The 144,179-nt window shown below is 35.2% G+C and overlaps 9 protein-coding genes, 1 non-coding gene and 1 pseudogene across 12 annotated transcripts; 7 read left to right on the top strand and 4 right to left on the bottom strand.

Annotated features, from left to right (window-relative positions):
• The first annotated feature begins 12,114 nt into the window (after positions 1–12,114).
• Positions 12,115–13,724, top strand: LOC116141694 (U-box domain-containing protein 27). Its single transcript, XM_031427166.1, has one exon. It carries the CDS (start codon positions 12,254–12,256, stop codon positions 13,493–13,495), a length of 1,242 nt encoding a protein of 413 aa, XP_031283026.1. The 5' UTR covers positions 12,115–12,253; the 3' UTR covers positions 13,496–13,724.
• A 22,264-nt stretch (positions 13,725–35,988) lies between these two features.
• LOC116141724 (WD repeat-containing protein 44) lies at positions 35,989–45,237 on the top strand. 3 transcript variants are annotated; one of them, XM_031427208.1, is made up of 9 exons: positions 36,002–36,074; positions 41,107–41,487; positions 41,756–42,825; positions 42,914–43,004; positions 43,092–43,249; positions 43,347–43,398; positions 43,503–43,582; positions 43,677–43,770; positions 44,438–45,237. In XM_031427208.1, exons 3-9 carry the CDS (start codon positions 41,893–41,895, stop codon positions 45,001–45,003), a joined length of 1,974 nt encoding a protein of 657 aa, XP_031283068.1. In that variant the 5' UTR covers positions 36,002–36,074; positions 41,107–41,487; positions 41,756–41,892; the 3' UTR covers positions 45,004–45,237. The 3 variants fall into 3 exon arrangements, with proteins under 3 accessions (XP_031283070.1, XP_031283068.1, XP_031283069.1); XM_031427210.1 differs by lacking the exon at positions 41,107–41,487 and having other exon boundaries at positions 35,989–36,074; XM_031427209.1 differs by lacking the exon at positions 36,002–36,074 and having other exon boundaries at positions 40,722–41,487.
• Positions 45,238–46,810: 1,573 nt separating this feature from the next.
• Positions 46,811–46,882, top strand: TRNAD-GUC. The gene has a single exon. It is a non-coding gene; the product is annotated as a tRNA-Asp (tRNA).
• A 1,313-nt stretch (positions 46,883–48,195) lies between these two features.
• Positions 48,196–53,103, top strand: LOC116141717 (uridylate kinase). Its single transcript, XM_031427201.1, has 7 exons — positions 48,196–48,514; positions 50,297–50,444; positions 50,529–50,582; positions 51,107–51,198; positions 51,887–52,113; positions 52,340–52,516; positions 52,615–53,103. The coding sequence occupies exons 1-7, from the start codon at positions 48,285–48,287 to the stop codon at positions 52,722–52,724; spliced, it is 1,038 nt and encodes a 345-aa protein (XP_031283061.1). The 5' UTR covers positions 48,196–48,284; the 3' UTR covers positions 52,725–53,103.
• A 1,156-nt stretch (positions 53,104–54,259) lies between these two features.
• On the bottom strand, positions 54,260–55,183 carry LOC116141740 (protein MKS1). Its single transcript, XM_031427226.1, has one exon. It carries the CDS (start codon positions 55,095–55,097, stop codon positions 54,531–54,533), a length of 567 nt encoding a protein of 188 aa, XP_031283086.1. The 5' UTR covers positions 55,098–55,183; the 3' UTR covers positions 54,260–54,530.
• Positions 55,184–69,282: 14,099 nt separating this feature from the next.
• On the bottom strand, positions 69,283–72,402 carry LOC116141657 (brassinosteroid LRR receptor kinase-like). Its single transcript, XM_031427142.1, has 4 exons — positions 71,898–72,402; positions 70,995–71,182; positions 70,262–70,758; positions 69,283–69,493 (listed from the first exon to the last, which is right to left on the bottom strand). The coding sequence occupies exons 1-4, from the start codon at positions 72,400–72,402 to the stop codon at positions 69,283–69,285; spliced, it is 1,401 nt and encodes a 466-aa protein (XP_031283002.1).
• A 14,841-nt stretch (positions 72,403–87,243) lies between these two features.
• Positions 87,244–89,069, bottom strand: LOC116141721 (cytochrome P450 710A1-like). The gene has a single exon (XM_031427204.1). It carries the CDS (start codon positions 88,968–88,970, stop codon positions 87,435–87,437), a length of 1,536 nt encoding a protein of 511 aa, XP_031283064.1. The 5' UTR covers positions 88,971–89,069; the 3' UTR covers positions 87,244–87,434.
• Positions 89,070–90,933: 1,864 nt separating this feature from the next.
• Positions 90,934–94,688, top strand: LOC116141620. The gene is made up of 7 exons (XM_031427094.1): positions 90,934–91,021; positions 91,457–91,942; positions 92,418–92,567; positions 92,767–92,868; positions 93,013–93,060; positions 93,179–93,615; positions 94,065–94,688. The coding sequence occupies exons 1-7, from the start codon at positions 90,934–90,936 to the stop codon at positions 94,686–94,688; spliced, it is 1,935 nt and encodes a 644-aa protein (XP_031282954.1).
• Positions 94,689–107,129: 12,441 nt separating this feature from the next.
• LOC116141618 (G-type lectin S-receptor-like serine/threonine-protein kinase LECRK4) lies at positions 107,130–109,436 on the top strand. The gene has a single exon (XM_031427093.1). The coding sequence runs from the start codon at positions 107,130–107,132 to the stop codon at positions 109,434–109,436; it is 2,307 nt and encodes a 768-aa protein (XP_031282953.1).
• A 2,480-nt stretch (positions 109,437–111,916) lies between these two features.
• On the top strand, positions 111,917–124,257 carry LOC116141617 (annotated as a pseudogene).
• Positions 124,258–124,415: 158 nt separating this feature from the next.
• Positions 124,416–126,767, bottom strand: LOC116141616 (G-type lectin S-receptor-like serine/threonine-protein kinase LECRK3). Its single transcript, XM_031427092.1, is given in 1 exon segment — positions 124,416–126,767. A coding segment is annotated over 1 exon segment (2,352 nt).
• Between the last annotated feature and the right edge of the window lie 17,412 nt (positions 126,768–144,179).

The raw sequence follows: 144,179 nt of genomic DNA, 5'->3' as shown, positions 1-144,179 counted from the left end.
CATCTCCATCGTTCAAGGAGACTAGAAAGCTTTAATGGGTTTGTATTAGCAAGTTAATTATATTTTATGTATTTTCTCTTATTGTTATTCTTATTATCTTCATTAAATTTTAATAAATTCATAATTAGTAATTGATATGTTTAAATTAAGAGAAAAATGTCAAGTTATTATAATTTGATTCATATGTAACTGTGAGAATCTCCAATATTGGATGATTTTTGTTACATAAATTATATTGACACTATCAAAATTTATCATTTGGAAAATAAGTTTCCAAATTGATCTCACCAAGAAACCATAAATGACAATGAATGAAAAATTTGACAAATCTAATCAAAATTTCTTTTTAAGTTTCCCACCTGCAAACACAAGAAAACTAAACTAAATGCATGGACTCTCAGATAGACTCATGCCTCTTCCTACTGTAAATTAAATAATCTCAAAACAGGAGAAGTTCATTAAATAATCAGAACCGTCCCAGATTTCATAGACTTGACTGCAGGCCCCCCCATGCCCGTGGCCCCCCCGCTCGCTAATTCTTGTACAAAAAGGATTCTGAAATTCACAGTCGCCACCCAATTCTTGTACCTGGACTTACATTAACACTCAACCCATTCCTGGCAAATTCAAAGATAAACTTTACGAGAGTTTTTTTAATATTTGAACTGGAATTGTAAATAATGCATGCCACCCTGGTTTCATTTTTCATTGTTTAGCCCTTTTTGGTATTCAGGTTTCACTGATAGCTGTTAAGATGAATAAAGCTTAATTGAATCTATCACGTTTATAGAATTCATTAAGACACTATAAATAGTGGTTCAAATATCACCTACTATTACATTATTGTTTGAATTTGTTAGAAAAGAGATAGTGCATGTGAAATTAAGGTTTGATTATTAGGTAAATTAAGAGAAAAAGTAGAATTTAAAACATAAATATCCTTTAAGTTTAGAGTAAATGACATTTAGAATAACATGAGAAAATAAAAATATTTTCATTCTTTCACATTTTATATTTATCATGAGAAAATGATAACAAATAGGTTTTCGCTATTCAAATAATAACTTCCAGAAATGATAATGAACATATTTCTAAATTTATGAACATAAAACTTCTTTTCATTTCCGAATTCATTTTAATTATTCACGTTCATCTTTACTATAATACAACAAAATTGCATTAACCATAATTTTTATGTTACTTCTAAAGTTTCTCACATCCATCTTTACTATAATACAACAAAATTGCATGACCTTATGGTACCACAAAAATAATATAGGGATAAATCTATCCTTACAAAGAAGTTTACAAAGTAGCTTATAAAGTGAAGGAAAAAACAAAAGAAAAACGGAAAAAGAGAAAGAGAGAGAGAGAAATGATAAAGATGAAGGGTGGAAATTAACTTTGTATGCCTCCTTTATAGGCTTCTTTGTAAGAATAGCAACTCCCATAATATAATTACACAGTGATACCATAAACTTTCTCGCGATTTTAATATTCTTGACAAACAGTTCGAACTCCTTACCCACATAAGATTTTTGGGGATTTAGCAATGCAAAATGGAGACAAAGTTGATCATCGGATTTGAACTACATTGAATATTTGATAGGTTAATATATATATATATATATATATTATAAGATCCGTAAAGCATGCAAAAGATTGTCCCATTGATTTGAAAGTAAGCTTAAATTAGACCCCATTCTATGTCTTTAGTAAAGTTAGAAACATACAACAACAACACGGATGTTTCTATCACATGTTTCTCTTCTTTTTTTTTTGTGCTTTGATGATCTGTAAAATTCGCTTCATTCATTATGATCAAATATTTTGCGGCCCCTCGTCTTCTTACCAAATTTGATGAAAAGATAAATGAATAAGTTGGGAGTTGTCACCAAGGTAAATGTATTCATAGAAAGAGTAAGGAATTTTAACTATCTATAATAATGTAAAAGCTTTTTAGTTTGGTATATTTAGGTGATGTTACTACATTTCTTAGCATAATTTTAATTTCTTATTCTTATCTATTTTAGAGTATAAAACTAATTAAATTCTCACCTACGTATATGGGTAGCTAGATGAAATGCGAAGTTTGAATGTATTTAATCAAATGATCAAGAACTGAGAATGATAAGAATGTTTCGTCATTTAGTTCTCTTAAAATCTCTTAATGTTTATTTCTACTCCCGCCTTTTTTTAGAGGGTCTACGGCCATTATGTGGCATATGGGTTACATCCTATACGAAACTTAAAAGTAAACCACTTTTACGAATAGCTCGTAATGATGCATCTCTTTTAAAACCTAAACCTTTTACCATGACTTCTACTTGTTGCATACCTTGATCCACTACTGCTCGAATAGCATTTCCTGTTGTGGTTTAAGCAGCAAAGGGTGTCCCTCTTCTTGTACCCTTGAATCCACAAGTCCCAGCAGAGGACCAAAAAATCACTCACCTCGTACGTCTGCAACAGTCATAGTGGTGTTGTTGAAACTTGCTTGCTTGAACATGAATAATGTCTTTTGGTATTTGATGTGCATTTTTATGTAACGTGTATATATATATATATATATATGAAATAGATTTTTGGTAATATTGAAATGTTTGAGACTTAACGATCTCTTTTATCAACACATGAAATTAACCTTTTGGTTATTAAGAATTAATTTTACTTTTTAACATAAATGACAAAATATTTTAAAATTTGTCATATTCACCCTAAAACTGAAAAAATGGTACTTGAACAACAATTAATTAACTTAAAAATAATTAAAATCATGCCCTAATAAATCAATTATCTTTTGGATCCAAGAGTGCTGTCTTCTAAACTTGAGGTGACATTACAGAAAAAATATATTCTTCATTTTAATAAACAAACACCTACAAAGGCTAACCATGATATTGTTTTGTGAGATTAGGAAATCTTTCTTCTTCTTTTTTTCACTAAATTAGTTTATATGATAAAGTATTTACTTAACTCAGTCCATACAAAAAAATTAATCTGATGTTCATCTCCTCATTAATAAATGATTAACTGTAATTACTTTATAATTAATTGAAATTAATTTTGTAGTCATGTATCTTGCATGGGTTGCTTGTGAAATATCATGAAGAGATTTCGAAAATATATCAATTTTAATTCAAAAGATTTATGCAATTACTAAATACTGTACGTCTGTACGTGTCACGAAATAAATACTTTTTTATCCGTGAACACGTACAGTATTGAAAATACTTTGCTGAAGTCTTTGCTAATATCAAATAGTGACAATTTATAACATTAAATGCAAGACTTTATTGTAAGAACAGGAGATGAATCTCGTAATACTTGATTGTTAAATGAATAGTAAGTTGGTCATATATAGAATCCATATAAATTATATTGAATTCCATAGAATAATAATTAATTTTATTTGCATATTTTGGGATTATTAAACCTATTCGTTACAACCATTTTCAATAAATATTACATATTATTTAACTCGTAATAGTTAGCACATACTTGAATTTTAAATGAATAGTTTCCTTTCTTTTATGTAAAATTTTGACAGTTTTTTATTTTATTTTATCATAATTACAAAGTGGCGGAGACATACGAGAGGCGTCGTATTGATTGATCAAAACAAAAGAAAAGGGTAATAAAATTATTTGAGATGATGCAAAGAAGAAGTGCACATTGAAAAGTGTGGCCTTTGCAGTTGCAGGCTTTTTCAGATGATTAGATTGTGAAAACATTTGTCTTACCAAATCAACTATTCTACCCTGCAAATCTAATCTGAATTTTTCAGCTGCTTTTTCCAACGTAAAAAGGCCCCTCCTAAAAATCCTGCAGTAAACTCATGGAGTTTTCTAATGGAGTCAATTGACCTTAAAAAAATACAAGTTGAAAATGTAATATTAAAAAGAAAATATTTAATCGAATTTCTTAAATCCTTTCCGTCTCATTTTCCATTTTTTCCTTCTTTTCTCACAAAATATGCGACTACATTTTTTTTTAAGTGTAAAATAGGATACACTTCAACAAAAATGAGTCAATTCAAACACCATAATGTTTGAAGCTTAGTTCGTGAAATGTACTAAACTCAAGCTCAACAAACTTTAATAAATAGAACTCGAGCTTAAACTTGATAAGAGACGTTGGACTCGTGAACGGTGATCATTTATAGAACTCATTCACATAAAATCTCAGCTTGCAAAACTCATTATCATTAGCTAAAAATTGGACAAATTATTGTCCAATAGTCGATTTGCCTACAACTTAACAAATCCACCACCAAAATACTTCTAATGGCATTAAACACAACAGCATCTAAAACACCAATAATTTTAACAAATAAACACCAATAACTTCAACAAAATCGAAAATCAAGTCAAAACCTAACATTTTACGTAGTTGGTGCCTTGGTGGTAATATAGGTATAAGGATTAGATTTTTGGTTAATTACTAAAAGTCCCCAAAAATATGTTTTTTTAATTAAAAGCTTTTTAAAAAATGGATGACAGCTATCAACATATTTATGAGAATCATTTCAAAAGCTGTAAAAATAATTCTCATAATAATCCTTTAAAAATTTCTGTTCATTTTTTTTTATATAAAAATTAATAACATAAATTTTCAATATTTTTAAGAATAATATATAACTATTTAAAATAATTTTATCATAAAAAACACGTAGATACTGATATTTAATTTATTATGGAAAAAAAGTAATTTATTTTAATCTCTTGATTTGACTATTTATATAAAATGGTCATAATATGAAGTATGAACGATGATATTGTACGGCCAGGTACAACCAATCTAAGCATTTACAGCCCTGCAAATCCAATTGCTGGGTTTGAATCAGTTTGATCGTTGACCAAGACTCCGAAGTGCGAACACCTTTTACCTTTTTCTCTTTTTTTACTTTATCTAAATCTTATTATTTAACCAAAGGTATTTATTTTCTATGTACTTTTATTTTATTTTTGAACGAATGATTCCAACATATGTTTTAAATATACAAAAAATAAATTACAAAACTTTTACGATATTAATAAATAATTTTTTTAGCTCATTTTATTTTATTAATTAAAATTTTATTGCATAATGCTCTTAATATCACAATCCTTTAAAAATTTATTCTGGATCGAGAAAACATACTTTATTTACTTAAATTTTTTAAATGATTATAATTTCAAAAAATTTATAAGAGATACACTTATAATTAAAAGGATAAAAGAACAACAATAGTGTACGATTTGTTTGTTTCAAGGCATAAAAGATAATACGCAGTCATTTATGTTTCAAGGCATAAAAGATAATACAGTAATTTATCTTATTTTCTGACAATTATGATGTTCGTATGTCAAGTAACGAAAAATTACGATAAACTTTTAATGTCAATAGTAATTAGTAATTACTGTAGATAAAAACAAAGGTAATTCGATTATCGTCTAAGAGGGTATTACTTTTCCATTACTAAAGTAATCAATTTTTCATACTAATTTTACCCTTAATTAATAAACATTTTGGACATAAATGCTCTTATATTTCTACTAAATAACAATTAACCTAAATGTGCGAAATGACTTCTTTAACCTCGTATATTATTTTTTTGGATAAAAATACCCTCACTGTTTCATGGATAATACCCAAAATACTCCTAACCACCCAAGACAACTGTCAATCGTTGACCATCACCGTCGATTGCCGAGAGTCGTCGAACGGTGCATGACCGGTTGGATCTGACAAATCATGTGATAATCTATTAGTTTTCAACCAGATCGAAGGTCGAAAATGGTCAGATGACTGTGGATCTAGCCATAAATGACCAGATCCATTATGGCCCTTTCCGACTGGATTCATGGCTGTAAATGGCCACAAATTTGGTTGTTAATGGCCAGAATGGATCTGATCGGCCATTTGGCCGTACCCGGCCTTTCTAGCCAGATCGACGCATGGTTGGCTAAATCTAGTTGATCGTGCACCGTTCCAGTGACTGTCAGGGACGACTGGTGGTGGTGGTTAACGACCAACAATTGTCTTGGGTGGCTAGGTGTTTTTTGTTAAATTTTAAACTTTTGTTGCTAGGGTGTTTTAGCTAAATTCCCAAATGTAGGGGGTTAAAATTATGTCCTAAATAATAATATTATTATTATTAACAATGAAGAGCAATTCAGTAAAAACCCCTTCGATAATATTTTATTCCTCTCAACCAAACATTTTAATTATTTATGCTTACCAATCTAACCAAACATATTGATATAATATTCTTCGATTAATTTTCAAGGTAATCTATCTTTGTGATAATCCTATCTTTTCAGTAATAAAAAATTCCCCAAATGAAACGCTACGTATATGTTTTAAACAAATATTGATTGATGGTATCTGAATAATTTTTTTTTTTTTATGTTTTAATTTTAATTTCCAAACAAAGAAATAGATTTATACTAACCCACAATGATTTCAAGCACCCAACATGTTGGTGCAATACACAAAAATATATATATTTACATTTATACGTATAATTTATTATCACTTATTTTATTTTATTGGTAGTGTCTTGCAAGTTACATATTAATCATATGTTTAATATTTACGACTGCTTTCAATTAGAGGCCGTGTAAGCAAAGCTCTCGTTCCAAATTGGTTTCCTTGAAATACAAGGAAGTACATTTTTTTTATTTTTTTTTATTTATAAGATGTTATGATACTTGAATATTAATAATCATGTGCATTTCAGAGATTTAAACTTATGGAAATTATGGAAAATACTTTACAAACTTTATGAAAATTTGTTTTTACGATAATGCTACACTTCCCCAATCAAAACTCAGATTTTCATTTCAAGTAATGTATCATCTTATGTGGTGTTAATATACCTCTTACCACATTAGTTTTTCATTTCCGCATTGTAGAATGGTGTTCTTTTTTAGTAAAAAATAATGACGATCAAATATATTATCAAATGTAAAAAACAGCGTAAATAGATTCTTGCTTTTCATTTTGAAAATTCATTTATAAACTAAACCCCGAATCTAATTACCTACTTTATACAAAATGATGGACTACCTAACTCTTTTACAAGTCAATGAAGTGGGTATATATTATAACATGATAATATAATCCATGGTCAAACTTTTATCATCATAAACACATTGAAAAATTGAATATAATCCATGGTCAAACTTTTATTCAATTAAGTGTGACATTTAAGTGGAAACATAGCTACAAAAAAAAAAAACATGAATTTCCTTTTAGAATATAGTATGAGAAGGAAGAATTTAAGTCAACAATGTTTGTATGAAACTCTCTTCAAATTGATTTTGTAATCCTCTTTTTGAATATTAAATTGGAATATTATTAGTATAATATCTGTCAAGGAATAAGAGAATAACATCCATAATAGATTGTATTTTGCACCCAAAATCTATTTTTAACATCAATCTTTCATAAAAACAAAGTTAATTCAATCAAATAAATTAGTGCTCAATTTTTTAAATTTGTGGACAAAATTATTATTGATATTGCGACAATTAAAAAGAATTCATAAACTATTTTAAACTAGTCAAATTAGTAAAAGGTGAAAGTTACATTTCTAAAGAATAATAATATTTTTGACCTAAAATTGGAAGAAAATAACCCACAAAGTGCAATTAAGTCAACAAATGAGGCAAACATTGTTCATTAAATTGCCACTTTCAACAATTTAATAGTAATATTAACTCATATTTTAATGGGATGGTTGAATAAATTATCACCCCACCAAACTTTTACTTATGTTCTTCTCTACATGTTCCACATAATTTAGATTTAGCTAGTTTCTTTATTATCATGTAATTTTAAGTGATTTTAAATAAATTTAAAAAAAAAATTATATAAGAGAAAACCGTCGTTATACTAATAAGTTGTAAGTATTAAAATAAACGGTAAGATGATAGTTAAATAAATAGAAATTCTCTAATTAGGACATCTTGATATAATTTTGTTAAGACCGTGCATATATACTATTCAATCTAAGTTTTAAAATATCATTTTAATCAAATAAGATAAATCTAACAGTAACATCCAATCAAAGCAATATTATTTTAACTCATGATTGTATTAAGTTCTCACGGCAATAGAATTCGTGTTAGTTTTCTAAGCCTCTGATAAATTTTGGAGACGATATCATTGACTTGTAGGTTGGGAAACCAAAACAATTGAACTTGATAATGCTTGAAATAGGAGTAATTGAAACTTGGAAGATGAATTTTAAGAAATATAAGGCTAAGATTTTCTAAAAATTGACTTTGAACAAAAGAAGTGAAGTAAGCAACTGGAATTAATTAATTGCCGTATAGAACATAAGAAAGAAACCCACCAAATTGGACTTTAGTGTTAGGTTGGTAAGTTAATTGACTTCGAGCATAGTTGTTGCAATCACAATCATAAACACGACGCCGTAAGGTACACTCGTGTCTTTATCATTGCTTCGTTTTTCTACGTACGTGCTTCATGCCCTGGTCCATTACATTGCTTTACACACTCGTGTCTTTATAAATGTATTATTCAACAATACAAAATGTTTTTTCTAATAAGACTAGACTAGATTTGTTATTTCTTTTTTAAAAATTCGAACTAAATTTCCTTAACAAACTACTATGCAAATTTCTAGCACTACAAAATTTTGCTTTTTAACATTTTTTTTGACGTGAAAAAATTTAGTCTAAATTTTAAAATTTTTGAGACGTTAATAAAATAAAATGTTCATGGGTTTGTTTGGTATGACTTTTTTAAGTAGAGCTTATGGAAGATGAATTTATATGAGTAAAGTTTTTATGAAAATTTTGATAGTTGCTTGGTTAGAAAAATGTAAAAGAGCTTTATATTATTAATTTACCAAAAAGGATAGATCAAGTCAAATTTATAAAACTGAATAGTGATAATTTTTTTAATGTTGTTTGGTTGCATTTAAAAAATGTTTATACAATTATAAAACAGTTATTTTATAACTTATGGGAGAAGCTCAAAATTTGACCTTTCCCATAAGCTCTTTTTCGGACTTATTTAAATTGTTGAAATTTAAAAAATATTCCTATTATATTTAATAAATTTGACTTGAACTATACTTATATATTAAAGGTCTTGTTGGTAAATTAATACTTGAAACCGCATTTACATTTTTTCTAGCTAAACAAGTAAAAAAAAGTTTCACAAAAACTCTACTTTTATAAGCTCTATTCAAGAAGTCAAACCAAACAACTCTAAATAAGCTCAAAAGCTATAAAATAGTTTATTTTAAATCTAAAAACATCTTTAAAATGCAACAAACAACGTAATAAAATTTCAAAAGTGCTTATAACTTTAAATAACCCCTTTTGAGTTTTTACCTGTAAATAAGTTTAACCAAACAAGCTCATATCTATAACTATGTTCATTATCTACATTTCTCAAGAAAATTACCGTTCTTTTATGGCTCTCTTTAAATTTTAATTGAAAAATGATTATTCATGGCTCAAAGATTATCCCCAATCTAAAACTATTTTTTGTTTTCACTTCAACTTAAAAAAAAAAAACCTCCATTCATTCTCCATCAATTAATTAACTCGTAACTCATTCCACGATGATATCAATAAAAATAAAGTAAAACATAAATATAATTTTCGTTTATCCATAAATAACGACAATAAGTCGAACGGTTTTAAGGTAACGAGATTCCTTATTGAGTAAACTTCGACCCACATGAAAAAACGTAATGATCAGGGTATTGTCTCGTAGGGTGAAAGAAAGGGAAATCGATTACGGATATAAAGATAGAAGGTGAAAAATGATGGCGAAAACCTTTATAGAATATCAAGGCATGGATATAAAGCAAAAGAAAGGAAGAAAAATGGTAGAGGAAGAGCAGAAATAATAAAAATAAATGGTGAAAACTTTCGGTGGAAATGCAATGATCGATGATGTTTGGAAGATAAAAATAAAGGTAAATTGCATTGAATGGAATCATCCATTAATGCTTTAGATTCAGCTGCCAGTTGCAGTGTTGCACGCTTCAATTAATTCTCTTTAAATCCATCAATTATGGGATGGGGGGAAGCTTTTATTTTTCATTATTATTCACTTGTCTCTTTCTTTTTATCATAATTTATGGAATCTTCTATAGTGCTCCGACGACCCATCGAATGAAGATCAATAATTTTACAAATTTTTTTTTTTTTTTTTAAGTTTTATACTTCTAATTTCAGTTAATTTCATCTATTTTTAAGAGATTATTAGATTATTTTCTCGAAAATTATAATATATTCTCTTTAAATTATTGAAAACTTTTAAGAGTATTCGGATTTCGGAATCCTTTTGAAACCATAAAGAAAAACCCAAGTAAAAGTATTAAAAACCTACTTCTTATGGGTATTTAATAGTGGCTGATATAACATATCACATAAAAAATGGATGATAATGTCAGTATATATTTCACAGTTGAAATAAATAAAACATTTTGCAGAAATAAATTATAAATTTTTATTATAAAGAAATTCAATTAATTTGATAAGAAATAATACCCTCTTCTTCATTGATCATTTCTTCATCAAAACCATTTTTCTCCAACAAAATAGAAGTTTTTTTATGATTAAATGTAGTATCTCCACTCTCAAAAACAATCTTTAACTTTTTAAAGACTTTATATCTCTGTAAAAGAGATGAAATTATATTTTCTTGTAATGATTTTAATTTATTTGGCATAAAATTATGGGTTCCACACGTGCTTTATAATTATTTGAAAATCTTTCATCATGGTGCTAACTGCTAAGAATTAGTGGGGAAGCACTCAACAAGTTATCTACTTTTTTTTTATGAAATTAATTCTTGTAACTCAAGTTATGCTTAATGACAAATTATACTTTAAGTCATAATTATTTTTTTGGTAATATATATGGGTATTATAAAAAAGAAATTATATGTATATGTATATCATAACAAAGTAAATAAATTTTCCAAATTTATAAAAAGAGATTTATTTTATAAAATAAATTGAAAACTACTCTTTTAATAAAATTAAAGAACATAAATTAAGAAATTTTAATATACATTTTATTTATCTTAAAACTAATCGATTATACTATGGCCATTTATTATTACAGTTCTTCTTATACAATTGCTTAATTTTATCAACTCTATTGATTCAAAAAAAAAAAAAAGAATTAAATATACTTTATTTAATTTTTTTTATACTTTAATAGGAGATTTTAATAATTATAAGAGATTATTTGATAATTAAATTTATTTATTAATGCAAATTTAAAATACTTTCTGAAAACATTATAAAATTAAGAAATCCGACGAGACCAAATCAATAATAAATAATTTATATTCATTTTTTTAAAAAGAATTGTATTTAAATAACCTAATTGTTAGGCACATTCACTAAATCAAAAGTAAATGCAAGAATAGTGTGGTGATAATTTTTTTTATTTAATTTATAAAAGAAATATGGATACTACAAAATTAATAAAGAATAGGGAATTCTTTTGCACAAGAAATTAAAACGAAAAGGTAGGGAAGGAAACAGACAGAAGTGGAGCGGCATTATAAAAAAGCAAAACCCCGAATAAGGCTAGTTGGTCCACTCCCAATCAATAATTAAAAATACTTTTATTTATTTTTTTACCTAAACTCAACAAAAATAAAATAAAATAATAATCCCCCCCACCCCCCACCCACAAATCAAAAGTCTCCCCTTTCTCTACAGTTCTGTATCTTCAACGTACAAGTGATGTAACCGGACCGACCAACAGAACCCTCCGCGGGTCCCACCTCTCATTGCTCCCTGGACCCCACCCCCACGTTCCCCTCCTTATTATGCGCATTTATTATCAATCATCTACTCTCACTTTGCTCCACGTGTACTTCTCTCCCCCATCCCTCCCCTCCTAGCCGTCTATCAGGTTTTGTCTTACCATCGGACGGACCTGATTCGGTTACGTAAAATGAAAAAGTGCATGATACCCGGACGGAAGTAAAAGGGAAATATATTTGAAAAATAAAATGATAGTTTGACCAAAGACCAAAGTGCGAGAGAATATTATAAATGAAAATAAAGAAAATGATGACGTCAGTATACCTTTGACTATGTTTCTCTTTCTTCTTTAAACCCACCTCCACTGGCTTCTCTTCTCCTCCACCACCTTTCACTCCAATTTTAATCTTAATTTTTTTTCATTTTTCCGTGGATTTTCCCTAACTTTCTCGCTGAATTTTCCGCCCTGCCAAACAGGCCAAAACGAGAGGAAAAATGGTCAGGGATGATTTGTACATTACGGTTCCGAGTTTCTTCAGGTGTCCGATTTCACTTGACGTGATGAAATCACCTGTCAGTCTCTGTACGGGCGTAACCTACGACCGAGCCAGCATCCAACGTTGGTTGGACAGCGGCAACAACACGTGTCCGGCGACGATGCAGGTCCTTCACAGCAAGGAGATTGTTCCTAACCGTACGTTACAACGTCTCATCCAGATCTGGTCAGACTCCGTGCAGCAGCACCGAGTCGACTCAACCGAGTTGGCGAACGTAGTCATCTCTCAAGATCAAGTGAAGGACATCATCAAAGAGACGGATATTAAAAATGAAGATTTCCTGGAGAATTTCTCCAAGATAATCTCCTTCGCGCGAGAATCTGACGAGAACAAGAAATTCCTCGCGAAATTGGACGGCTTCGTCATCATGCTGGTTGAGATTTTGAGTAAGGTTAAAGATAAGGATATTTTGGAGCAAGTAGTTAGGGTTTTGGCGTTGATTTTGAACAAAATTGAAGATCAAGAACATTTGATGAACTTAATGTTGAAGAAACATCAAGATAGCTTGACTTCGCTCCTTCTCGTTTTGAAACAAGAACAAAACGTAGATTCAAAAATCGAATCGCTCAAAATCCTTGAATTCATCGCCGTTGACGCCGAGTCGAAGCTTTTAATCGCCGAAAGTGAAGGATTATTATCGGAGCTCAAACACATATTAAGTTCGAACAACGCCGATCAACCTCTAATCGGCTCGTGTTTATCTTGTTTAGTTTCAATTTCAGTATCCAAACGGCTGAAGTCAAAGTTAATAACAAACTACAAACTCATCCCGGAGCTGAAGAAACTCATAACAGACAAAAACGTCTCCGTTTCGACGACGGAGAAGGTGTTGAAATTGTTAGAAACTTTGTGTTATAGCAAGCAAGGGAGGGCAGAAATTTGTAACGATTCAAATCTGGTGCAAGCGATCGTACAGAAAATGTTGAAAGTATCGGGTGTAGCGACAGAGCACGCGGTGACGATAGTGTGGAGCGTGTGCTATTTGTTTAGAGATCAAAGGGCGCAGGAAGCGGTGACGATGGGGAACGGATTGACGAAGATTTTGATGGTGATGCAGAGCAATTGCTCACCGGGAGTGAGGCAAATGAGCTCCGATTTGTTGAAGATATTTCGGGTGAATTATAAGGCGAGTTGTTTGTCTAGTTATGATACGAAAACTACTCATATTATGCCGTTCTGACTTCTGAGTACATGAATGAATGAATGAATGTGTTTGGACAGTGGGAAAATTGGGTGCTTAGATGGTAGTTTAAAGGGGAAGAAAAATTATAAATGTTTGTAAATCAAAGGAAAATTTTGTTAGTGAATACAAGCACAGAATTCAGAATTAATTCAATTTCTTTTTTAAATCCCTCTGTTTTTGTTGTTCATTTCTTTCATTTTGTGTGTAGTTTCAGAACCCAGAATTCAGTGCAAACCATAGTGGCCAATCTCACTAACTTCCATAACGCATATCGAAAAATGCATATAGAAAGTAATTGTGACTCTAATGAACTCAATTTTTTTTTTTTTAACCACAATGTGTAGGGAATAGGGACTATGAAATTACCAAATGAACTCAAATTTCCTGCCAATGAATTGGCGACTAATGACTAAAGTTTTTGTCGTGTCCGGGAATGAATTGTCCTCAATGACTAGTTATTGGTTTAAGCAACGGTTGTATGGCTAGTTATTGGTATAAGCGACTGTTTTCAATGACTAATTATTGGTTTAGGCGACTATTGCCCAAGTTAATGACTAACCCGTCTGTCGTCAACAACACTAATTATTAGTGTAAACGAATCGGAGCCCACGATTTATAGATTTTGATCTATACATTGAAAATTCAGGACATAGAATTGAAAAAGATGTGCTTGAGGCTGAACCCATGAATTGGGATATGAATGGAATGAAAAGGAGAAGAGATTACAACATAGTTTAGTGGTTATATTGACCAAAGAGATTCCTTAAGAGGTACAGAAGTAAGGAAGAGAAAGTTTGACAAGAGAGAACCTACTTTTTTGTTTCGGCCTTGAATTTGATTAATTAAAGCAAAACAAGGGTTTAGAGTAAGACAGAGAGACAAAGGAATGGGCTTGCTTTGTTCATAATATTAACCTTTCTTTATCAATTAAAAATTTCTTGGAATGAAAGGGATGGGGAATCACAATCCCAAAAGCTAAGCTTGACCAATTCCAATCCCTATGAAATCACATAAAATAAACCACAAAGATTAGCCCTAGAGAAAGCACATACAAATTAAAGGAAGAGAGACAATAGATTTATGAGCTTAATTACAAAATTAATCATATTTTATGTTATGGTTTTGTTTTGTTTTGTTTTTTAGATCTTGGAAAGAAAAAGGTTTGGGGATTGGTTGCAAGAGCCAAGATGCATATTAAAAGTGTGAGAGAAATGGGTTCCCCAAAGCACTCTAATTCTGAAGTCCCTTTTACCTTTTCTTTTTATTGTTCTCATTCTTTTTTTCGTTATACACTACATATTACAAGGTGGGTTATATATATATTTGGTAATTGAATCTTGTGCGGTTCATAATCACTAGAGTATTATAATAGTTTTTAATTACTTGATCAATATCTTAAGAGCATATGTTCAAAAAGATTCTTCACGTTAAAGTCTTAAATTAATCAATATCTAACCTATTTAAAATCTTTTCAAAACAACTCATTTGACCCACCTATGGGTAACCCAACGAGAAAGGCAAACCAATGAAAATATGTATAGCTTCAACCTACAGTCTTAAGTTAATATTTATGTCCATGCTTTACTTAAGAGGTTACGACAATGAGTTATTGTTAGATAATTTTCCCTAAGGATTAGATTAAGTGTAAAATTGTCAATTGTTTTGTAGTGGAAGTGTGTTATTATTCGATGGGGGGTGAGAATGGACACATCTCACGTGACCTTTATTTTAATTTGATGTATTGTAATTGAAACAAAATAGGTATTAGATTTGGGTGTGGGGACTCCTACATCTACATCTCTACATCATGATCATTGATTTGATGAAATTGAATGATATAAACAAGAAAAATCAAAATTGAAGTTGATGGAATGGACTTGGGTGAGAAGCTACTCCAATGGTTAAAGAGGAATGGAAGATGGTGATTGTAATGTAATGGCCTTTGTGGCTTGGTTTGTTGTTTTGCTTTTTTTCTTTTCTGTAATTTATGTCTAATCCAACAGAAAAGAAATGTGTACCAAGTTATCCTTTAGTAATGTAGACAAATAATACACTTTATCACTCGTGACTCTTTCGTTTGAAGAAAATTAGGGATGTGGCGGGGTCAAGAGACCTCCCTTATTATGCACCCACTTTTCGATTTTGGTTGGATTTGTATGTTACGATGTGGTGCGTTTTTTATTTCTCAATTGCATATATGATTAGTGATTCTTAGAGAAAGTTTTCAATTATATTTGAAGATAAATATTTTAAATAGTGAGTTGAAGAAGCATTATTATCAAAAAATCATTCTCTTTGAATAGTAATTATAAGAGAAGCAAAGTGGGATCTAGATGGCCCATTTTCTTTTATTTTTATTTGTTTTGAAACAAGTCAAAGTGGAATTAGGTGCTTTCTTTGTGTGAAATGACTGGTTGTCTAATCTTGGAATTAAGTTACAAAAAGAAGATACAATCCTACCATTCTTTTTACCTTTCAAACCCACCTCACAATCCCCCGTTTTATTCTCTCCTTTACTTTAATTCAACATAATCCTCTTTCATTACCTAATTAATTACTTGATTACATCATCACTTGATTAGACTAATTCATGGTTTGGAATAACATCATTATGTCCTTTGATTACTTGTCCTTTGCATTTGGAATTTTTTTGAATTTACCACATTTTTTTTTTTTGACAATGACTAAAGGAGACATCATGCAAACAATAGTTGCCCTACTTGCATCAAATGCTATGGCCTTTGCTTTCTTATTGATATGATAACACAATGAATAGTAAAAAACTAAATTGACGAGACCTTCTGACAAAGACTCATGAGATAGCTTCTCGGCAACCCAAGAGGGAGAACTACATACGCTATACCTAAAGTGAACAATATCATACTATGTTAACTATCTTTGCATGATTGAGTGAATAATATCATACTATGTTAACTATCTTTGCATGGTCGAATGATTCTATAGAGACTCTTGAGTGTATTACTCAAGAGGGGGTAGTCACTGAAACTCTTACTTGATCAATAGTTTCAAGATCTTTAGAGATTAATTAAAGTGTATATAAACTGGCCTGGACACTCTCGATCATAAAAATATATATATTTGTATGTGTGTGAAGCAAGTTTATTACATTAACATTATGGGGTAAAAAAAAAAGAACAAAATCCTCATTTATATTAGTATTTATATTTTTGAAAAAGTATTGACTAAAATTTTTATGCAAAGAATGACAGAGAAATTCTTTTTACAAAATTCAGTGACCCCTAAAATAATTGGGCCTTAGCCAATCTTTAAATTCTTTTCATTTTAGGGCCTGGGAGCTAACCAAGATTTGAAACCAGTGCATGCCAATGTAAGCCCATCGGGCTCTTAAAATGGCTTAATAAATAATAATTTTGTAGTCTTCTTTGATCACTCCATGATTTGGTGGGCTTTCTTTGTGATGGGTTTATGTAATTTTATAGAATTAATGTAAAAGATTTGGTTACATAATTAGTAGTATAAAATTTTGCAAAATGCTATGTCTATTATTTTTTATAATATATCTTTGGTAAAGAAGGGCTATTATGGACATTTTATTTTTGTGTTTTCGAATTTGGGACTTTCTATAATCTATATCATATTTTGAAACGAATGACCCATAAATGATAATACCCCTTATAAGTTGTTTTGTTAGGAAAATATAAAAGGACTTTCCAATATTAATCTATCAAAAAGTTTTAACACACAAAAACAAATCAAAGTCAATTTTATATAATATATAAGGTCTTTTTAAAATTTTAAACTTTAAATAGTTTAAAAGATCTTATAGAGAAGCTGTAAATAGTTTATTTTAAATTTATAAACACTTTTGAAATACAACCAACAATCTAATTTTTTTTTTTTTTTTTTTCAAAATGCTTATAACTTTAAATAGCTCTTTTTGTGAGTAAATAAGTCTAACTAAAAGATTTTTAAAGGAAGCTTGAATGGATACCTTATTGAATTTTAAATGTATTAATGACATAGTCATTTATTGTGCAAATGATCCCTTTAGCTAACCATAATCAATTGATATTCTTCCTTAATCACTATCATTTCTTTACTTACTTTTTTTTTTTTTTTTTTTGGGGGATAACTTAAATTAATCAAGACTTCCAACCAAATTCATAAAAAATCTAAAAGTGATTTTACTTCAATATACTAGTTTTGACAAAAATTGTACATTTTAATTCAAGTCAACTTTACATTTTTTTTTTGGATTCAATAATATTAAATGAAAACAAATCCATCAAAAATCTCTACTAAAGTAAATTAAAAGATAAAGATAAATTGACGTGAAAGCACCAATATTTTATCTATGCATTTGAGTGATCTTATGAAAAGATTTTTGAGCTACAAATCTATTGTACCTTATTATTCAATCTCTATGGAATCCAACATTTCTACATCGCACTATCCACAAAAATCACACCCATTTTAGTCATGATATGACTATTATGCATGCTTCACTAATGTTTGCCCATCAATTTGTATGAAATAATGGAGGAATTAATACCCATCTCTTCAAGAACATACACAAACACAAAAGGCATATTACACTTTCATCCTTTCCTTTCATCCCTACTACTACGGTATACCAACACTTTAGACTTTTAGTTTAACATTAGTATTTTTTACCTACTTCTTAACACGGTAGGGGTTTTTGAAGAGTACTGCCATCTCTATGTTATTGCCTTAGTGCTAAAAAGTGGGTCACACATACAATCGTCAGGCATCTAAAAAGACTAAATGGTCTGTACCCATAGTATTGGCAAGTGAACAACTCAAAACCTAGGGATACATTTGATTTTCCCGCACAAAACACTTTCTTGCACTGCAGAAGCACTTTTTGAGTCAACCAACCACTAGTTACATGGAATCATTGAAATGTTTGTAGTTTTCTCCGACAATTAAGGTTATCGTGAATAGATATGCTATTGACTATATATTCATTTTAATTATTCTATGTTATTAACTATTAGCTTATGAACATAAATGATTAAATATTTTTTCTTTTATAAAAGTAGTTTGGTGCCTTCGTTTTATCATGATAAGATTATGTAATTCTAAAGTTAAAAAAGATATTTTACATTTTAGAATGTAAAAAGTTTAAAGATAACTTAATTGACTTCAATTTTTTTATATACGAAAAACCTATATAGATGTACATAAAATGTAGGGATGGGCGCAGGCTGGGTTGGGGCCGGGACCCCATGCCTCGTCCCGTTACCCCCTCTCATGACCGTCCTCGGCATGTCCTCGCAGGTGGGGATTTTTCTCAGACCATCCTTGGCCCGTGGGGACAAAATCTCCCATCCCTCCCGGCCCGATGAACGGGGCTTCGTAGGGGATTTCTCCTGCGGGGATTTTTACCGTTTGTAAATCAAAACTTTCTGTAACAATAATTTTAATTATTTTATTGTAAAACTAGCACTTGATAAGTATTATATTTGACTTTGACTGTTTATTTATGAGTTATTCATTAAAATGACTAATTTAAGGTAAGAAAATATAATTCTAACAATTTCTTGTAAAATTTAATTAAATTTAAAAAGCATACATAACTACTACCTAAACTGAATTAATTGTTATTAAGTTGTAACACGTTTCTATAATAATTAAATGAGGAATTCAGATTCTATATTCTGATGCTTTATGTTGCTGAGGCATTGACGCATTGTAATGTTTCACTGAAATAGTCTCATCTCCTAAATTCATAAAATAAATACTTGAAAAAAATTCGCTGAAATTGATTAGAATAATTGAATATGGTGAATAACACAATTCTTGCAAAAATTGGAACATGCTCATGGATTTCAAGTAATAAAATATAACCATCTTTAGGCGCATTGTAATAATCCATCCTTCAGTTGCATTGTAATATATAAACATCCTTCAGCTGCATTTTAAATTTATTTTTGGGCCATGTCCCATGTATTATTATTTTGTGAAATTCACAAGTATAAATACATATATTTAATTATTAGACTCCCTCGTTTAAATATTTTTCTATAAATTTATACAAACATTAGAATATTATAAAAAATATAATAAATTTAGTACATTCTTAAAATCATGATTTAAACTTTACTTTATTACAATCTCGTAAGGGAACAAAAAAAAAAAAACATAAAATTCTCAAAAAGCGGCGAGTGGGGCTCCACAGCCGGGCCGGATTGCACTATCCCCTTCCCCGCCCATCCCGGATGCAGATCTTACTAGGACCATCCCCGGCCCTATCCCCCTTTTTTGGGGTTTCCCTAGCCCATTTGGGTCGGGTCGGGACGTATCCCCCGAGGCCGGGGCAAACGCCCATCTCTATAAAATGTGTCTTTGTGTCGGTGTAAAATTCTTGGTTGCAACCATATGAAATTTTGATATGTATTTAAATTCACAACTCGCATCAAAAATTGATTATAACGTATGGATGTCCTGAAGTATTTAGAGAGTAAAAACAAAGGCTAGTAACTAATAGTCGATTTCACAATATGTGGATCAAGTTAAACATCCATCAACGATCTTTGATTCTAGGTTGAAATTTCATGATGTTTTGGAATAAAAATCAACCATATATATATTTGAAAAATATTAAATTAAAAAAAAAAAAAATTCTCTTAGATTAATAGAAACTAATGCACACTAAATATTAGCACACCCACTTTATTACACTAGCTGGATTCAGATACTGATATGTGCTTTCCAGAATTATTGTCGTTTTAGGTCGAATCCAACTATAGTAGATGAGTCTCGAAAGGTATTTCGCTGTGACCATGGGACTTTCACAATTTTATCCTAAAAGACAAAATTGTACAATAAGAGACCAAAGTTATCATCTTAATCCTGTGAGATTTTGATACCAATACACTTAAATATAATCTTATAAATAATAAAATAAATAAAATTCTAAGTGTACTGAAACTGTTACAAAAACAATACTAGTGGCAATGATTTGTTGACAGAAGTATGAACGCAGGTGTGCCACGCCCACTACATTGAATTTGGTATTGTAATATAATTTAGAAGTTGGCAACAAATCTTCAAATGGGGACAATGATTTTGATCGAACCATTATCAGCATGACACGTCTCAATCACAATGTTACTTTTCAACTACAATGCTTCAATTTTTTTTATTATTGTTATGTCCAAAAGTTGTAGCCCACAGGAGGAGGAATTGTACATTCCAAGCAAGTGTTTTAACGAACTTAATCTTAAATTACATTACACTGGATTTGGCTTTAGTTAGGGCCTCATTTCTAACGTGGGATTTCTATTATTTAATTGCATAATGTAGATTTGCCAGGGAGAACATTTGAAATGAAATCAATGTATGGTGGGATTGGTAATTCAATTATTTGGGTTGTATATGTTTCATTATTCTAAATACTGTTCTATCCAATCCTATTCAAAATACATATTTGTTTCAATATTTTCAAATTCCAATCTTATTCTATTCAACTAAAAATATTTGGATTTTCTTAATCCCTTAGGTTTGTTAATTTAACTAAACACCCATAACAACAAAAGTTTATAAATTGACAAAAGCACTCTTATCCACCCACATATTCCCGGTAGCTAACCATCACCGTTGGAAGGTGGTCAGAATCTGTCGAAATAGCACACAACCAGTTATATGTGGCCGGTCGTGCTCCGATTTGACATTTTTTGGCCAGGTCCATCATTGATTTGGCTAAAAAATGCTAGATAAACGGCCAAAGATCTGGCCTTTGACAACCAGATCAGGTAGTCAATGATGGCTGAGATTTGGCCGTCAACGACCAGATCTTTAGCCGTAGATCTAGTTGTTTCTGAACAGATCTATGGTGGATCCAGCTAGAAACGACCAGATCAGCACTCTACTGGACAGATCCAATCGGTTGTGCACCATTTCAGCCACTTCGGCCACCGTCTGACGGTGGTGGTCGGTTGTCAACATTTAATAGGTGAGTGGGGATATTTTTGTTAATTTTAAAAATTTTATTGTAGGGGGTATTTAGTTAAATTAACAAATGTAGGAGATTAAAAAATAGTCTAAATATTATCAGAAAATGTTTTCCAAAAATTTACCAAACACATTTTCAAATTAAAATTCTATTCTCATAATAACAATTTAACTCAACTTTTTCATTTAAAAAATATTATTCTAAATATTCTACCAAACACAGGCTTATCTTCCAAGTTGCATTTTCGTGTTACAAATCTTAAATAACTATGGATTTTGTCTATAAAACATTAATATTTAAGTCTAATAAATCTTCTAGTATGACCGAGAACCAAATAGCAACAGATTAGAATGAATAGAACGTAATTTGCGAGGACAAAAAAAAAAAAAAAAGTCAGACTATGACTTTGGTTTCATTATATGATATTAAATAAAATATATTTCATATTATATATTAATATTTTAACGCTTGTTGATGCTCGGTTTAAGCACCAACGAATTGTCACGTGCGTAACGTTGATTGGCTGTTAAATACACGTGAAAATAGAATGTATAAAGCGAAATAAATGCAAAGGGAGTTTTTTAAGTGGTTCGGATGCTAAGGTAGCAAGTCCTACGTCCACTGATTTGTATTGATATTAGTGTGGGTCAGGTCGCAACTGCGGACTGACTTACAAAAGAGTTGGAAAAAATAAATGTGTTTACAGGAGAGAGAGAGTTTTTTTCTCTGTATGAAAATGGCCGAATCCCCTTGATGAAGGGGTCTTCTTCATTTTATATCAAACTGAAGCGTGTAATCATCATTAAATCCATGGTTTGGTGTGATTGTCAGGATATAATCCGGCTTTACGTCCCATTTTCCCTTTCCCAAGCTGACTTCGCACGACTTATTGCAGGGAAATGGACGCGTGTGAGCTCCATATCATTTGGCAGGTCTGACGTGTGCGTGTTGCTCTGACGGGAGCAGGTCACCCTTCACGTGACTTTCCCACGTCAGCCCTTTATTTTCCCGGGCATAACAGAAGCCCCCTAGTTTTTAAGGTTTGAGGATCGGACCTTGGAAACTAAGTCACATTGGAGTTTTTGATCGCTCCGACCTGAATGGGATGAGCTCGGCACAGAACTCTTGGCGAACACGATCTCGCGCAATTCCTTGCCAGAGCGACCTGACAATCTTCATCTTAGCGACCTGGATCTGAGGGACGCTCCTCTCTGTACCTTAGAGATTCAATGAACCTGGTTCTGCGCGGTCAGGCGCTTTGCACGCGTTAAAGCGTTTGTCAGGCACATTAAATGCATCGTGTGCTGACCCGACGCCATTTTGACAGCATTAGTTGCGTAGCGCGTTCGAAACGACTATTATCACGGCATTTAATGCGACGTGGGGCGCATTTAATGCGGGGAGAGAGAGTGGGCTATCGTTTCGATTCCGAGGGGTGGTAACCGTCGATTCGCAATCCATATAAAAACTCGCATTTTTCAGATGAGGTCACCGAAATTTCTTTTGTTTCGAGTGACGAACCTTTGCAAACCAGAAACCACTCTTTTCCGATCGACACCTCTCAGGCAACTGAAACGAGCTTCGGTCTCGGTTACCCATCGCAGAAGGTAAGATTCTCTTCTTCCTCTTTTTCTTTGCATTTGTTTGGTTAGGCGATGGCGTTGGGTCTCCTGGTGAGACGTGACGCCGTCATTGGATTCGAGCCATGGACGGCAGCTCGACTTACTGCTAGGGTTTAAGAATTTGTCCCCTGTCGCCGCTCGGGACAAACACGAAGGCCTAAATGACCGTGTCTGTCGATGTTGCAGACTAGAATGGAACCGTCAACATCCAGACCCGAGGAAGGAGCCAGCTCGTCCTCGCGGGAAGTTCCCGAGGACACGTTCCTTGACGTCTTTTCGGTCCTCACCTCGGAGGAATTTGATAGGATTAAACAGCAGTTTGACGTCCGTGCGGAGGTGTTCCTCGACCATACCAGATCGTCACAGCGCCCTGCCAATGGCCTTGCCGCGATCTCTGAAGAGATCTTCAAGGGTGGGGGGAGGATTCCCTTCCATCCTTTTATCAGGTCTGTCCTGGATCACTTCGGGATCGCGCCGATGCAGTTGACGCCAAACGCGTACGTCATCGCTGTCGCGATGTACATCACGTGCTGCGAAAGCGGCCTAGGCGAGCCAACTGCAGTGGAGCTCGGCATCGCCTACTATCTCAAAAAGAGCAGGGACAAGGACTCTTATTATTTGTCTCGGCGACCTACCATTGCTGCGGGGATACACAGCTATCCCAGCAACGCGGGGGCCTACGAGACAAAGTTCTTCTTCTTTGGCTACGACGGCTACTGCCGCTTTCAGGATCCAAGTAGGTTTTTCTTCGCGGGGTCTGTTATCTGCTTGCGCGATCTATAGTAACGACCTACTTTCTTTTGCAGTTAACAGAACGACCAGCCAAAACTTACTCGTCGACCCAAATAGGCTCGTATCCTTTGGAGTACTGGACGAGGAGAGCCGGGATGCGAGGAAGCTTGTGACGACCGCGAACTTGCGGAAGTACGGGTTTTTCAGCGACAAGGCGTCTTTAGAACCCCCAGAAGGTAAGTTATACTGGTTCCCTTCTGGTCATAGAACGATTTCGTTTACTAACGAACTTAAATGCAGAAACGATGCCCCCAAAGGAGTCCGGACAGCCCCGCCGAGCACCATTCGTCTTCCCTCGATCGAGGAGTGAGAGGGCGGCCGAAGCTGCTCGTCCTATCCCGACACAGCCGATGCGAACAGTCCAGGCTTCCCAGCCCCGTCCTGTGCAAGGAGCGACCAGGACGGAACAGGACGTTCAGGAGCCAACTGCTCGCCCAAAGCGGAAGGCTTCGGCCCAGAGGTCGAAGATGAGGAAGCAGATTCAGCCCGAAGAGTCGGAGACTGAATCTAAGGGAGAGCCTCTGAGGTCGCGCCAGGAATCCCGGAGGTCGGGCAAGGAGCCCGCGAGTGAGGCGGTTACCGGTGACAAGGCGAAGGACGCACCTGTTCTAGACTCATTGAGGAGTCTGCCCGAGTACCTGCAGCCGATTGTCTATGGCCTGCTCGAGTACGAGCTATCGGAGTCCTACGACGAGTTTGCCGACACGGGCGATGACCTGATGACCAGGTCGTTCCAGCATCTGAGCAAGGTAAATGAGCTGTATTTGAAACTTCATTCTGATTTATTTCTAACTCATATCTTGCTCGCAGGCGTTGCTTGCGATGAGGATGGCCATGGAAAACACGCGGCTAGGGGCCGCAAAGGGGACAAGCGACCTAGAAGAGGAGGTCGCGAAGCTAAAGCAGAGCTTGGAGTTCGTCGAAGCTGAAAGAACACAAGCGTTCAAAGCGGCGAACAGGTATCTGAACCAAAAGGACGCCGCTTTACGAACGGTGGATTTCCAAAAGACGGAGCTCGACCGACGTGTGGAGGAAATTAAAGAGCTTCAAAGGACAACCGCCCGGCTCTCCAGGGAGGTCGGAGAAAAGGACCAGGAGATGTGGGCGACCTTCAAACGGGCTCAGCGAGCTGAAGAAGACAGGGGGGCCTCCGAACAGGAAAGGCTAGCTCTTGAGGCCGAGCTTCAGGAGAGTCGGGAGAGAGTCGCATAACTGTAGGGATGGGCGCAGGCTGGGTTGGGGCCGGACCCCATGCCTCGTCCCTGTTACCCCCTCTCTGACCGTCCTCGGCATGTCCTCGCAGGTGGGGATTTTTCTCATGACCATCCCTTGGCCTGGGGACAAAATCCCTCCCATCCCCGTCCCGGCCCGATGAACGGGGCTTCGTAGGGATTTCTCCCTGCGGGGATTTTTACCCTGTGTAAATCAAAACTTTCTGTACAATAAGATTTAATTTTTTAATTGTAAAACTAAGTGTGATAAGTATTATATTGACAATTTGACGTTTAATTTAAGTAGTTTAATTCATTAAAATGCATAATTTAAGGTAAGAAAATATAAAGTCTACATTTCTTGTAAATTTAAATTAAGATTTAAAAAGCAATACTAACTACTACCATAAACTGAATTATTGTTATTAGTTAGTACAACCGTTTCTATATAGTATTAAATAGAGGAATCAAATTCTATATTCTGTGCTTTATGTGCTGAGGCATTGACGCATTGTAGGTTTCACTGACATAGGCTCATCTCAAAATTCATAAATACATACTTGAAAGAAAATTTCGCTGAAAAATTGATATATAATTGATTGGTGAATACAACAATTTCTTGGCAAAAATTGAACAGCTCATGGATTTCAAAGTAATAAAATATAAACACCTTTAGGCTGCATTGTAATAATACCATCCTTCGGTTGCATTGAATAATATAAACATCCTTCAGGCTGCATTTTAATTTATTTGGGCCATGTCCCATGTATTATTTTTGTGAATTCACAAGTAATATACTTATTTATTATAGACTCCCTCGTTTAAATTATTTTCTATAATTTAATACAAACATTAGAAAAATATTAAAAGTAATATATAAATTTACGATACATATCTTAAAATCTGATTTAAACTTAACGTTTATATACAATCTCGTAAGGGAACAAAAAAAAAAAAAAACATAAAATTCTCAAAAAGCGGGGCGTGGGGCTCCACAGGCGGGCGGGATTGCACTATCCCCTTCCCCGGACCCTTCCCCGAGTCAGGGATCTTACTAAGGACAGCACCCCCCCTATCCCCTTTTTTTGGGGTTTCCGCAGCCATTTGGGTCGGTGTCGGGACGTATCCCCGCGAGGCCGGGGCAACGCCCATCTCTATTAAATGTGTCTTTGGGTCGTGTGAAATTCTTTTTTGCAACCAATATTGAAATTTGAATAAGTCGTATGCTATCTATTAAACAATTTCACAACATTCGCATCAAAATTGATTATAACGTATGGATCCTGAATTATTAGACGGTAAACAAAGCTAGTACTAATAGTCGATTCACATATGTGGAATCAAGTTAAACAATCCATCAACGATCTTTGATTCATAGGTTGAAAATTTCATGATGTCTTGGAAAATCCCCATATTATTAGTTGAAAAATTTTTAAAATTAAAAAATTCTTTTTCATTAGATTAATAGAAACAATGCACCTAAATATTAGCAAACCCACTTTATTACACTACTGGATTCATGGATATGTGGATTTCCAAATTATTGTTTCGTTGTGGTCGGATCCAACATATATAGATGAGTTCGATAGTTTCTGTGAATGGGTTCAATTTGATAAAAGACCATGGAGATTACTAATACAGACCAAAGTTATCATCTTTAATCGATGAGAGTTTGAATACCAAACACTTAAATATATATCTTAATAAATAATAATAATAAATAAATAAAGATTCTAAGTGTACTAGAACTGTTACAAACAATACAGTGGCAATGATTTGTTGACAGAAGTATGAACAGGTGTGCCACGCCCACTACATTGAATTTGGTATTGTATAATAATTTGAAGTTGGCACAAATCTTCAAATGGGGACAATGATTGATCGAACCATTATCAGCATGACACGTCTCAATCACAAGTTTACTTTCACTACAATGCTTCATTTTTTATTATTGTTATGTCCAAAAGTTGTGCCCACTGAGGAGATGGTACATTCGACAAGTTTTAACGAACTTAATCTTAAATTAAATTAAACATGGATTGGCTTTAAGTAGGCCCTCATTTCTAACGTGGGATTTCTATTATTTAATTGCTAATGTAGATTTGCAGGGAGAACATTTGAAATGAATCAATGTATGTGGGATTGGTAATTCAATTATTGGTTGTATATGTTTCATATTCTAATACTGTTCTATACTCAATCCTATTCAAAATACATATTTGTTTCATATTTCAATCCAATCTTATTCATTCAACTAAAAATATTTGGATTTTCTGTAATCCTTAGGTTTTTAATTTAACTAAACACCCATAACAACAAAAGTTTATAAATGTGACAAAAGCACTCTTATCCACCCACAATCATCCCGTAGTCTAACCATCACCGGTGAAATGTGGTCAGAATCTGTCGAAATAGCACACAACCAGTTTTATGTGGCGCTCGTGCTCGATTTGACATTTTTTGGCCAGGTCCATCATTGATTTGCTAAAATGCTAGATACACGCCCAAAGATCTGGCCTGTACAACAGATCGGTACGTCAATGATGCTAGATTTGGCCGTCAACAGCCAGATCTTTAGCCGGAGAATCTAGTTGTTTCTGAACATCTATGTGTGTCCAGCTAGAAACGACCCAGATCAGCACTCTACTGGACAGATCCCATCGGTTTTGCACATTTTCAGCCACTTCGGCCCCAGTCTGCGGTGGTGGTCGGTTGTCAAGATTTAATAGGTGATGGGGAGATTTTTGGTGAATTTTATAAAAATTTTTTGATGGGTATTTAGTTAATTAACAAATGTAGGAGATTAAAAATAGTCTAAATATTATCAGAAAATGTTTTCCACAAAATTTACCAAACACATTTCAAATTAAAATTCTATTCTCATAATAACAAATTTAATCTCACTTTTTCATTTAAAAAATATTTCTAATATTCTACCAAACACGGCTTATCTTCCAAGTTGCATTTTCGTGTTACAAATCTTAAATAACTATGGATTTTGTCTATAAAACATATATTTAGTCTAAATAAATCTTCTAGTATGACCGAGAACCAATAGCAACAGATTGAATGAATAGAACGTATTTGCGAGGGACAAAAAAAAAAAAAAAAGTCAGACTTGACTTTGGTTCATTATATGATATTAAATAATATATTTCATATTATATATTAATATTTTTAAACGCTTTTGTTGATGCTCGGTTTAAGCACCAACGAATGTCACGTGCGTAACGTTGATTGTCTGTTAAATCACACGTGAAAATAGAATGTATAGCGAAATAAATGCAAAGGGTTTTTAAGTGGTTCGGATGCCGAGTAGCAGTCCTACGTCCACTGATTTGTATTGATATTAGTGTGGGTCAGGTCGCACTGCGGACTGACTTACAAAGAGTTGGAAATAATAAATGTGTTTACAGGAGAGAGAAGGTTTTTCCTGTAGAAAATGGCGAATCCCCTTGATGAGGGGTCTTCTTCTTTTATTCAAACTGAAGCGGTAATCATCATTAAATCCTGGTTTGGTGTGAGTGTCAGGATATAATCCGGCTTACGTCCCATTTTCCCTTTCCCAACTGCCTTCGCACGACTTATTGCAGGGAATGGACGCGTGTGAGCTCCATATCATTTGGCAGGTCTACGCGGTGCGTGTTGCTCTGACGGGAGCAGGTCACCCTTCACGTGACTTTCCCACGTCAGCCCTTTATTTTCCCGGCATAACAGAAGCCGCCCTATGTTTTAAGGTTTGAGGATCGGACTTGGAACTAAGTCACATTGGAGTTTTTGATCGCTCCGCACCTGAAGGGATGACCTCAGCTACGGAACCTTTGAAAAGCACCAATATTTTATTCTATGACATTTGAGGTGATCTTATGAAAAGATTTTTGAGCTACTTATAAATCCAATCTATATTGTACCTTATTATTCAATCTCTATGGAATCCAACATTTCTACATCGCACTATCCACAAAAAATACACACCCATTTTAGTCATGATATGACTATTAATGCATGCTTCACTATGAATGTTTGCCCATCAATTTGTATGAAATAATGGAGGAATTAATTACCCATCTCTTCAAGACAATAAGCACAAACACAAAAGAGCATATTTACACTTTCATCCTTGAGGTTTAAGGTATCCTTTTCCATGCCCTACTACTACGGTATACCAACACTTTAGCACTTTTAGATTATTAACATTAGTATTTTTGACCTACTTTCTTAACACCGTAAGGGGTTTTTGAAGAGTACATGCCATCTCTATGTTACATTTACCCTTATGGTGCTAAAAAAGTGGGTCAACAATACAATCGTCAGGCATCTAAAAAGACTAAAGTGTCTGTAACCCATAGTATTAGGGCAAAGTGAACAAACTCAAAACCGTAGGGATTACATTGTGATTTTCCCGCACAAAAGCACTTTCGTTGCACTGCAGAAGCACTTTTTGAGTCAACCAACCACTAGTTTACATGGAAATCATTGAAATAGTTTGTAGTTTTCTCCGACAATTTAAAGGTCATCGTGAATAGATAATGCTATTGACCTAATTCTCAAGTATAATATTCAATTTTATATTATTCTATGGAATAGCTTATGAACATAAAATGATTAAATATAATTTTTCTTATTATAAAAGATAGTTTGGTGCCTTCGTTTTATCATGATGAAATGATTATGTCAATTCTAAAGTTAAAATAAGATATTTTTCACATTTTAGAACTGTAAAAAAGTTTAAAGATAACTTAATTGACTTCAATTTTTTTTAATATACGGAAAAACCTATATAGATGTACATAAAATACGTCTTTGTGTCGAGTGAAAATTCTTTGTTGTAACTGATATTGAAATTTTGATATGCATATTAAAAATTTCACGACATTCGCATCAAAAATTGATTATAACGTATGGATGCCCTGAAGTATTTAGACAGTAAAACAAATGCTAGTAACTAATAGTCGATTTCACATATGTGGAATCAAGTTAAACAATCCATCAACGATCTTTGATTCATAGGTTGAAAATTTCATGATGTCTTGGAATAAAAATCGACCATATATATATATTAGTTGAAAAATATTTTAAAATTAAAAAATTCTTTTTCTCATTAGATTAATAGAAACAAATGCACACTAAATATTAAGCATAACCCACTTTATTACACTCTATCGGATTCAGGTACATGGTAAGTGAGTTTTCAGAATTATTATTCGCTTTGGGTCGGATCCAGACATATAATAGATGAGTTTCGATATGTATTTTCTGCTTTGAGTTATGGGGTTTTCATAATTTTGTCATAAGAAGACGCCTCATGTGGTGAGGATGTTTTTATACTAATAAGCGACCAAGATTATCATCTTTTAATCGATGCGAGAGTTTGATATCAACACACTTAAAATATAATCTTATAAATTATAATAATAATAATAAATAAATAAATAAAGATTCTAAGTGTACTAGAACTGTTACAAAAACAATACGAGTGGCAATGATTTGTTGACAGAAGTATGAACGAAGGTGTGCCACGCCCACTACATTGAATTTGGTATTGTATAATAATTTAGAAGTTGGCAACAAATCTTCAAATGGGGACAATGATTTTGATCGAACCATTATCAGCATGACACGTCTCAATCACAATGTTACTTTTCAACTACAATGCTTCAATTTTTTATTTATTGTTATGTCCAAAAGTTGTAGCCCACATGAGGAGGAATTGTACATTCGAAGACAAGTTTTTAACGAACTTAATCTTAAATTAAATTAAACATGGATTTGGCTTTAGTTAGGGCCTCATTTCTAACGTGGGATTTCTATTATTTAATTGCATAATGTAGATTTGCAAGGGAGAACATTTGAAATGAAATCAGTGTACGGTGGGATTAGAGATGGCAATGGGCCCGACATTTTCGGATACCCGACCCAACCTGGCCCGAAAGGGGCGGGCTTTACCCAAGGTTGGCGGGCTTGGGCTTGGGTCTGGGCTTGATTTTAAGGCCCGACCTCGGGTACGGGCCGGGCATGGGTACATCTTTAGGCCTGGCCCAGCCCGGCCCATCCCAAAAATTTTAGTATTAATTTTACTAATTTACCCTTATACTATATATTTAATTACAATATTATCCTATATATATCTATTTTTCCCAAACCCTAACCTCAATTTTTATCCCATATTGAAGGTTTAACATGTTAAAATTGCCTTTAAATGAGTTAGATGAGTTTGGTTCAACTTATAAAAGTGGATTTCACCATAACATATTATGCACAACTGAAAAGTTAGTATAATCAAATATTATGGAGTTTTAATTGCTCAATTATTGCTTAAAATATTTTGCGGAAATAGCTCAATTAATATTTAAAAACTATTTCTAAAATTAAAAATAAAAAAAATTGAAATTTATTAATATTTAAAAATAAACATTATTAAAAAAGGCGGGCTTGGGCCGGGCCTATGGTTATAAAAAAACCCGTCGGGCCGGGCTTGGGCTTTGCCTATCATACCCGTTGCGGGCTCGGGCCGGGCTTGGGCCTGTGTCATGAGGTCGGGCTTGGGCCTGGGCCAAGGGGTACCCGGTCCCGGCTCGGCCCATTGCCATCACTAGGTGGGATAGGTAATTCAATTATTTGGGTTGTGTATGTTTCATTATTCTAAATATTATTCTATCAAATCTTATTCAAAATACACATTTGTTTCAATATTATCAACTTCTAATCTTATTCTATTCAACTCAAAATATTTGAATTTTTTTAACTCCTTAAATTTGTTAATTTAACTAAACACCCGTAACAACAAAAGTTTATAATTGACAAAAACACTCCTATCTACCCACATATTCCCGGCAGCCAACCAACACCGAAGGTAGCCAAAATCTGTCGAAATGGCACACAACCGGTTGTATGTGGTCGATCGTGCCCCGATTTGACATTTTTCGCCCAAGGCCACCATGGATTTGGCTGAAAAAGGCTAGATGAACGGCCAAAGATCTGGCCTTTGATGGCCAGATCTAGTAGTCAATGATGGCCGAGATTTGGCCGTCGTCAATGGCCAGATTTGGCAGTAAATCTAGTTGTTTCTAGACAGATCTATGGTAGATCCAACTGGAAACAGCCAGATCGACACACTACGGGCCATATCCAGTCGATTGTGCACCATTTCGGCCACTTCCGGCCACAGTCCGACGGTGGTGACCGGTTGCCAACATTTAATAGGTTCTTCATTTCTGTACATGTTCTTCATTTATATTCATGTTCTCCATTTATGTTATGGTTTAATATTCACTAGCCCTTTTAGATGATGTTAGAAGCTATGTGGGTGTACGTATGTGTGGGATAAAAGGAGGGCCTTGACCATTATTTCGATCGATCGTTGTGTTGATTGGTTCCTCTTAGGTCAGCTATCATAATTTCCCACATGCATAAACTCCATGATTTTCTGACAGCAACTCTAAGGCCTAGTAATGTAGATAAATTAACAAATGTAGGAGATTAAAAAATAATCTTAATATAATCATAAAATGTTTTCAAAAAATTTACTAAACATATTTTCAAATTAAAATCCTATCCTTGTAATAACAACTCAAGTCAACTTTAAAAAAAATATTATTCTAAATACTTTACTAAACACAACCTTATCTTCCAAGTTACATTTTTGTGTTACAAATCTTAAATAACTATGGATTTTGTCTATAAAACATTAATATTTAAGTCTAATAAATCTTCTAGTATGACCGAGATCCAAATAGAGACAGATTAGAATGAATAGAACGTAATTTGCGAGGACAACAAAAAAACGTTAGACTATGACTTTGGTTTCATTAAATGATATTAAATAAAATATATTTCATATTATATATTAAGATTTTAACGCTAATTAATTTAGGTTAGTTTTATCTATCATGAGAAATACAAAGCATCTGGTATCAAGCGGCATAACAATTATTGAAAACTATAAAAACACCCTTATTGTTATAATATCCTGCCCTTTAACTTAACTGATATCAAATCAAAGAAGGGCATAAGTATAACTGAACTAAACAAAAATTCTCTCATGAACTGGAGTGGGTCTTACACTCTATATTATAGTCCATCAATGTTGGGAAAATTCGTAACCTCATTTTATATACATTTGCCTTTTAATTAATTGTTATTACGCAAAAATGCAACAACCATAGGTGTCCAATCAACCTTGGCGGGATTGGGCATGATGTGTATGTGGTTACAAATAACCAGTAAGAGACTGATTAGCAAATCCACCACGGAAGAACAAAGAAGGTTTTTAAAGTGGTTCGACTAGTTAGAATCAAGCCTACGTTCATTGTTATATTATTGCTTTGTATTTACTTTACACATAATGGTACTTGCAAGGAAAAACATGTAAAAACAAGGTCAAACTTTCTCTCTATGTGGGTTTTCTGTTCCAATGTGAATCATCGATCCCCTAAAACAGAGGTGGTTTCTCCCTTTTATACACTGTCTGACAGTGGTTGGGAGTTGTTATTATGAGGTGGATTACATATATAATCCCCTTTAATCCGGATTTGAGCCAGACGCTCCCATGCTTAAATTTGAGCGCCTATGCTTAAGATTGATAATCTTGTTGGCGAAATAATTTGTTGTGAGAGCGACACGTGGGGCGAGTTTGACTGTTGGATCTCGACATGGTATAAGGGACAGGTGGCACAAATCCGGTTGATGAAAAGACTGCACAACATTAATCATGTGGCATATTTATTTTCATCATCTTTAAATTGTTTGATGAATGAAGATTCAAAGAAATTGAGAAACACAAAAAGTTAGGTCAGCATTCCATTATGTATAGTGGAGATTATAATATTTAATGACTTTTGATTCATTTAACTAATTAATAATAATATTTAATGAGTTTTGATTCATTTAACTAATTAATAATAATCCAAGTACAATATTGGATATTTTTGGAAAAGAATTAATTAATTAATCATCTAACAAATGTTAAATTAAGAAAATGTAATTGGTGAATTTGGCCTGGCAATTAGGTAGACTAAATATATGGTCACATGCCATCACTGATCTTCTCTTTAATTACATACTTATAATTTAATAATTGAAGGATCTTCATATCTCTCTCTAATAATAAACTAATTAACAGAATTAAATCTCTTAATTAATTAATAATTAAGCCATGCATGAGCAGTGACAAGTATATCCCACCAAGAGCAAGAGGCCAGTGGGTTGTTGATCATAAGAGGGTTGAAGAATGTGCATTCCAAGTCAAAATTCCAAGGAGAGGTCAGCTGGGTCTCTAAAGAAAACTAGCATGTGAGTGGGGTCTTTTTTATTTTATTTTATTCAATAAATATTTATTTAACCCTAGACTTGGTAAGCTATCCATTCAAGAATTATATATCTACTGTATATAGTTTTAGTGTCCCTATGCTTTGGTGTGTTGTTACTAATTACCTTTATTTTATTATTGAGTTTTCACTCATTTTTACAGAGATTTAGATTATAAGTACCAAGAAATTTGATGTATTACTGATTTAATAATGTTATTAAGTCAATTTAAAAGTTATATTATATAATTTAAATCAAAATCCATATTGTTGCAATACCATATCCGATAGAAATAGGTTGGATTTTGGGTTCATAAGTGTGGATGCGTTCCTTAAACTAACAAAAGGGATAGCTCAGATCAGCAAAAGATAATGACAAACTTGACGAAAGCATCATGTGATTGAGTCGGGGAAAATGTTGCAATCCCACATCCAATAGAAGAAGTATCACTAAGCATGCTAATATTTTGGGTAACCCCCAACCCATGACAATATCCGAGGGTCATTCTAAGGTAACATCACACTCTACTCTTCAATAAATTGCATATATTAGCCTATATATAGGGTAAGGAAATTATAATATTTTGTTTTTAAATTTTTATAAATTGCTACATTTCAAGAATCTTGAATGTCAACTTTACTTTTATTGGCATATAATTTCCAACTTTAGTAAACCCTTATGTCCTTCATTTATCATCAGGAAAAATAAATTTGTCAAACTTGTAAGTTCAGCAATTTTTTAGATTTGTATATGAATATTATATATATATATTTTTAATTTCCTTTAATTATTTTTAAACATGATTAATTTGTAGATTGAAGGAAAGCCCTTGAAAGATTTTCGAGTATCTTTTTCCTTGTTTTAATTTATTAAATAATATAGAATGAGTTGGGAAAGAAATCAAAGAACACCTTTTTGGTTTGCATGGAGAGAAATCAATAAAAGATTTTGTGGATATTTCCTTAACTACTAGATAACTGTAAAGATGCTTCCGAGCAATTGCATGTCTTCAATGGTGAGAAAAGGGAAAGAAAATAAAAAATAAAAATAAAAGAAAAAAAGAAAAAGTACTTAAACTTATATAGTCTGAACTTTTATAAGAACCCCTTTTTTTTTTTTTTTGTCTCTCATAAAATGTCCTTTTTACAACCTCATCTCAAATTTCTCTTTTTGACCGTTTGAATTTACCAAAGAAGAATATCTTCCCAAGACAAAAAAATAACACCACCAAATTCACTAGACAATTACATAAACAATACAAAAAAGGGAAGGATGAGTGTAATAATAAGCACATAGTATTTAATTATTGAATGGGAAAATAAGCATCAACCTTTTGGCTTTAAATGAGAGCAAATCGAGAGAAGATCGAGCGGAGATATGCCCCTATACCATTTCTTGCTTAGGTGTCTCTCTATCTAATACTATAAAGTATTAACCCTTCTCTTAATTATTTATGCGGCTTCAAAATACTCCCATAAATAAATAAATACTTTCATTTTGATTTGCCAATTACCAAACATGCCTCGACCATATACACGCATATATGCCATCTCTCTTCTTCTTCTTTCTTCTCTCTCTCACTTTATATAAACATTTACAAGTTTTTCAGAGCTTTATCATTGTGGGGATTTCCTCTTTTTCTGCTAAAGCCTACACAAAGAGAGATTGAGCCGTTTCTGGTTGAGGTTAGCTAGCTCTATAACTTCTCTTGTTTTAGATTTCGCTCATGTTTTTTGGTTTCTTTGTTGTTTTTCTTGCTCATTGTGCCTTTTGTTGTGAGTTGTTTTGTGATAGAAAGAAAGTGTGCTGTATCTATATCTATATCTATATATCTCTCTCGCTCTAGCCAGCTAGCTTTCTTTCTTCTGCTTGTTTGCCGAGAAAAAGTATTGGATAGGGAAGAAATCACTGAGGAAAAAAAAAAGAGTTCTTTTCGCACAAACTTATTTGATAGATAGCAAAATGGGGCTGCGGCAGCCGGCCTGCCCTAGCTTGAGGACCAGTCTTTTGGTCTATACTACTTGATATAATGTCATATTATTTTCCCATTCAATATTTTTCACATGATTAATTTTCTTTCATTTTGAAGAAAAAATCTTCCCATTTTTATACAATAATTTGATACCCTTTTCATGATTTAGGTTATTGATCATGTTTATGAAAAAACACATTGGTTTTGGGAACTCCTTTCTTTAAATGGATAGTTTTTTAGTTTGCATTTTAGCCCTAACAAGTTATTGGTATTGGTAAATCTCATACCCCCATGTCTTGAAATTGCCATTCACCATATGGGCATTTAATAGTTCTCATTTTCCTCCAAGTTCCCCGGCACTAAGCTTGAGATAACACTCACTCAAATTCATTAAAAATACAAAAACACAAAAATTCATAAAAATAACTAGTAATTATTGAAGTAATTTAATTAACATAAGTTTTATGTGGGTATTTTTTTAAATATTGGTATGGGTATTTTTTTTTTACTATATATATATAATTTTTTACATTAGGTCTTGATAGTTTAACATGTAACTTAGTGCATATACACCAAGATGAACTTTATATGAAAAAAATAGATAAAAATAAATAAAATAAAAAAGACACATTTTGCCATAAAAGAATAATACACAAAGTGCTTAATATTAGATCTCACACACCCCACTAATGCACGTGTGGATCATAATCTCTTGGACAGAGAAATTTGATGCCATTGCCAGATGGGTATAGATATTAGATAGCTTCATCAATTTTTATTTATTTATATTTTGGAATGAATAAACAAATTATTATTATTATTATTATTAATGGAAAATTTAATTAATTAAATGAAGAGAGATCACATCACATTGGCAGACAAAAACAGCCGTTCATGGTCCATTTCATTTAGTTTTTCTTCACTTTACCCCAACATTGTGATCCAAACATCCAATGTGACTTGCTAAAGTTTCAATTATTTTGAAAGAGAAATTATTGTGCAAAAAATACCAAGATATTCAACTTTCTTTCCCATTTCCTTAGACAATTATCCATTATCCATGGTTCATGTCTAAATACTAGTAAAAAAATATCATTATTAGAATAATTTTTCGTTATAAAAAGAATATGAATTGTAAATTTTATAATGATAATGCTTTAATACAAAAATATTGAACCTAAACTTAGAATATTTTCTCGTTTAAAAAAAATTATTAACAGTGAATATCATGTATGGCCTTATTATAGTTTTGCCGACTTAACATTTTGCTTTGATTGATCATAAGGTCGTGTCATTTTGAAAAAAAATTGATGATTTAAAAAAATAATGTTACATTTTTATTAGTAATATAGTTTTAAGTTTTGTGGTAACTCTTTGACGTTAACAAATAAATGAAAACGAAACACTTATAACATCAAACGTTCAAAATAAAAAATAAAAAATAAAAAATTATTAATTCAGAAAAATATTAATACATACACATTAGGTTAAGTGATAATATTTTTTCCTTGAAATACATACACAGGGCGTTTGGTTCGGGGAATGTTAGATTACTGAAAATGTTGGATTACTGGAAAGATAGATTACTAGGAATCTTTAGGAAAATATGTTTGGTTAGTTAGTGGGTATGTTATATTAATATGTTTGGTTATGGGAAATAAATTGGTTGGTATGTTATTTAAATTACTAAATTGTCCCCTTTTTAAATATTAATATAATATTATTTTTATTATTAATTTTTGAATATTTTTTTTTAACCCTCAATATTTCAGATTTAGCTAAAACACCCTGCTTATATAAAACTTTAATTTATGACAAAATCACCGCCACCTCTTGCCGCCCCCTGCCGCCATTGCAAACCACCGTCAGAAGTCTTCGAAAGTCCATGTGAGTAGCTCACCGTGACCAAGAGGCTCCGAAAACGGTCTTATCAGGCCGGAAATGGCCAAATCTATTCTGGCCATTTCCAACCAGATCGATGGATCTGGCCGTTAATGGCCAGATCTGTTAGCTAACGACCATGTCTATGGCCGTTAACGACCAGATCTTGTCTAGATCTGGCCGTTAACGGCCAGTTCCATCAATTTGGCCTGATATGGTCGTTTTCAGCCATCAATATGGCTGAAAACTGCCATATCGAAGCCTCCCAGAGCCTCCCACCGAATCTCGTTCTTTTCTAGGGACTCCAATGACTTTCCGACGGTGGTCCGTGGTGGTTGGCCCGTTGTCGACGGTGGTGGCTAGGTGGCAGTGGTGGTGATGGCTGGGTGGCAATGGTGGTTTGTAAATTGTTTTAAATATAAGGGTATTACTGTCCAAAATTTTAATTAAACAAGGGTAAAATTAAAATAGGATATTAATGTAAATTTCTTTTAAAATAGGGGTATTATTGTCCAAAACATTTATTAATAAGGGATAAAATTATAACACAAAAATATAATTTTGATAATCTTAAAATACCTAAAAAAATGGAGGTAATCAGATTACCTCCAATATTACCAATAGTAACCATTATTGATATTTAAAGATTACTCCAAACATGGTTATTAAGTAATATAAGATCACTTACCCGTAGTAATGTCAAATACCCTCTCACCAAACGACTCCCAAAAGGTCACTCAGAAACAACCAATCATGATTCTGTCAAAATCAACGGTTGAAAATTAAGTGGAAGCAGTGTGGTCACAAGCATCAATAGGTCCCACTCTCAGACACAGAGAGTGACACTTATTTTTGGACCCATCTCACCATTCTTATAATAAGCCATGTTCCATCTTATCACTTCCGCCCCGCCCCCCCCCCCCCCCCCTTCTGTCCGTACATCCTGTATCTCTCTGCTTTCAACCTCGTCCGTACAAAATCTTTCTCTCTATCTCTACCATGAAAAATTAGGTTATTACATTCACTCCTTCGAGAACCCTTTAATTAAAAATCTCTTCGATAAATTAGTTATCTACAATAGCCCTTTATATAATTTCATGAATAATGGAGGGCTCGTAATAAATCTTAATTTAGTAAAAGATAAATTCGAAAAATTTAACAATACCACATAGGTGACATATGCTATGCCATAATTGTTATATTTGGATTTTTTAATCTTTTTATTTTGATTAAATGTGATCTATATTATTAAATTTAATTCTTTACAATGATGCTGAATTACTTTATGGATATTATACTATTGTGATATTTAACTTTATCTAATTTCAACAAGATTATTACTTTTCATACACCCAAAATCTTATAATACTTAAAAAGAGGGTTTATTTTTTTTATTTGTGTGAATCAATAGTATTAACTGTTCGTTTTATTATGAAATAATAAATACTTCTATTAGATGGTTTTATTTTGAAGTGATTTTTGATATATTTAGAGAGTTTTTTTGATTTATAGTGAATAAGTTTAATTCTAAAACTACATCTAGTAGTTTAAAGGTTCGTTTGAAATTTTAGAATATTACTCAAAAGGTTTAAGTTTGAATCTTCATGACTACTATAAGGGGTACCACTAAAATTATCTAACTGTTAACTTTAGAGCTTAGAGAATAGTCGAGTACGCACAAACTAGTTTGAACACCCTCGATACCAAAAGAAAAAAAAAAAATTAAATTCTAATCATCTCTAAGAAAAATGAAATAAACTCATAATTAAGATTTTGGAACAATATTATAAACCCTTCTGACCTCGTTAAATTACTTAAAATCTTTCAAAAAATTAGTTATTTTTATCAATAAAACGAAAGCTGGGTGCTAATAAAATTATTCTATTTCTTTGAGGTGATTTCCTTGGAAAAAATGCAAACCCTTTTAGTGGAGATCTTCAAAGATACTCTGTTTGTGGTGAAATTTTGATTCCCACCTTCATTAATATAGGCTCACGTGAGTGAGATTTTTTTTTTTTTTTTTTTGAAGCAGAAAAATGAGTATTTATCAGCAATGAAATCACCATCATCGTGCATACACAACATAACATACCCACATGCAAGAGAGAGATGGAGTTAGAGTTGGTACTTGTTAACTTGTCTGAAACAAAATCATAAATTCATACAAAAGAGACAAAACCCTTTTGTTTCATTACAAGTTATTTCGGTTTCCTTTTCCGTGAATCACCTCCTTAAATCCTTTACCGTAGAAAAGAGAAAAACAATGGCGTTTGATTTTGGAGGTGGTGGATTTCCCTTTTACAAATGAAAGCTCTACCTCATCACATATGGCAACAAAGAAAAACAAAAATTGCTTTTCCTTTTCAGAACAAGAGTGCAAGAAATCCGGAATTCTGTTTTCTGAAAATATGAAAAACAAAAGCAAAAAGCACTGCAACTTTCTATTACTCTCCTCCTCCTCCTCCTCCTCCTCCTACTACATTACTACTACTCTATATATAGCATTGTTTTCCTACACTTTCTAGCTTTCATTAATGGTCTCAAAACATTACTCTGCAACACATAACCCAAGAACCTTTATGTGTCTGCCTGTGTTTTGTTGTTTCTCTTATACAAAATTTATTGTCTAGAGTAGTAGCTGCTCTAATGGTGGTTGAAATTTGCTCATTGAATGTCTTTTTAGAAACTCTCAAAAGAAAGTTCTCTTCTTTTACCTTTAATCTCTGCATAATATAGCCAACTTGTTCAGAGCTTTAATGGCTGCTTCAGTTTCCTTATTTGGGATTCTTTTAGTTTTTTAAAAATGGCATGAAACTTGCCAAATTAAGTGTGGCTTTTTTTTTTTTTAAATGAAAATTTTGCAGGGATTTGTAGAGTAGGTTCTTGTTTCACGGGCCGCGCCGCTTGTGTTTGTTGCTCGTGCGCCGCGAAATCCAGATCTCGAGATAGGCTCATTTGAAGATAATGCCATCTGTGTTTTTTGTTATATAAAGTTTTGTTTGTTTTAACTTTACTTTGTCCGCCATTTTCGGTTGTGTTTGGTTAACCTGCCAAGTGCCATTCTTTGGAGACCTCTCTCTATTGTGTTGAATGCAAAGCACTTGAGGGGGTTTTGTGATTGATAAGGTTGTTTTTAATGCGCTCAAAGGTGTGAAAATTGATTTCTAAGGTGTTAAAGAAGCCATAATCTCAGGAGGGTCGGTGCTGGTTTTGGCTTTTGTTTGTTGCTTTGCATTGAAACCAAGGTAATAGTCCTCAGAACCTTGTGGCTTTGATTCGTGTGTGTATCTTTCATTTGAATATTGTTTCGTTTCCATGATTTGGGGTTTATTTTATTCATTTTTGTATTGGGATTTATCCATATGGGAAGTTTAGAACATGCTAGCCAGAGTTTGTCAACTTGTTATTGGTGTTTTTGGGGTTAGAATTTGGTTCCTAGTACTTGCCCATGTTTGTAAATTGTTTATTGTGTTGAATTTGTGGGAATTGATCTTGTTATTTTATACCATTCAGGGAGAAAAACTCGGTCCGTGAATTGAGGCTTTGGTGGGTTATATAAGTGAGATTTGAGCATGCGTGATTGGTTGTAATAGAGGAAGTGTTTAGAAGAAGTGGTTTTTGATGTGGAATATTGGATCTAAGTACAAGACATGCTAGGCTCTGATGAGGAAGTGGATGATGTGTTCTTTGACTCAGCTGATTGTTTGTCGTCCAACGAGTCAGCTGTAGTGAAAGATGAATCGAGATATGGGAGATCTGAGTATGAAATTTGGATGAATGAACCGCGAAGTGTCAAGGAAAGACGCAGAAATTTTTTAAGAGAAATAGGTCTAGTTGAGTTTGCTCCTGTGAATGAGATGATTGGGTTGGATAGAATTACAGAACGCAGTGGAGCTGTTTTGAGATCTACTCAGGTAACTGAGGAAAATTTGGATTGTGAAAGAGAAATGAATCGTGAAGCCAATTGTATGGTAGATGATATGACTGAAAAAAGTGTGGTTCTTGAAGGCGAAAGCACTGAACTTTCGCTGTCTGTTGATGAATGTGGAGGAAGGAACTACGAGTCTCATTTGGAAGAATGCAAGGATGCCAATGAGAAGAAGGTAAAGAAATGGTGGAAACGTCTTGTTAGTATGAGGAGGAGAAGAGAAGATACAACTATACCTGATGTAACAAGATCAAATTCTGAAAAACCGAAAACGAATAGGATGAAGGTGAAGCAGAACAAGAAGAAGTGCACAGAGTTCACAGCTCTTTACATGGGACAAGAAATTCAAGCTCACAAGGGTTATATCTGGACAATGAAGTTTAGTCCAGATGGGCAGTATCTGGCAAGTGGTGGTGAAGATGGAGTCGTGCGCATTTGGCATGTTACATCAGAGGATGGCTCTTGCAAATCGTTTATTGATGAAGACAATTTCGGTAGCATAGTCAAAGAAGGAAAGACCATGTTTGGTAAAAAAAAGTATAGCCATGTGCCCGTTGTTGTACCTAATAAGATATTCCAGATAGAAGAGTCCCCACTGCAAGAATTCCATGGCCACACGGGTGATGTTTTAGACCTAGCGTGGTCCGATTCTAATGTGAGTACATCCCCTGCAAAATCTTTATTTGGTTTCTTCTATTGCATTTGCTGTTGATGTTAAACTAAATTGGACTTTCTATTTGCAGTATCTTCTTTCATGTTCAATGGATAAAACTGTTCGTTTATGGCAAGTGGGATGCGATAAATGCCTCGGTGTTTTCCATCACAGTAATTATGGTAAATATCACTGCAACAATCTTCTACGCTGCTCTTTTCCAGTTTCACAGTGATGCAAATTTAATCATCTGCTCTTTATGGAAACAGTGACATGCATTCAGTTCAATCCCATTGATGATAATTACTTCATCAGTGGCTCCATAGATGGAAAAGTTCGGATTTGGGGGGTCTTTGAGGAGCGAGTTGTTGATTGGGTTTATGTGAGGGACGCAATATCTGCAATATGCTACCAGCCAGATGGAAAGGTATGATTCTGGTTACCTTGCTTAAGAGTGTCTGTGAAAACGTTAGAAGATAAATGACTTCGTATGATAATTAACTTTAATTCTCTACTGCAAGCAGGGCTTTGTAGTTGGTACAGTTACAGGCACTATCCGCTTCTACGAAGCCTCTGGTAAATTCTTGTTCCAAATTTTAGAAGGTGTTATTAGTTCATTTGGAGGATCTAAGTTGATCCGTATTTTGGACGAATCCTAAATAGATTTTGTGATGGTACAGGCAATGATCTCCAGTTGGAAGCAGAGGTTCATTTTCCAGATAGAAAGAAATCCTCTGGCAACAAGATTACTGGGATTCAGGTATTTGCCCTTAAAGCTCCACCTAGCTACAATCAACTTAGCCTTAACCATAATCCTCCTTGTTATTAACATCGTCTTTCATCTCTTGTTGCAGTTTTCAAAGGAAGAATCTCAAAAAATTATGATAACTTCTGAAGACTCCAAACTTCGAATATTGGACGGGCTTGATGTCATTCATAAATTCAAAGGTAGATATTCGATATCTAAAACGTTTTGAAATGTTTCCACTTTGATTTGCATTTCCATTATGTCATATTCTTATTATTTTTACTACAGCCTAAAGGTAGAATCAATTCAATCCTTTGACAAACTTAATGTTGTTCTGCAAAATTTTAGTTCTAGATCTTGTTACAGCTGTTAATAAACCTTATACTACCAATTAAGCAAAGTTTCTAACATTCAATTCACTGAAAGAAGACTTGAACTTTCCTCTCTGAATTACCATTTTTTTACTCGAGAAATCTCAAAGACAAGTCAAACAGTAGTTTTGAATAATATTAATATTTACCCCATTCATACATACATTGCATCTAAAACTTTCTTGATCTGAAGAAAGAAAGGGAATCAGATCAGCTTGACTAGATAAAAAATATTTGCATTTACGCGCTTTCCCATCAGCCTTTACAGCTGGACTTATTGCTTGTATACAGCCAGCTTTTACCTTCATGGATGGTGCAGTCATTCTTGGTTTTCTAGTTTGCACCTTTTTCAATGGCAAACACTTTACATAGGCTCACATCTTAAGGTTTTAATCTTATGATGATCTGTGCCATGTAGTTGAAGCTTAAATATTTTACTTTCTATTGAATCAACGTGGGGCAATCTTCCTAAAGTAAAATATATTTTATATTCCAGGTCTTTCAAAGTCTGGAAGTCAGATGTCGGCTTCGTTTAGTACAACTGGGAAACACATAATTTCAGTCGGACAGGATTGTCGCGTTTATGTCTGGAGCTATGACGACTTGTGTTTCCCATCGTCCAAACACGCGAAATCTATTCGTTCTTGCGAGCATTTCGTTGCCGAAGGTGTATCTGTTGCAGTGCAATGGTCAGGCATGGGGACAGAACACGGTATTCTGTGTAGTGGTAGTAGTTGTAATAGTCTTCAGCGTTGCTCACAGAGATGGGATAACCTGGAGAGTTCATCCTGGAATAGAGAATCTGAGCGATTCTCCCTCGGAAGTTGGTTCTCCATTGACGGCGCGTGCAGGGGCTCAGCGACATGGCCTGAGGAGAAACTTCCGCTGTGGGAAACAGCAGAAGGTCTATATTCTCAACATCAACATCAACATCAACAATGCCAGAGTAATATGTACGATATCGCGGCAATGTCGGAAACTTGGGGGCTTGTCATTGTAACAGCAGGATGTGATGGAATGATCAAGACCTTCCACAACTATGGATTACCTGTGAGACTGTAAATGTTGCTGCCCATATCGAGTTCTTCGTATCTTAACAATCTTCCTGTATCTATTTAGCATGGTAAAAATTTTCACTAGCTCAAGTCTTTTGACATGCTTTGTAATTGTTTTATTCATGTCATAGGGCTTAATTTTGGTCTTGCTCTTTTTGAGATGGACCAATTGATTTTTCATCTAGGCCAGTTTCATTTTTCTTGTGAATACTACTTAAGAGTTATATATGACAACAAAAAAGAAGAAATACAATTATATTTTAGACTCATTTTATTTGTTTATTGAGCGTTTATATATATTCAAAAGAAAAAAAGAGAAGCAAATATAAAGTAATAAATATTTAATTTAATACTTTTAATCTCAATATCATTAAAGAATAAATTGTTGCGATATTTGTGGCTCCCTCTCCTATTTGTTCTCATGTGAAATTGAAAACTGTTTAATAAAGAATACAATTGTAAATATGAATATAATTTAAGAGTCTATTAGGAATTGAAACATGAATCATATTAGGCAAAAAATATCCCATATGATACCTATAAATATAGGGGTAAGAACCAATTCAAAGTTGTAAGAGAATATGAGAACACAAGGTATTTGATGTAAGGGTTATTAAACATCATGGGGAGAGCGTTTAAGAAATTGGGATCATTTCCACTCTAGGTATTAGGTTGAGTGTGGTTAGAAAATATGATTGTTTCTGCTTTGTTTTATTTATTAGGTTTATGGTGTTGTGTACTCTTGTATATTGTGTTCATAAACTATAACGAATTTCTCTCATCCATGAATATAAGCAGGTTATGCCGAATCACATAAGTATCAATGTTTTAAAACTCAACCTGGGGTGAAACCTGGCAAAGTTGTCGGATCCCAGGTTGACCGGTTGACAAAAACTTCTAAAATTCAACAAAAACACCCCTAAAAATTTGTTAAGTCCATATAGGTTTGAAATTTAGCAAATATACCCCAAATACAAATCGGCCGACGACTAGTTGGCGGTGGCGACACCCCAGATGCAACCCCAATTGTCCCTTGAGCCCATTCCCCTTAAAATATACCCAAGATCTGGCCGAAATATGATCGGTTTCAGCCAGATCTCACCGACGCCAACGTCAGCATTCCAGGCCAGATCTCATTGACGTCGGCATCGACAACCCTCCCCATCACCCATAAATCTCTCCCCTTTTCCTCCCAACCAAAACCCACCCCACCCCACCCCTATTAGCCTCGCCAATCGCCAGTTGTTGCCACTACCAGTTTTGTTAGATTTTCGGTCGATTTATTCACCGGAAATCAACTCTGTCACCACCATTGCATTCACTGACACTTTCTCTTCAAAAGCCCCAACATTCCAATCGTTAATTGTTCACCGATAATCCTCCAAAATCATCAAAGGCTGGGTTTTAAAACATTGGTAAATATTGTGTCTCTTTTTATAGTGCGATTGTATTCTCACCTTATTAATCTCGAATGTATTTTTTCCGCTTTGGGATCTCCTAACATAAATCTATTATAATTTTCGTTTAGGATGTCAAATGTTTGGATATATTGTTAATAACATTTTATTATAAATTTATAATCTCTAAATAAGAACAAAATCTACCATATAAATGATATAATGATATACCTAAAACTAATAAAATTTTATCAGTAAATAATTATTTTAAAAATTAAAAATTATATAGATCGTTAAATATACATAAATTTTGGGTGCGTAGTATATTTCATTATCTGTTAAGGGGTGTGTAGAAAATAATCTAGTGAATTTCATTTAAGATATGAATACTTAATGTTATATCATACTTATTAAGAAGTCGTGGTAGTATAGTGGTGAGTATTCCCGCCTGTCACGCGGGTGACCCGGGTTCGATCCCCGGCAGCGGCGTTTAATTTAATTTTTAAAATTTTAAATCAAAAGGCCCAATCATTTAAAAGCCAAAGGCCCATGGAAAGCCCAAGCCCACAGTTATTTGAAGGAAGGGGATTTATTCTGTGGTTCTTATGGTTTTATTGTGTTGCATAGACAGCCACACATCATGCTACTTTAGAGTGCAGAGCTCTAATTTAATTATACATTTTAACTAAACACAAAAACTCCATCCTAAAATTGGGTTTACCGTTTGATGCCTACAAATTTATAATAGCAATGGTATGATTCACATTCCTTTAATATTAGTGAGAGTAAATAATACCACTTTCGAAAAATTATCCCGAATTTTATATCTTAAATGATTTGTTACTTTACGCGACATTGACATATCATTTATTATATCATCATTTTATGTACCAGTTAATAACATTTTTATTCTTGAGGTTTGAAGAAAGTGTCACTTTAGTCTAGTGAAATCCGAAAAAGTCATTACCGTCTTTAACGAAATACTATAATTGGATAAAATTAAATAGTATAAGGGTATAGTTGTCATTTAACACTTTTAAGAATAATAAAATGCAATTTTTTTTAATTTACAAAATTATTTATGAAGAAAAAGAAAAACAATAAAGGACAGTAAAATTATAAATAACATTTTGATATGAGTTTGGTTATGTTTTTGAAGGTACGGATTTTAAAATGTTATTAATTTCTTATAAATTCTATTCAATTATATATATATATATATATTAAACTGTGTTTAGCATTTTAGTGAGCCCCCTTAGTTTTGAAAATACCTTCTAACCCATGTGTATTTGCATTGCCCTGCTAGTTTTGAAAAGATGACTCTAACCCCTATATTTGAGTTTTTGACTGATTGTTATTTTTACTATTCATCCAATTCAATCAAATCTAACACCTAAAATCTATCAACAATATTGAGAAGTTAATACATTTTATAGAGATTAAATAGATGAAATTATTGATAAATTTGAAGGTTAAATTGATGACATTTATGAAATTAGCGAATACTCACTACAAAAAAATACTAAACACACGAGAGTTAAGGATTATATTTTAGAAAACAATGACTTTACAAAAAAGGTTAAATAATCGGGGTTTACCATAAAAAGAGCTCTAATTCTTTTTTTTTTTCAATTAAATTTTCGTACTAAAATTCTGGAAATAAAAAAGAAAAAAATTTGAAAAGGAGGGACCATGTAGATATTTTTCTAGTAATTTGAGCATGATATATTTTTACAAAAAATAAAAATAAAAAAGGTCATTTTCTCATTAAAAAAAAAAAAAAAAAAAACATTATCCAAGAGAACACAAAACCAAACCAGCACAAAACTTGCATATTTTTGGCGGCAGCATTTGCAAAGTTACAAACTTTGAGTGTTTTTTGAGTTTGCTAATGGCAATTTCAACACCCTTCATCTCTTCTTCTTCATTCAACTTGTTTTCCTTTTCGTTATCTTCTTCTTTGGGTTGTTTCAGCACCCATCAAGTTACTTTTTTGAGGACTAATCCTCATCATAATCATAATCATTATAGTCATAATCATGGAACCTCAAATGGACGGTTGTTGATCAACTGTTGCTCCTCTTCTGAAATGGGTTCCTCTCAGAAACCCATAAATATGAGGTAAAGTGTGTGTGTTTGTGTGTTTTTTTTTTTTTTATATTTAATTTTTTAAGTCTGTGGCTTGTAATGCTATATGCATGTTTGGTGTTTGTGAAAATGTCTGTGTGAATTTTATGACGCGGGGTTTTGATTTTGAGATAGCTTTTGATGTTAGGTGTTACTGGTTTTGCTTTATGTTTTACTTTGATGAAGTTTTGTTGATGGAAAAGACTTGCAGAGAAGAACATGGGAATTGATTTTGTGAACATTAGTGGCTTTTCGAGTTTTGTTTTATGCTAAGATAGTTGATTAAGTTAAGTTTGTTATCGTAGTTCTAAGACTGAAGGTTTTAGATTTTTGGGAATCTTAGCTTCAGCTGGCTTTGATGAAACAGAGAGAAAAATAAGTGGAGAAAATCTATTGAGGCTAGTGAAAGATATTGTGATTGAGCTGAAGTGAGAACACTAAAGCTACTCTATTATGTTTTTGTTGGAAATTGGGATGATGAGAAGTTTAAAAAACAAGTGTTGCACTTAAACAAGAGGAGGTAAATGCAAATCTTTTGATATAATTATTGTTCTACTTGTTGCAGGCCATTGAAATAAATAAATTCTTTATGATTATTGGGTTTTTTAAGCTTGTATTGGGTTGTGATAGGAGGGCAAATGATTTAATCTTCATAAGGTTCTTGGAAAATTGGATCAATGAACTTTAAATATGCATAATAGTCTGTCAGCCATCTATAATTGGGTCCAATATATTTTTTTTTATGATATCTAGAGTTCAAAAGCTCTGTACTACAGTTATTAGATTAATGATAATACTTCTTAGTGAAAAAAGGTTGGATTCAATGAGGATCAAATTGAGTTGGAAGTCGAAGAAAGAAGTTTTCTGTGCAAAGAAGCTGTAATGCAGGGGATATTTGCACTTTCGATTAGGATATTATTTTCCATGAGGAAGACTGTACTTAACATTAAAGGTCTTACTAATTTAATGCTTTATAAACTTTAGTGACTTTTGAGTTAGTTATGTGAAGGTAGTGGACTAATTTAAGTGGTTCTTTTAGTATTTGCGATTTGTGGATGTTATTACTGGTCAAGGCGCTCAGAATGAAGGTTTTATGTTTTTGGGAATCTTGGCTTCAGTTGGCTTTGATGAAATTTTAATAATTTAAAAAAAAAAAAAAAATTAATCATACACCTTCAGTTAACTTCCATGTTCTTCATTATTTCAATTTTTGTAGCGGATTATAATATTAGGTGCTGTCTGAGATTAACCAGAACTAGTTAATAGTTGCTGTACATCCAAAGTATTTTCTCCCTTTCTTCTATACAATTTCTGGCTTTACCCAAAAAAAAGAGAGGCTTGGAAGATAGGGAGTCTTTCCAATAGTTGTGCTTGCTCTTGGATGGAATGATTGTTTTTTTATTTTTTTAATATATACGATATATTACATTTACATAATATGAACATCTTGTTGTATAGAATGTCCTTTGTTAAACAAATTGTTAGGTCATTCTCCTGTGGGTGATTTTTTGTTGTTCAAACTTTGTCTTCCATATTCTTTTGGACTCAGGGTAATGCATTAAAATTATTGATTTTTCTTATTGTAGTTGTTCTGTTGTGAAGGTATTTGGTGATTCTTCTTTTTTATGATACCCTGATTGTGAGTGTAATTTGAAGTCAGTGTATTACAAACTCAGATAAGGAATTTCACCTGTTTCTTTTTTTTTTTTTTAAACTTTTGGAATTTAAACATTAGTCCTGGGTTATCAACTTTGTTAACTTCATTGTTTTTAACAGGCAGCCTCAAATGTCATCTATGTCTCCATTTGGAGTGACATTCAATGAAGCTGGCATGTCTAAGTCATCCTTTAAATGGCAAAGGGTGTTGCTTAAAGTGAGCGGAGAAGCACTTGCGGGAGATCATACCCAAAATATTGACCCAAAGGTTGAATTTGTTATGTTACTTTGTGGATTTCTGTCCTCTTTCTTCTTATGGTTTTTGAAGGCTCTAATTTGTCTTTAAATATAGATTACGATGGCCATTGCCAGAGAGGTTGCATCAGTGACTCGTCTTGGCATTGAGGTACTTTAGATTTATTTGCTTGACAATATATTTTTTTTAATTTATTCTTTTTTCCTTGTAAGTTAGTGGGTATCTAGACAGTTTTCTTTTATTTAGTTTAGAAACATTGCCAGTTCTTATATTTTCAATTTCATGTCATAGTACTGATTTTTTCTTGAACTATAATGTAATCATAAGCTCAATGAGTTGTTTTTCGCTTTAGAGTATGTTACTTTGAGTAGTGCAATTTAATTTGAGTTTTATACAGATAGAAATTGTAGAATATTGATACAACTGTTTAACTATTTGGGCAAGGGAAGCTTGTGATGTTATGTAGTAAAGAAGCATAAGTTTTTGTTCTTGAACTGTTTGGAGCAGTCAATTATTTGTTTGAATGATTTGGGTAGCAGCTTCCCATTTTCTATTCTTTTTATTATTTATAGCTTGGGAGTTTGCCTCTAATAGGTTGTGAACTCCAATATTGGTAGTTAAATTGTCAGCTTTCAGTGCATTGTGTCTAAAACATTTTTTGGAAAATGTTTCAGGTTGCAATTGTGGTTGGTGGGGGAAACATCTTCCGTGGATCCTCTTGGGCAGGATGTAGTGGTCTTGATCGCTCATCTGCAGATTATATTGGGTAATTTTTTAATCTGGATTCACTGAATGCATATTTGTTTAACCTAGAAAGGTATTTCTTTAGTTAAACAAAGAACGACTGAAGTTTAATTTCCATTTTGAACTGTTTTCATTTCTTGCAAATTAACTTGGAATTGATCCCTTTAATGAAAAGATAATCATAAGTGCCTGTGCCACCCTTACTTGGATGAAAATCTGAAGTGGGGTTTAGGTAATATGGTAATTGAGCTTTTTATGTATGGATCTGTCAAAGCCACTTACAGTTTTGAGGATGGAAGAACTGTGTCACTGTAGATGAACAGCATTAGTTGAAGTTTTATGGCTGGAAGTACTTCTTAGTTTAGAACTTGTTGAACAAGTATGGAAGGTCAATAGATTTGTAGGTATTTAAAAAAAAAAAAAAAAAAAAAAAGACTAGTTGAAGTCTTGCATGATGACCCCTTGTTGCTGCTTGGATCTGCTCTATACAATTCTTTATGGCTTTCCTACTTTCTGAGATCGCATTTATAATCTCTAATGTTTAGTACTATGAGACAAACCTGTTATGCCGAACCTTTTTCTGTTTCATTAAACATATGGGTGTTTAGTTTCATCTCTAGACGGCAAATGAAATTTTATTCAAGGATGAGAGTCTTACTCAAGTTGCATCTTGTCAATTAACTTGCCTTAGTCTCTATTGAATTTCATAGGATGTTGGCTACAGTCATGAATGCTATATTTCTTCAAGCAACAATGGAGAGTATTGGAATTCCCACCAGGGTACAGACGGCATTTCGCATGTCTGAGGTTGCAGAACCATATATACGTCGAAGAGCTGTGAGACATTTGGAGAAAGGAAGAGTTGTGATTTTTGCAGCTGGAACCGGGAACCCATTCTTCACCACAGACACCGCTGCAGCCCTTCGCTGTGCAGAAAGTAAGTCTTGATATTTTGGCATATTGAAACTTGAGGGTAATATTATAATCAAGGACAAAAGTACTGCAAGGCATCTTGACACTAGGGACCTTATGAACTTGATCACAAATTAATCCTGAGTTACTGCTGGATTTTGTATCTGTCTCTTAACACCAAATGATTTCTCAGCACAAAGGTAATTTCATTATTTCAAGAATTTAATGTCAAAATTCAATTGTTGATCCAGTTAATGCAGAGGTGGTTCTGAAAGCTACAAATGTTGATGGGGTGTATGAGGATGATCCCAGGCATAACCCAAATGCTCGACTTCTTGATACTCTAACATACCACGAGGTGACTTCTAAAGATCTTTCAGTAATGGACATGACTGCCATTACTTTGTGCCAAGAAAATAACATTCCCGGTAAGTCTGGATGATCTGTTATTAGTAAATGTTGGTTGTCTATTTCATAACCAAATAGAAATGACACTTATTGCTCTGAGCTTGTTTCCTTGTTGCAGTTGTTGTCTTCAACCTAAGCCAAGCAGGCAACATCTCAAAAGCAATAAAGGGAGAGAAGGTTGGTACATTGATTTGTGGGACATGGAATTCAACAGTGGCAAGGACATGAGCCAGAATGTCATTGCTTTTTGATTTGAAGGTCATTTATTACTGAAGCAAAAGTGTGTTTGGGTGATTACAGTGGCCTAGAGTAAGAGTTAATACCTTAAAAACAATCGATACACCATGATCCCAGTTGACTAGGTAATGCAATTATAATGTGATTTTGTACATAATTTGTTGATGCAGAACCACGGAACTGCCGAGAGTTTTTGTAGCACAATAGTTATAAGTTCATTCGTTTCAATTCGATGTGATTAAAAAAACTGGTTCTGACTCTGTTTATCATTACTGTTACTGTTACTGTTATTATTGTTTTTCATTTTTACTATAATGTTTATATTGCCGTTTGTAATATTTTTGCAAGAAATCTGTATCCGCAACTTCAACTTCAATCGACACGACTTTGGCAGGTGATTCTTATTTGAATACAATCATTTTGTTCATGAAATTGTTTGATTTTACAGTACTTTACAGGCAGAAAACGACCCAGAAACCAGCAGCTGCAAAATTGTTTAAATTGTTTGGGAGGTATCTAGATCTTCTTCTTCTTGTTGATTCTTTGTTCTATTTAGCTAAACCAAGGTGGGTCATGGTGCAATAGATAATATGATGAATGGTTCAAAATGAAACTAGCCGCAGATGAGGACTTATATTGCCTAACAAACTTAAATTGACCAATAATTTAGGCTATGAAAGCTAGCTGTTAAACCATTTTACATGTGGTGATGTGCATATTTTGTCTGTGAATCCTTGACATTTCAAATGCTGAAGATTTACATAGCACATGGTTGGAATTCGAATTGCTGGATTTCTGTCATTCAAAATTCATTGAATAATTTAAGATTTTTTTCATATGATATATCCTGACCCTTGTGCATTAATAATTTTCTACTTGTGCATTGACGTGACATACTCTTATTGGTTTGTATTGTAAGAGAGTGCACGAAAAATGTTCTCACAAATCTAACCCATGTTTGGTGGCATTGGCTAAAGATAATACATGTTTAAAACGTCGCAAAAATATTTAAATCGGACTATATTTATATTTATATATATATATATATATACAGTCGGAATTTCCGTCATTTTGAGATATTAACGAAATGATGATTTAATAAATAATATTTTAATGTCAAATAAAATAACTTACTTTTTTAAATGAGAATTTTAGGATGTTTTTATGATGTAATATTAAAAAAGAAGAAGAAAATAACCTGTTTGTGTTCCTTTTACTGTGGATGAAGCCTGAAGGGGCTACGCGACTTTGAATCTTTGACCATGCCAGCTAGGTGGAACGGATTTTAATCATTTGATTCAGAATAAAATAATTATTTATTTTATCTTAAATAATATGAAATAATTTATTCATAAATATATAAATTGAAAGAATGCATATCTAATGAATTCCATCATGCTAATATATGATTTTATTTTAATGATTTCTAAACAAGAAATTATTAATTTTTTTTTTATGCCAAATTATAAAAATTTGTATCTAATTAGCCATGGTCCACAAAAGAATTAATTTTGGAACTACCCCAATAAATAATGTAAACAAAATAGAATAACATAATTAATTAATTACAAAAACATCTCTAATTATTTTGCTAATTAGAGAATTAGCCTCCACTAATCTTGTTTAATCACAAATCTAATCGACCTCTTCCCTCTCTTTACAATTACAACATCTCAACTATAATTACAAAAAGGAAAAAGAAAAATATAAATCTAACGCAACAAAATCTAGCAAAAATTTCCAAATCTAACATAAAAAAAAAAAAAATTAAAATTAACCAAAATTGAAAAAGAAAAGCTAAAAATTCCAAATTTGACCAAAAATTTCAGGTGAAAAAATGGGAGAGCCCATAGAACCTGGAAACAACCCCGACCCGGGGCTCGCCAAGAACGAAGGAAACGAATACGGGTCACCCGCCGGAGAAAAGTACCGTTCTGGGATCAGCGGCGGCAGCATCGACGGCGAAAGTATCCCTGGAATCTGACCCACATCAATCCCTTCCTCTACCATCTCTTCAGAAGCCTCTACACTCAAAGCCTTCTCCTTTGGACTTATCACTTTCTCAGTGGAAGCCAGCCTGGCAGCGGGGGACACATCTCCTCCGGTGCAGAAGTCGTCGGAGGAGACCCCCGTGAGGCGTTGGACGGTGGTCATGAAGTCGGAAACGGCGACGTTGATGATCTTGGGAGAGACCGAGTAGATTATGATGGGCTGCTGAGGGAGGGGTGGCTTGGGTGGTTTCTTGATTTTGTGAGAGTTTTTGTTGATGCTGAGAGGCGGAGGACGTGGGCCCTGGATGGGTGACGGGGGCTTCTTGGCGTCGGAGGGGGGCTGAGGAGGAGCATGGTGTGATGGGTCGTTCATGGAGGAGAAATGAATGAATAATAATAAAAAGTTTTTGGTGTTGAGAAAATGAATAGTTTTGTGAGAGTTTGGTCATTGGTGTTGTAGTTGAGAGACTGCCTGTGGTGGACCTTTGACTTGGACTTGGAGGTGTTTTTGGGAAGACCATTAAAATTACATATGTATACTTTCAAAAAAAAAAAAAAAAAAATTAAATTTAGATGCCAAAATTAGATGAAAAATCTTAGTAAGGGACGTTGACACGTGGCTATAGAATATACGATATGGTTAATTTATATTAAGCTTTCTATTTATCAGTGATTCAGTGTACAATCTTGGGTGAAATTTTATGTCGTATAATGTCACACACATTGCTTGTAATACTAGAAACCTAGTTAAACCCTCTAGAAATTAAAAAAAAAAAAAAAAGGGTTATTTCCACTAGGCCTAACCAATTTATGATAAAATTTTATTAAAAAGTGTTATCTCGTCTTTTAAGAGATTCGTTTTTTTTGTTCCTAAGGAAAAAAAAAAAAACTCTTAAAACCAACATGTTGGTCTTACATTTTATCTTCTCGATGATCATATATTATTATTGTCGCCAACACTAGCCGATTTCCATTACATTTGTTTGTCGAAGGTACAATCTTGATCGAATTTGAACCCTATACAAGGACATATATAATATGGCTTATAATCATAGGTTGATGTGTACTGAGGTCTTTAATATTGTAAAGTTTTCGTTGAATGAGCTATTTGTAAGTTCACCAGAGTTATGTGTAACAAGAGTTGCATTAGGGGTTAGTGTGTAATTATGTTGATTTAAAGGCAAAATGATAATTTGAGGAAATCAGTCACATTTTCTCGTTAATTAAGTTAATGACATTAATTTCCGTAAGGTTTGATTAAATAATAAAATCTTTTTGAGGTTTTTAAAATAACAAAAATCCCCTTATTGTGAAGTTTTAGGTGTTAAAATAAACGGTAGGAAGACAATTTGATAAATATTTATCAACTTATGATAGTTTAAGTTCTAACAACTCACTAATGATTTACTAACAGAAGAGATGCTTTTTATTTTATTTTAGACATCACAGGAGGATTTTGATATGATATTAAACCTTAGGGGATCAATGTTTCAACTCTATTAATTGATTAAAACCAAGGGAGGTGGCTTTTAATTGTAAATTTTTTTTTCCCAATATGTTAACACGTAAAACTAACAAAACCACCCTTATTTTCATATTGAACAATTAAATTTTTATAAATTTTGTTCATAAACTTTTGTATACTGTTGTGTGTGATTTTTCAATTAAGCTCGAAGAAGTCGGAATTTCTTGAGGATGTAGTTCGACTCGAAATCAGCCCGGCTCAATATTTGTCCGACCTAGCATAAGCTCATCGAGATACAGCTTGACCCAACATAAGCTAGTCGCGACTAATCCTGATAGTTGTTAGAGCAGATCACATATAAGCTTTGATCCTAGATATTTAAGAAGAGATTAGATTAACAGTAATGATAGCGTGATCTTAGTGCTTAATCACAAGAATATCAGAGTTGCACTTTCATTTTGATTGTAATTCATTTAATTAAGCTCTTTTCTTTGTAAGAAACTTGTATATAAACCACCACCCCCCCACCCCCCAAATGATGGGAGAAGGGTTAGCAAATTGTTTTAGTTATTATAATATTTCTTCTAAGCTCTCTAAGCAATAAGAAATACAGTGGATGTAGGCTCAAGATTCAAACTTGCCGAACCACTTTAAAAATCCTTTGTGTTTCTTTACTTTCTCTGCATTTAAATTCATTACATTGCTGATTTTAATTAATCACGCACAAATTGGTTCCGGTTCCACCAAGGTCAATCAAATCACTCTAATTAGTGTAAATCTTGCATCAGCATTTTGACACTAGAAGGAGGGCCTCCGCCTACTTTCAATATTTCTAGCAAAAAACAAGCAATTTCAGTGAATTGATCACCTAAGAAGAGGGTGGGAGTCGGGCTCCTGCTTGAAGGTCCTGAAGGGAACCCAATCCAAGCTGTAGTTAGATTTGGGCTTACTGCCTCAAACAATGAGGCAGAATATGAGGCTATGCTCACGGGGATTCGCCTTACCAAAGAAATAGGGGCAGAGTCAATTAAGATATACGGTGACTTCTAGCTCGTGGTCCACCAAATCTCCATAGAATATCAAGCCAAAGAGGACATAATGACATCCTATCTCCGGTAAGTAAAAATTGAGCTTGAGCATTTCAAGAGTTTTTCAGTCCTGTAGATCCCGAGGGAGTAGAATTCAGTGGCCGATGCCTTAGCTAGCCTGGCTTTAGCGATGAGCAAAGAAACAACTGATTCTATCCTTGTCAAATTCCTCCCATGTCTAAGCATCCTCGCATCACAAGAATAAGTTTTGGTAACAGGGCAAAGGTATAGTTGGATAGATTCAATAACCGCGTACCTGAAAGATGGGACAGTGCCTGAAGGAAGAAAGGAAGCTAAGATCCTTCGAGCAAAATTAGCTCGATATACGCTTATTAACGACAAGTTGCATAAGTGAGGCTATAACTCCCCGCTCTTGTGATGTGTTGATCATGAGGATGCTGAGTACATCCTGAAGGAAATTGATGTGTTTTTTCACAACATGCAAAGTGTAGCAAGTGCACTAGTCGCAAAAAGTAATAATGTGATGAATAGAGTATCGTTCCCACGAGAATTGCGTGTCAAGTACTAATTTTCCTAATCCGTATCAAGTTGGAGCAAACAAACAATGTTTGGATTTGCGGGAGACAATCAAGCTGAAGTTTAAAACAAAATCCACAACGTAATTTAAAAGCTAACTAATGAAGGCAAAATCAATTCAAGAAAAATATCAATTAAGACAAAGCGGTTAGGGTTTTGACTTCACTAGGATTTTCTGGTTTAATCTACGATTTCTGTTGCTTCTAAGTTCACATGCAAGGATTATAAATGGGACACCCTAAGTTGTAAAACATACATTCTCAGGCTATATTTTCCTACTTATCCCTATTAAGCTTCCGCACCCACAAAATGAAGGTTAATAGTTCCAAGTCTGTTAAGCTAAGTGGAATCCTAAATTGATTTCATGGATCTCCGAACTTATCTCTAGCGTTTAATCAATCAATGGTATATACCCTAAGAGGCTAATACATGAATCACTTCTCAGTCTCATCATGCTCAATAATTGGTTGCAATTAGAACAAGAGTAAACACATAATCCAAGCAATAGAATGTAAAAGCAACATCAATTTATAGATTAGACATTAAAATCCCAATTACATCAAAACCCTAACCCAAAGTGAGTTAGTTCATACTAAAAATAAAGCAAATCAAAAGAAAAACTATAGAAACAAAGTTCAACATACTGGAAAAACAAAAAGAGAATAAAATCTTCCCTATTTGATGAACCCAAAGGCTTCCAATCTCCAATTTTTCTCCTCCCTTTCCAAAAAAGTGTCAAACCCCCTTTTAAAATAAACAAGTCCCACTTATATAGTCAACCCCAAAACCCTAAGACTCCTCCAATACAATTAAAACGCATAGTTTTAATAATTGAAAAATTACAGACTTCGTCGTGACGAACTTTTTTGAAATTACGAAACTGCCCTCCACTTGCTTCCTTGCTTGAATCTTCAATCTTAGTGATCTCTAATAGGAACAAGCTTCATAATGCTTCGAATCCGCATCAGAACTTTCCCGAATCCTGAAATTCACTTGATTCTGGGTCCAGAAACTCAATTCTGCTTAGTTTTGCTCTAATTGCACGTTTTGGCCTGAAACGTGAAATATATGAAACTAAGTAGCAATTCAAGCACAAACTTAAGAAGAAGTATCCAAAATCCAACCAAAAAGCATAAATAAAACAGTATAATCCTAGGATTATCAAATACCCCCAAACTTAAGGTATGCTTGTCCTCGAGCATCAGGCATAAGACTCGACTAAAGAATAACAACTAACCAACATAAAAAGACAACAAAATTGAAAATGAAAATTTGAAATCAAAATCAAACACAAAGATATGCCTAGAATTGATGTAAGTCTCAAAAGTTGTTGAAACATTATTACGAGAAAATGCTTAACACTCCAAGAAGTTATAAGTTGATTAACTATCTTTCTCTATCGGCCTCCTGAGCAGGTGATCCCCACTTCAGTCCACCTTTCGACTTCTCGGATTATTTTATGCAGAAATGCAAAGTTTATCAAATGGTGGTAGACTCCATAAGCTTAAGTATCGAACTACTCTCCACTAATGTGGACTAGACATCACTAAGGATCAAAAGATCTTTGCAAGCTTGTAACATTAGGCTCGGTTAGTGGGTTCCAAGGAAAAGGATAGAATAACAAAGTAAGAAAACTCGGTTTTCCTAATACAAACACTAGGAGCTACATCAATCTCCGCTTTCTTTCTTAACCAGCAATCAACGTGTCAACCATTTTATAACCCTCAAACAAATGCATTTCTTAATTTTGATTCTGAATTGAAACTCTCAAATTTCTATTTTTTTTTTTTTTTAAAAACAACATCAATTTATTGAGGTCAATTACCCCTTCTTCTTGCCCTTTTTGCGACCCCCAAACTTATGATTTTGGTTCATCAAATTCTCACACAACTCTCAAAGCTCTTTTGTGTCCTACATTAGGTCCATAATTCTCTTAAAGGGTGTGAAATGTGTTTAGGGTGAAAGGTATTTTTGGTTGCACAAGAAGAATAGGGTAGTGATGAGCTTAGAAGACTCGAATGGGTGACTAGGAAAAAAAATTATTCATGGTCGGCCGGACAGGCTCAAACATTTCGAAAAAAAAAATGCCTAAATCATTTCCTCAATAATGTCTATTCCTAGAATTTCGCTTCAAGCATTTCTCAACTAGGTTCTAGAGTCCATCAACATTATTAAGACTTCACCTAACCACATAAAATGTTTCTAAGCATGCCGAAAGAATGAAAATGGTGGTTGAACCTGACACGACCCTCCTTACCCCATAAGCCCTGGGCGCACCTATGAGACTCGGGCGGCCGAGACGTGCCGTGTAGGAATTTAAAAACCTGTATTCTAAATACGTTTTTCATAAAAACAATGTCACACACATTGCTTGTAATACTAGAAACCTAGTTAAACCCTCTAGAAATTAAAAAAAAAAAAAAAAGGGTTATTTCCACTAGGCCTAACCAATTTATGATAAAATTTTATTAAAAAGTGTTATCTCGTCTTTTAAGAGATTCGTTTTTTTTGTTCCTAAGGAAAAAAAAAAAAACTCTTAAAACCAACATGTTGGTCTTACATTTTATCTTCTCGATCATCATATATTATTATTATCGCCAACACTAGCCGATTTCCATTACATTTGTTTGTCGAAGGTACAATCTTGATCGAATTTGAACCCTATACAAGGACATATATAATATGGCTTATAATCATAGGTTGATGTGTAGTGAGGTCTTTAATATTGTGAAGTTTTCGTTGAATGAGCTATTTGTAAGTTCATTGGAGTTATGTGTGACAAGAGTTGCATTAAGGGTTAGTGTGTAATTATGTTGATTGAAGGGCAAAATGATAATTTGAAGAAATCAGTTACATTTTCTCGTTAATTAAGTTAATGACATTAATTTCCGTAAGGTTTGATTAAATAATAAAATCTTTTTGAGGTTTTTAAAATAACAAAAATCCCCTTATTGTGAAGTTTTAGGTGTTAAAATAAACGGTAGGAAGACAATTTGATAAATATTTATCAACTTATGATAGTTTAAGTTCTAACAACTCACTAATGATTTACTAACAGAAGAGATGCTTTTTATTTTATTTTAGACATCGTAGGAGGATTTTGATATGATATTAAACCTTAGGGGAACAATGTTTTAACTCATTAATTGATTAAAACCAAGGGAGGTGGCTTTTAATTGTAATTTTTTTTCCCACTATGTTAACACGTAAAACTAACAAAACCACCCTCATTTTGATATTGAACAATTAAATTTTTATAAATTTTGTTCATAAACTTTTGTATACTGTTGTGTGTGATTTTTCCATAAGCTCGAAGAATTCAGAATTTCTTGAGGATGTAGTTTGACTCGAAATCAGCTCGGCTCAACATTTGTCCAACCCAGCATTAGCTTGTCGAGATACAGCTCAACCCAGCATAAGCTAGTCGCAACCAATCCTGACAGTTGCTATAGCAGATCACATATAAGCTTTGATCCTAGATATTTAAGAAGAGATTAGATTAACAGTAATGATAGCGTGATCTTAGTGCTCAATCGTAAGAATATCAGAGTTGCACTTTCATTTTGATTGTAATTCATTTAATTTCGCTCTTTTTTTTTTTGTAAGAAACACCCCGCCCCCCGCGCCGCACCACCACCCCCCCCCCCCCCCCCCCCCCCCCGATGGGAGAGGGGTTAGCAAATTATTTTAGCTATTATAATATTTCTTGTAAGCTCTCTAAGCAATAAGAAGTACAGTGGATGTAGGCTCAAGATTCAAACTTGCCGAACCACTGTAAAAATCCTTTGTGTTTCTTTACTTTCTTTGCATTTAAATTCATTACATTGCTGATTTTAATTAATCACGCACAAATTGGTTCCAGTTTCACCAAAGTCAATCGAATTACTCTAATTAGTGTAAATCTTGTATCAGCATTTTGGCGCTAGAAAGAGGGCCTCCGCTTACTTTCAATATTTCCGCCCAAAAACAAGCAATTTCGGTGAATTGATCACTTGAGAAGGGGGTGGGAGCCGGGCTCCTGCTTGAAGGTCCTGAAGGGAACCCAATCCAAGCTATAGTTAGATTTGGGCTTATTGCCTCAAACAATGAGGCAGAATATGAGGCTATGCTCATGGGGATTTGCCTCACCAAAGAAATAGGGGCAGAGTCAATCAAGATATACGGTGACATCTAGCTCATGGTCCACCAAATCTCCAGAGAATATTAGGCCAAAGAGGACAGAATGACATCCTATCTCTAGCAGGTAAAAATTGAGCTTGAGCATTTCAAGAGTTTTTCAGTTCTGTAGATCCTAAGGGAAAAGAATTCAGTGGCTGATGCCTTAGCTCGCCTGACTTTAGCGATGAGCAAAGAAACAACTGATTCTATCCTTGTCAAATTCCTCCCATGTCTAAGCATCCTCGCATCACAAGAATAAGTTTTGGTAACAGGGCAAAGGTATAGCTGGATAGATTCAATAACCGCATACCTGAAAGATGGGACAGTGCCTGAAGGAAGAAAGGAAGCTAAGATCCTTCGAGCAAAATTAGCTCGATATACGCTTATTAACGGCAAGTTGTATAAGTGAGGCTATAACTCCCCGCTCTTGTGATGTGTTGATCATGAGAATACGGAGTACATCCTAAAGGAAATCCACGAGGGTATCTGTGGAAATCACGCCGAGGTAGATCTTTGACATACAAGGTACTCCGCTAAGGATATTATTGGCAGACAATCTTTAACGATTTGGCCGTTTTCATACGAAAGTGTGATAAATGTCAGAGGTTCGCAGATATTTCGCGAGCTCCATCCTAAGAGTTAACCACCCTGACAAGCCCATAGCCATTCACAATCTGGGGGGATCGATCTAATAGGCCCTTTATCTTAAGGAAAAGGAGGTGTCAAGTTCGCTGTGGTCACAATCGACTACTTCACCAAGTGGGCAGAAGCCCAGCCTTTAGCTACCATCACTTCAAACAAGCTAGATGATTTTGTCTACAAAATCATCATTTTTAGATTAAGAATTCCACATACAATCATAACCGACAATGGAAAGTAGTTCGATTGCAAAGACTTCCAATTGTTCTATGAAAGACTCGGCATCAGGAAAAGCTTCTCCGCTATCTACTGGCCCCAAGCTAATAGGTAGGTAGAAGCTGTCAATAAAGTGACCAAGCACACCATCAAAAAGAAGCTCGACTCACTTAAAGGAAGATGGGTAGACAAATTGCTCGAGGCCCTATGGTCATACGTAACGACTGTCAGAAGCTTGATAGGAGAAACCTTGTTCTTGCTTTCTTACGGATGCGAGGCAATGGCCCCAGTTGAAGTTGAGATTAGTTCATTTTGGAGAGAGGTCTTCAATAAGGAAACAAACGGAGATCTTCTTCGTCTGAGGCTAAATTTAATCGAAGAACATCGGGCTAAGTCTTAGTTAAGGGTTGTTTCTTAGCAACAATGAACCAAAAGATACTTCAATTCTAAAGTAAAAAACGAGACTTCGGGGTGGGCAACCTAGTTCTCAAAAGGTTGTCCCGAGTACACAAAATCCAAACTTGGAGGCACTTGGGTCTGAATGAGAAAGTCTTTTTAGGATCTTTGAAAAGCTCGCACCAAAAACTTTTCACCTGAAATACTTCAATGGTGAAGCTGTACTGCGAGCACGGAATGCTGAGCATCTACGAAGGTACTACCAATAAGCAGCTCGGGTTTCAATTTATTCTCTCTCTTTTCTCTTCAAAATCAAGTGTAAGGTCTTTTATGGCCATTTCAATTATCAATAAAGAGGTATTATTCAAAACTTTCTTTTTGTTCATTATTATTTATCTGTTATTTCAAAATCATGGCCTAAGCGATAACATTTAAAAACTCTGAGTTAAGAGTCCAAAAAAAGGCAACTTAGTTTTGTAAGCCACGCCACAATTCAACTCATCAAGGGAGATATTCCTTGACGCGACGAAGTTAAAACTCAAGTAAAACACGTTGAAAGAAAATCGATCATGAATCAGTGACCAAAACGTGAGACGGGCAACCAGCCCAAACTCAGCGTTGTCGCAAGAAAAATTTTATTGTTTGTTTGAAAAGCTCTTAAAGAAGCGAGCTACACATAACTTGAAGCAAATTTGAAATTTCTATGCGAAGTTCGATCAGAACAATTAAAATGACACTGCAAAAATAAAATTAGTGCTCGACAAAAAAATAGGAAAAACTAAATTTCCATTGATTGATAAAAGTTTAGTTACAAAACTAAACTAAAAAACAATACACACACTCACACTCACACACAAACACACACACACACACAAAAGTCTAAGCCCCAGGGGCTAGAGCATTTTTGGCAGTAGGAGCTTGAACAACGTCTTCGAGAATAGGAGTAGAAGCATCTTTTGATGGATCGCTCGGGGGAAGGTCGCCGACATCAGTTGAAAGTGGGGCTAGCAAGGTTGAGTCTTAAACCTCTTGCTTGACCGCGACTTCTTTCTCTTCATTGGCTTTTTCTTCATCCTCACTCTCGTCGGACTCGGAGTTGTCTGAGTAAACAAACTCCAAGCCCTCTACTTCAACCTTCATCCTTTTAATTTCTTTCTGATAAACAGTAGGAAGAAAGGAGAAGTCTAGTGAGGGATGAACCTCCCATAGCTGCTAGACCAAGTAGACCGACGTCTTTTAAACATGGCTTTTGACCTCCGACTTCAGCCCCTTAACCTCTTTTTTTAGGCTAACAACCTCTGATTATTTGACATCCTTGCGGTCCACCCTCTCTTGGAAGAGCTGGCTCGAGGCATCTATATATTTGGCTTCCCAATCTAACGCAGCTTTTTGAGTCACGGCAAGCTCGGAAGCCAGCTTATTGTTGGCACCTCGCTGTTGTGCTAGGTCCCTTTCGGCCTTTGTCAGGTTCTTCTTAACTTTTGCCGCACGACCTCGCTTGCTGAGAGTTTGTTGAGAAACTCTCTCTCTTTGTCCTCGAGGGCCTCAGCCTGCACCTTTAGTCGCTCACGCTTGGCTCGTAACGACTCTCTTTCTTTCTCTGCCACCTTGGCCCTCACCGAGGCTTCTTCCTTGAGCTTTTCCGCTTCTTGCCAGCCTAGGTGATTGCCCTCCAAGGTTAGATAGCTCTCATATAAAAAGGAGCTTAGTCACCATGCAAGCTTGAAAAGAAAAAAATAAATCAGCAAAAAGGAAAGGGAAAGACCTCGGAACAATTTGAGAAATACAAACTACCAATACCTTGGAGGCATAGTTACAGAGGTGAGCAAGCTGCTCGTGAGGAGAAGTAGCCTTGAGCATCTGGTAAGTCTGCTTTGAAACGCCTATATGCTTGGAAAGCTTGCCGATCCGTTCATCAAGGTCGGCCTGAGCTGCCTCATCCGCTTTCCCTTTACCGCGTCGCGGGGGCGGGCTATCCCTACTTTCAATAAGGATGGCGGCCTTGGTCGCCAGAACAAACTTCTTCTTGGTCATGCTCTTGACTAAGATGTTCTTCGGGACACTAGTAAGCCCGATAGTCCTTTTTCCGAGCCTCCCTACCGCTCAGTCAACTTCTACTTTCCTGAGTCGCCCTACTGCTTGGCTGATTTCTTCTTTCCCGAGCCCTCCTGCTGCTCAGTCACTTTCTTCTTCCTTGTGCCTCTCATCTGCTCGGATATTTTCTTCGTCGAGCCCTTGGGGGACTTGGGAGTTCCTTTTTGCCTGACTACCTTGGAAGTAGTTGTAGGCTTCTTTGCACTTGGGCCTTCTAAAGTTTACCGCCGGTGCGTTTGAGGGCTGGTCGCGAGGTACCTGGCTTGATCACCCCGACAATGTCCACAGGCTGTGTCTTCACCGAGATGATCGGATGCTTCTTAGTAGCCTCGTGGGTTGGGGCCTTCTTCTTTAGGTTTTTTGGCTTATCAGCCCACATATCTGCAAAGAAAGCAGAACTGTTAGTGAACTATCAAGATGGAGACATAAATAGCAAGCTACTGAACACTTAGCTGTACGCTAAGCGTGATGAGCTGGGTAACATTGCGCTTGCCGTTGGGAAGATTGCTAAAACGTTGAAGCAGCTCTTGGTTTGCTTCAAAAAACAAATTTTTGCTTGACATTTACTACAAAACAAAGAAAGTGTAGGGTTAGTTCGCTTACAAAATTAGAAAACCCTTTTGATTCGTGCAGAGATCGAAGTTCTTACTAGCTTTTGAGGCAGGCTTCATAGAAGAAATATTGGGAGTCCCAATTTACTTCCTCACCATAAAGAGGTAGTACATCTGGTCTTGACTCTTCTTTAACCTATATAGGTGGACGATTCACCGATAGCTCGCTAGCTATCTGGTACGCTATATATATTCCTACAATTATTATGTATGAATTCCCCTTCAATTGGAGGGGAGCAATACCGAACCTTTTTAGCACGTTAACAATAAAATAATGAGAGGGAATGGACATCCCAAACCTCAGGAGGGTGTCTGAAATCGTCACCCTACCTCTAGGGGGATTTTCCTGAAAGATATCTCCTGAAGCCCTCAACGGAAGTCGAGTCGCATAAATATTCTTTATGCACTCGAGATCGTCGACCCCAATCGAGAAACTTGGTTCCTTCCTAAGTCTGGGGGTTGTTGAGCTCTTTGGCGAGGGAAGCTTGGCAGAAGCATTGTTTGAGGAGCTCATAGCATTATTGTCCGAGCTCCTCATAATGAAGTCCTTAGAAACTTCTAGGACTACTTCCCTACGAACAACTGAAGTTGTCGGGGACTCGAATAGGCGATCTATACTATGGTTGCTAGACAAAGACATGGTGGAAGCACATGTCTAGATACTTGAAACAGAAGCAACCAAGTGTTAGAACTCGAAATATCGGCGACCTATTCACACTTTGCTTTTAGTTCAGACATTTGGGATAACTTGCATTGATCAAAAGATACAAGTGAGCTACCAAGATTTCGGCGGCCACCTCCTAAAACCCAAATTGGTGGGTCTACTAAAAAAACCCTAAAAAAAGCTAACGTGGCCACGACAATGGCTACCCTCAACAGCAAAGAAAACTTGAAATAAAGAAGGGTGAAGACAAGAGCCTTACCGAAGTGATAAACGTGGTGGGAATTCATAGAAAAGTCACTGTAAGTTTGAGAGAGCAACGACAGAATAAGAAGCAAAGGCTTTGAGATATTGCAAATGTGTAATTCTGACGAAGAGTGCATGCTTTTATAGTGGTGAGCATGAGAGACAAAAGGGTGGGATCTGGCCTCGACGGTTGATCTGCGACGAATCTGAGCCCTCCATTTATCGAGCAATCTTGACCACTCAATGTGTCCACGTGTCAATCATCCACAACGGGAAACCAACCGTTAGAATTCTGCAATCATAACTGTTGTCGCATGTTGACTCGACTTCGCACATGGACAGCTATAGTCGCTCGCGTGTGACAAAAAGTAACTGTAAAAGCCAGCTGCATTTAATGCGACACGACTGCGTGAAAATTACTCGCATGCCCCTCGTTTAAAATTCTAGGAACATTGTGAATATCGCTGCGGAAAAAAGGCCAAGTTTTGTTCACGTTGATTGAAACTAAGACCGACTCATGAAGCTCGGCCAAATCTGCATTCAACATACAACTTGTGAAGATTGAACTAAATGTTAAATCAAGTAATTAGTCTTAGAAGCTCGAAATGAGCACCGAACACTAGGGAGCAGATGTTGTGTGTAATTTTTCCATTAAGCTTGGAGAAGTCAGAATCTCGCGAGGATGTAGTTTGACTCAAAATCAGCTCGACTCAACATTTGTCTGACCTAGCATAAGCTCGTCGAGATACAACTCGACCCAGCATAAGCTAGTCACGACCAATCCTGACAGTTGTTCAAGCAGATCACAGATAAGCTCAGATCCCAGATATTTCGGAAGAGATCAAATCAACAATAATGGTAGGACGATCTTAGTGCTCAATCGTGAGAATATCGAAGTTGCACTTTCATCTTGATTATAATTCCTTTAATTTCGCTCTTTCCTTTATAAGAAACTTGTATATACACCTCCAACGATGGAAGAGGGTTTAGCAAATTGTTCTAGGTATTATAATATTTCTTGTAAGCTCTCTAAGCAATAAAAAATACAGTGGACGTAAGCTTAAAATGCAAACTTGCCAAACCACTTTAAAAATCCTCTGTGTTCTTTACTTTCTTTGCATTTAAATTCATTATATTGCTGATTTTAATTAATTACGCACACATCAGTTCTGGTTCCATCTTAAAATCCTTTAGTGTAAATCTTGCATTGACATATACAAATTGATATATTAAATAATAGAGTTATGAAAGTTAAAAGTGAACGGCAAAATATGATGCACCGAACTATTTTTCCGCATGCATCTATTAATATCATACAACCAAATAAATATAGTTTTTTTTTTTAATAAATTATTTACACAAATATTTAAAATTATAAATTATTATTTTCTATCTCGAGTCAATTTTGTTGATGACTTGATGTTCAAGTTGTTGCTTTCAAATGTTTATAATATAAGCCGACTGTTAAATATTTTAGAAAAAAAGAGTATAAAGATGAAATTCCAAGTTTGCCCTTCAAAATACATTATTGTGTAATTACCTATTTGCCCTTGATACTTGATCAGTTTCGTTGATGATCTTGTTATAGGATATATCATCTTGATTTGCATATCATTGTATTGGAGATTCAAAGGTGAAGGCTACGGTAACGGCAACGATAATTGATGTTTGAACAACGGTGAACCGAGTTTCTTCAAATTTGTCATGTTGTTTTTAGCTAGAACTTTGAACCTAAGAAAAGATCCACGATAATAATCCTGAATGTTAAATGATAATATTTCTTTTAGATATTTTTAATGAATCATTATATTATTAGAATTTCAATAAATAATAAATTCACTAAATTTTTATATCAAGTAAAAAAAATCATTAAAAAAAATGTTATTTCTTAAAAACTTTTTTATTTATTATTTTTGTTTAAAAAAAAAAGAAAGGTAGCCTGAAGTTTCTTATCTAGTATAGAGATATTTAATTTGTAAGATACTATTTTTAGAAACTCACTATAAAAAGACATAAATACCTCTCTGATTTCTATTTATAACCGAAGCTCGTAGAGTGTACTAAACATATTTGCTCAAATATTATAGAAACCAGCCAATATATTTTAGATTTTTTTGGCCAGTAGTAATGTTTCAAAGACAAGCTTCATCCTATTATTACAAAATCCTTTTGCATAAATATGTTTCTTTGAAAAAAATCAGGTTTTTTTTTCATATAATTAAATTTAACAAAATTTTCTCTTTTAAAAAAATATTTACTTATAGATTTTTTTATTTGCAATCGGTTTAGCAAGAAAGATAGAAGAGGCAAAGAAAGGAACACCACACGTGCGCAAACAATTAAAATATGGAGAAATCTCAGGATCGATGATGACATAATAGTTCAACGATAAGATTACCTTAATTGAGATATAAATATACTCAATCGGTTTTGAAAATTGTATAAAATCATACAATTAGGGAGGGGGAGATCAACAATCCCATTGCAATGCTTCGCACAATAGCAGCTGCTCTCCTATCAGACTTCTTCTGCTGAGAATTCGCGCTTAACGCCGCATCTTTCCCACATGGTGGAAGAGGCAATCCACAAAGGCCTGAATTGTTGACAAACTTCGTAGGTGGAAAAGTTTCGAGCTGTCCACCTTCAGGAATCATTCCACTGAGATGGTTGTTCAACAGATCATCGAAAACTTACAGCAGCTTGCCAAACAAAGGCTAAGAGAAAAAAGAAAAGAGGTATTACTGGCATAACATCTACAATTGGGTTCAAAAAAGCGTAGGCCTCGGGCAATTTGGTGAATAAAAAACTACTGAAATAGATGATAGAATTAAAATAGATATAAATCAAACTAAAGATATTAGGCATAACAAATATTTTTTTCTTGGAGATAGTTGTATTTTGATTAAGGGGAAGAGTATCATACAATACAAGATACTTAAATGAAATATTGTACTGTGAGTAGAAATATAGTTAGAAATTTTTGTATTACTTACTATTTACTATATGGATTGCAACAAAATCTTTATTTCAGAATTGGATTTTGAGTTGTTAGCAACTTCTATTTTTTTTGGTTCCTTTCTTCTTATTCGCTTTGGATCGGAAAATAGAAAAGTTGGGTGAATCAAAACCCGAAAGGAGGTTCATGGCCAAGGGTAAAGATGTCCGAGTAAGGGTTATTTTGAATACAAATAAAATAACAAATCAAAGAAAAAGAAATAGGTAAATAGAAGATTCAGACGCCTGTAACGAGCAACATAAGACAAGGGAGTCGACTTGATTTTTGGCATTCTAATTATAACCACAAAGAAGAGCTTTTTGATTTTGACTCTTTTGTATCTTTAGAACTAATCGAATTGGCTTTCTTTTTGAAATCCATGTTGTTAAATGTGGGCTGGGTGAGACTTTTATACACTCCAGTGAAGTTACAGGGATTCCTGATGAAATTCTGTTCGACTGCTCCTGTCTAATTCCTCCAAACTCAAACAAATTTCCTGCTCCATGGCACTCTTTACTACCATCATTCTTAATGTACACATAGTCTTCCCCGCGATGAAATTCACCGCGATTTTACCAGATTGTTTGAACAATGCAGGAGGGATGGATCCATTTAAGTTATTGGGATTAAGATCCAACCAAATCAAGTTCCTGCAATCACCAAGCTCCGGCGGGATGCTACCATAAAAGGAGTTGTTATTGAGCTTGGGAATCGCGAGGTTGGAAAGCTTGCCAAGCCATCGAGGAATCTCACCACTCAGCTGGTTATTCGACAATGAGATCCAAGTTAAATTGGTGCAGTTGCTTAAACTAGAAGGCACTGGTCCCGACAACTGGTTGAAGTCAAGAATCAATGTCTGCAATGTTTGAATGTTACCAAGCTCCTGTGGGATCTCCCCATGGAGATTATTCAACCACAGGTTCAAATCCTGAAGCTCGGACAGAGCCCTCAAGCTTGAAGGGATACTTCCAGAGAGAAAATTGTGTAAGAATTATAAGCAGAGGAAGTAAAATAGAGACGAGAGAGTTTGAACTGATTGGCTTACTTGGCGTTTGTATTTCATTCCATTGTATTTATAGCAGATTACATATAACAAACTACAGAAAATTAAGGAGTTCAAAATACATTTTACAGCTAACTTTATCCTATTGTTTGAATCAAAACAGAATGAGGAAAGTCTAGAGATGGATCATTTGCTGCACCACTTCTGATCTGATCCGATATTTTCTCCCTTGATTCTCTTAATTGCTCTTCAGCTGCAGCACAGTTGCTTGAGTGATCTGATTTCCTTGATTCTCTCAACTGATCATCGAATGCTCTAACAAATTGAAGCTCAAATGGAGTGAAACAAGCTGTGAACAGTAAATAAGAGTTGGAGGAATGGAACCAGTAAGCAAATTGTTAGCAAGATACAACTTGTTGTAAATAATCGTAAACAAATCAAGCAAACATCAACCAACAAACACACAATCAACACAAACCAAACAGATTCAACACACAGTATTTATCGTGGTTCACTTGTTCAATATTGAACAAGCTACGTCCACGTTAAGCTCTAGAATATGGATGCTCGCTACACTTTCTATTTCGATCAAGAACGATTACAACCCTCAATCTCTCTCTCTTACAAGATTTCAACCAAGATCAAACAGGATTTGAACCAACAACAGTAAACCTACAATCTGAGATAAGAACACTACACCAAGTTCCCTCCCCACCAAGAAACACAACTCAATGGACAGATTTCCCGCAGATTTACACCCACATGAACAAACCCTAATCTTGAACCCTAATTTGTAACTCAGAGAGATATTCAACATAGAAGAAAAACGCGTTAATGAAAAACTGAAGAGTCATCAGCTTTTATAGGTTTGACTCAGCCTTAGTCTTTAGCCGTTAGATCTGGATTCAAACCAACGATCAGGATTGAGCGTCGGTTTAAGTCACAACGGTGTCGTTTTGGAACTTCTTGGCTTAAGTTAAACGGTGTCGTAATGAGGCTTCACATTTAACACAACTCTTTCAAAGAGTTTCCAGGATGCTCACACAAATTAGTAGGAATTAAACCTGAGAAATTATTTGAACTCAGATCTAAAGTCTCCAAATTGGTGAGTTCTGACAAAGAATGAGGAAGAACTCCAGTGAAATCATTAAAGGATAAAACAAGCTCCTTCAAGCTACTCATTTGCAAGAAAGTGTCCACAGGCAATTCGCCTGAGAATTTGTTATAAGAAATATCAAGAAAGGCCAATGAAGAGCAAGAACTGAAGCTATTGGGAACCGTACCCGACAAATTATTCGAAGAAAGATCAATCTTGACAAGACTTGGACAAGAATCAGCTAGTTGCAGAGGAATCTCCCCTTGAAAAAGATTGTTTCCCAGGAGGAAATACTGCAAATTTGCAGCTAAAGAAAGCATAGGAACTTGACCTCCAAATTGGTTGCTTGAAATGTTCAAGAAAGTGAGCTTTTCACAAGGTGAGATTGCATGAACAATATCAAAACTGAACTTATTAGCTAAGATATCAAGATGCTCCAACGCTAAACAGTCACCAAAAGGAGGCACGGACATTGAGATGTTGTTCACGGAAACATCCAAGAACTTTAGATTCTTGCACTTTGACACATTAACTCTCCTGTAAATTTGTTACCCTTCAAAGCTAGCAAAGTCCTCACAACCATTGTAGATAATCCATGGAACAACTTTGGGGCCTAAAATCTGATTATTGTAAGAAAGATCAAGAGACTCCAAACTGAGCTTCAACACACCAGACTCTTCCCCTGAAAAAGCAACAAGATTACTTGAAAGATTGAGACTTTTCAAGCTTGAACAAGAACCCAATTTGGACAAAATGGAGAGAGGCCCGAATAAGCTGTTGTGAGACAGATCTATGGAGGTCAAATATGAGCTGCACTTAGATCCAAGAGTGAGAGAAATGGTGCCTGAAAGATTGGTGTTTTGCAAAGAGAGAGTTTGGAGATTTTCAAGAGTCAAAAGATGAGAAGCAACAAGATGAAAATCAGTGTTTATTGTGATGTGGCAATTGACATATGCCCACGTGTATAGTCAAAATAGAACTTGGGTAGTCAAAGTTATATTGCTAAAGACTAAGGGGCAATTCTGTCATATCTAATCTTCAATAAACCTAATCCAAATTAGGTTTTGCTCATTCTGTTTCTCTCGACCTTTCTCTCTTGGTTAACAGAGAGAGAAAGTTTGTTACGAATCTCTAGATGCGCTGGAAATCTGAAGAGCGTTGATGGAATCAAATGTGGTGGTAGGTCTTAGCTGGATTCTTTTTTTTTTTTTTTTTGTTACACTTCTGTATAAATTTGTCACTAATATTGGTTATTGTGTGTGGTGTATGAGAGGTGAGGAGATCTGGGTTTTTACAGAAGGGTTTTGTGCACTATGTAAAGGGTGAGCATAAATCTCTGTAAAGTTCTCTATTCTCGTAGTAAAATCTGCTTATTGCCCTAGAGAGTGGATGTAAGTAATATGTAAGATTACCAAACCACTATAAATCATTGTGTCTTTTACTTTCAGTTTATTATCTGTTTTATTACTTGTGATTTTATCTGCTGTGTTGGATGTTGGATTGTTTTGGATTGTCGTTTTGGTCTCTTTAAATTGCAGCAAGTGGTATCGGAGCTAGGTTCTCATTCTAGCACCTAGGTTTTATTCTAAGTTAAGAGATCTTTTGCGAATCTGAAGCATCTAGGCTTAGTACTGGTTTTCTGTTTATAGCTGCAATTTTAGGGTTTCTATTTAGTCTCGGGTAAATTGGGGCTTTTATACACTGGGCATCTGTAAAGGGTAGGAACCTAGAAAATGTCTAAGTTTGACGTGGAGAAATTCACAGGGGATAATGATTACGGATTGTGGAAGATGAAAATGGGGGCTATCTTAGTTAAGGATGGATTGTCTGATACTTTAGAGGGTAAGGATAGTTTACCAGACTCCTATCTTAGAAGGAGAAGAAAGACCTGTTAGATAAAGCCTACAGTACTTTAATCCTAGGTTTAGGGGATATGGCCTTAAGAGGAGTTAAGAAAATGACCACACCAGCTGAAATTTGGGAAAAACTAGACTCTCTATACCTATCAAAGTCTTCTCCTAATATGTTAGTTTTAAAACAGAAACTGTTCAGTTTTAAAATGGATGAAAACAAAATATTAGGAGAAAATATGAATGACTTTATGAAACTTGTACAGGATTTAGAAGGACTTAGTGTTAAGGTTGAGGATGAAGATCAAGCAGTGATTCTTATTAACTCCCTTCCTAAAATCTTTTCAAATTTTGTGGACACCCTTAAGTATGGCAGACAAACCCTTAAACTAGATGAAGTAGTGGTAGCAATTACTGCTAAGGATGCTAAATTTAAAAAGGAAGGTAAACTAGATGGTGAGGGGTTTTATGTGAGAGGAAGATCTGAAAAGAAAGGCCACAAGAAGGGGAATTTCAGGGGTAGATCAAAATCTAAGTCCAAATTCATTAGAAAATGTTTTCATTATCATAAGGAAGGTCATTTTAAGAGGGACTATCCTGATAGGAAGAAGAAGTCAGGGGAAAAGGATGCTAGTGCGAATGTAGGTATAGCTTCTAATGGTTATGAGAGTTTTGATGTGTTAGTAGTTTTTGAAAATGAAACTGATGCTGAATGGGTACTTGATTTTGGCTGTTCTTTCCACATGACTCCAAATAGGAGTTTTCTGTCAAACTTTAAGAAACTAGAGTCTGGAAAGGTGTTGATGGAAAATAATGCAGTTTGTAAAGTCTTAGGAAGAGGAGGTGTAAGGCTGAATTTGCATGATGGAAGTTCAAAATGGCTCACAGATGTTAGATACATACCAGAGCTAAAAAGAAACTTAGTATCCTTAGGAAGTCTAGACTCAATTGGTTATAGCTATAAAGCTCAAGGTGGAGTCCTTAAAGTAACTAAAGGGTCCTTAGTTGTAATGAAGGGTGGTATGAGGAATGGGCTATATATTCTAAATGGTTCAACCATCACTGGAACAGTAGCAGTATCCTTATCTCATAAGTCTAATAGGACAACTTTATGGCATAGGAGATTAGGGCATATTAGTGAAAAAAGATTAGTTGAGCTGGGTAAGCAAAAGGTTCTAGGAGGAGATAAAGTAGAGAAGTTGGTTTTCTGTGATCACTGCATTTATGGGAAGATGAACAAAATCAGATTTAGTGTGGGAAACCACTGTTCTAAGGCTATTTTAGATTATATCCATTCAGATGTGTGGGGACCAACTAAATATCCATCTTTGGGAGGTTGCAGATATTTCTTTAGCATCATAGATGATTATTCTAGGAGGGTCTGGATTTATTTCTTGAAAACTAAGGGAGAGGCCTTTAGGAAATTCAGAGATTGAAAGGTCATGATAGAGAACAAACTGGGAAGAAAATTAGGAAACTTAGAACTGATAATGGCTTAGAATTCATAAATGAAGAGTTTGATAATTTGTGTAAGGAAAGTGGAATTCTGAGGCATAGAACAGTAAGACACACACCCCAGCAAAATGGTTTAGCAGAAAGGATGAATAAGACCATTCTAGAAAAGGTTAGAAGCCTATTATCCTGCTCTAAGTTACCTACCAGGTTTTGGGCAGAGGTTGCCCACACAGCTGTTTATCTAATAAACAAAATACCTTCCTCAGCTATTAGTTTAAAAACACCCATGGAAAAATGGTCTGGGCATCCTGCAAACTATAGTAACCTTAGGGTTTTTGGCTACACTGTTTTTGTTCATGAGAAAACATATAAGTTACAACCAAGGGCTATTTGGTGCATTTTTTTAGGATATCCTGATGGCATTAAGGGTTACAAATGTTGGAATATTGGAGGGAAAAAGTGTATTATTAGTAGAGATGTGAGGTTTAATGAGGATGAGTTGGGTGGTTTGAGTCAGGAAGAGAGTGACAATGCAGATATGACAGAGGTGTTTAATCTGGATCTAGGTGGAGATATCCCAAATCTGAACAATCCTGTTTCAGACTCTGTTTCAGATTCTCATACCCAGCAGGATGAACCTAGCATAGGTGATAATGACGATATTGATGATGATGGAAATGACTTACAAAATTATCAACTAGCAAGAGATAGAGAAAGAAGGGAAATTAGACTACCTAGGAGGTACTCACATGCTGACATGGTAGCATTTGCTCTTCAAGTTGCTGAAGAGATTGATGATGAACCTAGAACTGTTAAGGAAGCCATGATTAGTAAAGATTCTAGGGAATGAAACTGGCCATGCAGGAAGAGTATGATTCTCTAATAAAAAATCAGACCTGGATTCTTGTTAACAAACCTGAAGGTAGTAGGGTGGTTAAATGTAAATGGGTTTTCAAAAGGAAAGAGGGAATACTAGGGGTAAAAGCACCTAGGTTTAAAGCCAGGTTGGTAGCCAAAGATTTCACAAAGGTTGAAGGAGTTGATTACAATGAAAATTTCTCACTAGTTGTGAGACATACCATTATCAGAATTCTCTTAGCCTTAGTAGCTTAGTTTGATTTAAAATTAAAGCAATTAGACATCAAAACTGCCTTCTTGAATGGTGATTTAGAAGAAAGAATTCTGATGGAGCAGCTTGAGTTGTTTGAAAAGGGGTCTACAAACCAAGTTTGTTTGTTAAAAAAATCTCTGTATGGATTAAAGCAGTCACTTAGGCAGTGGTATAGAAAATTTGATTGTTTTATGGTGAATGCTGGGTTTATTCGAAGTAGCTTTGATGGTTGCTTTTACTTTAAGTGTTTGTATGGTGAGTGCTACACTTATTTGGCTTTGTATGTGGATGATATGCTTTTAGTTTGTAAAGATCTTTCTGAAATTGCTAGATTCAAGAGAGAGATGAGTAGATAATTTGAAATAAAAGACTTAGGGCAAGCTAAAAAGATCCTAGGAATGAATATTGAAAGGGATAGAAAAATTGGAAAACTGATGTTGTCACAGAAAGAATATGCTGGAAAAGTCATAAGGAAGTTTAACATGAGTAATTCCAAACCTGTCAAAACACCCTTAGGACAGCACTTTAAACTCAGTTCAGTAAAATGCCCAGAAACAGAAGAAGAAAGGAAAGAAATGGCTTGCATCCCGTATGCAAATGCAATAGGGAGCTTGATGTATTTAATGGTTTGTACCAGACCAGATTTAGCCTTTGTAGTTAGTTCTGTAAGTAGGTTTATGAATAATCCTGGGAAGAATCATTGGGAAGCTGTAAAATGGGTGCTTAGGTATGTAACTACTTGTATTTTTTACAGCAGGGGGCAAAATCATGGTAATATCATTGTAGGATATGTGGATGCTGATTATGTAGGAAATGTAGACAATAGGAAATCCATGACTGGTTTCTGTTTCTCTTTTTGGAATAATCTGGTTTCTTGGAAGGCTAACCTGCAGGCAATAGTTACTTTGTCAACTACGGAAGCAGAATATGTTGCCATTACAGAGGCCGTAAAAGAAGCAATATGACTTAGGGGAATGCTTGAAGAAATGGGTTTGAACTAGCAGCAGGTTCCAATCAAGAGTGACAGCCAAAGTGCAATTTTTCTGTGCAAAAATCAAGTGTTTTATGAGAGATCGAAACACATTGATGTCAGGTTGCATTTTATAAGAAATATGATTGAAGATAAAGCCATTAAGGTGGAGAAAGTTCCTGGGAGAGAAAACCCAGCAGACATGTTCACTAAGTCTGTTGTTTTGGACAAGTTAAGGCTCTTTAAGAGCCTTCTGCACATTGAAGAAAATTAGAAGAAGTTCTAGGGTAGTAAGGAAGGGCAATGATCAAGTGCCAAGGTGGAGATTTGTTGTGATGTGGCAATTGACCTATGCCCATGTTTATAGTCAAAATAGAACTTGGGTAGTCAAAGTTATATTGCTAAAGACTAAGGGGCAATTCTGTCATATCTAGTCTTCAATAAACCTAATCCAAATTAGGTTTTTCTCATTCTGTTTCTCTCGACCTTTCTTTCTTGGTTAATAGAGAAAGAAAGTTTGTTACGAATCTCTGGATGCGCTGGAAATATGAAGAGCGTTGATGGAATCAAACGGTGGTGGTAGGTCTTAGCTGGATTCTTTCTTTCTGTTACACTTCTGTATAAATCTATCACAAACATTGGTTATTGTGTGTGGTGTATGAGAGGTGAGGAGATCTAGGTTTTTACAGAGGGGTTTAGTGCACTGTGTAAAGGGTGAGTGTAAATCTCTGTAAGGTTCTCTATTCTCATAGTAAAATCTGCTTATTGCCCTGGAGAGTGGATGTAGGTAATCTGTAAGATTACTGAACCACTATAAATCATTGTGTCTTTTACTTTCAGTTTATTACCTGTTTTATTACTTGTGATTTTATCTGCTGTGTTGGATGTTGGATTGTTTGGATTGTCATTTTGGTCTTTTTAAATTGCAACAGTGTCTAAATGGAGAGAAGTGAGGTCTATTGAAGAAACTCTTGTTTCATTACATTTAATACCATTAAAACTACATGGCTTCTAGTTTTGTTGCCAGTTTTTCAGCACATAAGGGTCTGGTAAAGCAAATTTGAAGTTGATCAACTGTTGAGTATCCGGGTTTGTTGCTGAAGAAGAAGAAAGAGAAGTTTCAGAAAGAAGTAAAAGAAAGGAGGAGAAGAAGGAGGTGGTGAGCATAGCCATTAGACAGCTGAATTGAACAAGATTAAAGCTTGAAGCTTTAAGAGGAAGAACTCTTTAGGGGTTCTTCAGCCATTAGAGAGAGCTCAAGAATGAGGAAGAAGGAAGGATGTGTGGGTTCTTGGTTTGTTGTTGTTTTGTGGGAGAACGACATTTTCCCACCCAAGGTTTAGTGAAATGACCTTTCCCACCCGTCAAGTTTTAAAATGGCACTTTCCCACCCTCCATTATGTTCTGATAGTGTTCTCCGATACTATTTGACTGAAAAGACAAAAATACCCTTAATATTTGACTTAATAATTTTTTATTGTTTTATATCATGTCAACAATTCAAATACCAATATACCCATTGTTAATATAAAATTACTGATATGTCCTCAACAATATATGAGAATTTGTCCTTCCAATTTTTTTTATTAAAAAGAATGTTTTAAATGAAGTTGCCGTCGGATTTTTTTAAATTTAAAACCCTTAAAGCTGGCATTAATATTTTAAATATTTAAATATTGTTTATTTTAACCAAATAAAACTAAGTCATAGCATTACTAATATCTGAAAAATAAGAATCCAGATTATAAAATTACAGTAGAATTAATAGAAAATTATAAGAAATTTTGTCAATTAAAACCCAATAAAAATAGGGAATTTGATACAAACAAAATATGTTTCCATAAACTTTCTGCCAAGACAAAAAATGGTATTGTAGAATTAATAGAGAAGTAAAAGTACAAAACTAAGTAGCCACAAATTACAAAAATTACAAAGAGGAAGCTTTGCCTTATCAAATCAGATGCTTAAATTTTATAATGATTTCTGGCGTTGATTACATTACACCGAATATTGTCAACATAGTAAATATCTTTCTCCTTATAAGAACTACTTCCAAAAGCTGTCCTAGAAATAATTTCTACTTTCAAAATCATAAATTCCCGGAATACTTCAATCTCCTTGCCTTCATGATGTTTCCATCTTTCTAACATGAGCTCTACATTTGAAATCATCGCTGGAATCATACCCTACACAGAAAAATATACCATTCTTTAATATTTTAGCTACTTTCAAGGAATTGGCACAAAAAGCATGGTTGACCAGCTTCTGAAGCTTAATCTATCTCCAACAAAATTAATACTCATAAAAACATGATCACAATTCTCTTAAACTATCGTCATGTAACAGCCATTGTAGCAGATTCACCATTTGGTTCTTCAGTAGCACCAACTACTTGAAATATGGATCCAAAATCCTTCAGAATCATGCTTATAGACAAGGACATGTAGAGGGCCATCAAAGCAATGACCAACAAGTTCAACGACATTATCATATGGCTTACCTCTAAATCAATACAACTCATAAGTACTATTTTATTATGTCAGCCGCCATAATCCTACAATAAACTTTCTATTACAAGTGAAAGAACTGCTCATACATTAACCATGTTTTTTAAATAAGGACAATTCATTAAGCAAAATAAGGTGCACATCCAAAACAACAAAGAGCAAATATCAGACATCAGATTTATTGAGAAAAAACAAAATAAAAGCTTTAACTTACCCCTCAATACCACCACGAGAAGTAACCTCCACAAAGAACCATTGCAAATCGAACTCCTTTCCTCCGATAATAGGGATTCTACAATCACAGTTACATTGACAACAAATCATCAATAGAGGCCAGCAACAAACCAAAACATTTTAAATTAAAACTAAAGAACAAAAAAAAAAAACTTGCAATAAGAAAGTTGAAATTAATATCCTGATCTCTCATGTTGGGCATCAGAAGAAAGAATAAACATATGAAATCTTGGTGATATATGGTTGTCTCAATTATCAACGGCAAAAAACTTACATCAGTTAGCAAGCCAACTGATATTCATACATCGTTATTATTTTTATGAATCTTTTTTAAGGAGCAAGTACTAATTTTTCTTAATTTCGGGTACAATTATGGCTTAGCATGTTTGTCCTTGAAAACAAAAGCAATTCAAGAGCCAACCTTCTAATTATTCATCCCTAAAGCAGCTACATCGTTTTCACTTCATCAATCTGCTGGTTTGTGATAACGAAGGAAATAAGATGAAATTCAACAAGACTTCCTTTAAACTAGAGTGTGATCTGACTCTGCCAAATTGATGTTTTACAAAAATTTTCATTTATGTAGTTCCATTATGTAATGATACAACAGGTCATAAAGAGCAAATGTTTATGATAACACAAGAACAAAACAAAAAACACACAATAACTTTTCTTAACGTAAAACAAAACCAACAACAGAAAAAGATTCTTAGGTCGTTGTTAACAGTATTTTTCTCTCACTCGCCGCTTTCTCACCTTTTTTTTCTCAGTCGTCGTCAGTCACCAACCTTGAGTCCCCAGTCGCTTCAGTATCACAAAACATGAAAAACCCACAACTGGCTTTTTGTTAGTCGCCATCCCTAAGTCGCCAGTCGTTGGAATTTTCCTGCATTCAAACCACTCCCATTATCAATCAACAATGCAGGAACTATCTCAGCCTGACAAGACACCAAAATAGAAAGCTACTACCTTTGCTACGTCCTTGTCGTCAATAGGTCGGCCAAAGATGGAAAAGAAGCCGATATGGTGTAAACTTACTAGGGAGGATGAGGAGATGTGTTGATCACACGACCAAAAACCCAGGTCGCAAGTCACTTCAAATCTAGAGAGCAAGAAGAGTTACCAAAGAATAGGCAGAAAAGGCAGCCAACTCTTCATTCTCCCTTTTCTTTTTTTTCAAAGTCAACTTCAGTGGGACGTGGCAACCATTCAGCGACACTCACCATGATTTCAAATTTTTAATTTTTGATTTTTGCCGCTTATGTAAATTGACCAATTACCCTTTTTCAGAAGGAAAAATGCAAACAGAACATGACGGAAGGTGGGAAAATGTAATTTTGAAACTTGATGGGTGGGAAAGGTCGTTTTGCTAAACCTTGGGTGAGAAAAAATGTCATTCTTCCTTGTTTTGTGTTTGAGAGCTGTGTGTGTTCGATGGATGCTGTAGAGAGAAGAAGAAGAGAAAGAGAAGAAAAGAGGTAAAAGAATTAACAAAAGGGACGAAAGTCTTAAGAAATCAAAGAAGGGAAAGGGATGAAAGTGAAAAGAATTAAAAGTTTTGAAGGGAGTCAGGAGGGTATATATCTAGTTGAAGAGTGGACATGCCATGTGACAGTGACACTCTTTGTTTCATTTAGATTAATTTAATTAATTAATCAATTAATTATATGTTTTGAATTTGTAATAATTTGTAATTAATTTAATTTAATTTTTGTTTATGCTTCCAAGGAAAACTCTTGACTAAACTAGGTTTTGGGTCTTTAATCTTTATAAAATTATGTGATTACTTTGTATTTCTAGGTAGTTTACGAAGAATGTGAGTGAAATCAAATTTTTTATTATTATAATTAAAAATGACCTCGTATCGGTACTCGTTAATTGGACCCAATTAACGAGTACCAATACGAGGTCACTTTTAATTATACTAATCTCTCAAATATTAAATGTTTTTGATTGAATAATTATTCTGAGTGAAAATTATAACACATTGTTTCAAGAAAATTAAGAAAATAAAAAATAAAAAATAAAAAAAGAGATTGTCGGCGTGATTACATTATACTAACTCAATGTTTTAATTTATCTATATGAATACTAAATAATCTGTAATTCTCAAATATAAACATTCACACTTTAAAAAAAATACAAATCAAAAGTTAAACCGTCAATAATCAATCTTTATATAATTAGCATTAAAATTAAACGATTCCATAATAAATCATTATTATTATTAATTAAATTTAATTAATTTTTTTATTCAATTAATTTAATTTAATTTAATTGCTCTTTTATGTTCACGATGATTAATCTACTGATTTTGTCTTCTAATACTTTTTCCTCTTTTCTTTTTAATTTTTAATTTTTAAGTTTCTTTACTAAAAGAAACTTGAAGCATCGCAACAAGATAGTTTATTTCATATTAGGTTTTATTTATTTATCTTTTATAATAAATAGAGAATTATTTTTGATACTCTTTACGAGGTGCTCATCTTTATCAGTCCAATGTGTATAAGGGATGTTGAATTGACATTAAACGTGATTACCTTCAACTTTACATTTATCATTGTGAGTGAAAGTAAAAATAAACGGTTCACAAGATACATCAAAAAGTTAAATTAAAATTATAAGTTGAAGTATCTTGATCAGTTATTTTTATACTCTAAAATAGAACTATATATACCACTAAAGAATAAACGGTTCACTATTGTAGTTGTAGCTCTTGTTGGTAAATACATTTTAACAGTACTTTTTCATCAAAAGATTTTTGTATAAAACTAAAATAAGAGACATTTCAGGCTTATTGATCTTTCAAGAATATTTTAAACTTATTGATCTTTCAAAGATGGATAAAATTAACCTATAATATAAAAAACCAAAATTTAAGGTTGGTAAATAGTTTGTAACCGTTACCGCACATATAATAATTATATATGCAATATTAATGTGACATTATCTTATATATCACTAATAATTCATTAATTTTTATTGTATGATATGGTTGACACATAAAAATTAATACTATTATATATATAAAGCTGACAACACAATTTTAATTTTTAACCGATATGATTATGAATGTATCAACATCAAATTAATTATATAAAATAATATAATTTATCACCTTATTATACAATTAATGTTGGTGGTGTTACCATATCACCAACCCTATCAATTAGGGATCACAAATTTGTAAATTTGTACATCTAATATAACTCTTACATACTTATCTCTTTTTCGGCTTTGTCCATTATTCTACACTCTACAAGTGCATCTTTACGTTCATGTATTGACATAGTTGTACAATAACAAAACCCTTTTTTTTTTTTTTTTTTTTAAATCAAATTACGATCATCAAAAATAATTATTTTAAGAAAAAATTACTACGTGATTAACATTTTATCGAATGAATATACAAAATTATAAAATTTTATTAAACAGGTTTACATAATCATATAATTTTATCGGACGAACGTACAGATAATCATGTAAAGGCACCCACAAAGTTTAAAATGATTTTAAAGGGTGTTAATGGTAAAATTAATAATTTTAGTAAGGGTTCAAGAAAGTTTTGAATGACACGAACATGAAATGCATTTTATGTTATTCTAATAAAATTCCATCATGGAAAATATATTTCGAGGAGAAAGTCTTAAGGAGAAGACGAACATTGTCCAACTCATGAGAGAAAGTCTTTTATGTATACAATTAATTAATCATCAGACGCGTGCAAATTATGATATTGATAGGTTTTTTTGAATTGATTGACGCTATTATTATTCGTTAGATGTGCAAATAACTTGCATGTAAATATTTTGTTCTCCTTTTATAAGACATTTTTTTAGTGTATATCAACTATATGATACACCTGTTTCACTTAAATTTTTTGTAAGAAAGTAAAAAATGTGAGGGATATTTTCGTAATAAAGTGTGATTCTTTGTCCACTTTGGTAGAGGAAATTTCGAGGAATGAGCTGTTACAACTTAGGGGGCATTTGGTTATGATCCTAAGAAGATTAAGTCGGTAATCTTATCTTTTAGCATTATCTTGTTTGGCTAAAAAGGGAATAAAAGATTACAATAATATTTTATTACGAAGTAATATTCAACAAGTATATAGAGAGTAATATGATTACTGACTTAGATGGTTTAGATGGTGGTATTTTAATATTACCTAGTAATCCTAATTTTGTTCTAATTTTGCTTTGGAACACAAATACCCTCCAAAGAGTGTATATATATATAAGTAAAGGTGGACAGGTTCGAGTATCTGTCTAATTTCAAAGGAATCGAAATCGGCCGGCTCCTAGCATTTGAAACCGGGTACCCAAAATCATTACTAACCCCCCCACTATTTAAAAAAATGCCAAAGATACCTGTAAACCCCCAAAATTAAAATTACATATAATTGTTTTCTCTCTCCTCCCTCGTTTTTTCCTCTTATTCTCCTCAGGGAATCTCCAACCCACGCCAAAATGGCGCAAAAAACACCAAATTGGCGTGGGTTGGTACTCCAACCCACGCCAAACACTGCACCATTTTGGCGCAGTGCTACAGTGTTGCGTCAAATTTGGCGCAGCACTGTAGCGAATAAAATATATATATATTTTTTGAAATTTTGCTTTTTTTTGTTTTTTGATTTAATTTTGTTAAGTTAATTTGAGTATTAAATTTTACACCAAAAATCACACCAAATTTGAGTATTTGTATTTAATTTAATTTGATTATTATTTATAATAATAAATTTATAATAATGATATAATTTAAAAAATGATGAAAAATTAAAAATAGAACTTTATTCAATGCAAATATTAAATTACAATAACTCAAAATAAAAATTAACACTAATTTAAAAACACTAAAATTAAAAAAAAAAAAAAAAAAAAAAAAAAATAACAATTTAGTATTCCGGTAGATTAGTTCCGGATAAGATCATCAAAATATTGAAAAGAACTAGAGTTATTACAATAAAAGAAATAGATTAATTGTTATTTAATATTGAAAAGAACTAGAGTCATCAAAATAATAATTATTTAATAAAAATATCATTCCTAATATTTAATTAATATATACAAAAATAATGAGTGAAATAAATTAATTGTTGATTATTATAATAAAAAAAAAGAATATTTTAAAGAATATTCTAAGAAATATTTTTTTTGGTGTAATATTTGGTGTGATGGATTGGAGATGGAATAGTGTTTTGCACCAAAATTTACACTAATTTGGTGTAATTTTGCACCAAATTGGTGCAATGGGTTGGAGATGGTCTCATCAGCTCTTCTCTCACTTGGACTCTACCACATGATCTGCACCACTCGCAAGTTTGATTTTGGAACCTTGGTAGGATGCAATCTGAAGCTGCAAATTAATGGAGTTCTCAAGTGGAGTGTGGAGAGAATGAGAACAGTACCACTCTTATAGAAAGACCTTAAAAGTAGATAGAAGGAGCTACCCATTAACTAAAGGAAAAGTGTCTTCCAAATAGATGATAATTATAATCGTTGGGCTCACTAGCAAGAAAAAGCGAAACACATACTCCTCAAGTCAGTACTCAATAGTAACTGCAGCCATTTACTGAGCAAAACCAAGAATTACAACATGTGATTAATAAGTGGCGGTGAAGCCATTAACTCAGTCTCTTTTTACATAACTTTTCTTACGTGTAAGTAATCAATTGGTCAGTAAAAGATAAGGGTTATCTAAAAATCTGCTATATTTACTATTTACTGACACGAAGTTGTTGTAGATAATAGACATGGAGGTATAATCAAATCAGTTGTTAGAAATTCAAGAAAATTATTTGTTTTTCAAAATTTACCAAAATTTTATTTTTCTTTTTAATTTCTTGACTATTAATTAGCATTCATATTTAATTTTTTAATGAATTGCTTTAATTTACAAAAGCGTCTTTACCATCTTTGTCCAAACACGTACCATCCCTTACCCTTACCTCACCACCACCACCGTCTCAAACACCTCCAATGCTTCCTCCTCATTCTCTGTCTCCTCAAACACCTAGATCGGTCGGCCGGCTCCCCCGCTCCTCACTTTGCGCCCCAAAATTGAAATTACATATAATACTTCTTTTCTCAGGTTGTATGGTTGATGGTTTGGATGTATTTGGGTGCATCTGTTTGCAAATTGATTTTGCTGGTTTGAATGTATTTGGGTGTATTTGTCGGCAGGTTGATATTGCAGGTTGTATGCTCGATTTTATTTTTTTTCTTTTTGATTTGGTTTGTGATTAAGAGATCTGGATTTTTGGTACTGTGACTCTGTGAGTGTGAGTGTGAGTTTGGGACGTTTGATTTCATTTTCAGTCAATCTTTCATGCTTGGTCCCGGTGGCGCTTTCTTTTCTATTTCTTCTTCTTCTCTTTTTCCGGTTTCGGTTCTCGTATCCTACATGGTAAAACCGGAATCGAAACTGTACAGTATCAGTTCAGGTTCCAAAAACCGGAACCGACCTATATCTGTCGGTGCGGGTAGAAACCGGAACCAAAGCCCGCGTATCCGTCTGTTTTGGTTCTCCTATTTTTTTTTTTTTTTTTACACGTAATCGCAAGTAAAATAATATGTAAATATTCTGTAATTTGTGTTAATGAAATAAATTAATTATTTATACAGACACACTAACTAAACATGATAATAATTTATACCCATTAATCTTTTTTTTTTTATTTTAATAATTAAACATTATCAAAACCAAAAGTCTCCTTAATGTTTCTACGCCCAGTCATTTTTTCTCCTTTTTCTAATTTAAATATAATTTTTTCAATACCGACAAAGATTTATTATTTTTTATATTTATTTACTATTTTCATAAAATCGTATAACATATATTTTATGTACCAAATTATTTTTGGTTTCTTCAACTAATTTCAACCAAAAAAATATTAAATTTGACAGTGAAAATGTTTTTTTTTTCCCTTATTTTCAGAAATACTCATAAATTAATCGATGTTAGTGAACTTAAATTACAATTAAAAAAGTAAAATAAAATGTATTTATTTATTAGTTTAACTCAAGATTTTTGTTTCATCAATTAATTCAAACAATTTATTGCAAGCACACATAAAGGACAATTTATTTATTTAGTTAAATTAATTGAGCTTAAATTCTTAAAAATTAAACAAAAAAAATGTCAACATAAAGNTAAACAAAAACAATTACAATTTTATTAATTGTTGTCAACTGACAAACCGATTTTTCTTTTTAAACCGTCTCTCAAAATCTATGCACACCCACAGAAAAAAATTTAGATACATCAACCAAAAAAAAAAAAAAGAAAAAGACCAATTGACCCTCGATCACCGTGCTAAACAATTCCAAATACCGTACCGACCTTTCCAACCAAAATACTTATTTTAAGGGTGATTTCGTCAGTCGAACGAGAGGTTGGGATAACGTGAGCAACGCCTAAACAGATAAACCTTACACCCGTCCTTGGGACTAATCGTCGGATTGTACACTATCTCATCGCAACCGTCGGTTCTGAGTCTTTTGAAATCAATCAACGTGGCAAACATCGCGATGAAAAGCACCAAATGATTCAACGCATACCTCTGGCCCACACATTGATGAGCCCCGGCTCCGAACACCAAAAAGTTCCTCTTATATACCTGATCCTCCCGTCTCTCCTCACTGAACCGGTCTGGGTCGAACCGGTCCGGTTCAGTAAATCCCTGGAAGGAAGATTCATATACGGAAGGGAAAACAATTGTCCCCTTCGGGATGGTGTACGAATCAGTCAACGGGAAGTCTTTGACAGCAATGTGTGGAACCAATGTGGCCGGTGCTCTATACCTTAGAACCTCACGCGCCACAGCTTGCGTGTACTTCATCTCTCTCACCTGATCGGCCGTTATCATTTCGTCCGATTCAGGTGACCAAAAGTTAAGAACTTCATTACGAACTTTGCTTAAGACTTCGGGGTGCGAGTCGAGAAGTGAAACGGCCCACAAAAGTGACGAAGTTGACGCGTCTTGAGCCGCGAAGAGGAAGTCAAAGAGGTGGCCGGCGATTTCGTGGTCTCCGGAGTGCGGTGGCGGTGGTTTACCGGCGGCCTTTGCGGCGGCCAGCTCTTTGATGTGTTCTTGCATCCAAAAATCAATCAAACACGATGGCTCTTCGCCTTTTGCCATTCTTGCTTTGCTCTGTCGAGTACACACAGTCAAAGTGTCCACTAATCGCTGAACCGCCAGCCTGGCGTTTCGAAACGCGAAACCCGGAAGATCCACGGGGAATTTCATCGTTCCGACGTTGAAAAGGTTGTAATCGTAGTTGAATTTGCGTCTGGCTTCTTCATTCAAATAAGGTCCGACGATAACCGTTTGAGACGTCTCAAGATTCATATCACGAACAAGTAGACGGAGAGTGATGAGCTTCTGCGACACATCCGAGTTCGATAATTTAACCCATTTTTTCAAGTGTTTAAGAATAATAATCTGCTGCAACGAGGTGTAGGTAGAGAGAGCTCTAACGGTGAAATTAGGAGCAATACGACCACGTAGATCTTTATGGTCTTGTCCAAACATATAGATCAGATTATGTTCACCAAAGAGTTTTTTTCCAAAGGGATGACCCACCAACATGAAAGCGTCAGGACGGACATTTGAGAAAATACGATGAGACAGTTCAGTGTTACGAATGAAGACCATGAAGTTACCAATAAGATAATTGGCAGAGAAGCCAAGAGGTTTGGAAATAACAGCTTGCTCTTCCCAGAATTTGGTAGGATTACGAACCAATGGGATAGCGTTACCAATAAAAGGCAACACAAACACAGGCCCTGGAGCGCGGCCTTTCTTAATCCAGTAAGTAATCTGATGAATCAAAAATAAAAGGGCAAGGAAGGAGGAGAAGTATTGGGTTAGGGTTCGAGTAGTGAGAGAAGATAAGAGTAAGAGAAAATCCATGTTAACGTTATCGTGAGGGCGAGAGAGAGAGAGAGAGAGAGAAAGAGAGAAGAGGAGTGTGGCTTGTGGTTAGGTAAGTTGAAGAGAAATATATATAGGGGTTGCAGAGAAATATTAATGGTGGCATGTCCGAAGAGGACCAACTGCAATTGGTCAAAATGAGAGGGGAATTTTTTACGATAACATCAATCAATATGTATATAAAATATATAATATAATTGACATTTAAACGGCCTTTAGTTAAAATCTGGTATAGAGTGCAGTCATAAACCATAATATTTTCTGAGCCGCTTCTGGTTGGAATAATGAGGAAATAATCAAAATCGACGCCTAAATATGTCGGGTCTGTTTTCAAGAATTTTAAAACTTTTGACTTAGAAGTCAGAAAACAACCACCACACAACACATATTAGCAAACGAAACAAAGACCCAATACGGCGCCGGTCGGTGGAAAATAGGGCTGAGACTGTGACTCAGGGCCAGCCGTGAATGCAAGGAAGTGACGTGGCAGTTACAGCGAAGATCGATTAGGACAAGGGTTGGGTTGGATTATGACTAATTTATAAGAAATATATTGCTATTTATTTATTTAATTTTAATTTTAATTTTAATTTAATTAACTCTTGCTTTTACACCTCTGTTCATTATATTACAAAACCTACTAAATTGTTGTGTCTTCTTCTTTGAGTTCGTTGAACTAGACCTTGTTTGTGTCTTCTTGTCCCTTCTTGTAACTAACCAACCACTAAACTAAACATTAATATTCAGACCCATATTGTATACTTAGATCAGATAAGTCAGATTTTTTTTTTTCCAAAAATCATTGATAAATATTTTAGATAGATAACTCCACAGATTTGGTATAATTTCAATCATCATGTATGCAAATAATACTATGAACAATAATACTTAAGTAGACCCAATTTTTTTTATTTTTTATTTTTTTGTGATCATTGGGGCTATTTGGTCAAACTTGTTTGCATTTCAGCTAATTTTCAAGTCTTGAAACTACCAATTAGGTAAGAACTCTAGTTGTCACCTCTATTAGTGTTTAGGGAGACTCGAACTCAAGAGTTCATAAAATCTTTTTTTATTCTTTTATCATCATACCACCCAATTGTGATCAAGTGGACCCAATTGTTATTTCACTAAGACAGATTTCGACATTAATTTTTATTAAACACAAAGCGCATTTTCCAGAACTACTTGGCGGTGTTTGTGGAATGAAGACAAACCTCAATGAAGATATCATAGAGAGAGAGAGAGAGAGAGAATGCCCATGTTATTTAAATGAATTTTCCTTGTGGATTGTTGATGCATGATTTTGACACTAATGACTCGCGTGTGCAAAGTTCTAAGGCGTTTTTAGAAATTATACGTGAATGATTATAATCAAATACAAAGACTGAATAATAAATAAGAGATGATTTTTAAAGTAGTTCGGATGCTTAAAGCAAATCATACGTTCACTGTTTCTTTTATATATGAGAGATTACAAGAGGTCGCGTATAGCAAACATCGAACAAATATACAGTAACTGAGTATTAAGAGATAATATCAAATCAGTCTCTCTTCTGTAGGTTATCTTTACTCTGAAAATAAATATTACAATCAGAATAAGAGTGTAATCTCAGAATCCCGAAAATGAGAGAGGGAGTCCTCTATTTATAGTAGAGGAATTCAAGATAATGATTACAAATCTGCAAATGGATAGGTGTCGTGCAAGTCATTCTGATAACTTGAGAAATATTCTCAAATTATCTGGAGCTTAGACAAGTGTGTGGTCCTTAGTCACTCATAGATAAAACTTGAATCTGCTAAGTTGGTGACAGCCATATTTTTTCTGTCATGGAGCAACATAGCAACTCTTGGACAGCACAAAGCCTTCATGAACTTTGATTAGTGTATGGTGTATGCTGACATAGGCTAACGTTAGTCCTGTTTTTTAAGCATAACACCGATGATGCCCGTTGCTTCCCCAACACAATTTGGGCAAAGGATTCGGAATCTTTTGGTGCAGTCAAATTGTGGGTTGATTCCGGATAATGCCAGTCTCTGCCAAACTTGTTAATCAATAACGGTGGCTACGGCAAGTTATAGTTCAACTGAGAAGAAAAGACTANAAAGGATAAAAATTTGTACATTTGATCAGTGATATTTATAAGAGAAGTGTAGCAATATCTGTCAAACTATAGAGGTTGTTCTTAAAATTAAGAAAAATTTCATGGACAGTCAGTGATTTTTTTTTTTTTTTTTTTTTTATCTACACGAAAATTCTCAAGTGAAGATGTTCTGATCTAATTATTTATCTTTTTCCAAATCGGACTAATATTCTTCATGTCCGGAATTCCTTAGAAGAGAAAATTTCAATCAAATATCTTCTATCAAGAATTCAAAAACTTTTACCTTTTATTAGATTTCTCATCTCAAGAATGCTCGACCGAATTTTTTACTAAAAAGAAGAGTTCTCTTTTTTTTTTTGGCAGATGGAAAGGACACCGAATACATTCAAAACCTGCATCTATACAGGGCTGCGGATACAGGCGATTTGGAAGCTACAAAGAGTTTCCTTGATCTTAACCCTTCTGCACTAACCGCCAGCCTTTCCGCGGACGGCGACACAGCTCTTCACATTGCCGTTCTAGCCGGGCGAGTAAAGGTTGTTGAAGAACTAGTGAAAAGGATCAATGCAGAAGACTTGGGAATCAAGAACAAGAGTGGTGCCACAGCCCTTAATTTTGCAGCAACCGGTGGAATCACAAAGATTGCTGATTATTTGGTAAAAAAGAACCCGGGATTGCTTCGCATTCCGAACCAGCATGGCTACATCCCCGTCGTCGTGGCGTCTCTCTATGGCCATCGAGATATGGTTCGATATCTTTACTATGAGACTCCAATGGAGGAGCTGAACCCTGATAACAGCAAGAATGGAGTTATGCTTCTTACAACTTCTGTTGTTGATGACCTCTATGGTAAAAGAATTTCTCCCATAAAATATATATATATAATTATCTTTTAGTACATTACCTTCATCATCATTTAAAAAAAAAAAAAATTAAAAATATAAAAATAAAAAAAAAAAAAAAAACCCAAGAAAGAATAACTAAAAAATAAGACATCCAAAAAACCTGTAGATGTCGCGTTACTTTGGTCATTATTCTTAGGTGTGAATGCTCTGAAATTTTTAATGTGGGAACAAATACCTAACAACTAGTTGTTGGGTTTAATTTTGCATTTTGTGAAGCTAACTACTTGTTATTAACCTTTAATCCCCATGCTAAAAACTTTAGGACGTCTGCATTAGAGATTTACCATATATATATATGTTCTACTAGTAAAATTTAATTTGTTTGAAGTTAATTGATATATATATATATATATATATATATGTTCTACTAGTAAAATTTAATTTGTTTGAAGTTAATTGATTTTCTACACATTATTTAGATATTGCTCTGGATATTTTACATCGCTATCCGCGATTGGTTTTTGAACAAGACAACGACGGCGACACGGCCCTTGATATGTTGGCTCAAAAACCTTCTGCATTTCCTAGTGGAACTCAACTTGCACTTTGGCAAAAATGGATTTATTCATGTAGGTGACTTATGCAGTTTGGATTATTCTTTAAACTTTTCTTGTTCAATTCAACATATGTAAATTGGTAACGTTCTTTCACCATTTATTTTGTATTTTGTTAAGCTCGAAAACTTTATCGAACTATTAGCTACTACTTTAGAAAAAGCGTAGACTTTTGCACCTAAATTGACTATACATATTTCTTTCCTTAATTAAGGTATTTATATTCCTTCTCCTCATGCATCAAGCAACAATCACGAAGACATTGAAAGACCCCGTTATGAAGGCCCAGCTGAGCACAAGAATGTGATCGCAAGAGGTGCTTTATTATGAGAGACTATAAATTAGAAATTAAAAATTAAATCTGATTATTCTTTATTCTTTTAACTACAAATTAGCGGTAAATTGATTGTGTTCAAAACATTATAACCTCTAATTTCTCTTCATGTGTACATATATGCAGCAAAGTATCCCGTTCTAGACATGGTGGGGAAAAGCTTAAAACTATTTGGTAAGCACAAATAATAGTTAATTATTAGTTTGTGGTACGGTTGAGGTGATATTTCTTTGATATTTTCGGTTTTTTCGTAGTATTTTCTGACTCTTGATCTGCTTCGTTTGCTCCACAGTTCCAGCTATCATGTCCATGTATGAGTTAAAGTTGACACATGTTCAAGCTCAAGAACTCCTAAGCTGTATTTGTAAAGAAATATCATCACAGGGCGAGTCACAATTTGAGAAAGTTGGAGTAAAGAAAGTGATATTCAAAGCTATTAAGCATGGGATTGTTGAGATCATCACAGAGATCATGAAACATTACCCTGATATTATATGGTGCTATGATGATTATAATCGCCATATATTTTTATATGCAACTTTGCAACGCCAAGAAAAAATTTTCAGCCTTATTTACACGATTGGTGCGAAGAAGAGCTCAGTGGCAACCTCTTGGGACAAAAGTCACAACAACATTTTACATCAAGCTGCATATTTAGCTCCACCTTCTCAGCTTGATCGTGTCGCAGGTGCAGCTCTGCAAATGCAAAGAGAACTACAATGGTTCAAGGTAATAACTTTAAATTTTAGTTATATACGTATATATTAGTTACTTTAAGACGAAAATTCTGACGCAGACAACATTCTCTATCTTTTTATTTTATTTTATTTTAGAAATCCGAAATCTTGTTCTTTAGGTCATAATAAATGTTATTTTAAAAGATAAATATTAATTTACAATTGTTGATAAGTGAAAATTTGACTATAATTTTGTCTTTTACTATTAATTAGTACTAATAAATTAATAAATTATGATATTGTCAATATACAAGATTCACATTTTAAATAAATGTTAGACATCCTCATAGAGAAGAGAAAACAATCAAAGTTTTATAAAACACATGTTTACAAAGACTTATGACCTCGATGATAGGTTCTAAAACATACTTCCTTAACCCTAAATCCTAACACGATAAATGTGCTTAACGATAATTTATTTTTATCTATTTTCTTGGGCAGGAGGTGGAGAGTGTTGTGCAACCAAAATATAAGGAAATGATTAATCTGCAACACAAGACACCTCGAACTTTATTTTCTGAGCAGCACAGGAAATTAGTAGAAGAAGGAGAGAAATGGATGAAGGAGACAGCTAATTCATGCACAGTTGTGGCTGCACTTATCGCTACCATAATGTTTTCAGTAGCATTCACTGTGCCTGGTGGTTATAATGAATACACAGGCATCCCTCTCTATTTAAACCGCAATTCCTTCATGGTTTTCATCATCGCCGATGCAGTGTCATTGTTCTCTTCATGCACTTCATTGCTGATGTTCTTGGGAATCCTCACCTCGCGATATCGTGAAGAAGATTTCCTCAAGTACTTGCCTACAAAATTGATCATCGGTCTCTCCTCGCTCTTCTTCTCTATAGCAACCATGATGGTAACTTTCGGAACAACTCTTGTGATTATTCTTCGAGAGCGAATATGGTGGGTTTCGTTTCCAATTATTTTGCTAGCTAGTATTCCTGTCACCATTTTTGCTCTGCTGCAATTCCCTCTTCTGGTTGAGATTTTTTATTCAACATATGGACCTGGCATCTTTGATAAGCCGAAGAAATGGTGGTTGATTGGTATGGAGTAGATTTTTACATGTATACAAAACTTTGATCTCAATCGGTTAATAGAATCATAGCTAGCTTGCTTCATTCAACAGATTTGGGCATATTATTTATTTTTGTATCTGATCATTTCATTTTCTTGTATGCTGTGTGAAGGAAACATTATATATAATTCTGATGATTATTTACTCGTGCATTTTCTAAATTGCTTATCGAGAGTTTAAAACAGAAGAAGATTTTAATTCATAGATTATTTAGCAACTCTTATCTTAATTAATTACACATTTTCACTGAGGAAATACTAATTTATTAGCATTCTAAGAGCAAAGGTTTATCTTATAAGTTAATCTTAAGCTTCAATATTTACATTCTTTTGTTTATAAAAACTTTCTCTAAATTTATTGAATTGATGATTAATAATGAAATTTAAATACCAATTTTCTTCTTTATCCTCCTCTAGTAAATGCTGATACCAATAATTGGAATTGGGAGCAACAACAACATAAACATCAATGATGAACACAAAAGAAAAACATCTGACTTCATTATTTCAACTTCTCTCTCTCAATTACATTCAATATCAACATCTCTTTTATAGTAAGAGACATTGACTTCTAATTCTAAACAAATTCTATTCTCCTAATTAAACTCAAAAAGACATCCTTCCTAAATAGCAATTCTCCTAAAATAAATCTTCTAAAGCAAGAATTTAACAAAACCTAAACTTCCCTAATTTATCTCAAAATAAAAGGAAAACAAACATTCCCAATCTTAAACTCCTAAAGCGGGACTTTTCTTTAAAACTAAAATTCTGGAATAAAAGTCACGTTTGTGCTATGCCGTGGCATGCATCCCAGACTTCACGTTGCTTCTTCATGCCTTCATCGTGCCGTGGCAGGAATTCGTCCTTGTCGCAGCAAACTTGCCTCTGGAATTTTTCCGGAGCACATCATTCTTCTGTGCCGTGGCATGCTTTTCCTTGTGCCGCAAGGAGCTCTTCTCTGCCCACAATTTCGACTTCTTCTATTCCAACGCTGCTACTTTTTCTACTATACCAACTTCTTCATCAGCTATCAAAAAATGTTCATATTCCAACAAGTTCAGCCGTTAAAGTTGAGATTAGTCATTCTTAAAAGACCGATTAGTTTAGGTATCAATATTAATCATAAACATAATTAGAATATCTATTGTTGACTGTGGATTTTATTTTTTCTAGTGTTAACAAAAGTATGTTGATATATATGGATAAGAGAGGTGTCTGTTACAGACGAATGAGTAAGTTGTTTCATGTTGGTAAATAATTGTCATGCCTAGTTGACAATTCATGGAGAAAGGTTTTTATTTTTTATTTTATTTATTTATTTATTTATTTTCAACATCAGCGCCAATGGAACAGACTTGCTCTTTTATTGATTGCGTTGTATTTTAACAGGATATACTTAATTTTTTTCTCCATTTTGTGATATGAGACAAACACATACAGCAAGGATTTTATTAGTAGGTTGGTTATGATCAGTCTTAATAAATTAATTAGTTTAATCATAATCATAAGTTATGACTATCACGATCCAACGTTAGTGAGAAGCTAGTAGCCTAGTAGCCTCTATAGCCATAATGGTAACGACAATGACAATCGATGTTTGAACAATGATGAATGGGGTTTCTTCAAAATTTTGAGGTCTTAGTTTACAAGACAGGAGATCTACCAATGGCTATTGCTTGTTTCGTGGTGACTATTTGGTTCAATGGAGCTAAAAGAAGCAGAAATTAGTGGCGCTCTCATCTACAGAAGCTGAATTCAGGGCCTTAACACAAACAACAACAAATGTAGCTTGGCTTAAAAGTCTGTTCTCTGAGTTTAGCTCTTCAACTCCAGCTGCTCCTATGATATGGTGTGATAACCAAAGTGCTGGATCAGTTGCATCTAATCCAGTGTTTCGTGCTCGAATCAAGCATATTGAGATTGATGCACATCAAAAAAGCTGGTCATACAATATGTTCCTACTGTTCAAAGTGATGATATTTTGCTTGAGAAAAACCATTTTTGGTTGTTAGCTGAAGCTGGAAAATTGGCAGCAAATACAGAATTTGAAGTGATGAAGAATGGCCTGGGAGCAGTTCACCGAAGCTGATTTTTGGGCATGATGAAGTGATTGTTTTTGGTTGATTCGACACTCATTAAGCTGTCAACTTTATTTCATGTTAATGTGATGTAATTTAGTAGTTAAAGTTGTATGGTTAGGATGTATTTTGATATTAAAATATGTCTAAATGTTAGGTACAACAATGACACAAAGTTGTATAAACTTTGTTTTTTCTTAATGAATTCATGTAGAACTCTGTCTTTAGCTCTCTTATATCTTCTTTCTTCTTAGTTCTCTCCCATGTACTTAGTCTGTGTTCCAGCTCCAATAAACAACAATTGGTATCAGAGCTCCACTTGATCTTAAGGGGCATGTAAAGCTTGCATTCTGCACTTTCTCACCTAAACCTGGCTTTATGGCAACAAGTTCAGCCTCACTCTTACCTCCAACCTTTAATGGAGAACAGTACCACATGTGGGCTGTTAAGATGAAGGCTTTCCTGAGAGGTCAGAGCTTATGACAGTATGTGGAAAAGGCGAAGCAGCTGCCACAGTTGGGGCCAAATCCAACCTTGAATCAAATAAGAATCTATGAAGAAGAAACTGCAAAAGCTCTAAGAGCTTTGTCTCATATACATGCTACTGTTACGGATCAAGTCTTCACAAGGATAATAGCTTGTGAGACAACAAAGGATGCTTAGGACAAGCTCAAGAAGAATTTGGAGGAAGTAGTCAAACCCGAAATATGCAAGTCTTGAACTTAAGGAGAGAGTTTTGAGACACTAAAGATGCAAGAAATTGAAGTGGTTAAGGACTATGCTAATATATCAATGAATGTGGTTAACAAGTTTAGGTTGCTATGGGAGGAGATAACTGATAAACGAATTGTAGAGAAGGTATTGGTGAGCTTACCCAAGAGGTTTGAATAAAAAATCTCTTCTTTGGAGGATTCCAAGGATATGTCTCAAATCACATTGATTGAGCTTGTTCATGCACTTCAAGCTTAAGAGCAAAAAAGGAAGTTGAGGCAAGAAGATAGTGGTGAAGGAGCATTAATTATTCTGAACTTAGGGAGGAAACAAGAAACATATTGGAGATAAGAGGGGAAAGGAGAAAGCCATCAATTAGTGGCGCAAACCAGGAGGATTGAGGGGTTTTCCACCATGTTCTCAATGCAAAAAGAAGAACCATATAGAGAGTAAATACTGGTTCAGACTAAATATTCAATGTAAAACATGTAAGCAATTTGTCCACATTGAAAAGGTCTGCAAAAACAAACCAAACCAGCCAACACATCAAGCACAGATAGTTGAAGATCAGCAGCAAAATTTAGAGTAAGAGCAGTTGTTTGCGGCCTCCTGCTATGTTGCTCAGTTTAATGCTCAAGCTTGGCTGATTGACAGTGGGTGTACCAATCACATGACACCTGATCTGGAGAATTTTTTCAGCTTAGACCAATCATACTAGTCAAGAGTAAAGATTGGAAATGGTGACTTTGTAAAGGTTAAAGGCAGAAGGGATGTGGCTGTGCAGACCTTGACAGGTACAAAAATCATTACCAATGTTTTACACAATATTGCTTAGCTGAAGTCAATCAAAACTTGCTTAGTGTAGGACAAATGCTAGAAAGAAACTACACTTTGCACTTTAAAAATCAATCTTGCACAATATTAGACAATGAGGGTAATATGATGATGTATGTAAAAATGGTGGGCAATAGCTTCCTAATTGAGCTTAAAAAATTAGAATTTCAAGCCATGTTTGTTAATACAGATGACATAGACCTATGGCATAAAAGGTTTTGTCATTATCACTGTGCTGGTCTTAGACAATTGAAGCTCAAAAACATGGTTCACAACTTACCCGAAATAGAAGAGAATGAGAGTTTGTGTAATGCATGCCAAGTAGCGAAGCTTACCAAACCTGCTTTTCTAGCAAACCATGCTTGGAGGGCTATTGAAAAGCTTCAATTGGTATACACTGGTGTGTGTGGATCGATGCAGACCTCATCCCTGAGTGGAAGCAAGTATTTCATCTTGCTTATTGGTGATTACTCAAGGATGACTTGGGTATACTTTCTAAAATAGAAAAGTGAGGTTGCTACTGTTTTTAGGAATTTTAAAACTCAAGTTGAAAACCAAGCTGGTGCAAGTATAAAGGTTATGAGAAATGACAATAAGGGTGAATATACCTCATGGAAATTTGAATCAATATGTAGGGATGCTGGAATTTGGCACTAGTATAGTAGTCCTTACACTCCTCAACAAAATGGAGTGAGTGAAAGGAAAAATAGAACAGCGATGGAGATGTCAAGATGCATGTTAGCTAAAAAATGTTTGCTAAAAGAGTTGTGGATAGAATTTGTAAACACTAGTGTATACTTGCTGAATAGGCTTTAAAAGATCAAACTCCATTTGAAGCATGGTATGAAGTCAAGCCTCAAATGAACCATCTTAGAATCTTTGGTAGTGTCTGTTATGTTCTCATACCAGCCATCAAGAGATCCAAACTTGATGACAAAGTAGAAGCTGGAATCCTGGTTGGTTACAACCACCAATCCAAGGCATACACAATCTATAATTCGAAGTCTAAGAAAGTTGTGATTTCTAGAGATGTGAGGGTTGATGAGAGTTTAGTTTGGAACTGGGAGGAGAAGAAAATTCAAGAAGATGCAAGGCCACAACAAAGGGAATTAGCTGCTAACCAATCTGATGAAGCAGATTCTGATGCAGAAGAAGAAACATCAGTTAGAGGGACTAGACCTCTTGCTGAGATTTATGGAAGATGCAATGTAGCTATACCTGAACCATCATCCTATTCAGAGGTAGCCAAGCCAGAAGCATAGAGAATCGTAATGCAGGAGGAGTTGTCCATAATAGAAAAGAATGGAATATGGAAGCTTGTGGACAAACCTGCAAATTGAAAGATGATCCAGGTTAAGTGGATCTTCAAGAGAAAATTGAATCCTGATGGTTCAGTTTTGAAGCACAAAGCAAGACTTGTTGTCAAAGGTTTTGCATAGCAACATGGTCTAGACTTTCAAGACACATTTGCACCTGTTGCTAGACAATGCACAATTCGGTTGATCCTTGCATTGGTACCTTAGTTCAAGTGGAAAGTTTACCAAATAGATGTCAAGTTAGCCTTCTTAAATGGTTGGCTTGATGAAGTAATTTATGTTGAACAACTTAAGGGACATGAAGTCAGAGGGAAAGAAGATAAAGTTTATTTGTTGAAGAATGCTCTATATGGCCTAAAACAGGTTTCAAGGCCTTGGTACAATAGAATTAATGAGTCCTTGGACAGCCTAGGATATGCAAGAAGCCCAAATGAGCATACTTTGTATGTGAAGAAATTTAATGAAGATGTAATCATGGTTTCCTTGTATGTAGATGATTTGCTAGTGACAGGAACATTTCCATTCATGTTGAAGAGTTTAGGAGGGCAATGCATAAAGAATTAGAGATGACTTATTTTCTAGGAATGGAAATACATAAATCTCAAGATGGCATTTTCATATGTCAAAAGAAATATGCCAATGAGTTGTTGATGAAGTTTGGTATGGATAGATGTAAATCGGTTGGCACACCTTTGGTGCAAAACCAAAGGTTGTGTAAAGAGGATGGAGTAGCCCTGGTGGATGAAACAAAGTATAGAAGTCTGATTAGGAGTTTGCTATATTTAACAGCAACAGGGCCTAATCTTATGTTTGCCACTAGTCTCCGTTATGAACAAACCAAGTGAGGAGCATCTTAAAGCAACCAAGAGAGTGCTGAGGTTTATCAGGGGGACATCAGATCATGGAATATGATTCAAGAAGTCTGAAAACTTCAGATTGGTGGGCTATGCAAACATTGATTAGGTGCTTCTTATGATGATATGCGAAGCACATCAGGATATGTTTTCTTGTTGAATTGTGGAGCCTTTTGCTGGTCATCCAAGAAGCAAGAAACAGTAGCTTAATCGACTGTAGAAGTTGAATACATATCAACTGCTGTTGCAATGAATCAAGCCATATGGTTGAGGAATATATTGGACGATTTGGAGGTGAAACAATGTGGCCTACTGAAATTTTCTGTGATAACCAATTGGCTGTAGTATGGCGAAGAATCCAATCATGCACGGTCGAACTAAACACATAAAAATCAAATTTCATGCAGATGTAGGGAAATCAGATTGACTCACTGCAAGGGAGAAGATCAATTGGTGAATATCTTTACAAAGGCCCTATGCAAGTCCAAGTTTGAAGATCTTGAGCTTAAACTTGGTGTCTCGAGCAAAAATATCAAGGAGGAGTGTTCAAAATGATGATATTTTGCTTGAAACAAACCGTTTTTGGTTGTTAGCTGAAGCTGGAAAATTGGCTGCAAATGCAAAATTTGAAATGATGAAGAATGGCCTGGGAGTAGTTCACCGAAGCTGATTTTTGGGCATGATGAAGTGATTTTTTTTTTGGTTGATTCAGCACTCATTAAGCTGTCAACTTTATTTCATGTTAATGTGATGTAATTTTGTAGTTAAAGTTGTATGGTTAGGATGTATTTTGATATTAAAATATGTCTGAATGTTAGGTACAATAGTGACACAAAGTTGTATAAACTTTGTTTTTTTCTTAATGAATTCATGTAGAACTTTGTCTTCAGCTCTCTTATCTCTTCTTGCTTCTTGGTTCTCTCCCGTGTACTTAGTTTGTGTTCCAGCTCCAATAAACAACACCTACCGACTTTTGGTGTGCAAACATCCTCACAAAAGCACTACCAGCAGCATGATTTGAATTTTTTAGAAGCAAGCTAAAAGTGGTTTCACAAGACTTTTGCTTGGGGGGGATGTCAAGGATGAGAGTAAAAAATGATCAAGTGCTTAGTTGATGAAAGCTTAGTATTGAGCTACTGAACTTAAGAATTGAGAATGTTAGTTACTGTTAGTATAAAACTGAAGTTGGTTAACTTTGTTAACCTGTGTTCAACTGTTAAAGAATACCGTTAGTCAAAGTCAGCTTAGTTTCTAAGAGTGCACTAAAGAAGAGAGAAGTTTAGTCAAGAGGGAAGAAGCCATCCGACTATTATTGTGTATTCCTAAAATCTGTGGGTGTATTGGCTGGAGAATTCTAAGGAAAAGAAAGAGTAACATGTGTTAAGAGAAAGTTCTGCATTTTCGTTCATTTCACTACAAATTTATACAACAAAACATTAGTTCAAAAGATCCACTATTACACCAACTTTGCAGGGATATTTACAAATTTGAAATTTAAACTAAAGTTTACAATTAACACAAGCCTTAATCACAGCTGGATACACCTAAACACATCACTAAAAACACATCAACTTCAGCATCTCACACACGGTATAGCATCTCACACATGGTAGAATGTAAGTAAAAAAACAGAGAGTTCTTTGGGGCCAAAATGTTTTTCAAAACCAAATTGAATTTCAGTTACATTTCCAGCAAAATATCATTGTTTCAACACTCCTCCTTGATATTTTTGTTGGAAACACCAAGTTTGAGCTAAAGTCTACAAACTTGGCTTTGGACAAGCCTTTGATCATGATATCAGCCACTTGATCTTCACCCCTGCAATGGACTAGCTTAACTTCCTCATCTTGTTCAACTTCTCCTACCGCATGGAACTTGATTTTTATGTGCTTAGTTCGTCCATGATGAACTGGATTTTTTGCCATAGCTATAGCTGATTGATTATCACACGTAATTTCAGTAGGATTTCTTTGTTTCAGCTTTAAATCTTCTAGGATTTTTCTCAAACAAATGGCTTGATTCACAGCAGCAGCAGCTGAAATATACTCTACTTCTGTTGTGGATTGAGCCACAGTTTCTTGCTTTTTGGAAAGCTAACAAATTGCACCGCAATTTAGGAAAAATGAATAACCTAAAGTGCTTCTCATGTCCTCTATTGAACCACCCCAATCACTGTTAGAAAATCCCACTAATTCAAAGATTCTGACCTTCTAAACCATACTCCAAAGTTAGTGTTACCCTTTACATATCTTAGCACCCTTTTTGCAGCTTTGAAATGTGTTTCCTTGGGCTGACTCATAAACCTGGACAACAAGTTGGTAGGATACATTATATTTGGCCTGGTTGCTGTTAAATACAACAACAACCAGTCAAACTCCTATATAGCCCTTCATCAATATTCTCTGCATCATCATCTTTTGAAAGCCTTTGATTAGGAACCAATGGAATGTCCATTGGTTTGCAATTCTCCATGTTGAATTTCCTTAAAACTTCACTTGCATACTTCTCTTGGTTGACAAAAATCCCATTTGAACTTTGATGAATCTGCGTCCCGAGGAAATCAGACATTTCCCCTAAATTAGTCATCTCAAACTCATTGATCATGGACTTCTTGAACTCCTCCAATTGAGCAAGTTTACTCCCTGTCACAAGAAGATCATTAACATACAAGGAAATAATCATCACATCCTCATCAACTTCTCTAACATACAAAGTATGTTCATTTGGACTCCTCACAAAATCCAAGCTTATTAAGTGATCATTAATCATGTTGTTGCAAGCCCTTGGTGCCTGTTTCAGGCCATATAAGGTCTTTTTCAGGAGCTAAACATTGTCTTCACTTCTTCTGATCTGGTATCCTTTCGGTTGTTCAACATATATTTCCTCATTCAGCCATCCATTAAGGAAGGCTGATTTAACATTCAACTGAAAATTTTTCCAGCCAAATTGAGTTGCCATAGCAAGCAATAATCTGATTGTATCATGCCTAGCTACCAGTGCAAAGGTTTCCAAGAAATCAACTCCATATTGTTGAGCAAAACCTTTGACAACCAGCCTAGCTTTGTGCTTAAGAACTAAGCCATCCAGATTGAGTTTCCTCTTGAAAATCCATTTAACTTGGATTACTTTTCTATTCTCAAATCTATCCACAAGTTTCCAGGTTTGGTTCTTCTCAATCATTGCTAAGTCTTCTTTCATGGCAGCTCTCTAAGCCTATGATTTTGCTGCTTCAAAGTAGTTTGTTGGTTCAAGTGAAGCCATGTTGCACCTCTCGTACACCTCAACTAAAGGTCTGGTGCCTCTAACCAAGAATTCATTTTCTGCATCACTCTCATCTTCATCAAAAATCTGATCACCAGCAGCTTCTGTCCATTGAGGCCTTGTCTCTGCATTAACTATGCTTTCTTCCCAATTCCAAACTCTATCCTCATCTACCTTGACATCCCTAGAGATTAGAATCTTCTTGGATTCTGGAATGTACACCTGATAAGCTTTGGATTGGCTGCTACAACCAATAAGGATTCCAGTCAAAGCCTTATCATCCAACTTGGTTCTTCTTGCAGTTGGAACTAAAACATAGCATATACTCCCAAAATTTTTGAGATTGTCTACTATTGGTTTGACTCCATTCCAGGCTTCATAAGGAGTTTGGTTGATCAAGGTTTTTGTGGGAAGCCTATTGAGTAGGTAGACTGTGGTGTTGACAGCTTCTGCCCAAAAACTATTTGGCAACTTCTTCTCAGCAACCATACACCTTGCCATCTCCATAACAGATCTATTCTTCCTCTCACTAACTCCATTTTGCTATGGAGTGTAGGGGCTGCTATACTGATGTCTAATTCCAACCTCCTTGCAAATTTGCTCAAACTCTTGAGAAGTGTATTCAATGCCATTGTCACTTCTCAAGGTTTTAATGGTTTTTCTTGTTTGGTTTTCCACCAGCTACTTAAACTTCTTAAACACACTAGCCACCTCACTTTTTTGCTTCAAAAAATACACCCAACACATCCTGGACCAGTCATTGATAAACAACACAAAGTACCTACTTCCACTCAATGATAAAATTTCCAGATGTCCGCACACATTTGAGTGAATGAGCTGAAGATTTCCAGCAGCTCTCTAGGACTAGTTTATGGGAAAGGGTTGCCTACTCAACTTGCCAAGTTGACAAGCTGGTCATGCAACCTTAGTTTCTTCAATTTCGGGCAGATTCTGGACCAATTTTTTGGTCTGAATTTCTTTAAGGCCATGGTGATGGAAATGGCCAAATCTCTTATGCCATTTTTCAAACTCAACTAGCCTAGCATTATAGGCTCTAACTTCAGATTTTTCCCACTTAATAGGGAAGCTCTTTCCCACCATTTTTACCCTCATGAGTTCACACCCTTCACTGTCCAGGATTTGGCAGGTTTGGTTTTGAAAATGTAGGACATAATTCTTCTCCAAAATTTGTCCTACACTAAGGAGGCTTTGACTAATTTTAGGTGCATAAAGTACATTACTAATAAGTTTTGTACTTGTTAGTGTTTGGACAACAACATCTCCCTTTCTTTTTGCTTCCACAAACTCATAATTTCCTACTTTGATTCTGGATCGATATGCATGATTCAATTTGACAAAGTTCTGCAGGTTTGGTGTCATGTGGTTTGTACATCCACTGTCAATTAGCCAGCCTTCATTGCTTGTTTGTGTTGCACTGTAGGAAGCTACAAACAGTTGCTTTGTCCCCTACTCTGGTTGTTGATCACCAGTCACTTGAGCTTGTTGTTGGGACTGCTCTCCTTTGTTCTTGCAGACCCTCTCTATATGGCCAAATTGCTTGCAGGCCCTGCATTGCATCTCTGGCCTAAACCAACACCTCTTCTTGGAATGGCCTTTCTTTTTGTAGTCAGAGCAAGGTGGATACTCCTTCATCCCACCTGGTTTTCCCTACTAACCATTGCTCATTTCTTTCCCTTTTTTGTCACTGGCATATCTCCTATTGTTCCCTTGTGTAGACTTGCCTTTGTGAGTTGCCATCATTGCACCCTCACTTGCATATTCTTGCCTCAAGAGCCTTCTTTGCTCTTGTGCTTGCAATGCATGGACTAACTCAGTAAGAGTGATTTATGACATATCCTTTGAGTCCTCAAGAGAGGAAATTTTGGACTTAAACCTTTCGGGCAAAGCTTACCAAAACCTTTTCCATAACTCTCCTATCTATCAGCTCCACTCCTAGAACCTGATTTTGTTGACAACACTCATCAGTCTGTCAACATACTCTTTCACCTTCTCAGATTCTTGCATCCTCAACATCTTAAACTCCCTTCTTAGATTCAGCACCTACATATTTCTTGTAGTGTCACTTCCTATGAATTCCTCTCTCAACTTGTCCCAAGCCTCTTTTGCAGTTTCACATGCCATTATCCTTGTGAATACAAGGTCTGTTATAGTAGCATGAATATGGGACAAGGCTCTTGGAGCTTTAGTAGCTTCTTCTTCAAAGATTCTGATCTGATTCAGAGTTGGATTTGGTCCCAACTGTGTTGGCTGTCTATTCTCTTCTACATACTGCCACAAGCCTTGGCCCCGGAGGAAAGCCTTCATTTTTATAGCCCACATGTGATAGTGTTCACCATTAAAGACTGGAGGTGACATCAAGGCTGATTGAGTAGCCATCGGCTTAGGTTAAAGGTTTGAAGCAGAAAATATAAAGTTTGAAACAGAGAAGTTCTTGAGATGAGATGAAAGATTGAACGTGGAAGGGAGAGATTTCAGGTTTTCTATTATGGCTCTGATACCATTTGTAGGTGTATTGGCTGGAGAATTCTAAGGAAAAGAAAGAGTAACATGTGTTGAGAGAAAGTTCTGCATTTTCATTCATTTCACTCCAGATTTATACAACAAAACATTAGTCCAAAATATCCATTGTTATACCAACTTTATAGGGATATTTACAAATTTGAAATTTAAACTAAAGTTTACAACTAACACAAGCCTTAATCATAGCTGAATACACCTAAACACATTGCTAAAAACACATCAACTTTAGCATCTCACGCACGGCAGAATGAAAGTCAAAAAACAGAGAGTTCTTTGGTGGCAAAAAGTTTTTCAAAACCAAACTGAATTTCAATTACATTTCTAGCAAAATATCACTGTTTCAACCAAATCAAGGCATGATATAATGAACTCTCTCTATATAAAGCTAAGGACAGCTAGAGAAATTCAATATGCAGATTGGTTTTTCCTAGTTTTCATTTGTTGATTTGAATTAAATTGTTAAGTACTTGACCTTTGCTTAATTAGCGGGTGAATTCAGGTTATGACTTGACTTGTTAAAGACTTACCACAATTTGAAATGGTACTGCAATAATTTTCTTTTATCTCAAACGTGTTCCCAGGATTATATTCAACAAGCTGAGATGATTAACAATTTGATATCTAATATCATACAAAACTGGCAATTATTTATTTATTAGGTAGAAAGCACAAATCTATGGCTTGACTTCGCCATTTTCTTATTCAACTTGGAGAGAAAAACAAAACCATATTAGTACATATAGTGATCTGTTCTCATCGATCCTAAACGAGCGTGTAATTTAATCCTTTAGTTATCAACCTAGCTATAGAGAAATAGCTTTCAAAAATGGTTGTCATCTTATTCTTTCTTCTTCTCTTTACAAATTTTCTGGCAACAACTCAACAGGGGCATTCCAGTATAAGTCTAGACTCTTCTCTAACTCCCACTGGAAACTCCTCCTGGCTGTCGCCTTCTGGTTTACATGGTTTCGAATTCTATCAGCGAGGAAATGGCTTTTCTTTGGGAGTTTTTATCGCAGGAATACCTCAAAAGACTGTTGTTTGGACAGCGAATCGCGACAAACCTCCACTTCCAGGAAATGTTACCTTGCATCTTACGGGAGGTGGAAGTCTCATGCTACAATCAGCAGATAGCCAAGAAGCATCCATTGTAACTACTTCTGTACCTATTGCAAAAGCATCTATGTTTGATTCAGGGAATTTTGTTCTCTATAATTCTGCAGAGGGGATAATATGGCAGAGTTTTCGGAACGCCACTGACACAATATTACCAGGTCAAGGTCTCTTGGCAAGGGAAGAGCTGTATTCAAGTGTGTCAGAAACTGACCAATCGACGGGGAACTTTCGTCTTACGATGCAAGGCGATGGAAATCTGGTGCAGTACCCAAAGGATGCTCCATATGAAGGACCATATTCTTATTATTCATCTTCTACGCCTCAAAATGGTGATAATGTCAATGTGTCACTAAACCTTGATGTTGATGGCCATCTTTACTTGCGTAATTCTACTGGCTTCATTATAAAAGATCTTACACCAGGAGGCAATTCTACAGAAGAAACATTCTATTTGATGAGAATTGACTCGGATGGGATCTTCCGATTGTATTCATTCACATTAAATCAGAGCAACCTGTCAGCTATATGGGCTTCTTCGGCTGACAAGTGTTCCCCAAAGGGTCTTTGTGGCGTAAACAGGTATTGTGTTCAAAATGATCAAGAAATTGGGTTTGGGTGTCAATGTCTTCCAGGATTTGCAATTAGTAAAGAGGGCAGCAGAATTTCAGGAAGCTGTCAAAAGAATTTCTCGAACGAGAGTTGTGAAAGCAAGGATGGAAACATCATGTACACTATTGAGAGAGTTACAAATACCATATGGGAGGACTCTTCATATTCCATTGTGTCATTACCAAACAATGAAGAATGTGAAAAGGCATGCTTGGAAGATTGTATATGTGAAGCTGCAATATTCAAAGATGGAAAGTGCAAAAAGCAAAAGCTTCCTCTGAGATTCGGAAGAAAACTTAATGATGAGTCAAACATAGCTCTCATCAAAGTAGGAGTTGAGGATAAAAGAAGCAAGAAAGAGCGCCGGGAAGATTTAGTAATTGTCAGTGTTTCACTTCTTGTTTTTGCATTCATTATTTTTATAATTTTTGGAGTCCTTGTTTTCAGGAATCGAGTTCATGCATATAAAAGGATTACAAAAAAAATTCGGTTAGACGAGGATTTCAAACAAAATTCGGGTCTAAAATCATTTACTTACTTGGAGCTATTGAATGTGACTAACAATTTTACTGAAGAGATCGGTAGAGGAGCATTTGGGACAGTTTTCAGGGGGGAAATATCTCATAATCAGAAGGTGATAGCTGTTAAGAGACTAGAAAGAGTTTCAACTGATGGAGAAAGAGAATTTCAGACTGAGATGAAAGCAATTGGGAAAACTCATCACCGGAACTTAGTCCGACTACTTGGCTACTGCCACGAGGGGCCTAACCGGCTCTTGGTATACGAGTACATGAGCAATGGGTCACTTGCAGGTCTGCTCTTTACGCCAGAAAAGCAACTAGGCTGGGATCAACGGATGGATATTGCTCGCAACATAGCAAAAGGTCTCCTCTACCTTCACGAAGATTGTGAAACCCGGATTATTCATTGTGATATAAAGCCTCAGAACATTCTCATAGATGAGCATAATTGTGCGAAAATATCAGACTTCGGATTGGCAAAACTTCTGAGGCCTGATCAGACTAGATCACTTACAGGGATTAGAGGAACAAGGGGATATGTTGCTCCAGAATGGCATAGAAAGCTACCTGTAACAGTCAAAGCAGATGTTTACAGTTTTGGAATTGTACTATTGGAGATCATATGTTGTCGACGATGTGTTGATTGGACCCTACCTGAGGAGGAAGCTATTCTTGAAGGGGTTTACCATTGTTTTCAGGCTGGTGAGCTGGAAAAAATTGGGGGTGGTGAAGAAGTTGACAAACTGCAGTTGGAAAGGATGGTTAAAGTGGGACTTTGGTGCATCCAATACGAGCCATCACTCCGTGCTTCAATGAAAACAGTTGTATTGATGTTGGACGGCATAGTAGATATCCCACTTCCTCCAAATCCTACTTCTTTTTCTTAGTGCCATTTGTAATGTTTTGTTTGCTATAATTGTAGATTTGATGAAAGCTGGGTTTCCCCTGCTGCATATATTACTAGGATCTGATTTTGTAATTCTTTTAAATTCCTTTGTTCACCAATGCTACATGTGGAAACCAAAAGTAATTACATGTATATATAAAGTTTAAAGTAAGCTAAGACTTTAAAAGAATTCAAAATTATGTAAATTAATCTTAGACAACTCTGATATTTATTTGACAACAAGATTAATACAAGCTTAAAAGTTGCCAACAGTTTTACCAAGCCTAAGGCTAGTGACTAGTGAGAACTTTCAACGTCTAATTTGCAAATTGGGCATGATTGACATTCACGCTCCAACTTGAGGGAAAGTATTACATGACAAAATTGGAGTAAAATTTAGGATTGAGTCAACTACAGCAACAATCAGTTGATATTGTTCCTGTGATTTCTCAACTGTTTTTTCCATCAATTCATCTGTTTATGTACAGCCTTGATTTCAGTTTTTTTCCTTTTCTCATCTTCTTCTTATGTGTAAATATTCAGAGTCATTAAACTACAAAGGCTCTTATTCTTTATTTTGTTATTTCTGGACAGTTAAAATCTCTTAACTTTTGGCGGGCAAAATTTTTGATACCAGATCAAACAAAGACTTTCACATTGGCTAGAAGGACAAGAAGTTAAATAGCACCAGAATAGTCTAGGACCCCAATATCAGTGAAGCAGATGTTTATAGTTACCATGTTGTGCTCCTGGAATTTGTTCGTTGCGGAAAGAAATTGATGTTTTTATTAACTGGGTTCACGAATTCTTCTTTAAGGGATGTCTATATTCCTACTTGTCCCACTTCCACCTCAGGCTAAACTCTTATCTAAATGGAGTTGGTAATTGCTGATTATAAGTTCATCCTATTTTGGTTTCAACATATGTGTTGGAGGCTTTACAATATAAAATGAAATATAAATCAACGGTTATGGGAAGGAAAATATAATTCAATGGTTCAGGGATTTCACATACTTTTATTTAAAGAAAATGAAACTTCAGAGGAAACAACCAAAGTAAAGTCAAATGGGATAAACTTCAGTGAAATTATTGTCCTTGACTTCCTTAGCTGATGGATTTTAGGTTATAAATTCACTTGACAAAGACTAAACACAAATTGAAATGGCCCTGCAAGTAAAATTTTATATCTCAAACGTGCTCCCACGATTATATTGAACATTCATTTTATAATACTTATTGACTGGAAGTGGAGACTTAAATATTTTATTTAGCCTTGTATAATATATTTGTTGAAGTGAAGACTAAAATGGTGCAGTTTTGGAGCCCAAATGAAATGCTGCACTTTGATATTTGTCTATGATGAATCCTAATCGTTGATCTCAAAGCTGAGAAGCTTCATTAAGTCAACACTATAAATAGGGGCACTGCACAGTAAAATATAAGCTGCGTTTTTGTCTCTGGTTGAAGAAGTTTTACATTCACGATTTTCTCTCTGTTATAGGTCTTAGATTGATCTTTGTAACTTGTGTGATTGGGTAATTTGTTAGTCAATCAAGAAGGCTTCTTTGCTCTTGTTCTTGGGGATTCCAGGTGAGTATCTCTAGGATTAGTTACTGTGAAGATTACTTGTAAACATTGAGAGTGCGATTGGGTTTGAACTTGTTCTTGGTTGGATCTTGTTAATAAGTAGTGCAGCGAGCTCTCCCATTTCCGGAGCTCAATGTGGACGTAACTTATCCAATTTGGATAAGTGAACCACGGTAAAATCTATGTGTTGTGATTGATTCTTGCTTTTCTTTGTGGCGTGTGTGATATATTTGATCTGTCGGTATTATAGTTTAGTTACAACAGTGGTATTAGAGCTTTAGGTGTTAGGATTGATTGATTTGGTGAATCTTTGAACGAGCTAGGGTTCTTGGAAATTTCTAGGGTTTGTTGAAATTTGGGGCTTTTCAAATCAAGTCATTCCTTGGTAATCTAGAGCCCTAGGAGTACAGATTTGAGGTGTTAAATCATCAATCGAAGGGTTCTTGGAATAGTTAGGATTTGTTACTCAATAATCTTTTAGGAATCCTTTAATTGCCTCAGTCTAGGGTTTTAATTAGGGCTTCTTGAATAAGAGACAAATTAAACACAAATACTTAAAATATGTCAATCACACGACTGGAAATCACACAATATGATGGAAAGATTGACTTCGGCAGTTGGAAGAAGAAGATGAAGGTGCTACTTTCCCACAACAAGGTGGGGATTGCTCTGGAGAAGGACGTATCCAAATAGCCAGAGGAAAAATTGAAGAAGAAGGATGAGATCAATGAGGAGGCATACAACCTCATAGTGATGAACCTGTCTGATAACGTCCTACAGAAGGTAGATGGGCTAGAAACTCCTCTAGCCCTATGGGGTAAACTTGAAACTTTATACTCGTTACAATCGGCACCCAGTCTTGCTTATTTAGAGGGTGCCTTATTTTCATACAAAATGGATAGTACAAAGTCCATTGAGGACAATCTTGATGAGTTTCTAAAGATGACCGTAATCCTTAAAGGAACTGACCAAGAGTTAAGGGACACTAGTCTAGCGATGATCCTACTAAATTCTTTGACTGAGGAATACCAAGTAGTCAAGAATGCATTACAATATTCAGGAACTGTACCTAGCCTAGACTTGATTGCAACTGGACTTAAAGCTAGGGAATTAGAGTTAAAAGTCCAGAAATGGTCTGGTAATAATTTGTTTGTAAAAGGTAGGCTTGAATCTAGTCAATTAGGAAAGAATAATCTGTATCAGCAGGGGTTTAGGAACAAGAAAAGGGGAAAGGGTAACAACAAAGCAAAAACTGAATCAAGAAAGTGTTTTTTCTGTAACAAACCTATGCACATTAAGAAAAACTGCTGTGAATGGTTAAAGAAACATAAACAGAGAAACATTGAGAGTAACCTAGCCTCTAGTAAAAACCAACTGGATGAACCTGAGGTCCTGACTGTGTCAACATCTGACACTACCAAGGAGTGGGTCTTAGACTTAGGCTGCTCCTTTCATATAAGCCCACACAAGAACTAGTTTCAGAATCTAGAAACACATGAAAATGAGACAATCTATATGGGAAACAATCAGGTCTGTAGTGTTAAGGGTATAGGCAGTGTAACCCTTAGACTAACTGATGGAAAACTTGTAAAGCTGACCAAGGTTAGGTATATCCCTGATTTAAAAAGAAATCTCATCTCTTTAGGGACCCTAGATGAGGCTGGATGTTTCTATAAAGCTAGCAATGGATGCTTGAACGGTATAGAAACTAGAACCTAATTCTTAGAGGGGAAAAGAGAAATGGTCTTTATATTCTGTGTGGTACTTTTGATTCTGAATCTTTTAATGCTGTTCCGCTTTCTAGTAAACTAGCTGCGACTCAAAAATGGCACCTTAGGTTAGGGCATATGAGTAAAAAAGGTATGAATATCCTTAATAGTCAGGGGGTGTTGGGTAAGGATTCAATCTCTAACCTAGAATAATGTGAAAACTGTGTATTAGGAAAACAACATAGATTGAGTTTCTCAAAGGGAACTCACCTAGTCACAGACTGCCTTGAATACCTACACTCAGACTTTTGGGGGCCTGAAAAAGTTAAATCCCATGATAGGAACAATTATTTTCTATCAATAGTAGATGACTATAGAAAAGTTTGGACCTTTCTCCTGAAAACCAAAGATCAAACCTTGGCCAAGTTTAAAGAGTGGAAATTGTTAGTTGAGAACCAGCTAGGCAAGAAAGTAAAAACCTTAAGAACTGATAATGGGTTAGAGTTTTGCAATATTGAGCTTGATAATTTCTATAGAGAGCATGACATTTTAAGGCATAGGATTGTTGCTAGGACTCCTCAACAGAATGGGGTGGCAGAAAGAATGAATAGAACCTTACTAGAAAAGGTTAGGTGCCTTCTATTCACCTCAGGGCTACTGAGCACATTTTGGGGGGAAACTTTAGCCACTACAGCCTACCTAGTAAATAGAAGCCCATCCACTGCCATTAATGGGAAGTGTCCTGAAGAAATCTGGTGTGGGAGGAAACTAGACTTAAGCCACCTAAGAATCTTTGGTTGTACAGCTTATGCACACACTGTGGGGGGGGGGGGGGGGGGGGAGGGGGGGGGGGAATCTTGAGCCTAGATCCACCAAATGCATAATCCTTAGATATCAAGAAGACACAAAAGGGTATAGATTGTGGGATAGGGAATCTCCAGGGGTGAAAATCATAGTAAGCCGAGGTGTGGTGTTTAATGAGAATGAATTCCCTTGGAAAGCCACTGCCATTGACCAAGTAACACCAAGAAACATTGAGACCTCATCCATTCCCACCGAAAGTACACTAATTGAGGTGGAGCCTATACCACATCAACCTATCCAAATCCAACCAGACTTGGACCCTCAAACTAAAGTAGAAACAGAACAACCAGACCCTGAACAACCAGAAAATAAAGCTAAGGAAGAAACCTTAGAACCCCAAACAGTGGATTTACAACAGTACCAACTAGTAAGAGACAGAACCAGGAGAGAGGTAAGGCCACCTACACGATATTCTTATGCATATTTAATCTTTACTGCTTTGCTTGTAGGTGCAGAAGTCCAAAGGACAGAACCTGAAACATATGAAGAGGCCATGAAGTCCAAAGACAAAGACAAGTGGAAAACAACAATGAGGGAAGAGATGCACTCGTTAGAGGTAAACAATACTTGGTCTTTGGTACCTAAACCCAAAGACCAGAAGCTTATACAATGTAAATGGCTTTATAAGATAAAAGATGGAATTACAGCCTCTGACCCCCCTAGGTATAAAGTCAGGCTGGTAGCCAAAGACTATACCCAAAGAGAGGGAATAGACTTCAATGAAGTCTTTTCCCCAATTGTGAAATACAAAACTATTAGACTTATGCTCTCCATTGCTGCACACCAAAATTTAGAATTAGAACAGCTTGATGTCACCACTGCATTCCTACATGGTAGCTTAGATGAGCAGATCTATATGTGTCAACCTATAGGTTTTGTTGATTATAGGGTGCCAAATCATGTATGCCTGTTAAATAAGTCTTTGTGTGGCCTCAAACAGGCCCCTAGGCAATGGTACAAAAGATTTGATACTTTCATAGTGGGCCTGGGTTTTAAAAGAAGTAGATATGACAACTGCTTCTATTTTGATTTAGATGAGGATCTGCCTTTATATCTCTTGTTGTATGTTGATGATATGTTACTAATCAGTAAATCTAAGTCCAAAATAGAACGATTAAAGAAGAAACTTAGTTTAGAATTTGATATGAAGGACTTAGGAAGTGCAAAGAAAATTTTAGGCATGGTTTATCTAGGGATATAGGGAGTAATGAGTTAAAACTTGATCAAAACGCATACTTGAAAAAACTAGTAAACAGATTTGGAATGGCTAACTCAAAACCTATCTCTATGCCCTTAGCAAACCATTTTATGTTAAGTAAAAACCAATGTCCTAAAACTGAGGCTGAAATGATAAAAATGAATACTGTCCCTTACGCTAGTGTGATTGGCTTTATTATGTATGCAATGGTAAGTACCAGACCTGACCTATCATTTGCTATATCATTGCTTAGCCAATTTATGTCTAACCCTGGGAGTGATCATTGATCTGCCCTGAAATGGGTTGTAAGATACATTAATAGTTCCTTAAGTGTTGGTTTAAAATACTATAAAAGAACTACTATGCTTGATCTGGTAGGGTTCGTAGATTCTGATTTTGCAGGTGACAAAGACACCAGAAAATCCACAATAGCCTACTATTTTACACTTGGTGGAAACTATATAAGCTGGAAATCTCAGTTGCAACCCATTGTAGCACTGTCATCAACTAAGGCCAAGTACATAGCCATAGCTAATGTGTTCAAGGAGGCTATATGGTTGCAGGGATTGTTGTCAGAAGCAAATTTATTTGATGGGAAGGTCACAATCTACTTTGACAGCTAGAGTGCAATTCATCTTAGTAAAAACCCAGTCTATCACGAAAGAACCAAGCATGTAGGTGTCCAATTTCATTTTGTGAAAGACCTGGTTGCACAAGGAGTAGTTGAATTGAAGAAAATAGCCATTAAAGAAAATCCAGCAGATATGGGGACAAAAGTCATTACACCAGCAAAGTTCAAGCACTACTTGAAGTTTCTGTTAATGGAGTAATCAGGAGTGACCTGGAGCTATGAGGGATATGGTTTAGAGTGAGCTGCAATGCTTAGGTTTCAAGTCTTCAAAGTGGAGATTGTTGAAGTGAAGACTAAAACGGTGCAATTTTGGAGCCCAAATGAAACGCTGCACTTTGATATTTGTCTATGATGAATCCTGATCGTTGATCTCAAAGGTGATCTGATGGCTGAGAAGCTTCATTAAGTCAACACTATAAAAAGGGGCACTGCACAGTAAAATATAAGTTGCATTTTTGTCTCTAGTTGAAGAAGTTTTACATTCACGATTTTCTCTCTGTTATAGGTCTTAGATTGATCTTTGTAACTTATGTGATTGTGTAATTTGTTAGTCAATTAGGAGGGCTTCTTTGCTCTTGTTCTTGGGGATTCCAGGTGAGTATCTCTAGGATTAGCTACTGTGAAGATTACTTGTAATCGTTGAGAGTGTGATTGTGTTTGTACTTGTTCTTGGTTGAATCTTATTAATAAGTAGTGTAGTGAGCTCTCCCATTTCCAGAGCTCAACGTGGACGTAGCTTATCCAATTTGGATAAGTGAACCACGGTAAAATCTATTTGTTGTGCTTGATTCTTGCTTTTCTTTGTGGCGTGTTTGATATATTTGATCTATTGGTATTGTAGTTTAGTTACAACAATATTGATCTGTTCTTAATGGTCCTAAATGAACTTGTAATTGAAATCTTTAGTTATTAAGCAAGAAATGGAGGAATACGCTTTAAAAATGGCTGCTATCCTATTCTTTTTTCTTCTGCTCTACACAATTTTTTTGGCAACAACTCAACAGCGGCATTTTAATATAAGTCTAGGCTCTTCTTTAACTCCCACTAGAAACTCCTCCTGGCTATCACCTTCTGGTTTTTATGGTTTCGGATTCTATGAGCATGGGAATGGTTTCTGTGTAGGAATTTTTATTGCAGGAATACCTCAAAAGACAGTTGTTTGGATAGCGAATCGCGACAGCCCACTGGTTCCTACCAACGTTACCTTGCTTCTAACGGGTGGTGGAAGACTCATTCTTTAATCAACAGAAGGCGAAGAAACATCCATTGTAAATACTCCTGAACCTGTTGCAAAAGCAACTATGCTTGATTCAGGGAACTTTATTCTCTATAATTCTAATGAGGAGATTGTTATACCTACTCGCAACAGATCAACCAGAAAGCAAACACAAAACACACAACACAAAACAGATTCACACACACAACACCAAGATTTACCATGGTTCACTTGCTCGGATATGAACAAGCTACGTCTACATTGAGCTCGGGAAACTAGCGAACTCGTTGCACTATATTGATCAAGATTACAGAACACAACTCGACCAAAGAATTGAGCCCTTTCCCAGATCTTTACAGAACTCGTAACACCCTAGAGATACAGATCTAACACCCAAGATACACTGCAAACTCTAGTACCCTCAAGTGGCCTACAAACCAGCCACTCAACACCCTGTTACAAGATTCAAGATCAAGACAATACCCAAACCCTAAAGGAGGCTGTTCGTTTTATAGAGAAAAAGAGAAAACACAAAAAATGGGTTCAACTATTTAAGAAGAGACTGTTGCACTGCATTTATACTGTTGACTATCAGACTAATTTGCCACCGTTGGATACTTAGCCAGCCAACGGACAGGATTAATCTTTGCTTGGCTCAAAACGACGTCGTCTCACTTAATGATAAAACGTCACTGTATGAAGCCATCACCCTAACAATCTCCACCTTGAAGGGTTTATTCGTGACTGTAGTGCAGCTTACTCTTTATGGAATCCTTCATTGCTCATGTCACTCTGGTTTACTGAATGAATAACAAATTCAAGCAGTGCTTGAACTTGGTATGAGTGACTGTCTTGGTATCCATGTCTGCTGGATTTTCTTCGGTTGAAACCTTTAGAAGTGCTATCTCATCTCTTGAGATCAGGTCTTTCACGAAGTGATATCTCACATCTATGTGTTTCGTACGTTCATGGTACACTGGATTCTTGCTCAAATGTATTGCACTCTGACTGTTAGAAAAGATAACAAGCCTCTGACTTGTTAACTTGGCTTCACTGAGAATTCCTTTTAGTTGGATAGCTTCTTTCAATATGTCAACAACAACCACATATTCAGCCTCAGTAGTGGATAATGCAACTATCGGCTGTAATTGGGATTTCCAGCTGATGCAGTTGCCTCCTAAAGTAAAGTAGTATGCAGTAGTTGATTTCCTGGTGTCTCTGTCACTTGCAAAATCTGCATCTACAAACCTAACCAACTCAAGTGAAGCAGTTCTTTTACAGTAATGCAGTCTAACATTTAAGGTAGCATTTATATATTTCAGAACCCATTTTAAAGCAATCCAGTGATCCATACCAAAGTTAGACATATACCTACTGAGTAAGGAAATTACAAAGGCTAAGTCAAGCCTTGTGCTAATCATGGCATACATAAGAGATCCTATCACATTTGCATATGGGATATGTTCTATCTTAATCATTTCAAGTTCAGTTCTAGGACATTGTGATTTACTCAGTGTAAAGTGACTGGCTAGTGGGATTGTAACAGGTTTTGCATCTGCCATTCCAAATTTTTCTACAAGTTTGTTTAGATATGAACACTGGTGCACTCTCAGCTCACATTTGTGCCTATTTTTGTCAATTTGCATTCCTAGGATCTTCTTAGCATTTCCTAAATCTTTCATTTTGAACTCAGCACTCAATTTTTCCTTTAATTTACAAATCAGGGACTTAGACTTGCTAATTATTAGCATGTCATCCACATAAAACAGTAAGGACACAGGCAGGTTATCACTTGGACAAAATAAAAACAGTTATCATATTTACTCCTAGTGAAACCTATACTCACAATGAATGTGTCAAATCTTTTGTACCATTGTCTGGGGGATTGTTTTAGGCCGTATAAAGATTTGAGAAGAAGGCAGACATGGTCAGGGGTCTTTGGATCTATAAATCCTATAGGCTGGTTCATATAGATCTCTTCCTCAAGATCCCCATGGAGGAAGGCAGTAGTCACATCTAATTGCTCAAGTTCTAAATCTAGGTGGGCTACAATAGAGAGCATTAATCTAATTATTTTATATTTAACCATTGGGGAAAAGACTTCATTGAAGTCTATTCCCTCTCTTTGGGTGAAGCCCTTTGCTACTAATCTAGCCTTATACCTGAGTGGTTCTCTGGTTGTTGCTCCATCCTTCAGTTTGAACAGCCACTTACATTGGATTACCTTCTGCCCTTTTGGCTTTGGTACAAGAACGCAGGTTTTGTTCACCTTTAGAGACTTCATCTCAGCTTCCATGGCAACCTTCCATTTATCCCTTTCTTTAGAGTTTACTGCTTCTTCATAAGTTTCTGGTTCAATTCTCTGTAATTCTATACCTGCAAGAAGGGCAGTATAGATAAGGCCAGCATATGAAAACCTTGTGGGAATCCTTACCTGTCTCCTGGCCCTATCTCTTGCAAGTTGGTAATCTTGCAAGTTTTCAGGCTGAGTTTTAGTATCTTCAGCTGTTTCTGTCTCATCCTCTTGTTCTGGATCATAATGTCCAGCTTCTCCTCCAGGTTTAGGAACAGCTTCAGTTTCCTGGGTGGTTCAGGATCCTGCAGTGGTTGAGGTTGGGCAGGAAGCTCTACCTCAATTTGTGTAGTCTTAGGCTGACTAGAACTCTCCCTTACACTTGGATTTGGACCTACATTAGAGTTAGTACTTTTACAAGGGAAAATACCCTCATTAAAAATTACATCTCGGCTTACTACAACTTTAACCCTAGGGGACTCCTTGTCCCACAGTCTGTTCCCTTTTGTTCCTTCTTGGTATCCCAGAAAAACACACTTTGTTGACCTTGGTTCCAGTTTTCCACCAACAGTGTGTGCATATGCAGCACAGCCAAAAACTCTCAAGTGTCCCAGATCAGGTTTTCTTCCAGTCCACATCTCTTTTGGAGATTTTAGGTTGATAGCAGTGGAGGGACTTTTGTTTATCAGGTAGGTAGAGTTGGTAAGGGCTTCTCCCCAAAAAGAGGTGGGGAGTTTAGAGGTGATAAGCATACATCTCACTTTATCCAAGAGTGTTCTGTTCATTCTCTCAGCCACCCCATTTTGTTGAGGGGTGTGTTTCATAGTCCTATGCCTCAAAATCCTTTCATCCCTATAGAACTTATCAAACTCTTGGTTGCAGTATTCTAACCCATTGTCAGTTCTGATAACCTTAACCCTCTTATTCATCTGATTTTCAACTAAGAGTTTCCACTCCCTAAACTTTTCTAAGGCTTGATCCTTAGTCTTTAATAGGTAAACCCAAACCTTTCTGTTGTAATCATCTACTAGGGACATAAAGTAACTGTTTCCCTCATAGGTTCTAATCCTCCCAGGTCCCCACAGGTCAAAGTGGATGTACTCAAGTGGACTAGTGGCTTGGTGTACCCCCTTTTGGAAACTGTTTCTATGTTGTTTTCCTAATATGCAATTCTCACAGAAATCCAGTGAAGAGATCTTATCCTTACCAAACTGACCTTGATTGTTCATGGTATCCATGCCTCTTTGGCTTATGCGACCTAGTCTAAGGTGCCATTTTTTAGTGTTGGATAGGTTGGCAAGCTTAATCACAGAGTTCAAACAGTTAGAGGATATGTTCCCACAGAGTATGTAAAGCCCATTCTTTTTCTCTCCTGTTAGGATAAGGTTCCTATTTTTGTATATGTTCAAGCTTCCATTCTCTGCCTTATAACTACAGCCTGATTCATCTAGGGTACCTAGTGATATCAGGTTTCTTTTTAGTTCTGGGATGTACCTGACTCTTGTGAGTTTAACTAATTTTCCAGTGTTAAGACTTAGAGTTATAAAGCCAATTCCTCTAACCCTACATGCATTATTGTTCCCCATGTAAACTATTTCTGAGTCAGTATCCTCAAACTCCTAAAACCAGTTTCTGTTTGGACTCATATGGAAAGAGCATCCTGATTCCAGTATGCACTCATTAGCAGTGTCAGACATTGACACTATAAGCACCTCAGGTTCATCTACTAGGTTTGTACTGGTGGCTAGGTTTGTCTCTGTGTTCCCTTGTTTTTGTTTCTTGATCCATTCAAAACAGTTCTTTTTAATATGGCTAGCCTTATTATAGAAAAAACATTTTCTAGTTTCTTTACTCTTGTTATTTCCCTTCCACTTTTTCTTGTTCCTATTCCCCTGATTCACAGAATTGTTTCTCCCTGTCTGACTAGACTCCATCTTGGTTTTAACAAATAGATTAGACCCACTCCTTTTCTGGACTTTCAACTCTAACTCCCTAGCCTTAAGACCTGCAACTATTAGATCTAGAGTTGGTACAGTACCAATGTACTATAATGCATTTTTGACTACTTGGTAGTCATCAGGCAATGAGTTCAAGAGGATCATAGCTAGGCTAGTACTAACTAATTCTTGATCTGTTCCTTTTAAGATTAGAGTCATTTTAATAAATTCGTCTAAGTTGTCTTCTATACTCCTAGAACTATCCATTTTGTAAGAAAATAAAGTACCCTTTAAGAAAGCTAAATTAGGGGCAGATTGTAAAGCATACAAAATATTGAGTTTACTCCATAGTTCTAGTGGTGATTCGATACCATCTACCTATCTGAGGACACTGTCTGACAGATTCAGAATGATCAGATTGTAAGCCTCTTCATTAACTTCCTCCTTCTTTGTCAGTTTTTCCTCTGGCCACTTCTTGATGTCTTCTTCCAATGCAATTGCAACCTTGTTGTGTGAGAGGAGAGCTTTCATCTTCTTCTTCCAACTCCCGAAATCGATCTTCCCATCATATTGGGAGATCTCCATACGAGTAGTACTCATTTTTTCTGAAACGATAGAAAAGAAAAAACTAAGAGGTACGCGGCGTTGTTACACCAGAGGTTGCCAAATACTGCCAGACAGTTTTTAAGGCGGTTATTGGTTTCTAGCCTATATACCTTTAAAGTTAGCCTAGATTTGACTCCCTAGATCCTATTGGAGACTCAAAGGAATCACAGATTCAAAAAACCCCAAATTTTCAGAAACCCTAATTTCACGAAACCCTAATTTTGCAAAATCCCCAAATTTGCAAAACCCTAATTTTCGTAAAAAACCCTAATCTCCAAGAAATGGCTCTAATACCACTGTTATACCTACTCGCAACAGATCAACCAGAATGCAAACACAAAACACACAACACAAAACAGATTCACACACACAACACCAAGATTTACCGTGTTTCACTTGCTCAGATATGAGCAAGCTACGTCCACATTGAGCTCAGGAAACCAACAAGCTCGCTGCGCTATATTGATCAAGATTACAGAACATAACTCGACCAGAGAATTGAACCCTTTCCCAGATCTTTACAGAACTCGTAACACCCTAAAGATACAAATCTAACACCCAAGATACACTGCAAACTCTAGTACCCTCAAGTGGCTTGCAAACCAGCCACTCAACACCCTGTTACAAGATTCAAGATCAAGACAATACCCAAACCCTAAAGGAGGCTATTCGTTTTACAGAGAAAAAGAGAAAACATGAAAAATGGGTTCAACTGTTTGAGAAGAGACCGTTGCACTGCTTTTATACTGTTGACTATCAGACTGATTTGCCACCGTTGGATACTCAGCCAGCCAACGGATAGGATTAATCTTTACTTGGCTCAAAACGACGTCATCTCACTTAATGATAAAACATCACCGTTGAAGCCATCACCCTAACAGAGATAATAGGGCAGAGTTTTGGGAACCCCACTAATATAGTATTACCAGGTCAAAGCCTCTTGGCAGGAGAAGAGCTGTATTCAAGTGTGTCTGAAACTGATCAATCAACAGGGATCTTTCATCTTAAGATGCAACACGATGGAAACTTGGTGCAATACCCAAAGGATACTCCAGACTCAGCAGCATATGCTTATTATTCATCTTTTACAAATGGAAGAGGTGATAACATGTCACTAAGCCTTGATTCTGATGGCCATCTTTACCTACTTAATTCTACTCGATTCACTATTAAAAATCTTATACCAGGAGGCTATTCTATAGAAGAAACAAACTATTTGATGAAAGTTGATACGGATGGAATCTTTTGATTGTACTCATATATAACAAATCAGAGCAATATGCCAGTTGTGTGGGCTTCTTCGGATGATAAGTGTTCCCCAAAGGGTCTTTGTGGCCTAAACATGTACTGTGTTAAAAATGATGGAGAAATTTACTGTCAATGCTTTCCAGGATTTGCAGTTAGTGGAGAAGGAGGCTGTCAAAAGAATTTTTCGACAGAGAACTTCGAAACCAAGAGTGGAGATATCAACTACAGTATTGAGAGAGTTGCAAACACCACATGGGAGGACACTTCATATTCTATTCTGTCATTACCAATCAATGAAGAATGTGAAAAAGCATGCTTGGAAGATTGTATTTGTGAAGCTGCAATGTTCAGAGATGGAAAATGCAGAAAGAAAAAACTTCATCTAAGATTCGGGATAAAACTTGAGAGCGAGTCAAACTTAGCTCTCATAAAAGTAGGTGTTTCAAATTTTGAAAGTGCCCCCAGAGAACGGGATAAGCCTAAAAGAAGGAAAAAAGAGGCTAGGCAGATTTGGTAATTGTCAGTGTTTCACTCCTTGTTTTTGCATTCATTATTTTGATAATTTCTGGAGTCCTTGTTTACAGGAATCGAGTTCATGGATATAAAAGGATTTCAAACAAATTCGGTTAGACGAGGATTTTGGTCTAAAATCATTTACTTACTTGGAGCTATTGAATGTGACTAACAATTTTACTGGAGATCAGTAGAGGAGCATTTGGGATAGTTTTCAGGGGGGAAATATCTCATAATCAGAAGGTGATAGCTGTTAAGAGACTAGATCGAGTTTCAATTGAAGGAGAAAAAGAATTTCAAATTGAGATGACAGCAATTGGGAAAACTCATCACCGAAACTTAGTCCGACTACTTGGCTACTGCCACGAGGGGCCTAACCGGCTCTTGGTATACGAGTACATGAGTAATGGGTCACTTGCAGGTCTGCTCTTTACACCAAAAAAGCAACCAGGCTGGGATCAACGAATGGATATTGTTTGCAACATAGCAAAAGGTCTCCTCTATCTTCATGAAGATTGTGAAACCCGGATCATCCATTGTGATATAAAGCCTTAGAACATTCTCATAGATGAGCATAATTGTACGAAAATATCAGACTTCGGATTGGAAAAACTTCTGAGGCCTGACCAGACTAGATCACTTACAGGGATTAGAGGAACAAGAGGATGTGTTGCCCCAGAATGGCATAGAAAGCTAGTTGTCACAGTCAAAGCAGATGTTTACAGTTTCAGAATTGTACTATTAGAGATCATATGTTGTCAAAGATGTGTTGATTAGACCCTACCTGAGAAGGAAGCTGTTCTTGAAGAATGGGTTTACCATTGTTTTCAGGCTGGTGAGCTGGGAAAAATTGTGGGTGGTGAAGAAATTGAAAAACTGCAGTTGGAAAGGATTGTTAAAGTGCGACTTTGGTGCATCCAATACGAGCCATCACTCCGTGCTTCAATGAAAACAGTTGTATTGATGTTGGACGGCATAGTAGATATTCCACTTCCTCCAAATCCTACTTCTTTTTCTTAGTGCCATTTGTAATGTTTTTGTTTGTAATATTGTAAATTTGATGCAATATCATAAACTCAAATTTATGTAAATTAATCTTAGACAATTCTGAAATTTATTTGACAACAAGATTAATACATCATAGTAATTGGCATAATTAATTAATTAATATGGTGAAATTAGCCTCTGCCAGAAGGATATGGTGAAGCAAGAGGTGGTATAGAAACAATTCCTTCCAACATCAATATCACTGGTTTCATTGTAGGCCTCAAAGCAAACTTAGTCTCCACACACAACAATCCAATCTTCACCAATTTTTCCGCTTCCTCCATGTCTAAACCTTTTTCATTCACAAGTTTTCTGAGCTCTCCAGCCTCGTAGCAATGATAAACCCAATCCATCAGTATGATTTCTTCATCTTTAAGAGATATGTCCATGTTCTTTCTGCAGCAAATGATTTCAAGCAACATTACTCCAAAGCTGTAAACATCTGCTTTTACTGTAATCGGAGTGTTGTTCTTATGCCATTCTGGTGCTGCATACCATCTCGTCCCTCTTGACATCGTGTATGTTCTTGTTTGATCAGGCTTCAATAGTTTTGACAATCCAAAATCTGATATTTTGGCATTCCAAGAGTCATCCATCAGAATATTGTGAGGCTTTATGTCGCAATGGATGATTCTGGTTTCGCATTCTTCGTGCAGATAATGAAGCCCTTTTGCAATCTCGAGGGAAATCCTTCGTCTTTCGCTCCAATTCGGGCGTTTCTTTGCCTTAAAAAGAAGGTTTCCTAACGAACCATTCTTCATATATTCATACACAAGAAGCCTGTTCGTTCCTTCACTGCAAAATCCAATCAAATGAACCAAGTACTTGTGGTGAGTTCTTCCAATTATCTTCATCTCATTTCGGAACTCACGCTCTCCATCTTCCACCATCTTCTCTAGCTTCTTCATCGCAATTTCCTTCTCACCATTCATCATCAATGAACCCTTGAAAACTCTCCCTGACGCCTCACTCCCAATCTCTTCCTTGAAATTTTCTGTGGCCACAACAAGCTGGTTATAGCTAAATGATTTCAAACTGGTTTCTTCCATCACACCAGTTGAATTTTCTTGAGTACTTGAGATGATCCTGAAGCTCCAAATTCGATTCGAGTAAATGAGATACCCAATTGACATGAAAACTATCAGGAAGAAAGCAATGAGCACAACACCAACAATTACAAATTCCTTTCCAACCTTTTTGATCATCTTACTATCATCACTGAACTCATTTCCCGTTGTTGATGGATTGCCGCCACCGATTCTATTCTTGATCAGAGTTTTAGTAACACTTCTACTAATTTTCATTCCATATCTCAATGGAAGCTTGTTCTTAAAGCACAATTGGTTTTTAAACTCAGCTACCGCGCAACTACAATCCTTCAAACAAGCTTCTTTACATGCTTATTCGCTTACAAAATCCATGACATCAGATTCACTGCGTTCCCAATAAGTGTGTTCTAGAGAAGAAATGTAATATTCTTCGCTGTTTTTCTTGCTCTCAGAGCAATCATTTTCCATGGTGAAGTTCAGCAGGCAGCCTTTTAGAGGCTGCTTAACATCAACAAAATCGAACCCCGGTGGACATAAGCAAGCAATATTCGCGCCAACGAGGGCACAGTAGCTGTCCTTACAACGATCTTCATCAAGGAGCATTTCCCACAAAGTCTTGGAGCTCAAGCTCCCATTAGTCCCTATTTGATGCTGATAAAGTCTCAGAATACCATCGACATCAAACGTGGCGCGATACAATATAGTAACATTAACTGAATTTCCACCTTCGATTAAATTCTTCACATCGGATCCAGTGGATGCATTTCGAAGATACAAACGGCCGTCGTGTTCTAAATTTAGTGATACATTTCTTCCTGCACCAGGAGCATTTGATGTCCAATAGACATATTTGCCTTTCGGAATACTTTCCACTGGAAATGCATAGAGATTTCCATCTTTTTGGATAGACAGTTTAAACTTTCCAATGGACTGATTGGTTTTGGATACACTAGAATAAAGAAAGCTACCTTGAACTAGCTTTTGTCCCACCAAAAGGGTATCTTTGGGATGATCAAAACTGTTCCATACAAGTTCCGAATTCGAGTCATATAGTGCGAAGTTACCCGAATCGAGCATTGAAGCATATGATGCTTTCGGGTTGCTTTCAACTAGCACCTAGACTTCCCTGGTTGCGGTATGAAGAAGGAGCTTTCCATCCATGGAGAAAGCCAAAGTTGTACCGGATGAGACCTCAGGGTCCTTTCTTTGTGCACTTCATACAATTGTGTTTGTTGGAATGCCAACAAGCCATATGCTGGCCTTGAAGCCATTGTTGGAAGGGTAAAATCCAAAAGCGAAATGGCCGGAAGGAGAAGGCCAGAAGCTTGTAGTTGAAGAATTTGTGTAAAGAGTTGAGCCTATGGTGATGTTGGAATGAGAAGATTGAGCTCTTGATGTTGAGAATAGATAAATAAGTAAAACAAGGACGAACATTGTTTTAGCTTTAATTTTTGTTCATTTTTTAAGACTATAAGGAACCAGATTTTGTATATAATGAGTAGAATTAACAAAGCTTCAACTTAATTTCTTCTCCTTTTATATTGCTTGTGAAAAATAATATGAAGCCAAAACGGGGTCGTTTCATTTAACTTCATTGGTGGAATTCTGGCCGTCAGATCAAGACAGATCCAAGGGCTGATATTTACTGATATGGGCATATATAAAAGAAGCAACAATGATGTGAACAGCCGCATGTTTTTGTTAACCTGAAAATGTTAGGGTTCGTGAGAGGAAAAATTGGAGAGCAACTAGGGATGAGTATTTGCTGGGTTTTTCTGGGTATAATCTGGGTAGATTAGAACGAGGGTTGCATTTCCTTTTTAAGGCTGGTTTTTCTCCTCTGTTTCTTGTAGATTCTTGAGGGATAGACAAACCACGGTAAATTTGTGCCTTGATTTTGTGCGTGTGGTTTTTTGATCTTAAATCTTGATTGTGTTTGTTTGTGTTGCGAATTGATTAATTAGGCTTGGGTTGTAACAGTGGTATCAGAGCCAAAGTTCTAAGGGGTATTTAGGTTTAGAAATCATTTGATTATTGACGAATTCGAAAATTAGGGTTTGTCAGTTTGGGGGTTTTTTGATTTAAAGGTTCCTAGATCATTAGGACTTCGAATCTTGCTAACCTTGGGATTAATTCGTGAGATTAGGTTACAAACACAAGGGATCGACAAAATTCGTGCAAAATCAAAATTAGGGTTTTGTTAGGATTTGGGGGTTTTTTTGGATTAAAGGCTTATAGAGCTTTAGGGTTTCGAATTGTCCTTAAATCTGGTCGAATTGGTTAGTCTGGGTCACAAACACGAGTCAGGGGAGAAATCTTGGTATTGTCTAAGGGCTGTAGTAGTCTTGTCACTTTCGTCTTGTTTGTGTCCCGCTTTGTTTGATACAGTTTAAGGGTATTTCGGTTGGAACACCAGTAACTGCCTTAAAAACTACCTGGCAGTACTTGGCAACCTCTGGTATAACAACGCCACGTACTCCTTAGACTGTCCTACCCTGTCATTATAATATAATGAGCACTACTCGTATGGAGATCTCCCAATACGATGGGAAGATCGATTTTAATACATGGAAAAAGAAGATGAAGGCCCTCCTTTCACATAATAAGGTAGGGCTTGCTCTAGAAAAAGATACCACCAAGTGGTCTGAAGAGAAACTGAAAAAGAAGGCTGAAGTGGATGAGGAAGCCTATAATCTAATCATAATGAATCTATCCGATGCAGTCCTGCGAAAGGTAGATGGCATGGAAACACAGCTCACACTTTGGGGTAAACTCGAATCCCTTTATTCCTTACAGTCTGCACCAAACTTAGCATTTCTTAAAGGAGCTTTATTCTCTTATAAAATGGATGTTACTAAGTCTGTAGAAGAAAAACTTGATGAGTTTCTTAAGATGACATTAGTGTTGAAAGATACAGATCAGGAGTTAGGAGATTCTAGTTTGGCGATGATACTGTTAAATTCATTGCCTAATGAGTACTTAGTGGTGAAAAATGCTTTACAATACACTGGGACGGTTCCTAGTGTTGACCTGATTATAGTTGGCCTGAAATCTAGGGAATTGGAGTTGAAAATACAGAAAAGGAATGGGAACAACTTGTTTGTCAAAAGTAGGACAGATCTTGGACAATTAGGAAGGGATAGTAACAAGAATTTCCAGCAACACATGAACCCTAAGACTAAGAAAAAAGGGAAGAATAACAAGTCTAAGGGAGAAACTAGGAAGTGTTTTCACTGTAATAAACCAGGCCACCTTAAGAAGAACTGCTATGATTGGATAAAGAAACAAAAGCAGCACAATACAGAGAGTAATTTAGCTAGCACTAGCACTGGCATTGAAATTTCAGAAGCCCTCACTGTCTCAAACCAAGCTAGCAGTAAGGAATGGGTTCTAGATTCGGGATGCACTTTTCATATGAGTCCAAAAATCCAATGGTTCCAAAACTTTAGGAAGGGAGAGTTAGAAACTGTCTTCATGGGTAATAATCACTCTTGTAAGGTTCAAGGCATAGGAAACATAACCATTAGGTTAAATAATGGTAAAGTCATAATGTTAACCAGAGTAAGGTATATACCTGACCTTAAAAGAAACCTGATTTCTTTAGGAACATTGGATGAAGCTAGATGTAGTTATGAGGCAGAAAAAGGGTCCATAGTTGTGTATAAGAATAATGAAATTTTGCTTGAAGGGGTCAAACAAAATGGGCTGTACATTATGTGTGGTCAACATTGTGCATTCACTATAAATTCTGCTTTATCATCTACTAATCTGACTGCTGCAGAGAAATGGTATTTGAGACTTGGCCATATAGGCCAAAAAGGTATGATAGTGTTAAGCCAAAAAGGCTATTTTGGTAAGGAATCCATATCTGAATTAACTTTCTGTGAAGTTTGTGTGTTGGGAAAACAACACAGAATGAGTTTTCAAAAGGGAACTCATCTGGCTGAGAAAGGGTTGGATTATGTACATGCAGATCTTTGGGGTCCTGAAAAGGTTAGAACACATAAAGGGAATTGCTATTTCCTCTCCATTGTGGATGATTATAACAGAAAGGTATGGGTGTACATGCTTAGGTCCAAAGATGAAGCCTTAACCAAGTTTAAAGGCTGGAAAAACCTGGTTGAAAACCAAGTTAATAGGAAGGTGAAAACCTTTAGGACAGACAATGGCTTGGAATTTTTTTAATATGGAGTTTGACTCTTACTGTGTAGAAGAGGGAATTCTGAGGCATAGAACAGTTAGGGGAACCCCTTAGCAGAATGGGGTTGCTGAGAGAATGAATAGAACCCTTCTAGAGAGGGTTAGATGCCTCTTATTCACAGTTGGTCTACCAAAAACCTTTTAGGGGGAAGCACTAGGCACAGTAGCCTATCTTATAAATAGGAGCCCTTCTAGCTCAATAGACTTTAAGTGCCCTGAAGAAAAGTGGTCTGAAAGGAGACCATCTCTTGAACACCTAAGGGTCTTTGGATGTGCTGCATATGCACATAACAGAGATGAAAAGTTAGAGCCAAGATCTCTTAAGTGTGTCTTTTTGGGATATCAAGAAGGAACTAAGGGTTATAGGTTATGGGAGAGGGCTGCCTCAGGGGTTAGGGTAATTGTTAGTAGGGATGTGATTTTCAATGAAACAGTTTTTCCTTGCAAATCTGGTACTAATAGTGCAGCTAGCTCACAAGAAGAGTCTGAAACTTCTAGACAAATTGGGACAACTCAGTTTGAGGTAGAGCCTGAAACTAATCCTGATCAATACATCCAAATAGATGAGACTGATCCACTTGAAGATCAGCCACAACAAAATCAAGAGCAGGAGGATGAAGATCACCCTACTGACAATGCTGAAGTGGATCAGCATGGTAATCTAGCCCAATATCAGTTAGCCAGGGACAGAGTCAGGAGGGAGATCAGACCTCCTACAAGGTACAGCTATGTTGACCCGATCTATACAGCACTCCTGGCTGGTTCAGAGATACATTGATTAGAACCCAACACTTATGATGAGGCAATGAGTTCAAGGGATAGAAAAGAATGGGTGTCTGCTATGGAGGAAGAGATGGAGTCATTGCACTCAAACAAAACCTGGACACTAGTTCCAAAGCCAAAGAATTAGAAGTTGGTGGAGTGCAGATGGTTGTACAAACTGAAAGAAGGGATAAATGAATCTGACCCACCAAGATTCAAAGCAAGGTTAGTGGCTAAGGGTTACACTCAAAGGGCAGGTATTGATTTCACTGAAATATTTTCTCCAATAGTTAAATTTAAAACTATTAGACTCATGCTAGCAATTGTAGTTCAACATGATTTAGAGATAGAACAATTGGATGTTAAAACTGCTTTCTTGCATGGTGAGTTGGATGAGAAAATATTCATGAGTCAACCTGTAGGTTTTAAGGATAAAAAACTACCTGATTATGTATGCTTATTGAATAAATCTCTGTATGGACTTAAACAGTCCCCTAGACAATGGTACAAGAGGTTTGATCCATTCATAATAGGAAATGGATTCACTAGAAGCATGTATGATAACTGTTTCTATTTTGGCTATATGAATAACATGCCAATCTATCTTCTGCTATATGTAGATGACATGTTAATAATTAGCAAGTCCATCTCTCAAATTAATGCTTTAAAGGCCAAATTGAATACTGAATTTGATATGAAGGACTTAGGGAAGGCAAAGAAAATACTAGGAATGATGATTGATAGAGAGAGAAGTGCAAATACCCTTAAACTCCATCAATCCTCATACTTACAGAATCTGGTCTTAAAATTTGGTATCAATGAATCTAAAGCAGTGACAATGCCCTTAGCAAACCATTTCATACTTAGTAAGTCACAATCCCCAAAAACAGATTCAGATAGGCTGAAAATGGAGAATGTCTCTTATTCTAATGCCATAGGTTCTGTAATGTATTCGATGATATCCACCAGACCTAATTTAGCATATGCAATATCACTATTAAGCAGGTTCATGTCAAATCCTGAAAATGAACATTGGAATGCTTTAAAATGGTTGATGAGATACATTAATGGCACTGTTCAAATTGGTTTAATTTTCTGTAAAAGATATGCATCACTTGATCTGGTTGGGTATGTAGATGCAGATTTTACAGGTGATCGAGACTCCAGGAAGTCCACAACTGCTTATTACTTTACACTGGGAGGCAACTGTGTTAGCTGGAAAGCATAGTTGCAACCTTTGGTTGCACTTTCCACTACTAAAGCAGAGTACGTAGCAGTTTCAGATGCATTCAAGGAAGCAACATGGTTGCAAGGGATTATGAAAGAAGCTGATCTGTTGAATGGCACAACAACAGTTTACTCTGAAAGCCAAAGTGCCATCCATTTGAGTAAGAACCCAGTGGATCACGAACGAACAAAACATGTGGATGTCAGGCATCACTTTGTCAGATACCTGATTGCAAAGGGAGATATTAATCTTTTAAAGGTTCCTACTGAAGAGAATCCAGCGGACATGGGAACCAAAGTGGTGACCACAGCCAAGTTCAAGCACTGCTTGAACTTGCTTCACATCAGATAAACACTTTCTCTTAGAGCTAAGAAGAAATATGGGATAGCTTACTGCACTAAACAAGGAGTCCAGCAATAGAAAAGAAGAAAGGAAATAAATGAAAGGAAGAAAGTTGGCTTCAAGGTGGAGACTGAAAAATAATGTGAAGCCAAAACGAGGTCATTTCATTTAAGTTCATTGGTGGAATTCTGGCCGTCAGATCAAGACAGATCCAAGGGCTGATATTTACTAATATGGGCATATATAAAAGAAGCAACAGTGATGTAAACAACTGCACGTTTTTGTTAATCTGAAAAGGTTAGGGTTCGTGAGAGAAAAAATTAGAGAGCAACTAGGGTTGAGTATTTGCTGGGTATAATCTGGGTAGATTAGAAAGAGGGTTGCGTTTCCTTCTTGAGGTTGGTTTTTGTCCTCTGTTTCTTGCAGATTATTGAGAGATTCTTGAGCGAATAGGCCTACGTTGAGGGTTAATCTGTTTTGGCAGATTTGTATGGTTGTCTTCTTGTAATCGTTGGATATTCTTTTAGTGCTGTGAGTATCCGTATTTCGGAGCTCAACGTGGATGTAGTCTATCCAAGATTGGATAGACGAACCACGGTAAATTTGTGCCTTGATTTTGTGTGTGTGGTTTTTTGATCTTGAATCTTGATTTTGTTTGTTTGTGTTGCGAATTGATTAATTAGGCTTGGGTTATAACAGCTTGTAAATTGCTAAGTGACTTCCTAGCTAGAAAATTTTGGGGGTTTATACCATGTTGAATTTTGGCATAAATCAAAGGCGAATAAAGTCCAACAAATTGGCCGGTCCACGTTAACACTATAACTTATTCTTTAGAGTACTAATGTGCCCCTACACGAAAATCTTAGACAAATAATAAATTTAATAAATCTTATTATTTGTATATGTTAATTATTGTTATATATAAATAATAAATAGAAGTACTAATTGGTTGCATAAATCATTACAACTTTGTTGTATCTACATAAAATTTATTGACTAATACTACAAATACAATATTTTCATACAACATTTAACATTTATCATACAACATGATATGACAAATGATGATTAGTTGAAAGTTTATTTTTAATTTAAAATCAGCCAATTATCTTTTACCACATCATGTTATATGATAATTAATATTGTATAAAAATGTTGTATATGTAGTATTATACAAATTTATTGTTATATATATATATATATTCATCTTTAATGTGTCTACGGAAATCAAATATTGTTCTTTGTTGATGTTGGTGTTTTAAAATCTTGTTAGATAGTTCTAGTAAATAGTTTATACCGACCAAAATTGTGGACACAATTCTAACTCTAAAAACAAAGGGTAGAATGGTCATTGCAAAAGTCATAGTGCATGCAACCAAAATTGTGGGGTTAATTTACTTTGTAAAATCTTGGTCTGTGTCAATGGCGCTATGGTTTGTAATTTCCACATACCTAATAATAATTCAAAGAAGGCAATATTTGTCAATTCCGCAAAAAGGTGATTTTACATAAATCAATAGTCAAAGTTTAGTGTTGATTTATAACCACAATTAACATGGTGGAATATTCAATAAATATGAAAGAATGGTATATCAATAAAAAAATATTGCATAAAAAATTGTTAATATAACTTTATATAATATATATTCATGCTTCTTATCTTTTGAATTCAAACCTATGGGATTCAGGTTGAATTGACAGGTAAATGTAACAATTTTTTTTTTTTTTTTTAATAATCAAGTGTTCGGATTAATTTGCATACACATCAACTAATTATTAGATTTATTAAACACTATATATCTAATGTTTCTAAGTAAACCATAAATATGATAAATAACTTTAAGATGATTCGAACTCAAGAAATAAAACAAAATTTCTTAACTGTTAGATCAACCTTCGAGGTTTACATGTAACAGATTTGCTTGGTCTAATAAGAGATGTTAATAGCGACAATGAAAGGTCTTGCGTCCATTAGAGGGTAGAATAATAGTGCCTTTATTTGAAATTTTAGAAGACTTGATCAAGTAAAAGTCTTCCCGGTGGTTTTATGAGCATTAAAATATGGGTGACAAATATTTGACGTGATTTATTTGTCTGTCTGATCAATTAAGTCTTGTCATATATATAATATAAATTAAAAACCTTATAAAAAAATTAATTCTCATAACCTTATTATAATTCTTATTTTTTATTGTGGGAATAAGATTTCAAATAAAAATATTAAATAGGGCAAAATAAAAATTGGAAGAACAAATGTATACTTTTTTTTACATATACATATCTATCAAAACTCTAATTCTCTTATACAATTCAATTCATTAAGTTTGCACCGAAACTTTGATTGAAACAAATCTATTGTTTCATTTGAATTATATAGATTTTGCATAAATGAAGATCTTGTAAAGGAAACATTGCTAATTAAACCGAACCAAAAAGAAGCTCTAATGAGAAAATGAGTGGATACTAAATAATAAAACTTTCTTCTTTATTCGGTAATCTAATTTCACATCTTAATTTTGTTGGGGGTTTCCCTCATAGCATTTCTAATGATGCTTTTTATTTTAAAGAGCATCTTTCATATAAATAAAGAGCATCTTCATTAATTTGTAATTATAAAGAACAAATTTTTTATTCATATCTCATAGACTCTTTAAATTAAAAGACTTAATAGGAGAGGGAAATAATAGGAGACTTAATAAGAGAGAGAATTAATAAATAAAATACATTAAAATTTGTAATTTATTAATTAAATTAGGATAGAGAGTGAAATTTGACTCTCTAGATGTGGAGAGGAATATCTCTAAAGGACTCTTTAAAGCATCTCCAATGGTGCTCTTTATTTTGAAGAGCATCTTTTATATAAATAAAGAGTATCTTCATTAATTTTAAAATATAAAGAACACAATTTTTATTCAAATCTAATAGACTCTTTAAATTTAATGAAGATGCTATTTATTTTTAAGAAATAGACTTAATGGGAGAAAATTAATAAATAAAATGCATAGGAACTTGTAGTTTATTAATTAAAATTAAGATAGAGAGTGGAATTTGACTCTCTAAATGTGGATTGCCAAATTCACTCTTTAATTTATATTTTAAAGATAAAAAGTCTATTGGGCTCTTGTTTTTATGGATAACCTCTTTATAATAAAGAGTTTGTGTCATATAAAGAGTCCTTTGGAGATACTCTTATATTACTTGAACTCTTTATTATAAAGAGTTTATCTATAGAAACAAGAGCTCAACAAACTCTTTATTCTTTAAATATAAATTAAAGAGTGGGTTTGACTTTCCACATTTAGAGTCAAATTTCACTCTTTATCATAATTTTAAATAATAAATTGCAAGTTTCTATTATTTTATTTATGATTTATCTCTCATATTCTCTCTCCTAAAATTTAAAGAGTCTATTGGATTTGAATAAAAATTTTGTTCTTTATATTTAAAAATCAATGAAGATGCTATTTATTTATATGAAATATGCTCTTTAAAATAAAGAGTACAATTGGAAATACCCACTCTTTAATTTATATTTAAAGAATAAAAAATCTTTTAGACTTTTGTTTTTATGAATAAACCTTTTATAATAAAAAGTTTGAGTAATAAAAGAAGCTTTTGGAGACGCGTTTACATTGGGTTGTTTATAATTTCATTTTTATGGATGGAGTATATTACACTTATTTCTAGTAGTACAGGATACAAATAGTTTAGTTCAATCATGTGAGATTTTTCAATAAAAAGTCTATAATACCCCGATTCTCTTATTCACATCTTATTATGAATGAACAAAATATAGAAAAAGCAAAAAGTTGGATGTTTAAATTTTTTTTATGTTGTTCACTTGGATTTTAGCTTTGATGAGCTTTTGTACTTATAATTGACCTTTTTTTTAGGTGTACGTGTACCATATAATTTTTAATTTTTTATATCTTATTCATTTCTAATAACAAGCAAATAAGACAATATGGGTATTATAGACTTTTTATTAAAAAAAGAGTAATCCCACCCAAGGTTTGGTGAATCTACGTTCCCACCCCTAGTTTCATAAATTACAGATTCTCACCCTTAAATTAACACTGTTACTTTTCTCTCAAAATAACCCCTACATCTCAAATTTCTCTCAAATAACCCCTAGAGGATCTCGGCTAAGCTAAGAATCCAACCTGATTCTGGCACCATTGGACCTCCCCGACACCACCATCAACATCCCTTTATCCTCCTCACGAAAACCCCTAACTTTTCCATCCGATTGCACCTGGGCGAGGTGCCAGAATTTGGCTAAAAAGGTGTGACAAAACGCGAAAACCTAAAGGAGAGGCATCGGCGATCGGCGGGCAATTACGGTTGGCGATGTTAGGGGTTTTGATGGGGGGAAGCCGGTGATGCTATTGGTGGTGTTGGGGGTGGTTTCTAGTGTCGGGACCTGCTAGAATTTGGGTGAAATGCCGACTGAAACTAAGAGCGGTGACCGACGATTGGGGGGGTTCAATTAGGCGTGCAGGTTAGGGTTTTTGATGTGGAGGTTGAGGGGATTGTAATGCTAGTGTTTGGAGAGGTTGACTACGCGAGGAACAGGCCGAAATGACCTAAAATCGCCGGTGGGGTGAATTTGAGAAGTCAAGGGTTATTTTAAAATTTTTATCTTTAAAATGACCATTTTACCCTTTTAACGGTTAGATTAAACAGTTATCTATTAATTTAATGGTGGAAATCTGCAATTTATAAAAGTAGGGATGGGAACTGTAGATTCGCCAAACCTTGGGTGGGAAAATGTCGTTTACTCTTAAAAAAAATTTACCTTACTAAATTAAACTGTTTGTATCCCATGATACTGAAGGTAAGTACAACATACTCTACACCTTAAAGACGAAAGTGCATATAATCTAAATTTAATTAAACGTGTTAAACAATTCAAAGAAATAATAAAAAGAGGAGGCTAGGGTTTCATTGATACTACACAATTCAATTGAACACCAAAAAGTATGATTTAACCTAAATACAAAGATATATATAGGCTAAACAAAGGAAATAATGAAAAGATAGTGTTGGGGTGTTCCCTCATATCAGTTAAATCTATTGTTTCATTTGAATTATATAGACTTTGAATAAATGAAGATCTTGTAAAGGAAACATAGCTAATTAAACCGAACCAAAAAGAAGCTCTAATAAGAAAATGAGTGAATACTAAATAATAAAACTTTCTTCTTTATTTGGTAATCTAATTTCACATCTTAATTTGTTGTGGGCTTGCCTCAGAGCATCTTCAATTGTACTCTTTATTTTAAAGAACATCTTTCATATAAATAAAGAGCATCTTCATTAATTTGTAAATATAAAGAACAAATTTTTTATTCAAATCCAATAGACTCTTTAAATTAAATTAAGAGACTTAATAGAAGAGAGAATTAATAGGAGACTTAATAAGAGAGATAATTAATAAATAAAATACATATAAACTTATAATTTATTAATTAAAATGAGGATAGAAAGTGAAATTTGTCTCTCTAGATGTGGAGAGATAAACTTGCTCTTTAATTTATATTTAAAGAATAAAAAATCTTTTTTTTTTTTTTTTGGTAACTGGTAATTTTATAAAGAATTAAGAATTATAGACTAAAGCAAGAAAACCCATAACAAAGCTACCCTGAGACAAGGGAAAGCTTACAACAAACACACACAAAAACCAAGGGAAAAAACCTTTACAAGAACAGCCCACTCCCTAAAAAATACCACAAACGAAGGAAGCCTAAACACAAAACCTCAGCAAAAGCAGATCTTCAAAAAAGTAGACAAAACTAAAAAAAAACAATTGCAGCAAGGAAAAAACCCCAACCCAACCACAAACAACCAGCAGTAACTCACGTCAATTGAAGAAAAAAACCAAATCAAACAACTGTCATCTACCAACAGCCGAAGGACACATCAACCACCATAGCAAAAAAAGAAAACAGACCCCCAAAACACCAAAATCAAACTGCTGCCATCTACCAGAAGCCAAGGGACTCAAAACCCACCACAGCATAAAAAACCAGACTCCCAAATCATAGCAGCCCTCAACCCCTCCACCTGCTTGCAACTTCTCCAACCCAACACCCAAAATGAAACCCCCAGCCAACCCAAAACCAGCAACAACCATAGCCAAGTAATTAGCCCACTCGCCAGCCACACAAACACCTTGAACATTTGTATTTGAGAGGAGAAATTTTATTCAGCTTGAAAAAAATTAGTATACAAGACGTTTATTATAGTTTATATATACAAGTAACCATGGTTGGCTAACCATAGTTAATTAACCACAACAACTAACTAACTATAGCTAATTGATTAACTAACTAACTGATTAATTAACTAACTAAAACTAATTATACTAATAATCCAATATCCCCCTTCAAGTTGGCGAGTGATAAATGTCAAGCACCCCTAACTTAGATAGCAAATGATGATGAAGAGCAGAGGAAACTACTTTAGGGAACAAATCGGCTAGCCGATCCTTAGTAGGACATAAACAGTTGCACTAGGCTATCTTTAATTTTGTTACGAACGATATGACAGTCAATGTTGACGTGTTCAGTTCGTTCATGGACGATAGGGTTGGAAACAATGTAGAAACTAGACTTATTATCATAGCCGAGAGGGATAGGGAGGTGAGGTGAAAATCCAAGATCACGAAAAAGTTGAGTAAGCCAAATCAACTCACAAACAATGGATGCCATAGCTCGGTACTCAGCTTCAGAAGATGACTTAGAAACTGTAGCTTGGCGTTTCGATTTCCAAGATATCAAAGAATCTCCCAAGAAGATACAAAAGCTAGTGACTGATTTGTGGGTCATCAAGCAAGATGCCCAATCAGAATCACAAAATGCTTTGAGATGAAAATGTAATGACTCCATTCTCATAAAAACATGCATAGTAAAAGTACATGTAAAAATAACATAAAAAGTTAGGCCCAAAGTTTTCTTTTATTAAACATATGTATTCTTTATACAAATATATACAAGATTTGTATCATATGCAAAACTATCAAAATAGGGTGGACAGTGTAGCCATTTCTCTTCGTGTGCCGATGTCCATCCGACTGTGTCCTCATCTAGAACCTGCAAAAACATAAGGAACAACGGGATGAGCACAAAACAATGCTTAGTAAGTAAACCCATCTACTCAAATATCCCCGTAACTCTCTCTCTAATTCTTTCCCTACCATTTTTATTGACTCTTTCTCTTATACAACTCTCTATTTTCTCTTTCTCATAACTCTTTTATACTAACTCTCTTTCTAGTAAGTCACGGCCCCATCTGACCGGAGGCACGGCTGGGACTCGTCCCACTCCCTGTGACTTCTACTCATTCTAGCCGATCGGACTTAGTTATGCATGGATTCGGAACCTTTGGCCATGTGAGTGCATAGAATCTCTCGGGTAAACTCGGGTATAGCCCTCATCCGCATGTACTCTACGGGCTACACCACTTCTCTCTCTGATACTCTTGCCGCTCTCTCTATGCGGTGTACATGCGGGAATACTCTACCCGTACTCACAGGTTCCCCATCGCACAACCTACTCTATTCTCTTATTTAGCACTACTCTAGCTTTTACTCTATAGTGCTCATTCTCTCTTTCTCTTCACTCTTAGAGTAGTCTAAACTCAAAAGTCTCTACTCTTTCTCTACTCTCTTTTCTAATGCATAAGTAAAGCATAGTTAATGCACATCAATGACTCATACTCATTAATGCATTTATGAAAAGTAACTATGACATGTAGCAACAATTAAGGCTTTCTACCCTTACTTATGATTCTCTTGAGCATTTCATCATACAACTCATGTGCATAAAAAACTCTACTCTAACTCTAACTTTTCTCTTTTCTTTAATCAACCAAATGGGAGAAAACTCCCTCATAAGCTCTAAATTTCCTGTCAAAAGAAAAACACTTCCATAAGCTTGCTCAAAACTTCCTCCAACTTCTATCAAACTCAACCCAACATCAAGCAAATAAAACACTTCTCATAACTCAATTTATGTGTATCACTCAATCATAACTACTAATCTCATTCAACAATTTAATGAAAACACATATATATATAACTCTACTCAAAAGAGTTCTTAAATCTCAACTTAGGTTGAATTTACTTACCTTATGGGGAAAAAGCTTCTTTAACACTTCTTCTTTCCTTTGGGAGCTTGCCTTTTCTCTACAACTTAACCAACAACCACAACATGAGACTCTAATCAAAACATAATAAAACTCTCATCTAAAGCAAGAATCCTTACCTTAGGATGCTTTAGATTAAAACCCTACTAAAAGTTACTCAAAAAGGCTCTTGGAAATCCTTGGAAGATTGAAGGAATTTGAGAGAATTTGGAAAATGAAGGAGGCGGTGGAATGGGAAAATGAAGAGTTCTCAAAGACTAAACCCCCTTAAATATCTCTTAACAACTCATTCTTCCCATTTTGCCCTTGCTCTTTCTTGGAAATTCCATCCATATCCTTTGATTCCTTACAAACACACCTTCATACTAACATATTCTCCATGAAAGTTACTTACATTTTACTCCCTACTTTTCCTGCTAATTAGGGGTAAAATGGTCAAATAGTACCCAAGGGAAAAAATATCTAAACTTAATAAACTTTTCAACCGGCACGTTGCCGCGACGAAGAATCTTCCTTCACCGCGGTGAAACTGTCCAGCAGCTTCCCCCGTGACTTCAACACCTCTTCGTCACGGCGATCCCTGTAACATCAAAAACCTTCTAACTTTGACTAAATCCAAGGCAAAAACTTAACATATCAATACAACCTAAGACCAACCAACCACTATTCACAAAAACTGACTCAATTAAGAGCGAAGTAAGAAACTTTAGCAACGTACCTCAAGTGGGGCGTTATAGAAAAGAACCATGAGCAAGAAATAATAACCCCAAGCCTAGAGAACCTTTGACATATTTGACAATGCGTAAGGCGGCGTGGAGATGAGAGTGCTTAGGCTTAAGCATGAACTAGCTAAGTAAGTTTATAGCAAAACTAATATCTAGACGTGTGAGACACAAGTAGAGTAACTTGCCAACCAATCTCTAATAGACTATAGGATCATATAAGGGTAACTCTTGCTGAGGAGAAAGTTGTGTTGCTGGGAAGGCTTTATCAAAGTCCACATTAGTGAACTTGAACTGGGGATCAAGAGGAACAAAACCTAATTTGGCAGCAACTAATCTAGAGTCTGCAATGAACTCCAAAGTATATTTCTGTTGACAAAGGTAAATCCCTTTAGAAGAGTGAGCAACCTCAAAGCCTAAAAAGTATCTTAGAGAACCTAAATCTTTAAGTTTAAAGTAAGAATGCAGGAGAGCCTTAGTTTTCGCAATCAACACACTGTCATTGCTAGTGATGACTAGGTCATTAACATACACAAAAAGGAGTATAATCTGACTGTTATGTCTCTTAAAAAAGAAGGAATGATATGCCAAAGATTGATGGAAACTACCAGACAGTAGGGCGTTGGTGAGCTTAGTGTTCCAGGCCTTGGAAGCCTGCTTCAAGCCATACAATGACTTATGGAGTTTGCACACTAAAGACTTATTATGAGGATTAGAGAAGCCTTGTGGTATATGCATGTAAATGTCCTCCTGAATGTCTCCTTGGAGGAATGTGTTGTCCACATCTAGGTGAAATAATGGCCAGTTTTTCATAGAAGCAATGACCAAAATTAGCCTTACAATCACCACCTTCACCACTGGAGAGAATGTCTCCTCGTTGTCAATTCTAGAAACCTTTGCCCACCTACCTGGCCTTATATCTCTCTAGAGTTCCATCAGCATGATATTTGAGTATGTAAACCCATTTACACCCTATTGGAGTCTTTCCCGAGGGCAAAGGAACAAGGGACCAAGTACCATTTCTCTTTAGGGCATGAAGTTCTTGCTACATGGCTGCAATCCAATTAGGATCCTTGCATGCTTGAGTAAAGGAAGTAGGCTCAGAGAGAGCTGAAATACTAGACAAGCAGGTCTGATATGTTGGTGACAGATTGGCATATGTGAGATAATTGTGAATAGGGTATTTTAAGAGGCCAATCTGATTGGAGTTGGGCAAAGTAGGATATGTTGTGGATTTTCGTAAGTGTACGAAATCGTGCAAGTAATAAAGTGTATAAATACGGATATCGAACCCAAGAGAACTACTGTTATCAATTACCAATTAAACTATCCTATTACTATTTGATCAATCCAAACGGTATCAAGGAAAACCTAAATTAAATAAAATTAACAATTGAAATAAAAAAGAGAACTAAAAAGAGAACAATTAAAACAAATCTTTGGGTTAAAACAAGATGACTAGACCTAGGGCATAGATTTCCCACCAACTCTTATCCATATGTATTGATCATTTATGCTAATTTTATTAAGCTCTTCCTACAGGTGAAACTCCCTAAATTTCCAATAACTTTCTCTTGAACAATTATCAAATTAACCCCTAATTACTAACCCGAATTATCTATAATCAGATTTAAGCAATTAGAGATCATTACGCTCTATGGAGTTTACCAAAACCTCACAAGTCGCGGTAACATATTGTAAAACCCCTCCGTAGCCGAGTATTTCCTAAGTATCCCTTGGCCATTGAGAACCTAGAAAACGCACGCCTAGGAAAGAAGTTTATTTTAAAATCCTATTTAAAGAATAAACTTGTAGTTTATAAACATATTTATATATATATTTATTAATTTAATTTCTAAACTATACTAAGTTCATGTATAAGTCAAAAAAATATAGTTTCCTTTCTTGGAGTAAATTATGAAATCCATAGTAATACTTACTAGAACATACACATATTTACAAAATTTACTAGCAATTTGATTTCCTTTATTAACACAAACATATATACTCCATTTTAACATAGACATACTTACTACATTATGAGATATATACATAATTACTACACTAAATACTAGCAAAACCATTCAAAAGTCATAATTAAAACATCCCTTCACGCTCATAGCGTCCCTTGGAATCCTCTCCCAGCTTCATGCCTTAATCTTTACCTGCAAAACATTTTAAAACATTTCGTAGGGTGAGCGCTAATCGCTCAGTAAGGAATATGGTCATTTATAAACTATTAAGGTTCATCATACAAGTATATTACTTAGGACCTTACCTACCTACAAAACATGACCTTTATTCTTTGACATAACAAGTTCATAAAACATATCATACACTTTAGACTTTTCTCATAAACATAAGTCACAACATAACCATACATAATATAACATAGAACATATATGGCTTATGAAATATTCATGTACATGGCATGCTTATTTGTTTTGTCTTATACTTGACGGTATCATTAGTCTTTGTTATCCGATTGGATTCATTTGAACCATTACCTTGTTCTTGGTTGTCACCTCAAAGGACTCATGGTTTCCATAAGAATTTCATTCCTCTGATCTTGGTTTATACCTCAAGAGACTCATGGAATTCATTTGTTAACATTTTATAAATTTTTCATAAGACAACTTAATAAGCTAAATGCATTACCACAATGAATGCAAATATATGGACTAACATCTCCCATGCTCAATCATACTAGATTCTCCTACTAAACTTCTTAACTTAATTCATTCAATTTCTCATACAATACAAGGAATTTCGGTAGTAAGATTATTCAGGGTTTATTAGAATTAGAAACAAATGGGAATTTCCATTAAGAAGTTGGATGCCATATAGTTTGTCACATTTCAAGCAATTTTTACCTTATCTTCCAATTAGAATTGGTTCTTGGCTAAAACATAAAAGGTATAGGTCTTTTCTGAACTTTTTAACACTTCAAGAATCAACTCAATCGGACTTCCATAACTTCAGTTATGACTGATTCAGTGAAGCATGTACAGTATAAGTTTCAAAAAGTCAAATCCGAATTCTATTCATTTTAACCATGTCACCTTCATTTGCACATCCATATCATTTACCATGTCATTCTAAGTATAAAAGGCCATAAAAACCTCCCTTTTTACAGAAACAAAAAGTGCCAAAACATCGTCCAACTACAAATCTCTTAATTGGCATAATAATCCTCCATATGCACACATACACCAATCAACACACCCATTTAAACAATCCATAACCAAAACATAGCCTTACACTCATACTAACATAAATAAATGTAAGTTTCATAAACCCTAGGTGTTATCAATTGTAGTCATAAGGGAGATTTTTCCTTACCTTAGTATTCAAAGCACAAAGGCACTCCTCCTTGGCTCCAAAGGTTCACCCTTTATACCTTACACATATAACCACTTATGAATTTCTCTTTTAACTAAAAGA

This window comes from Pistacia vera, unplaced genomic scaffold, assembly GCF_008641045.1.
Source record: "Pistacia vera cultivar Batoury unplaced genomic scaffold, PisVer_v2 Contig40, whole genome shotgun sequence".
In the NCBI taxonomy this organism is placed as follows: domain Eukaryota; kingdom Viridiplantae; phylum Streptophyta; class Magnoliopsida; order Sapindales; family Anacardiaceae; genus Pistacia; species Pistacia vera.
This window is presented reverse-complemented; position numbering and strand designations above follow the sequence as displayed.

Bases quoted from the DNA above. Each gene is read 5' to 3' on its own strand.
- LOC116141740 (XM_031427226.1), bottom strand. From the start codon at position 55,097: ATGAACGACCCATCACACCATGCTCCTCCTCAGCCCCCCTCCGACGCC.
- LOC116141721 (XM_031427204.1), bottom strand. From the start codon at position 88,970: ATGGATTTTCTCTTACTCTTATCTTCTCTCACTACTCGAACCCTAACC.
- LOC116141657 (XM_031427142.1), bottom strand. From the start codon at position 72,402: ATGTCCGTGCCTCCTTTTGGTGACTGTTTAGCGTTGGAGCATCTTGAT. The intron at 71,183-71,897 runs GTTTAATTCCTA...TACTGTTCACAG, and splicing joins GAGTTCAAATAATTTCTCAG to CTTGTTTCACTCCATTTGAG. The intron at 70,759-70,994 runs GTTTTGATTCAA...TCCGAGCTTCAG, and splicing joins CTCTAGACTTTCCTCATTCT to GATTTGAACCTGTGGTTGAA.
- LOC116141618 (XM_031427093.1), top strand. From the start codon at position 107,130: ATGGTTGTCATCTTATTCTTTCTTCTTCTCTTTACAAATTTTCTGGCA.
- LOC116141724 (XM_031427210.1), top strand. From the start codon at position 41,893: ATGCTAGGCTCTGATGAGGAAGTGGATGATGTGTTCTTTGACTCAGCT. The intron at 43,583-43,676 runs GTATTTGCCCTT...CTCTTGTTGCAG, and splicing joins ACAAGATTACTGGGATTCAG to TTTTCAAAGGAAGAATCTCA. The intron at 43,771-44,437 runs GTAGATATTCGA...TTTATATTCCAG, and splicing joins TGTCATTCATAAATTCAAAG to GTCTTTCAAAGTCTGGAAGT.
- LOC116141620 (XM_031427094.1), top strand. From the start codon at position 90,934: ATGCCCGTTGCTTCCCCAACACAATTTGGGCAAAGGATTCGGAATCTT. The intron at 92,568-92,766 runs GTAGGTGACTTA...TCCTTAATTAAG, and splicing joins GCAAAAATGGATTTATTCAT to GTATTTATATTCCTTCTCCT. The intron at 93,616-94,064 runs GTAATAACTTTA...TTTCTTGGGCAG, and splicing joins GAGAACTACAATGGTTCAAG to GAGGTGGAGAGTGTTGTGCA.
- LOC116141694 (XM_031427166.1), top strand. From the start codon at position 12,254: ATGGTCAGGGATGATTTGTACATTACGGTTCCGAGTTTCTTCAGGTGT.
- LOC116141717 (XM_031427201.1), top strand. From the start codon at position 48,285: ATGGCAATTTCAACACCCTTCATCTCTTCTTCTTCATTCAACTTGTTT. The intron at 50,583-51,106 runs GTACTTTAGATT...AAAATGTTTCAG, and splicing joins TGACTCGTCTTGGCATTGAG to GTTGCAATTGTGGTTGGTGG. The intron at 52,114-52,339 runs GTAAGTCTTGAT...TTGTTGATCCAG, and splicing joins AGCCCTTCGCTGTGCAGAAA to TTAATGCAGAGGTGGTTCTG.